At 36.7% G+C, this 144,179-nt stretch overlaps 4 protein-coding genes and 1 long non-coding RNA gene across 5 annotated transcripts; 3 read left to right on the forward strand and 2 right to left on the reverse strand.

Annotated features, from left to right (window-relative positions):
* Positions 1 to 38,287: 38,287 nt before the first annotated feature.
* LOC140157818 (craniofacial development protein 2-like) lies at positions 38,288 to 38,662 on the reverse strand. The gene has a single exon (XM_072181065.1). It carries the CDS (start codon positions 38,660 to 38,662, stop codon positions 38,288 to 38,290), a length of 375 nt encoding a protein of 124 aa, XP_072037166.1.
* Positions 38,663 to 42,965: 4,303 nt separating this feature from the next.
* Positions 42,966 to 47,992, forward strand: LOC140157058 (uncharacterized). The gene is made up of 2 exons (XM_072180125.1): positions 42,966 to 43,113; positions 46,134 to 47,992. The coding sequence occupies exon 2, from the start codon at positions 46,137 to 46,139 to the stop codon at positions 46,947 to 46,949; it is 813 nt and encodes a 270-aa protein (XP_072036226.1). The 5' UTR covers positions 42,966 to 43,113; positions 46,134 to 46,136; the 3' UTR covers positions 46,950 to 47,992.
* Positions 47,993 to 52,274: 4,282 nt separating this feature from the next.
* Positions 52,275 to 60,414, forward strand: LOC140157061 (uncharacterized). Its single transcript, XR_011859626.1, has 3 exons — positions 52,275 to 52,538; positions 56,209 to 56,295; positions 58,258 to 60,414. It is a non-coding gene; the product is annotated as an uncharacterized lncRNA (long non-coding RNA).
* A 27-nt stretch (positions 60,415 to 60,441) lies between these two features.
* LOC140157060 (uncharacterized) lies at positions 60,442 to 89,496 on the reverse strand. Its single transcript, XM_072180126.1, has 6 exons — positions 88,537 to 89,496; positions 72,518 to 72,649; positions 70,511 to 71,044; positions 68,110 to 68,610; positions 66,624 to 66,750; positions 60,442 to 65,252 (listed from the first exon to the last, which is right to left on the reverse strand). Exons 1-6 carry the CDS (start codon positions 89,173 to 89,175, stop codon positions 64,945 to 64,947), a joined length of 2,241 nt encoding a protein of 746 aa, XP_072036227.1. The 5' UTR covers positions 89,176 to 89,496; the 3' UTR covers positions 60,442 to 64,944.
* Positions 89,497 to 103,843: 14,347 nt separating this feature from the next.
* Positions 103,844 to 125,778, forward strand: LOC140157062 (uncharacterized). The gene is made up of 5 exons (XM_072180127.1): positions 103,844 to 103,921; positions 113,143 to 113,439; positions 117,174 to 117,260; positions 120,197 to 120,262; positions 123,508 to 125,778. Exons 2-5 carry the CDS (start codon positions 113,160 to 113,162, stop codon positions 124,863 to 124,865), a joined length of 1,791 nt encoding a protein of 596 aa, XP_072036228.1. The 5' UTR covers positions 103,844 to 103,921; positions 113,143 to 113,159; the 3' UTR covers positions 124,866 to 125,778.
* Positions 125,779 to 144,179: the final 18,401 nt, after the last annotated feature.

The raw sequence follows: 144,179 nt of genomic DNA on the forward strand, positions 1-144,179 counted from the left end.
CTGTGGCTGTTGAGAAGTCATGGATATGGATATGTCCAAAGGCGATGGGTCTTCACCACCCGGGAGTGAATTCTTCTGACTTCCAGCTTCCATGTTGTTGGCTTGATCTTGGGCTTCTGCAATCTGATCTGCAGGCACATTGTACATGTTGACTTTTCTGCGTTGTTGGTTACGAACGTGAAGGACCATCTTACTGTTGAGGATGATGATCAAAACGATGGTCGCAATCAGGGTGCCGTAGCCTACGGTGAGTATCACGATCCGCCAATCTTCGTTGACATCGCATGGCTGCCGAGTCCACGTGGGGTGATGGATGCTTGCACCAAAACCTGCGAGAACCCCGAATATCAGACTCAGCGACACAGCTACAACGACAAGAATGATGGTAGATCGGACGCTCATTCCATAACGGCAAACTACGCAGAACCTGTTGACGGTAACTAACCCGTGTATTAACATCGCGTAAAACTCAATTGCCAAATCCACGCTGAATCTAGATTTGCACAGCACTTCTTGTACAGAAATAGCGACAGATTCGTTTTTTTGCCGAATAAAATCCTCGTACAAAAAGTTACCTATTACTATTGGCGCAGTGGTTACGGAGAAGAGCATGTCACCGAAACCTAGTGCGATGATCAGGATGTCCACCGGAGTCTTTTCAGGTAAACCGACTATAAACGTAACTAGCACCACAACATTGGCGAATAAACTTAGTATCCCGGAAATACCGTCGATAGTGGCATAGACGACTGGATGGTGCTGTTGGAAAGCCATTTCTGTCCAATTGAGTGTCCGATTGAAGCGAACAAATCAGTTCGTTTGTTTGTTTCTTTCTTTGTTGGTTTGTTGGTTTGTTTGTTTACCTAAAAGGCACACGTCAAGTCCATTCCTGGAGAAATCACTTCGAGTACAATGCCAGACATGTCTGTTTCTGTCCAAAGATCACAAGAAATTTCAACTAAATTGAACAACGGTAAATGAGCAGGTTATTTTTTATGGTCATTTTAGCCATAATTTGAGGTCATGAAAGAACGAATCCGAACAAGGAAAGAGATAACTATAATGATCGCGGCATTGTATTACCATGATGAATATACTTTTGATTGTTTATAAGCGTAGAATTTCTCCCTGTATGCAAACACTTTTAACATTGCAGGAGGGCATATTGACGTCAATATCGGAGAATTATCTAAGGTAGTCAATTATGTTACTATAAATAGCATAAGTTGTTTGTGAGTTTGTATGTCCATGGAAAGGCTGTGTCAGTTTAGATCAAAATGTCATAATATCTGGCAGCTAGAATAAGATGTCTGAATGCAATGGACTGAATTCAGTACTGGACATATCAAAGCTTCTGTAGATCGCACATTAATTAGTTACTTCCACTTTTTAAACAGATATCTAATGCCATGAAAAAGTGTATTTGTAGGTAACGTAAAAAAATACCACTCGAAATATTATCACAAAAATTCCACAGTTATGTACATTAAGTGAAAAATTGAACAGACAATCTTTGAATACACACCTTTTAGGAAATCAATACAGAATCAATCAAACGACTGCTTTTCATAACTAATGTAGTTGTTTTTAAAATACTTTAAGAAATATTTTTTTAAATGGGTCAAAATAGCATGTTTTTGGGTCACTGTGCCCAAGTTTTCACAGAAGGGGTCTTATTATATATGGCGTGAAGCGTATGATCGAGGCGAATAAACACAATACAAAAACGAAAGCTGAGTGTTTGCTTTGCGTTATGGCCCTGAACAAGCCGTGTACACTTTTCGTTGGATTCGACCATAATCACTGGCGGTGCATGAAAACTGATACTACAATCCTGCTATATTGCTTTTTCAAAGTAAAATGCTAATACCTATTCGCCGTAGACGTGACGTAATAATCGTAATGAACTACCATAGCAATAGATGAATACAATTTTTGAGTAGATCGCCCTGCACTACAAGCAGATTGCACTAAATCACATGTGTATGTCAGCAAACATAGATTGAATACAATACCGCTCTTTTCAAAGATACTAATCTTACAGGTGCGGAGTGATCAGCCTTTCTTTGACATCTATGGTTCAATGCATAGGTTCCACGTGAACCTTATAGTGCAGGGCGATATATTCAAAATTGTATTCATCTATTGCTATAATAGTTAATCTGTTTAATTACGTCACTTCTACGGCGAATTACAATGCCTCCAAAGGTCCAGGGAAATTAATGAGGTGTCATCGGAGTTGGAAAGGATAATAACTGACTAAACAATGGTAAAAGTTACATCAGAACTATGAAATATTTAGTAAATTTAAATAATTTGGTAAACAGTTTTGAGGCAAATTTTACTTACCGTGCTTTAGTATGAGGTTATAATACTTACATAACGTGATATAAGAATTTCGCTTTGTGTTCAAAATGAGAAAAAAATACAAACGATTTTAGGATTTTTTTAATCTTACTAATTTCCTTTCATAATGAAAAATTTAAAAAGAAGTCAAGATCTGTATTATTGATAGGTTTGCACTTCCATCTGAATCAATTTCTACATTTTTCTCTCTGAACAACAAAGCAAATATGTCACGCGCCTACGCTCACATGAAATAAAAATGTGGACCGCTTAATCCTTAATTTGGCGGCAACTTGGTGCATAACAGTATAGTGAGGCGGATAGGAAATATCTAGATGTTCACTTCTGGCAGAAATCATTAGAATTTGTACATTGAGGGTTTTTTACCTTATGACCCGATGAAAACAATTTGCTACAGTTTTAAAACAAACTGGGCACTTTTTCAGTTTGAGCAATGACCGTTCCCGCAAAACTATTTCTTTTTGTTTTGTTTTTGTAGGTTTTCGTAATCGGCATACCTTAAAGAGGAACCAGCACATCTGGATTTATTCATAAAGTGTTACACAAGCTCTGCATTTTATGGCATAACATAATCCATGATAATAAAGGTGTCCAACTCGCCAAGGTAAAGAGCATTGTGATATGTAAGGACAAGGTTACCTGCCTAAATCCTAGTATAAACATTTGAGCCAATCCATGTCAACTCCAGGGATGTGCACCACAGCACCTCTTCAATATTATTCTTTTTCTGTGTGGTGGTAGATATTGATGAGAAAGTAAAATCCTGAAAATTTGAGCTTCATACTCCATTTCGTTTTCCCGTGGCATCAATTTGAAATTTAGGGGGTTCAGCGTAAAAAATGTGTCGCAACGCCAAAGCCGATGTTTGGAGGTCCATAAATGTATAAAGGGAAACATGTCACTTGATCTGTGTTAAATATCCGCTTCACTTAAAGTTAATTAATGCGCATGCGAAACGCACGTCTAAATGCCACGCGAAAACGTGTGCACATTAATCCATAAACAACTGGATTTATAAAATGGTTGAATCGTGGTGCTTCTCCAAGGATGATGACAAAGTACGCCAACGAGGTGTTGCTCTTGAAAAGTAGAGCGAACGCGGATTGTGGGATATTGTAGACGCATAAATTAAGTATCCACAGGAGAGTGAAGATTGTGGTTGTCAGCAGCAAGGTTTTAGTCATACGGCTGAGGGTTTGTCGCTGGAAATCACGAAGCTGTCTTGGCTGCTGTCTGTCGATTGGCCGCGCTGCATGCTGTGGCTGTTGAGATGTTGAAGGCATGTCCAAAGGCGGTGGGTCTTTCACACCTGGGAGTGAATTATTCTGGCGGCCAGCATCCATGTTGTCGGTTTGATCTTGGACTTCTGCAATGTGATCTGCAGGCAAATTGTCCATGTTGCCGGTATTATCTCGGACTTCCGCGATGACTACTCTGCGTTGTTGGTTACGAACGTGAAGGACCATCTTACTGTTGAGGGTGATGATCAAACCGATGGTCACGATCAGGGTGCCGTAGCCTAAGGTGAAAATCACGATCCGCCAATCTTCGGTGATATCGCATGGCAGCCGAGACCACATGGGATGATGGATGCTTGCACCAAACCCTGCGAGAACCCCGAATATTAGACTCAGAGTCACAGCTGCCGCGATAATAATGATGGTAGATCGGACGCTCATTCCGGAACGGCAAACTACGTAGAACCTGTTGACGGCAACTAACCCGTGTATTGACGTCGCGTAAAACTCAATCGCCAAATCCAAGCTGCATCTAGATTTGCACAGCACTTCTCTTAGAGAAATGTCGACAGATTCGTTTTTTTGCCAAATAAAATCCTCGTACAAAAAGTTACCTACTTGTATTGGCGCAGTGGTTACGGAGTAGAGCAGGTCACCAAAACCTAGTGCGATGATCAGGATGTCCGCCGGAGTCTTTCCAGCTATACCGACTATAAACACAACTAACACCATAACATTAGCGAATAAACTTAGCATGCCGGAAATACCATCGATACCGGCATAGACGACTGGGTGTTGCTGTTGGAAAGCCATTTCTGCAGAGTTGAGTGTCTAATTTAAGCTAACAAATCAGTTTGTTTGTTTGTTAAATTGTTTCTTTGTTGGTTGGTTTGTTGGTTTACCTATGTTGGTCCTTAAGAGGCACACGTCAAGTCATTTCCTGGAGAAATCGCGAGTACATTGCCAGACATTTATTTCTGTCCAAAGATCACAAAATTAAATGAACAAGGTGAATGAGCGCGTCATATGTTTATGGTTATTTTACTCATAATTTGAAGGAACCAATTAGAGGAATTATAGAGAAAACTATAATGATCACGGTTATCTTAAAAGATTTCAGGCATTGTATTAGCATGATTAGGACTATTATTTATTGTTGCTCTTAAATGTAGAATTTCGCACTGTAGACAATTAATAAAACCGCCAACATTGCAGGAGGGCACATTGACGTCAATATCGGAGAATTATTTCAGATAGTTAATTATTTTCACTGAATAGATTCATCAGGTTTGTAGATATACATTAAGGAAAATTTTCATTGAAACAAAACCAAATAATTTACTCACTATTGACGGTTTCGCCTATCATGGTCGACAGGCATCATCAGAATGATGATGGATGATCCTTACTTCCGGTAGGACGAATCCCGACTGTAGAGGGTGTATTTACAGCCAGGAGAGGATCATACACGTGACTCAGGTAGTAAGGATCATCCATCATCATTCTGATGATGCCTGTCGACCATGATAGGCAAAACCGTCAATAGTGAGTAAATTATTTGGTTTTGTTTCAATGAAAATTTTCCTTAATGTATATCTACAAACCTGATGAATCTATTCAGTGATTTAAGGACTAATTATGGACAAGAATCAGTGAAACAACTACGTGATTGGGAAGGATTTGGCAAGAAAATCGCCCGACATAGAAACCATTTAGTATTCACACTCTGTTGTAAGGAGCTACGCATCACACCGCGAAGTTTACAACTTAAGTGCCCCATCAACACTGTAAACGCCAGAAAATGAAAAATCATTGCTCGTACTCCCTGCAGACAAAGGCAAAGCCACTGTTATCATGGAAGTGTCTGAATATGAGGACAAATTATCAGAGTTGTTGAATGATGAAAGAACCTATGAACAACTCTCATCCGACCCTACTCAAAAGTACAAAAAAGAGTTAGTGTCTACTTTGAGTAAGCTTAAGAAAGAGGACAAAATCACCAGATCTCAATATGATCTCCTCTATCCCACGGCTGAAAACATACCCAGAATTTATGGTACCCCCAAAATTCATAAACCGGGTAACAAAGTTCGCCCGATTGTCGATTACACCGGCTCTATCGGTAATCAAACATCGCGTGCTTTAGCTGACATTTTAGCTCCTTTGGTAGGCGGTACGGAGCACCATGTACGCAATTCAAAACATTTAGCTGAAGATATGGTAGAAGTACATCCTGTCAGATCATTCTTTAGGAAGCTGAAGATATTTAATTTTTGAGTTTTGCAATCCTCTTTGTATCAAAGTCGATCATCGACTCAAATGATTTAAAGCATAGACGGTTGAAATGACAGTCTGTTTTTAATCTCAACAGGTTGCGCTAATTTAGACAGAATTCTTCAGAGGAGATCACGTGTTAACACACGTAATATGAAAATTCAAAATTTGAAGACAGGCTGACTTTCTCATAAATGAGCCTCGTTAACCTTCATAAGGCCAAGTAAAATAAAAAACATGTTTCACGTCCGGGTTTTTGAAAAAAAAGGAGGAAGAGGGGGCTTTTTATTTTCTATTTTTTATCGCAATATCGGTGAAAATACACATAATTAAAGCTGTTTTAGCGTATACAATAATGCCTGGAAAAAGGAGAGGCCTCTTTTTATTTGTTGTTTTGAGAGGTAGCACCCCTAAACTATCAAAAACTTCCAAAAGTGTTTCTTGTATATTAGCAAGGCTATATAAAGCATTTCTACTTCCTAGACATATTTTTTGAAAAGTTACAACTGAATTTCAAAAAATAAAAATATAATTGAAGAAACCTCAAAAAAGGAAGCGGGAGGGGACGTGAAAAATGTTTATTTTTTTATTTGGCCTAACAGTAATTCATCACTGTATTATAATGATACGTCTAATTAAGATATCATTCATCTTGTACGTTTTGAATATCATGAATATTGTCTAGTGTGTTGATTATGAGCTCACCAGTTTAAACAATTCAGCTAATTAACTTACATAATAAGACTGCCACATCAAAATACAACATAGGAGCTACAGTGTACGTTTTACACTCTCATTATATTTTGTTCGTTATAGAGTACTGAAGTGATGACGTCACAGAAAACTTTTCTTTGCATTTCATTGTTTTGAATACCATGTATCGGTGGCACATGATGAAAAACGTCCACAGTCCAAATTTGGTAGGAATCGGATCATGAGGGCCCGAGATATGACCGCATGAATACCTAATTAGCCCCATTGAAATCAGTGTAAATTGGCCCAGTTATGAACTAGGCCAATTTACACTGATTTCAATGGGGCTAATTAGGTATTCATGCGGCCATATCTCGGGCCCTCATGATCCGATTCCCACCAAATTTGGACATTCATTATATTGTACTTTATTAAACCAATTATACCCTGCAAATGTCAAGACTCTAGGTGCTGTAGTTTTGTCAAAATCCGAGATTTTGAATAAAGCGCCGGAACCGGCGTCTCGGGCCGGCGTCTTATTATTACGATGGAATTATTAGTCGAACACATACACGATGTTCATAACACACACTACGTACACGGCGTGCGGGACGGTGATCTACACAACAAAGGGTCGTAGCATAACATGACCGAAGGAGTGGTACGTATTGGCGACATACGCGCTGGTAGTAAATTCCAATTTTCTTTGCTTTGCCGTAGTTGTTCGGCTCAAAAATAAAAGGGATATATCTGACAGTAAAACTAACATTTTATGGCAAAGAAATGCTAATCTATTTTGTATGATAATGTTATAATACCGTAAAACCCCGTCTACACGCATATATGTGACCCTCCACCACAACTGAGCCCGGATGTTGCCAGTGCCACTATTGAGATATGCTCCATTGAACTTAACAATAAACAATAGGAAACAAAGAATTTATTGACTGTTTTATTGATTTTTCACTACTTAAATGTCAAGTACTATAGACATGATATACATCATTTTACTAGCAGAATATTTTGGTTGAATATCTCAAAAATGATGATTGGCGAATTCCGGGCTCGGTTGTGCTGGAGGGTCACATATAGTGTTTTTATAAAAGCTTAATTAATTCGAAGCAAGCGTTTATATACCAATACGATAGATCGGTCTTAAAATAATACATGTTTGTATATGCTTGGATCCGTAATTTATTTGCTCAAACTCCATAATTAGCGATAAATGGCGACTGGATTAATGTAGCTTTCATCAGAAGCACACTATATGCTTGTAGACGGGGTTTTACGGTAAGGCTTTAAATAATCATTGTAATTCAGAGATTGTAATTTGTTTGCATTTATGTTTATGTGCAAGATCATTGCTTAAGGCCAGAGTAATGGAAGACACATTCGTCCACGACCGAATTTGAGTTTTTTTATATTTATCAACATTAAGATGTATTCTTTCACTTGAAACTGATAAAATACAACTTGCTAATATTTATTCGTATTTTTGCTTGATTTATTTCACTCTTTTCAACTCTAAAAAGTCACATGGCTCAAGGGGGCGCAGCACTAATTCAGCGCCCCATAGGATAACGTGTGATTTCGGCCTACTTCAAGCGCCATTTCTGGCGTCCCTGCAATACTTGGCAAAATAAATTTGGTATCAAATTAAAGCTCTGTTTCTCTAGATTCCAAAACTTTTGTCGGCATATATCGATGACCATTGACTTTTTTCGCTAATTTGCGGTGCAAAAAAAGAGCTAAAAATATACTAAACTCACCACTCACATTTCAAAATCGGGTTTTCTCTTAATCCGCCACAGAGAATTGCTTTTGAGATCAATTGTCTAGTTTTTATCTGCATGTTATCATTAAAGACACTTGTCGAATTCATATGAGCCGATATTGAGTGATTTAAAGTGAACATGTCGGTAGATATGGTCCCTACAATCTCATATTCACTATGGACTATATTAGCCGAATTTCGTTGTTACATAAAATGCGGAGTGATTTAGTGTTGCGCCCTCTTATAAGGTGTTAAAAGATTTCAAAATCCACATTTATTACTCATTAAGTAACTAGAGAAAATTTGAAGCTCAACACCGAAGATTTCATGTCTCTGCGACATTCCGTTCAAGAGAAATGATGTTTTAAAGATCAGTGCCGAAATGCCGAAAATCGAATATTTCGACTTTTCCTCCAATATGCGAAAGTTTATACAAAACTCACAAAATTAGTGACAGACGACAATTTGAGCACGTCTTTGAACTAAGATTAATTTCTTTTCTAGATTATCAGTGTTGCCATTTTCTTTTGGAAATCATTTATTACTGAGTCTCAAGTATAAATACCCCCCCCCGTTCCAGTGGTAACAATTTCGATCTTTTTGCGTAGGCCTACTGAATATTCAGCAAAACGGCTTCATGCAGATTAACAATGTCTATTAACCTTAAAATCCATTTATGAGCCTTTTTGAGGATTTTTGGACGCATTTCTAGACTTTGAAGGCGCCTACTCGGCCAATAAAATGGTTTTTTTTCAATAATTTTCATGAGGATGACTTTTTGAAATCTTTGTTTATCATCATGATGGAAATAGAACACATTTTGTGAAGCGCGTCTCTTATTTTGCGCGAAGAATGTAAAAGGAACGCGTTCATAATGACGGCCGTTACAAGGGGGCGCAGCACTAATTCAGCGCCCCATAGGATAACGTGTGATTTCGGCCTACTTCAAGCGCCATTTCTGGCGTCCCGGCAATACTTGGCAAAATAAATTTGGTATCAAATTAAAGCTCTGTTTCTCTAGATTCCAAAACTTTTGTCGGCATATATCGATGACCATTGACTTTTTTCGCTAATTTGCGGTGCAAAAAAAAGAGCTAAAATATACTAAACTCACCACTCACATTTCAAAATCGGGTTTCTCTTAATCCGCCACAGAGAATTGCTTTTGAGATCAATTGTCTAGTTTTTATCTGCATGTTATCATTAAAGACACTTGTCGAATTCATATGAGCCGATAATGAGTGATTTAAAGTGAACATGTCGGTAGATATGGTCCCTACAATCTCATATTCACTATGGACTATATTAGCCGAATTTCGTTGTTACATAAAATGCGGAGTGATTTAGTGTTGCGCCCTCTCAAGACAGCTTAGTAAATTGGCGGGAAATAACGAGTCAGAAATGCGCGAATGCGAAACATTGTGATTACGCGAGCGATTCACGTCGCGTGGCGCGGCGCAACTCTGCGCGTATGTCCAACGCAGTCAAGGCGCGTTCGGTATGTTGTTAACGCCAGCAAATGTGGTGTAAACAAAACAAAAATTTGCAGTCAAAATGCCACTTAGATTTTTTAATTATTTTGAATTTTGGCGCACTGAAAGCAGACATTATAGATTCATTGGTGCAAAAAGATGCATATTTAGACCATGCACCAGATACAGCTTTTACAAGTGTGAAAGTCTTACCGTTTTAAAATTTAAGGACGTTTTGTGCATAATTTTGATATTTTTTTACTAAAACGTCGATTTCTCAGAGTTCACTTTTGACAATATTGCACGATTTTTGTGACAAGATAACGGGAAAATTATGCAAGCAAAGAGTAAACTTTTTGCACTATCCTTTAGAGTTCATCAAAGTCTAGGGAAGGTTTTTTCATTTTTTCAAAATATTTGTTTTAAACAAAAATATACACCACTAGATTTCGCGGTTCTCGGGTCGGGCGCTTATAGGCCTATTTCTAATTACCCAAACTCGTTACCCATATACCTGCCCTGACTTTTTAAACTACTAAGAAATGCGTCTCTCAATGATCAAGACCCAACTTGACACAACTTAATCAACTCTGTTTGTTTTAAAGGTGTGATGCTTACTTCGGTAGGCCTACCCATAATCTGGAAACCAATCATTCGCCTCTTCCAAGCCCTGCCCTGTTACCACATTTAGAGAAACCGAAATTAGTATCTGGACGTGGATATAGGCCGTTACTAAAGTAATGAAATCAATCGCGAGAAACGTGAACGCAAAAACGGTTCATAGGCCTTCCGGAAATAGTCATGTTCTCATAAAAATAGGCCTACATGCACGTGTTTGGTGTGTGCACGTGTTCGGTATCTTAATATTGAAATATGTGTTGAAAATAAGGCCTATAATTATTGGTCCGATGAGATGCACCTGTTAGTCACACTGTAATGCTTTTCCGATGCGCTGACTGTACTCCGCGCACACTCCCGTTGATACTCCGCGATAGCGCACCGCGAGCACGCGATAATGCAACGCGAGCACGCGATAGTGCACCGCGTGAACGCGAAACTCGCGGGACGCGAACGCGATAGCGCGCGGACAGAGGACGGACGGACGGACGGACACGCCGTAATTAGTATTAAGATTATGTGCAATTTTTAGCTTAATAGAGTGACAAAATGGCTTTTTTCACATGTTTTATTCAATATTTCGAAAAAACAGACGAATTTCAAAAAAATAAAAAAACCTTCCCCAAGTTCATGTCTCTTCTTCATGAAAAGCTAACTGAATTTTTTTTACTCCGAACGGATTTTTTTCTAAGTTGTCACAAAAAATTGGGGTAAAAAGTGAATTTTGTGATTTTTTCAAAACTTGAGATTTTTGAACAAATCTGACGTCACCATGGGATTCCTTGACTCATTTCCTTTCCAAAATGTATAGTTTTATATACTTTGGACATACAATTCAGAAATAATAAAGCTCGAAAAGGTCCATGTTCTCTCCCATTACTCTGCCCTTAAACATTATTCTACTTTTCATTAAAGATTCTAATTTTGTTAACTTATACAAACAGTGTGTTTTCTTGTGTGATTTGAAGTAATATAATAATAATAAGAATAGATTTATTTATTCACGGTAAAATATGTTTAATATAATAGATCATTGTTCTTCCACATGTCCATGGCTGACGTATAACAACATACAGGTTAAAATGAAAACAAAAGTCAACATATTATAACATATTATAACATAATAAAAGGAAAATTGAATGGTTAAAAGTTTAAGAAGCATATGAACATTATAATATTTAAATTTTAATACCCAGTAAAACTTTTTTTTTTCAGAATAGCATCAAAATCAAATAAAACAGACAAGAAGGTGAATAAAAATACCGAAATAAAGTAATAAAAGTTCTATACGTTAATACATACAGCATGTAGGCCTATACCTTACTTCCAGTTACATTATTCACCAAGTTCACACTCACACTAAACGTGCTAAAAACACCTGCACAACCTACAGGGTGGGTTTTAAAAAAGGTGCAATAGAGGAAATAATCCATTTTTATTTAAGAACCGAGTTGAACCTTTTAGGTTTTAAAACATTTTATAAATGATATATCCATTAGTGGCCTAATGTGAAAAAATCAAGGAATTAGCATTTACCGTTTTGTTTTTATGACACATTTCATAGCGATACACAATTTTGATGTTTGTCCACGAGATATCTAAAATTTGAATGCCAGCCCACTCTGTGTAAGGTAGATTTAGAACAACTGCCATTTTCTTACCCTCATTGGCATTGAAATAAAATGGAGCACCCAAAGTGTTATTGCCCTTGGTCTTGTTTAAGGAGAAGAAACATTATTTGTTGTTATTTTCATTTTACCTTTACTTTAAAGATGTTTATTCTCTATCAAAAACATACAAATTTGTAGGCGGGCTTTTCAAATGTCGAAATGAAATGCGCGCAAATTGAAGTGGAGTGAATTACAAAATATCCAGTAAGTTGGACATATTGGGATTTTAAAAACTGGAGTTGGTGTAGAGTGAGGTATGAAGGACTTAAAGTAATATTAGAAAGTTTGTTTGAACAGAAAAAAAGAAATTAAAATAACGCAAAAATCAACCCTATTTAAGTTAAAGTCAGTTTCAATGCTGGTACCTTTATCGTGCATTGTGTGCTCTCATTCAAAATACATGGTACCTCGTGGACAAATAATGAAATTGGGTATCGCAGCAAGAGGACTCATAAAAATTAAACGGTAGTTGAGATTCACTTCATTTTTTCACAGAAGGTGACTTTTGAGTGTGGCATTTATAGAAACTTTCAATAATGGGAAAGTTCAACTCAGTTCTTACATAAATATCGATTCTTTGCTCTATTGCACTTTTTTGACTCGCCCTGTACATTGTATGCACACCGCAACACCAGCACTTTTTCCTCAAATAATTTTTTTAAATAGCACCAGCAATTTTGGAAATAAAATCACATCTGTCAAAAGCCTACATAAAATCACAATCCAGAATTAGCACGATTAGAATTGAAATGAGAATTTACAAATTGAACAAAACTGATACACATTTAAGGAACATTCATTACACAGCCCTTATTACAGGTTACACAGAGGTAGGAAGTCAAGATTAAACTGTCTACGACACAAGAGTATAAATCTTTCATATGGTACCTTTAACATGATTAAAGCAATATTTAAAATGTTTTAACATTATGGGCAACTATTACAATGTAGATGGTCGTGTAGAGCGTTCCAAGACACAGCACCCTGGTAACTAAGGGGTCGTCCATAATTTTCGCCATTTTCACTTACGTACAAAGCGTACGTAAGAGGGAGGGAGGGGGTAAAAATCCTGGGCATGTGTACGTAAGAAAAATGGCGATTTGTTTGAGCAATAAAAAAAAATGAAAGTGAAAAAGTATGGTATTTTCCAATATTTTGTTCATAAGTTATAAAATTGTTCAATTCGTTTTAACAATTTTTATAACATGCCATGAAAACAATGATTTTCTCTTCAATTTTGAGTCTAATGTGCACAGTGGTCCTATTTTACATTAATATGCTTAATTTAATTCATACCAAAATACTTTAAAAAGGGTATGCGCTAGGATCAATGGCAGCAATGAGGCTCTATATGGATTGTCACTGTTGCAACAAAAGACATAAAAGCCATAGTTTAATTGCAAGAACATACACCAAACATGCCAAAGGGATGCCCCATTGGTCCCCCTATATATGACGTGATCCCGGGGTTCTCAGTGGAAAAGAGAGTAGTCTATAGGATGTTCAGCAGATTTTGGAGTGCATTAGTCGTTTTAGTTTAGATTCGGACTGCATTTTAAGCTATGTTAATTTATTGATGGCTTTTGTTTTCATGAAAATATGGTTTTAAAAGGAAGTTTTTTAAAGCATTTCTCAACTAAAAACATTAACCCAGAACCAACTGTCCTCCTGGAACACTAATATAACCTAACCTTTAACCTAAACTCTAACCATAACCCCAACACATCATCTCAATTTTGCTTTTAGGAGTAGGCCTACGGAAATCCTTCGCCATTTTATTTGTACGTAACTCGAGGGAGGGAGGGGGGTAAAAAGTTACGTACGCTTTGTACGTAAGTGAAAATGGCGAAAATTATGGACGGCCCCTAAGCTACTCTTCTGGAAAATGGTGTTAGGTTTTGAACCACATCCTTGTCTGTAATAATAACATTAGGCCAATTACAATTGATTCTTAGTTTCCTGTTTCCCGCCGGCGTCCAAAGTAGAGAATTGCAAAATATTGAATTATTTTATTTATATTTTGGATTTTCTCTTTAAAAATAACTTTTAATGACTACCATTTGCTACTTTCTGACTTTGATCATATCATCTATAATGATGAATAAACATAGAACCTAATTGTACCATTACTTATGTATAAAATCGAACATAGTAGTAAAAATAATTAAATGCATGCTCCTTGTCAAAATGGCTTGATGTAGGTTGCGACCACTTATTTTAAAATAAAGAAAATAAAAGATAATTAATAATTAAAAGTCGCCACATCCCTGGTTTTCAACCATGAAACAGGAAACTAAGAATTAATTGTGAAGGGCCTTACAGCTAGACCATTACATTAGTAACACTTTTAAAAATGAGAAACAGTTTTTGTAATGAGGTAATACTTTTTTCATTTTCCAAGAATTCAAGAAATAAAGCCACGATGATCTAAAAAGTGAATTCGGGGAATGGGGAGATTTTGGCCTTGAAAGTCTTTCCAACTCGTAACAAAATGTAATATTTTTTTTGAAATCTTTCAAATTTCGTTACAATAATAAAGTAATACAAATAATTGACAATCTGTAGGATAATATTATCAAATCTTTCACATTTCCTTACAAATAAATAAATACGAACGATTTCACGATCTGTAAGTACAGGGTTTTGATATCTTATAAATTACTTTTAATACAGAGATAAAGAAATACAAAGATTGACAAGTAAAATAATTATTGTCCTTTAAAATGAGAGAAATTTGCAAACGATTTCAATATCTTAAACATAAATAATAAACAATACAAAAGAATTCAAGATCTGTAAGTGTAAGGTTTTTTAATCTTACAAAGTTAACCTTCTCTCCGGGGGTCACTCCCATTGTGGCCTGTACACCATCCGCGATAATCAACTTTTGAAAAGCACCCTAAACAAGGATTTAACCCTTGGCTAAAACGACACCCTCAACAAGGTTGGCATTCCTAACATCAAATTTCATACCCTAAATTTCATTTCCGCGTATTTAGAAATTGCAATTTTGCTACCCTTTTTTCCAATTTTTCATGTTTTTGACACCCTAAACGCGATACGCGCGTATCGTGCCTACCCACGAAAAACGACCCTTTTTATGTGTTTTAATTATCGCGGATGGTGTACAGGTCACAATGGGCCCCTCAGGATATTCCTCGGTTCCAAAGGCAAAATGTTTAGATTTTTCACAATGCCCTCCAAATAACCGATGCGCAGTTATTAACCTCTAAATAATTTTATATTAATTCGCAATTTAAAGTTTACTATAATAAAAGTAGATAGCGGCAAGCACATTATAAAGGACTGATCACTCACTACAATCCTCACTTTTAACTGTCTTTTTTTAATGTGTTGCTTGTGTTAGTCCGAAACTCTTGCGAAGCTATGGACATGGCATCTTACCTACTCCATTCTATAATAGTCTGCCTTGTGTGTTTTCTCAGTCTTCAATCGTTTGGTTGAATATAATTTTATGAATCAAATAAAAAAGATAGGAAGTGGCTTCAGGCTTTAGTTATATGGCATATTATTCATAATTAATAAAGTAAGACAAAAATTATTTAATTTCTATAACGCATGTCAAATTGTTCAATACTATTATAGGCCTACATGTATAAATTATGCCCATATTATAGCTAGCCCCTAAAAACTTTATTACTTTGCATCGATTTTTTCCGTTAAATAGACAAAACTGATGTTTAAGGGGTATAATACCCGGCCTGATTTTATCAGCACCCTCTTTTTTTTTCTTTTTTTTTGCAAATTTATGAAGTACATTAATATGTTTATCACCTCATGTTCTGAACTTATAAAATATCTCTACATGCATACAAAGTGCTATTAAACCATTTTAGTAAATCATTTGAGCCCTATATATTTTTTGTTTACTGTATCTTAGTAACTCAGATGTGTTTTTCATAACAAACCATAATTTATCCTATTCAAGTAGAGAATATGAATAGAATACATAAAATCCTTTGTCATACCATCTATAAAAAAAAATTATTCAGCGATGCATGCAAAATAATACTGAATAAATTAAATAAACTCTTCCACAATAGATGCATAGTCCATTTAATACTATGTACCTTCTATAGTGTGTTGTTGGGAAAAAGATTTTAAAAGGCTATAGGACGTCATAGGTCAGGTTATAGGTCACTTGGTTCAGGTCAAATTTAGGCATCCATTTTGAATAAATAAATAGATCTTATTATTTTATAACATTATTTTTGAATTCAATCAATTACTTATGATCTTCATCTATGGCGTTATCTTTTTAAATACAGTTCTTGTTTAATTTAAGCCCTTCATGTATGTGAACGGCCATATTATTACCTTTCCCCATAAAACGACAGGTATGTTCATTCTTTCTGTAATGCATTCGGCATACCTTAAAAACAAATTCTTACGATTTCTGGCAAGAGGAAACATCTCACCTTATTTGGACAGGACTGGAAGGTTTGCGGATTTCATACTGCAGTTACTGTCCGTTTTCCTATACACAATACACAGTGCTCTTTCCCATTGACGCGTGACCTTTACAAATAGCCCTACGTTAACAGTATGGGGATATGACTAGTTAACGTCGCTGTGTGAAAAATAACTGGCCAATATTAAAAGTACTCTTCTAAAGTTCTAGAAAATATAGTTTTTAACATGTCCTAAATTTTTAGCTAATTTAGATGTTTGGAAATATTCGTACTTTGGTGTTTTAGTTAATGTTATAGGTAATAGTACATTGCCTAGTTAACGTCGCTGTGTGAAAAATAACCGGCCAATATTAAAAGTACTCTTCTAAAATTCTAGACAATATAGTTTTGTAACATGTCCTAAATTTTTAGCTAATTTAGGTGTTTGGAGAGGGTCGTACTTTTGTGTTTTAGGAAGGACATGTAAACGACAGATAACACCAAAAATATGAAGAAATTATTTCCAAACCGTGTTAAGTCAAAAATCATTATGTTGCTCATTTTCAAGAATGCTGGTTTACAAAAAGCACGCCATTGTCTGATTTCGTGAACAAAGCCACACATAACATTGTTTCCTTTCGTTTCCTTTATAATCGGTTACCCAACTGAAGCTATGAATACCAGCTTTATTGCGATATCGCACATGAAAACAGTCACTTGTGCACAACCAGAGAAGATCCGATTTAATCAGTTGAGCTGTTTCAATGAGTGTTATCTTGGTTTAATAGCTTTTAATGGGGTTAAGTCCTGCAAAGGTCGAGATGAATTCTACTGTAGACATGACTGCATCATGATCCGCTTCACGTAAAGTTAATCAATGCGAAACGCACGTCGAAATCCCACGCGAAATCGGGTGCACATAAATCCATAAACAACTGGATTTACAAAATGGTTGTATCGTGGTGCTTTTACAAGCATGATGACAAAGCACGTCAACAAGGCGTTGCTTTTGAAAGGTGGAGCCAACACAATACATATATTGATTATCCACAAGAGAGCGAAGATTGTGGTTGTCAGCAGCAAGGTTTTAGTCATACGGCTAAGGGTTTTTTGCTGGAAACCACGAAGCTGTTTTTGCGGGGGATGTTGTCGGTTGGTCCGCTGCGCTGCATGCTGTGGCCGTTTCAGAGAAGTTGAAGGCATGTCCAAAGGCGATGAGTCGTCAACACTTTGGAGTGAATTCTTCTGGCTTTGTGGCTTCAAAACGGGTGCAATCTGATCTACAGGCTCAAGTTCCAGTTTGTCGGTATTATCTTGGACTTCCGCGATTAATACTCTGCGTTGTCGGTTACGAACATGAAGGACCATCTTACTGTTGAGGGTGATAATCAAAATGAGAGTCACGATCAGGGTTCCGGAACCTACGGTGATTATCACTATCAGCCAATCCTCTTTGATATCGCATGGCAGCCGAGAATCCGTGGGGAACCTGATTTGGTGATGGATTCTTGAACCAATTCCTGCGAGAACCCCAGCTATCAGACTCAGAGACACAGCTGCTACGATAAGGATGATGGTAGATCGAACCCTCATTCCGGAACGGCAAACTACGCAATACCTGTTGACGGCAATTAACCCGTGCATTAACGTCGTGTAAAACTCGATCGCCAAATCCACGCTGCGTCCAGATTTGCACAGCACTTGTAAAGAAATAGCAACAGATTCGTTTTTGTGCTGAATATCATTGTACAAATAGTTCCTTACTTGTATTGGTGAGATGGTTACGGAATAGAGCAGGTCGCCGAAACCTAGAGCGATGATCAGGATATCCGCCGGAGTCTTTCCAGCTACACCGACTATAAATGTACCTAGCACCACAACATTAGCGAATAAACCTAGTATGCCCGTAAGACCTTCGATAGCGGCATAAAAGACTGGATACTGTTGAGGGAAACCCATTGCGCACAATTGAGTGTCCGATTGAAGTTAACATATCAGTCCTTTCCTAGCGAAATCATAGAAATGTTTCCAAACAACCCACTTCCAGTTTACAACGAGCTGTTATATAGGAAGCCACCCACTGAAGACTGAAGACTGAACTGAGAACTGAACGACGCTCAGTCATTACTCACTAACTATAAATCTTAGGTGATCACATGTGGATCCATGTGATTACACCATGATCACACGGACAACCAAGTATAAGGTCTAGCAGTAGTACCAAGTTCTTATTCATACTGGACCTGTGATCGGTGAAGTGTAATGAGATCATTATCCACTCAAGACAAATTTAAGGAGCTTCACTGATGTCCCGTCGTGAAAATCGATTTTGAAAATGCTTACATCTTGTCAGTGTTATTGTTATAATATAAGTGGTCGACACACTTACGACAACACATTTACTTCCACTATCAATCGATGTTATAAATATTGAGTTACAAAATTCTCTATTAAATTCATGCTAATCAAAACCAAATATTATTTTTTATTATTATTATTAATATAATTATCGTAATAGGCCCTAATAAATAAATAATATAAGTAATGTTCATAATGATCATTATTATTAGTGTTATTTTATTATAGTGTTATTAGTATTATTGTGTTAATATTAATATCATTATTATTATTATTATTATTATTATTATTATTATTATTATTATTATTATTATTATGAATATTATTATTATTATTATTATTATTATTATTATTGCTATTATTATTATTATTATTATTATTATTATTATTATTATTATTATTATTATTATTATTATTATTATTATATTATTAAGTAGGCCATAATAAATAATAAGATATTAATACTAAATAGTAAATTATAAAACTGGACCTTCGTCCAATCAAATGCTTGTAACTTTACTTCTGGAGGTCACATTGGATTTCATGGTGTGTCATAGTTTGCAGAATTACATAGTGCATCTATCAAAAAAATAAATGTACCCAAATATAGGTTAGTTTTAAAATTAGGAATTTTTTTTCCAAGTGTAAGGATACTTTTTGGCGCATTATACTTTGTCTAGTGACGCATGCAAAGCAATTCTATTCTATTCTTTATTTGAAATTCATAAATGAGCCTCATTGTGCTTTATAACAGTAATTCGCCAAGCTCACTACCAGCCCAATACCAGTATAATAATTCACCAAGCTCACTATCCGTATAATCATGGATGTACTAAATATTCATAAGGCCGTATAAAATTAATGTTTTGGTTCTCGTCCAGAGGATTTTCATGAATTGATGAGGAGGGAGGTTTTTTTTTTCAATGTAAAATTAGCATTGTCAGTAGTTTTCGGTCTTCTCCAACAGTGTTCGAGGAAACGATGAGGCCCTTTTTTTTTAATGTGAGATTCTAAGGGATAAACCCCTAGAGTACCACAAAAAGACTTGGAAGTGATGCTTGTTCTCTAATAAACTTATTTATATGTATGAAGATTTCATAAATCATTCCAAAGTCTAAAAAAATTGAAAAATCTATATAAAAAAATCTGTCAAATCCAAGAAATTGAGGAAGGAGGGGACGAGAACCAAAATATTAATTTTACACGGCCTAATAATTGTAACGTCCATGGTATAATAACCGCAATCAGCGTCACTGTATATTATAATGATACGTATAATTGAAAAATTATGATGAGCCATTATGATTCGGGAAAACCATCCACCTTAATGAATGATAATGCCAGCTTATATAATTAACTCTAAGACAACGCAACAAAGCATTTCTCAAGTCACTAAATCTTCATGCGAGTCACCAGGTCATTTCACTAGTTGGTGTGATATGCATATTGTGACTTAACCAAAAGAAGAAGAAGATAATTATGATACCATTGACACATGGGGTGATCCTCCCGGATAATAAATTCATCTTGTACGTCTTCTTTTGAATATTCTCTAGCATGTTGACATTGGGCTCATTAGTCCAAACAATTCAGCTAATTAACTTAAATAATAAAGGTTTTTCGTATTTTATTCCGTATTCCACATCATCACTGTCAATTATATGTATATCCAGGCTCATTCTATCAAACTTTGAACTTTGCAATAAACTTGTGATGCAATAAAAACAAAAAGAACTGAACCCATGGCTAATATGCCTATTAGGCTATTCCACTTGAAATCCATACACCCTCTATGGAAGACTTAATCTCCCACATGGGGGGTGTATGTTGCAAATTACGTCACCCATTTAGGATACCCCATTTGAAACTCACACTCTCTGTATGGAAGATTAAGGTCACGTCTTCCATGGATTTCAACTGGAGTAGCCTTTATAAACTATGTACACGGGCTGTATCAAACTGATTGGTACCCATCAGCTTCCAGTGATTATGGGTGCACACCAGTAAATAGCCCCATTGACTTTGTGTACAAACAGGGTCCGGGAAAACGTCATTTTCTTGACTCCAGAGCGACTCAGTTCTTCAAAACTTACCCTTTCTGCATATACGGAGTCCATCATTTTTCCCAGAAAAATGCCGACTAGATCACCCTATAGCCCATACAGCTTACGCCACCTCACAAATAGCTTGGTGTTTCTGAAATGTAACGCATTTTGAAAGTTTTGCCAAATCGTCATAAAAAGTCGGATCCTGCTCATTTTGTCACAGACAATCTATTTCCCAGACCTAAATGAGGATTAAATATGAATCAGGGCCTAATACTTGGGTTTTAAGCCTTTTCTAATTAAGTTGGGTTGCATGTTTCCTCGTTTGAAACACTGATTTTTTTTTCATCCCAGGGTGTAGGAGAATTGTATTTACTGGTGTGCACTCTTATGGACAAGACTGCCACATCAAAATGCAACATAGGAGCTACCTTATTTATAAATGAATGAAACTGGCCATTTCAAGAGGATGTTACTAATTGAAGAAGCAGGCGTGTCAATAAACACAAAAAACTGAAGGGTATCAATAATTGTACCAAGTTCGTTTTACCCCGACTTTGTTAGTGACGTCAGTGCCTTTAAGCGTTCCGACAAAATGTTCTTGTTCGCGTGTGTATACGCCCTGCAAAATTAGGATACCTCGCGCGTCTCGATACTGCGATGAGCGGAATGTGCAGCCATTTCACGCCACTCCATCCCGAGAGAGGGAGATAGTAAAACTATTTCCCGGGGAGATGGTACTTTGAATAGTACCCCGTTCCCACAATCAATCGGCTTTTGACTGCTTTGCAAAATAGCAAAACTATTTTTGGTCACATGATACTCGTTTAACCAATTAATGAACGAGAATATATTAATGAAGGATATAATATAATTATATCCTTCATTAATATATTCTCGTTCATTAATTGGTTAAACGAGTATCATGTGACCAAAATAGTTTTGCTATTTTGCAAAGCAGTCAAAAAGCCGACTCAAAGTACTATTTCCCCGGGATATATTTTTTGTTATATATAGATTCCTGTCATCTGATTGGTTGAAAGTGCAGTCATTGAATTAACTATGCCCGCAAAATGAACTATGGACCGGTCCATGGAAATGAACTATGGACCGGTCACGTGCGTCACGATCAAACTGCGCGTTTTTCCCAGCGTAAAATGATATTACGCACGCGTTAATATTTTCGCGCGTTATAATTAGGCCCTACGCAGAAATTGCAGATTGTAATCTGTGCCGTTCGCATTGAAACTATTAATTTCTCTTCCCAAAATCGATGCTTTTGTTTGTTTTGTTTTGTTTTATTTCTTCTTTAACCTGGGACACTCAATCAGTTAACACAATTAATCATCTGTTCTTCCTTGAGGCCCTTTTAACCAAACAGATGACAAGAATCTTAAGATTTGGTATATAAAACAAATATTGACTGCTTTTTATTCGGGGAATGGTTAAAATTATAGGCCCGCGGCCATGCCCCTCATAGCAGTCAATATTTGTATACTATAGGCCTACTCCCTCTGAGCGCGTATGACCTCATAGCCGCGTCGCAGTTCCTAGTGGTCGGTGCAACTCGCCACATACGCGGGATATCGCTACCGCTTCTGGGGTATTATCAAGGATTCTCGAGTACTAATATACTATAGGATAAGCCACTCGTTTGCGCAAATGAAGTCAGTCATTCAGCCTATGCGCCTTCATGCATGTGATGGCATAGTACCATAGTACCCCTGTACGTGTAGGAGTGTAATTACCTGTGGAAGAGATGATGCAATGTTTACGTCATCGTTTCCAAAAAAATTAAATGGCGAAAAACGGCGAACATTTGGTCGAATCTTTCCATTACTATCATATCGTGAAAAACCAAATAGCTGAGGAGTTAGCTCAATATGCTAGGAAAATATTATAACCGATTACCCCATGACGAGACTGGCTGAATAAGCTGTATTTTTGCTGGAAAGGGTCCGAATAATTGGCAGTCGATGGGCGCCATCTTGGAAAAATAGCTCGAAATAGACTTCCTCGACAGTCGTTCAAGATTGAGGAGATTTTAGCCTGACGATGTTAGACTTGATCAAGACGGAGTGTCGTTTGCACTGTATCGGTCTAAATGTGCACATTTCATACATAAAATTAGCTTGAAATTCAATAAAACAAGTAAAATATGGGTCTAATATTATCTCTACTAATATAAAATTTGATGAAAATGGTATTTCTTTCTTAAAACAAATAAACATACTTTCAAATTGCGTTACAATCGTACCTGTACTTACAGGTCTGAAACTAAGACTAATTTACCACCTCGATGCCCTAGCAACTGTCAATCAAATACAGGATAAGTCCTTTTGACCAGTAAAGCAGTAACGCGCATCATAGCCGTTCACAAGTACGTAAGTTTTAGGCTTACCACCTCGATGCATAGCAACCGGCATAGCAACCGTCACTCAAACTGCCGGCGAAGTGACTTCATTTTTTACACAGGGATTGAATACGAGTGTCACGGCCCTGGTATTATGTGTAGCCTTGCCTTGCTTGTAATGTGTTGTCTTGCGAAGCACACAAGCAGCAGCACAGAAGTGCAGTTAAAATACGGCAGTTTCATGACATAATCTGAGTTACATCAGGAACAATATCATAATATTGACGGCGAAATAACAGAGAACATGGTTACTCGTTTTACGGCGGTATTGTAGAGAGGTTACAACATTACAAAGGTAAGCTTTATAGCCACTCAATTGTGTGCGTGCTTTGTGCATGTAGGCCTACATGTATTCAATCAAAACAAAGCACGGCAAGCCTAGCCTAGCCTTGACTATGCTAGGGCTTAGCCTACATTTATGCCTAGGCCTATGTCTATGATAAAGGCCTTTCTAATAGTTTAACCAATTAATGAACAAAGAATATATTAATGAAGGATATAAAACAAATATTTACTGCTCTAAATTCGGGATCTGGTGGAATCTATTGGTCCCCTCGGTGAACTCACTGAACTGGAGACCGTGAGCCTACTATTTCCCTCGACCTGGCGGTCTCGGGAAATAGTAGGCTCACGGTCTCCAGTTCACCTCGGGGACCAATAGATTCCACCAGATCCCTCATGAACAGTAAATATTTGTATATTATTTTTGTCTTTTATATAGATTATTAGATTATAGTTATTATAGGTTCAAAAATATCTTTCCACGTTTTAAGAAGGAACACCACCTCAATCTTAACCTGAACCCTGACCCTGATGCTGAATTCATCAGTAACATGTTTAAATTTTAAACCACTATTGTTAATTATAATACTTTTACTTAATCCTTACTCTGTTAAAATAGTGAAACTATAGCAACTGTTGTTTAAAATAAACAATGAGTATAATTTTATCCAATCGAAAATTTGTCGGTGAAACATGATATATTCTATATGATTAAATTGGAATTGACATTCGTACTTCTTTTACTTTCTTTGCAAAATATTCATGTTTGGTGTGATTTTTGATTACAAAATATAGAACATGGTTTTTGTAAACGATGATGTGCTATTGTCATCAAGTGTAGTGATTAAAATCTATACTCAATAGAGATTATCCGTGTTCTATAAGCTGCATATCCTATCAGCGACTGCTATACCTTGTTTAGAATTTTCAAAAGAAGTAGGCCTACCTGCATGTGCAACAATGACTGTTTCAAAATAGCCCGCCAAAGTCATGCAAGTAACTCTGAATGAAATCGTGCATTGATTTGATTTGAATGAGGAATACTACGGGAACTAGCGCCTTTTGTTAGAAGTCACACATACATGTACATGAGTAACGTGAATAACCTCTATGGCATTTGTATTTTGTCTGTGATTAAGTAGTCTTGATTCAAGCCCGTATCCACCCATATACTTCTTGTGCCCGTTTCTATTCATCGTTATGTATTCTTCTCCCGTGCATTATTTTCGCGAGCTACCCTTCATAGCCCAAATTATATAAACCTGCACGCTAAACAGTGCATTATCTAAAACCCACACACTAAACAATAGATTTTAGATAATACGTGCACGCTCAAATACTAGAAATACTACTTTCACATAACTTGTCTGTTCGATATATATACCATCAAAAAAGTACGAATATACATTCTGTGGTGTTAAAATAGTTATGGTATTTTTCATGCGCACGATGTAAATCATAGGTTACAAACTATGGTCTATTTTGCAACTATCATTGCCTTTTATTTAATGATTAATGACCTCAAATAAATCAAACATCAAATGAGAATAATCGAGGTTCTATTAATTAACAAGGTCTAAAAACAGGTGGACCATAATTATACAAGATGACACCATTACAAAATATTCAGCATTTTACAAATGAAATACATGTAGCTAAGCCTATATCTAAAATAACATAAACACGCCAGGGAAACACACACTAGCGCATAATATCATGATCATGCTTTATAATACTGAACAAATTGTAAAATGCCACTGTCGTGTGTTTTGATATAAGTAGATTTAAAGTTCAAATTATAGAACTATAAAGTCCAGTTGATATTGATATATAAGTTTATTCTCTCATCTCCATTCACCGTAGTACTATAATAGTGGGACGTCAAAATCGATCGTTTCCAGGTCAACTGGTTCAGTGCTCTCTGTGTTCAGAACCACGATATTAAATGATCACAACATAAAGTCAATTGATTACAAACCATGCGTGAATAAGTTACTAAAGTATGACGTGTGGCGCAATCGATACCATAGATATCTAACTTATACAGTGATTGATTTTCTTGACCAGTTAAATGCTACCTGGTCAATGGCCTGACGGTGTTTTTAAAATCTAAGATATTTTCCCTAATATTCAAACTAATATAATGAATGCAGCAATTAATTTTGCCTATTGTTTTAATACACTCAAAGTATATGGCGGATAATGTACTCGTGCAAATGCATTCGTCAAGATAATCGCACTTGCCATGGAGTTATTGCATTTAGCTCTCGAGCCTATCGGCTCTCGAGCTAAATGCAATAACTCCACGGCGCGTGCGATTATCTTGACGAATGCATTGCACTCAGTTCATTATCCTTATCATACTGTATGTAACTGCGCATGGCTGTGCACAAGTTATCGGTGACAGATTCTCTAGCGGTTGGTGATCGGCTGGCTGCATAAGAGAGTCTTGAATAAGACTAGTGGTTAAGGGCCGATTCATACTCCATGTATTTAACGTCGAATATTCGATGCAACACGCCAACAAGTATTCGTTAAAGTAGGCCTATTCAATCTGTTTTAGATTCTAACGAATGTTTGCTGAAAATTAATTTGACGTGTAATATATGGTGGAAATAATATTAGTGCTATCGATCTTACGTCAAAAACATTCGTTAAAAGTTAAACATGGCTGGAAATAGAATGGAAAAATCGAACATTTGTTGCATCAAATACTCGACGTCGAATAAAAAGTATTATGAGCAATCACAGTTCCACTTCAGTCATATACAAATAACACGGAGTTCAAAACGTCTCAATTTTGCAGTTTTAGCTTTTTGTCCGTATTCGTGACGCTCGTACTACTGGTGATGTCGATTAACTGTTAGACCTATAACCAATACGCGGATTTAGGGTTTCTCTATCGGAAGTCAATTTGTGCCGAAATTCCTTCCCACAATGCAATATGCATATTGCATAACAAAGAATATTGATTAACCTCCGAACTGTATCTATTGTTATGCAAAACGCTTATTGCATTGTCATGTGGGAAGGAGTTTTGGCACAAATTGACTTCCGGTAGAGAAACCCAAAATCCGCGTATTAGCACGCTTCAATGACATCAAATTGACGTCACATGAACAAGTGTCACATACAGGAGAGAATCAAATCTTACCAAAATGTTTTGGGTTTCTTAAGATGACGGTTCTGAATAAAAACAGCGTACTACTCATGATTCCAGTAAAATACAACACTAATTTTTTGGAATTAAAAAAAACATTGATCTTGTTCTGTCAAATCCTAATCCTTGACCATTTCTTTTCATTTGCCTTCCAGATTATCTCTTTCATATTTTGTCAGCGGCACTTTTTTCTTTCATTTTTGTCAGGGTGCACTATAGCTCACCTGCACCCCCCACACACACAGATCACCCGCTGGCTACGCTACAGTTTTATTGACTACTGATAGATTGGGATTTAGCTATTTTTCATTTGGTAAAACTAGAGAGTTCTAAAAAAATTTTGGAATCAGGAGTAGTGAAAGGTTACTCTTCTCATATCCTTAATTTGGGTAAGCTTTAATATGTTTAATTACGTGTGCCCTTGCAGATTGCTTCCGTTTTACACCTGGTCAACAGATTGCATTGCTTTATCCTGGGCCTTTATCACATCAGTAAATACCCAAGTTGGTTTTCTACATTACCATTTATAGGACTATCATCCAAGAATCGTGAATTTGACTCAGAAATAATCCTTCTATACAAATAAAACATGAATTGCTGATCATGTCAACATGATACTAACGGGATTGCAACACGCTTTTTAATAATATCAGTTAGAACAACGTTGAAGATTTTAAAAGCGGGCATAACTTCTCATTTTACAGGATCTGCACTTTACAACAGGAACGGTAATGTATTTCACTTTATTGGCTTTCAATGCGGGTATCTAAATGTTTAACAATTACAGCTACATGTCAAGATCAAGTGTCTTACCTGAGGGACACAACACGTTTAACTTAACTAACGGGATTCGAACCCACAACATTGTGATCATACGTCTAACCGCTATAACCAAGTCATGGCTTGCAAATCTCATTATATTTTGCTCGTTATAGCTTTTAATCACGTTGGATATACATGGTATACGATCGAGATCCATGAGCTTACTAATTAAATACGTACTAGCAAAATACATTTATGATGCTAACAACACCAATGCATATGGACACATGTGATTTGCATAATAATAACGAGGAACTATCTTTTTTTGCCTTTCAAAGTACATACAAACTTAATATTTTCTTACTCAATGAAAGTTTAGATACTGGCTTTGAATATTTTATTTATCGGATCCTTTCGTCTTTGACATCTGGACCCTGGCCTGAAGAAAGAACAGATGATTAATTGTCTTTTCAACTGATAGAGTGTCCCAAGTTAAATTAGAAATAAAAGAAACAAACAAACATCTCACGATGTTGTATAAGTACACGGGGTTAATATGACGGAGTTATAAAATAACCTGTTTAATATCCAACTGATGAAAAACATCAAATTTCATACTTTACACTTATATTTATATAGTGGGTCCCGGGTTCCATTCCCAGCTCTGCCTATTTTTTTCCAAGGCTGAGAAAAAAATGCAATTTCTGAACTGCAAACTTATTTGGCGCGCGATCTGAGCTGGTCCTTTTCTGGTGGCTGTGTCTGTCACAGGCACACTCCCTCTGGAATCCAAACCAGGTTCACGCCCATTACAAATCCTTTAAAGTTAATCAATGCGAAACGCACGTCGAAATGCCACGCGAAAACGGGTGCACATAAATCCATAAACAACTGGATTTATAAAATGGTTGAATCGTGGCGCTTTTACAAGCATGATGACAAAGCACGTCAACAGAGTGTTGCTATTGAAAGGTGGAGCCAACACAACACATAAATTGAGTATCCACAGGAGAGTGAAGATTGTGGTTGTCAGCAGCAAGGTTTTAGTCATACGGCTAAGGGTTTTTGCTGGAAACCACGAAGCTGTTTTGCGGGGATGTTGTTGGTCGGTCCGCCGCGCTGCATGCTGTGGCTGTTTCGGAGAAGTTGAAGGCATGTCCAAAGGCGATGAGTCGTCAACACTTTGGAGTGAATTCTTCTGGCTTTGTGGCTTCAAAACGGGTGCAATCTGATCTGCAGGCACAAGGTCCATTTTGTCGGTATTATCTTGGACTTCCGCGATTAATACTCTGCGTTGTCGGTTACGAACATGAAGGACCATCTTACTGTTGAGGGTGATAATCAAAATGAGAGTCGCGATCAGGGTTCCGGAACTTACGGTGAATATCACTATCAGCCAATCCTCTTTGATATCGCATGGCAGCCGAGAATCCGTGGGGTAGCGGATTTGGTGATGGATTCTTGAACCAATTCCTGCGAGAACCCCGGCTATCAGACTCAGAAACACATCTGCTACGATAAGGATGATGGTAGATCGAACCCTCATTCCGGAACGGCAAACTACACAATACCTGTTGACGGCAATTAACCCGTGCATTAACGTCGTGTAAAACTCGATCGCCAAATCCACGCTGCGTCCAGATTTGCACAGCACTTGTAAAGAAATAGCAACAGATTCGTTTTTGTGCTGAATATCATTGTACAAATAGTTCCTTACTTGTATTGGTGAGATGGTTACGGAGTAGAGTAGGTCACCAAAACCTAGCGCGATGATAAGGATGTCCGCCGGAGTCTTATCAGCTAAACAGACTATAAATATAATTAGTACTACAACATTAGCGAATAAACCTAGTATACCCGTAAGACTTTCGATAGCGGCATAAACGAATGGATACTGTTGAGGGAAAGCCATTTGTGCACAAGAAGTGTCCAATTGCAGTTAACAAATCAGTTCAAGTCAATTCCTGGAGAAATCACTTCGAGTATATTGCCAGACGTTGATGTTTCTGGCCAACGATCATATTATTGTTTTCGCTTTTGATCAATTTGCCGGTTCAAACGTAACTATATAATTATGTGCGGTAAGTTTTGACACATTTCAAAAGTACCTCCAACAAAAAACTTCCGTGCAAGGAGAAATAACATTAAGAAGCTACGTAAGTCGTCTTAAGCCACTTGTGAGTATTGAGATGGGAATATTCTAAGGATAATCCTCGGGCTTATCAAAGAAAACAATATTGTTGTCAATTATCAGAAGAAGTGCACTGACTTTTTAGGAGTTTTGCCGAGTAGCATCCAAAGACAAACAATAATACACATTAAAGTACGGTTCGTTCCTTTCCTCTAAATGGAATGGCTATGGATTGAAAAAGCTATCATGAGTCTTTTTGAATTTTATTCTTTGTTAGTCATCTTTCTTTATTTTCCTATTCTCCGACAAAATAAATATCAGCAAATATTATTCATTTGTTGTTAATTGCATGAAAGTTGTCCCATGATTGTTGTTACCATGGTTACAAACAATTTGTTTAAATTTGGGGTGATTAATGCGCCAAGATGCAGCCATTGAATTCTGTTCTCGCCCAGACTTGAGCTGAATTTATACTCGATCGCCGAGCGATTGCGATTAAACACTTTTGAAAAGCGATGGGCAATCGCCGAATTTTGCGATGCATCGCCCGTCGCTTTTGCATTTATTCTTATCACGGCGATAGCGATTGCAGACGACAATTAAAATATTCTAAATGCCACAAAATACATTTTTAAAACATCAGTTGCTGTCAATAATTATTGCTTTGAATTAATTAATCACCAAAAATTAATAATCGAGAAAGGTAAATTAATTAGCAAAATAATAGATCCAGATGGTTGTATATGATTGGTTGACGCATTCACGTGTCAAGCGATATCGCAGGGAAGTTGAGATTTCTTTAACTTGCAAAAGCGACGTCGTTTTTGCCTCGGCGATTTGAATCGATTGATCGGCTTGACGCTCTAGAATGTAAGTAAACATTGAGCATGCGTGAAAATCGCTTTTCTGCAAAAGCGATTGAGTATAAATTCAGCTTTATACACTTTGAGCGACTCGAGATGAGACATGCTCCCTGGAGGAATATCTTTGATGAGGTTCCCGTCTAAAATACTGGAAAACAATGAATAATCGTTGTTGTGTTATTGTCTGTCCGAGCACTGCAATAAGTTAAGTTGTTAGGTTACATCACATCCATTGAAAACATGCTTGTCTCATCTGAAAGGAAGTAGTCTCGCCTGAAAGGAAACACAAAAATGTGTTTAAAACATGTTAAATGCATCTTGGTTTTAATATTAATAACATTTTGATATGTTAGCATGTTTAGCATTAAATTGTCAACAATGTTGTCTAAATGTTAAACGTTTTATACCCTATATAAAATCTGATTCTTGAAAGTTTTCTGTAAAGCGTTTTGTATTTGCTCAGGGGCCCCAAACTCACTGTGAGGAAGGCATGTGCACTCAAGTGGTCAAGATTTGGTTTATGGATAAGATCGATAGTGTCTTTGAATGCATTAAAATTTAGAGGGGACGAATATATTTTGTTGTGATTTTCATATGCCATTTGCGCGCGAAGCGAGCGAAAAAGTTTATATTTCGGACTAATTTATCCCCAAATGAAGGTGATTTGCAAAACGCGCAAAATTGTGCAATTTTACCTTATTATGTAAAAAGGGAGATGTACAGGGCAATTTGGGGGGCCCTCAAAATGGGCTCGGGCGGATCTGGCCCAATGTTAAATTCGGCCCTTGCTAGGTACTTATGGTTGAGCGGCGAGTGCCCCAACCACCACACCAAGCCATCCTCCCATTTCATCTTCAGGGCAATTTTTTCGTTCTGTATATAGCCCATTTATGCTATGAGCATTAGTTTAATGTACCATCTTCTACCATAATTGCTATCAAGATTTCAGTTGCAGATAATTTATTCCAATTAAGATTATCAGTGAAACTGAGAAACCATTTTAATCGCAAGTATAGATCCAGGTATGTAGAATAATGAGGTATGTGCATATCTGCAAAGAGCCATATCCTGGAGCCATATACTGCACAATTAGTTTTCCGACGACGGATGGAGGTATATGTGTAGTCAACCCAGGGTTGCAGGTGTGTTTGTAATTTGACCCCTGTGAGGCATGTTCCAGAGCGATGGGTCTTCAACATCTGGGAGTGAATTCTTTTGGCTTTGTGGCTTCAAAACGGGGGAAATCCGATATGCAGAAACATTGTCCGCTGTTGTTGGTATTAGCTTGGACCTCCGCGATTACCATGATTACTACTCTGCGTTTTACGGTTACGAACATGAAGGACCATCTTACTGTTGAGGGTGATGATCAAAGTGAGGGTCAAGATCAAGGTTAATATCACGAACCGCCAATCTTCGTTGACATCGCATGGCTGCCGAGTCCACGTGGGGTGATGGATGCTTGTGCCAAACCCTGCGAGAACATCCGCTATCAGACTCAGAGGCACAGCTGCTACAATAATAATGATGGTATATCGGACGCTCATTACGGAACGGCAAACTACGCAGAACGCAACTAATCCGTGTTTGAGCTGAATATAATCCTCGTACAAAAAGTTACCTATTGCTATTGGCGTAGTGGTTATGGAATAGAGCAGGTCACCGAAACCTAACGCAATGGTCAGGATGTCCGCCGTCGTCTTTCCAGCTACACCGACTATAAACGTAACTAGCACCACACCATTTGCGAATAAACTTAGTATGCCGAAAATACAATCAAGACGTAAGATGAATAGCGATATACAGACAGTTTATACGCCACTAATTCAATGACTCAATAATACACATTATATCGGTGAATTCTGATAAAACCGGAGACTCTCCGGTTTTAATATAATATATTTAATTTAATATATTTACTGCAATTAAAGCACTTCAGGCTTAGTCTTTTACATGGTGTTTAATACACCATTGGGCATTGCAATCATGCAAAAAGTAGACATTCAACCAATTTTGAGAGCATCACTGTGGCGCAAATCACACATTATGGCTTTAAATCAGCGGAAGAGTCAGTGCAAGGCCTGGCGCACGCGTACTACGTAACGGCGCAGCATTGTGAAAAAATATACTGAACCAAGGTAAATTAATGACAATCAACTAATGAACTGTCTAGAATTTCTGTAAGAATGATCTAACATCAACTACCCAGCAAACATAAAACGTTTTCGACATCATTCGCAAAAGGTTATAAAAGGTTGCCAGAAAAGGTTTTCAAACATTTAAAAATGTCGGGTTATATAAAGGATATATTAAGAGTATAAAATGTTTTCATAACCTTAAAAAACATTTTTTGATAATCTACTGCTCAGCAAACAAAAATGTTTTACAGAAAACGTTTAAATATCGGGTTATATAAATGGTATAAAAACGTTTTAATAACATTCCAAAAACATTCTTGAAAACTTGGTACAAAATTTTCTAAACAGAATGTTATTTTGGGGTTGAAAAAATATTTTGTGAAAAATGTTTGTCCAAAATATTTTCAATAACGTTTTAAAAACGTTTTCATGACCTTTATATAACCCGACATTTAAATGTTATTAAAAGGTTTTGAAAAAACATTTTAAGAACATTTCTGTGTTTGCTGGGTTCAAATATTTCAACACAATATTTGGCAAAAATGTTTGCAACAATAGTTTACAATAACATTTTTTGAAAACATTTCAAAATATTGTTGTAGTGACCCATTCCATATCAACTCAGGGATGTGCACCGCAGCACCTCTTCAATTTTTTCTTTTTCTGTGTGGTGGTAGATATTGATGAGAAAGTACAATCCCGAAAATTTGAGCTCATACTCCATTTCGTTTTCCCGTGGCATCAATTTGAAATTTAGGGGGATCAGCGTAAAAAATGTGTCGCAACGCGAAAGACGACGTTTGGAGGTCCATAAATGTATAAAGGGAACTCTTTACAACTTTAAAAAGTATGTATCCTGGGGTATTTATTTGTGTAGAATTCAAATCTGGCATCAGGAAACTTGTAACGCATTTACTTTAAAAGATATAGGGCCCTCAAAATGCAACTTTGTCCATCCAGGACCAACTTTGTGGAGTCAGAACTCCAAAAGTAAAAATAATTTTATTATCCATTTTTTTGCCAGCCAGAGCCCTTTGGTAGGACATTACTCTTATCCAATATTGAGCCTATTCGAATAATTTTAGCTGAGATATTATCCATGCAAAACCCCAATTGTACATTTTTTGTACATTTTGACCCCCCTGAAAACCAATGTCAGACATTTTGCCCCACCATCAACTTTAGGTATGTTGAAGATATGTCCTTGGACATCATTTCTGAGAGATATTGGCTTTGGGACTCGATAAGCTTCAACACATCACTTAGGTTTTACTCCATAGAGTTGTACACATTTTGATTTCGCATGTTGACCTATGTACTCATTTATGGATCTCATGTCCAAGACATATACCTGAAGTTGAATGTCGTCTCGCGTTGCAATTTTTATGCTGACCCCCAAAGTTGGTCCCCTATTCTAAAATTTCAAATTGATGCCACGGAAACGAAATGGAGTATGAAGATCTCAAATTTTCGGGATTGTACTTTCTCATCAATATCTACCACCACACAGAAAAAGAAAAAAATTGAAGAGGTGCTGCGGTGCACATCCCTGGAGTTGACATGGAATGGGTCTAGTGTGTTTTTCATACAAAACGTTTTAAAACGTTATCATGACCTTTATATAACCCGACATTTTAATGTTATTAAAACGTTTACCCAGCGGGTACCCAGCAAATATCGGGTTATAAAAAGATCACGGATACGTTTTTAGAACGTTATCGTGAAATATTTTCGGCAAACATGTTTACAAAATATTTTTTCAACAGTTCAATAACATTCTGTTAGAATGTTTTGCATCACGTTTTCAAAAATGTTTTATGGATGTTATTAAAACGTTTTTATACCCTTTATAACCCGACATATAAACCTTTTCTGCAAAACGTTTTGTGTTAGCTGGGTATCTACTATACTAATAGCTAACTACTTCATTCAATATCTATCTATTTGCACACCACTTATCTACTGCTGATAGCTCACCATTTCATCGGATATCTACTACCGATAGCTCACTACGTCATCCAATATCTACTGCTATCCCAGCAAACACAAAATGTTTTCGACATCATTCGCAAAAGGTTAGAAAAGGTTGCCAGAAAACGTTTAAATGTCGGGTTATATAAAGCGTATAAAACGTTTTCATAACATTCAAAAATATTTACTGCAAACATTCTAACATATCGTTATTTAAGTGGTTTTTGTGGTAATTTTTATTCCAGAACTAACATTTGTGTGCAAATTGAAGGCGCTATTTACATATACTTTAAATTCAAATTAGCCAAATAATATGAGTTATTCCTTACACTTCATGATAAAAAGTTTTTCGAAAATGTCCTTGCCATTTGTTAGTCTTTTCTACCCCTTGTATTAAAAGATGCAAACAAAAATTTTGATAAATAGCGCCATCATTGTTCAACTTTTCTTTAAAATGACTCAGTTTTACATGCCATCAAATAACCGTGAGGCGAGAAATGTCCAAAAAAAATTCACAAAAGCGCGCGTCAGTCAAGCAATACGCAAGTTCGCGGAGGTGGTGCGCCAAGCTGTTTGTACGTTATTCTAAAGTATGCACAAAAAGTAACGCAGCTGTTATAAATATTCCTATAGCTTCAGAACTAATAATTGTTTCCACAATATTTCTACATAGAAAGGAGGAGGATTTATTTACGCGCATTTTGATACCCCATTTGTCAAATGTCGTTCAATGGTTATTACGCAAGCATTGTGGCACGTAAAACCCTCCATTTATCTCCAAATAGCTGCAACTTTTAAATTCGGGTACTTGTCTTTTAAAAACGCTGATGTGTTGTTAATATTGATCAAAATTGGACAACTGGGGTATCAAAATAAACAAAAATAAATGATCCTTCCTTCTATGTTGAAATATTGTGAACATAATCATTAGTTCTGACTTTATAGGCGTATTTATAACAGCTGCGTTACTTTTAGTGCTGTCTTTTTATCAATCCACGATGTTACTGATGAGTCCCGCCGATTACGAACTGATCAGAGTATAATTCACTAGCTATCTAATGCTGATACTGCTAGTCTGCTACTGCTGCTGGCTCACTACATCATTATCTATATCGCGTCACTATTATTTCTCACTAGTTCATCAACTGTCTGTTGCTTTTTATGTGATTTAATGGTAATAATTCATTCATCTCTTAATATTTTTATACAGAACCAAGTTGAGATGTTGCCATGGTTACCAAAAATGTACCTCACACCTACACAAATCCATCTACACATAGTCGACAAAATCTACAGAGATAGCTGGCGCCTAGTGACGTGTATACGAAGTCCAGATCCAAAGCCCAGCTCCAAAGTCGCCACAAATTCCAAGACTTAAATTCTTTTAAAAAAAAGAACTACTGAAACAGACTTGCATGCACTTTTTATCGTGCAGGTTAATTATTGTCTTCAAAAACTAAACTTTCTGTTGAATGTGTTTTGCCCAAAGAAGAATGCAGTAAACAGGAAGGCATTTATCTGTGCTACGCACTATTCTTCATCCTTTAGCTTTTTAGGATTTTTTACAAATGAAGCTGTATAACAAAATATTAATATCGGAGATGTATACATGGTCATTTGCGGATATGATGGCAATAATCACGCTGTCATATCAATTCTCGTTAGTCTTCTCTACCAGTATTACTGACGTTGTTGCAAGCCATGTTGATCACAAGAGCGCCACCATCCAATGGACTCTGAATCACGACAATATCGCCCTCAGTAGCAATGACACGTTGAGAACCCGAATTCAAATCCAGAATCGATTTGGGATAACGATGCAGAATGTTCTGTTTGATTTTAACAAGACATTTGGCGTGATCGATCAGTTTTACAGCGGTCGCGTGTATCGAGTTTGCGTTGCTGTTGTTTCTATTGGTCTTCCTCCCCGTCATCAAAGTAACATTGATGAAACTGTAGGAAAGGAACGATGCATAACGGTGACGACAGTTTTGAAAATTTGGAACTCATACTCAAAAGCCGCTCTTGCTATGGCAATTATCATCTTTCTGGTTTTAGTGATAATTCAAGTATTTGATAAAGTATTTCCTCGAGAGGTACCAACCTATCAGCAGGAGAGTATTGAAGATGTTGAAGTTGCCGTTCAACGGCGAAAGAAAAAGGATGATGATGAGAGAAATCGTATCAATCGTCAGAGTTTTGATTTTGATGGTATTGATGTCGACGATACGAGAAGTTCAATGGCAGATCTAGAATGGATAAAAGGAGTGTAATCAAACAGTGGATGCGCCAGGTGTGTTGGGGTGGGCATTCTTACCCCCCCCCCCCATGTTATCATAACAAAAGGATCGCTGAAAATATTTTCAGAACCCACACACATCCCTTATTTTTCACCCTTTACCCACTGATTTATCAAAAATACATCAGACAAGCCAAAATTCATTCTGAATACGAGGAATGTCCTTCTGATATCAAAGAAATTCGAGATATGCCCAATACACATTTTATGACAAATTATTAAAACTTGACGTTTTTAACTTTTAACAGACCTCGATCGAGTCAGGTTGCTTGATTTGAATTACATGATTTTTTTCAAAAAAATCGTTGATTTAAATCAACCTTTTCATTTTTCATTTTCATTTGTAATAAATATAAGTCAACTTTTGGATACAATTTTTAAAATACATTTATGATATCATTTTATCTACTAGTGCTAAAAATTCGACTTCAAGGTGCAGAATTCAACAGCTTTTTTCCCGTGATTGAATTTTTCACATGTTTTGATTTAGTGTAGATTGCGCATGTATTTCTTTTAGGGTTGCCACAAACAATTTGGGTGACATGGTATCTCCCTGACGACTTCCCCTTCTGATAAAAATTGATTCACTGAAGTGTTAGTGTAGCTGTGGCATTGGTATATATTTCCTGGATGGTCTTAATGTAAATTGTGTTTATACCTTGGTTTTTGAGTGCATGGATGACTGCATTTGTTTCCACCGACTCAGAAGTTTTTTCATAATCCACAAAAGCAAGGTATAAGGGCAGCTGGTATTCCCTAGATGTTTCAACAAGTTGATTCACTGCACTGTCGATTGTGGAGAAATTGCTCCTGAATCCAGCTCAGTGTTCTGTAGGTTGATTTTCATCCAGTTGAGTGGTCAGTCTGTTTGTGATCACTTTGTTGAAGAGTTTATGTGTGCGCGAGAGAAGGCTAATTGGCCAGTAGTTTTTAAGATCTTTTGTGTCGCCTTTTTTGTGACATTAGCATTCTTCCAATTTGATGGTATAGTGTTGGTTCTTAGACATTTTGTAAAGAGTTTTGCCAATGCTTGGATGACTGTGTCTCCTCCACACTTTAGCATTTCTGCCATGATATCATCTGGCCCTGGGGATTTTCCGTTATTCATTGACTTCAAAGCTACTTCCACCTCATCTGCTCCCACATCAAGGATATCTTCCTCTTCATGTTCTGGATCTAAATTTACATCAGCTACTGGGGTTTTACTGTCACAATTATAAGTCTTCCGCTCTTTTGATTATTCTATCTCTGTCATTGATGATGGTGTCATCTTCTTCCTCCATTTGGGCTCTTCCATGTCCACTTGCGACTTTCTTTCTTTTTGAAGAAAGTATTTCCTATTTTTTTTTATTTATTTGCCTCTGCAAAATCTATTAAAAGATCCCCTCGTTCATTTCTCTTCTTGTATCCGAGGTTGCCAACTGATGTTTCTTTTGCATCTTCTTTTTTCCCAACTTGAGCGTTAAAGTCTCCCATAACGATTTTAAAGTGTGTTTTTTCCTCTTCCATGAGTTTGTATACTTCCTCATAATCCTCTATCACTTCTTCCTCATCATGATTGGTTGTTGGTGCATACACCTGAATTATCTGAAGTCTGTACATTTCTGAAAGTTGGATGATAATCTGAGCTATTCTATCCCCAGAATTGTCCTTGATGTTCTTGTTCACCAAGAAGCCCACTCCACTGTTAATGTCATTATCACTGCGTTTATAATAGAACATTGACCCACTTCGTAGTTCCACTAGTTTTTCGCCTCTCCTCTTAAATTCACATAGTCCAACTATGTCCCAATTGATATATCCGAGTCGTTCTCAAGATCAATACGTTTGATCTGATTAAATTTTTTTTAATCCGTTTTTTTTTAATCAAACAAATCAGCAACCCTGCTCGAAGTAAACTTTATAAATCTAGTGATTTGGAAAAACTTGCAACTGTAAAGTGAAACTTGACTGTCCCCTCCAAGGCAATTGCTTAGCTTCCAGTATAATTTACCAGGCGACGGTAACTCGACTTGACAATTCACATCATGAAACATATATTGGACTAACCGCTAACTCGTTCAAAACACGCTTTAATTGCCATAAGAGTGACTTTAATAACAGTGACAAAAGGCATTCAACAACATTAAGCGAGTACATTTGGAAATTAAAGGATAAGAAAATACCTTATTCAACTGAATGGAAAAAATAATCAGTCGGGCTAAGGCCTATTCAACTACCAACAAACTATGCAGACTTTGTCTAGAGGAAAAATACTTCATCATATTTAAGCCTCATCTCTCTTCACTGAACAAAAGGAATGAGCTAATAAACACTTGTAGACACAGGAAGAAGCATCTCTTGATCAACTACAACTGATCAATATATTAAGTATTGACTGTCTTCATGAACTTGAATTGCTTATATTATGTTATGTAACCATTTTTGACTGTAAATGTATGCCAATTAAACTGTCTAAAGATCTAGCACTAGCTCCGCGCGTTTTACGCTCGGTGATCGCGCTTCGCGCTCGCCGTCGCCACTTCGCGGTTTGAGCATTCCGCGCTAGAAATAGAAATCAGTTTCCAGTGATAAGCATATTCTGACGCGTGTAGGTCGGCTTCGGCTGGCTTGCATGAAACAATATTGTAAATAATGCTTTAATAAATCACCAAGTCTATTTTAAATGTATTCCAGCTCCCTTCTTGGTTGCGCACTTTACTGTGGATGATTTACCTTACTTGGATTTATTTAAATCTAGTGATATGTAGGCCTACTGGTCTTAACCCAGAAATTATGGAAACTTTATGGAAAATGTTCGTTTTTTGGCCCCAAATCCCCCAAAACCGGTTTTTTGGCCCAAATTTTTCGTTCAACGTAACAAAAAAACTCTTGGGCCAATTTTTTTTAAATAAATTTCTGAAAACTAGATAAAAATATCTCGGAGCCGTGTTTTTATTTTATTTTGTTGAATCTTGACCAACTTTGAGAAATTTGCACCAAAAATAGTCAAAAAAATGCCTAATTTTCAAAAAAATCATAAAAAAAACTGAGTGATTTTTGCCCAAATTTCAAATGTTTTGGTGAAAAAAAACTTTGCAAAGGTGGGTGACTGGCCTTTAATGCGTCCTTATTTTTGGGCTTTTTAGTGGAAGCCCACAATTGTTTAAAAACCAAATAAATGTTGAGAATTATTTTTTAAGGGAAAAGTAAATCAACCTAATATAATAGCATTTCCCCCTTACAATAATAATATCAATATTTTTATTGTTTTAAAAAGTCGTCCACACACCCAGCGTACTTCTAATTAATGATAATATTAAATATCAATATCTTGTTTCATGTTTTTCATACAATTTCAATATTAAATAAATATATATTTTCAGTCACATAGAATCCCCATTGCTGTATTTCAACAAACAATACTCATCAAACCTTTTGACCTTCATAATTTACCTTAAAATAAGTTTATTTGCCTTCTTCTACCCAGAGGTTGATTCAATGTAATCCCAGCATGCAGTATGTTATTATGTGCAATGCAATAAAGGAGCCATTTCAACACCATTTCACATTCAAATTTATGTACAAAATAAGAACCAGTAGTTTTGATGGAATATTCATCGAGACTTTTATGTTTTTAATTGATAATTGCGTACAAGTAATGTTTGTGGATACATTGCTACCAAGTCCAAGCAAATCAAAAAGTCGTGTGTTTTTAAAACAATTTTAGATATTTTAAATGCTTGGGAAAAGAAGGTGGAACCAGCAAAGTTTTCTTGCACATGCATGCATGCAGACGCATAGCTTATCTTGTTGCATAACAACCTTGACCATGCACAGCAGGAGCCCAGTGTGATATTTTCTGAAAATAACCATGTGTTTCTCAAACATGCTGTCAGTGGCTGCAATGTATTCTGGGCTTACATTTAAACAACCTCTGTCTTCTACCATTGTAATTATTCCTGTTTACGTGTTGCAGACGACGCTCGAGTGATTCTATTTTCATTTTGACCTCGTTGGCGGGAGCTTGTTCAATGCGAAAGACGGCAAAATTCAAAAGCTGCTACATGTAATTTTTACCAAAGCTGTCATGATGTGTAATTTTAATCCACCAAGGCGAACGCTTTACCTTACACTATTAAAGAATACAGTCTTTAAAAAGTATTGTTAAAAATTCTTAAATATTCTTAAACGAATACTAGTATTTATAATACAACACCCTACGTTTGTTTCAGACAGTGGCGCCACCCAGTGGCGGATCTAGAGCAGTCAGATGGGGAGGGCCAAATTTGAGAGAGTAACGCTCAGTAACGCTCAGCTCAGCTCACAGAAAATATGAAGAGCTTTGTTGCAAAACCCCTTACATCCACTTGAGCAATTTTGAGAAAACATCAAAAAATCATCAAGCAGTTTTTGGCGGGATGCTTGGATAGGATGAGCATCCTACCACAAACTGCTTTTATTGAAAACCTCCTTATATATGAACGTGGTTTTTTTTTTATGATTTTTTGACATGTGTTCCCAAAATTGCTCAAGTGGATGTAAGGGAGTGTTCATTAATACTTTGGTAGGGGGGCTGGTCTTTGTCACATTTTTGCTCGAAAACTTTTTGACCCCCCCCCCCCCCTCGATGGACCGCTAAACTTTTTGACCCCCTCTTTTGACAGACAAAACTTTTTGACCACCCCCCCATTATCGTATAACAAACATTATACTTAATAGTGTTTTTTCCAGTGGTGTGGTATCTGGGTCACATGTCATTGAGGGAGGCAAATGTTTGAAACATTCTGGGTGGGACAATTGCGCATGAAATACAAGCACAAGGAAATTTTCATTTAGATTTGTCCCAAATCAGGGTGTTTATCTGATCGACAGGGATAAATGAAATAGATGATTTATTTGGAGGTTCATAGGCACATCAGCATAATTTGGATCCGTGGCTATTATGATAGTACAAAATAATGCGCGCGAACCGCGCAAACAATTTGGCCATATTGAAGTTTGAATGGTCAAATATTGTTAAAATTGGAACTAATTTGTGCAAAAATCTAAAATGGTCAAATATGAGATTAATTTGGTCACGCAAATGTAGACGGGTATCAGTTTTGGCCCCAAAATACAAAGACCGTGGCATCTGGGCCTGTGCCCATTCTGCCTTATGGTAAATCTACCCATGGGCCTATGTGTACAAAATAATTTTTGCAATGAGAAATAGTAAACTGAAGTGTGCAGTTTACGTGCAAAGAAATCCAATTTATTTGCAATATTTTCTTGAATTAGTTGTATTTTGATCAGATTGGTACATAATCATGTTTGTAGCCTAACAAAATTCTATGATAAAAAAGTGCCAGTATTTCTTAGACCAACCCAGATGTTGCTGATCATCTTTAATGTTATATTAATTAATAGATATGTGTACACTAAGTGCCATCATTTTTTCAAACAAATGCACCGCTGAAAACCAAAATTTGCCCATGTTGAAAGTGATATAGAGGGTCTCAATGCGCGCGAAGCGCGCACAAATTTTGGGTTTTAAAGCGGAAAACTTTTTTTGGCCCCCTTTCCTACCACCTAAAACTTTTTGGTCCCCCCTTTTTCAGGTCCAAAACTTTTTGGCCCCCCCTCCCTTTTACCAGCCCCCCTCCTTTTACCAGCCCCCCCACCAATGACCAAAGTATTTCTGAACACTCCTAAGGGGTTTTGCAACAAAGCTCTTCATAATTATAATAACATTTGTTAGGAAAAAAATATAATTTTCCCAATAATTGTTGTGCATTAATAAATTTTATAATCAGCTTACATAGAGGGATTATTGCAAGAATCTCTAATAGCTGCCCTATAGACTTTTGTCAATTTATGCATCCTATAGGCCTAATTATCTACAATCATGTAAAATATGACACCTGGCAGCTATTACAGATGGAACCTTCTTGCAACAATCCCTCAAAATACTTCCCAAACTAAACTCCTTAAGGCAGCCATGCATGATTCTATACGTCTATTTTTTCACCCATAAAGTACAATGGATACTGAACTAAGAGAATTACAACCTTTGAAGCTTGAAACCGGAAAATATACAGAAACCACTTTCTGTAACCATTTCCGTGTGTCATTTTTGGTACGGTGTTGAATTAATGCGTGCTTGGTATTATCGTGATTATGGACATTGTTAGCAACTATTATTACTGATATTGGTAAGTATTGTTCTATATTCTGATTTAATAAAGTGTATGAAATATTCTATCAGACCATGCTAAGGTTATAAACATGACTATGCCTATAGGTTGTATTCATAAAATGCATGAACGACAAAATGGTTATGATCATGATGATATCGTGGTGACGGTTGATCAACTCGGTCTTATTTATTTTGTTGAAACTAATGTACAACCCTGGACAAACGTGTTGGAATGAAATAAGCACCGGGAAAAGCACGGTATTGCAAATGAGCACCCGTTCCCCCGATCAATGTTGGATCCTGGCATTTTGCTCAGTATAGTACCAAATTACATTGATTGTTGGGGCAGGGGAGGTATCGGGGATGAGGGTAATGTTTAGACTTGTGTGGTTTAGACTTGACACTAAAGAAAGCGCCATTTTATCACTCTAAAAATAACGATATTTAATATGGCCATTACAAGGCGCACATTCTATTTTTCATTCCAACCTATTTTGTCTAGCATATTCTAGTTACGTGGTTGGACAGGTTGGTGGTAGCTTGTGGCGTATCTCAAAAAATGTTACAAGAAATAATTATTTTCGTTTTGACGAAAAGTAATATCGAAATATTTTTGCTGGTGGTGCGTAGTATATGTCGGCCAAGTCAGGTTGTTTTTTTCTTGGTTTTGTTGTTGTTGTTTGGATTGAAGTATTTGTTGATACGCTGTATATGAATCAAAATGAAATGAATATACGTGTAGGATTGACACCTTAATACAGCAAGGGGCATTCGGTGAGACCAAAATATAAAACAACATTGGGTCATTAGTTCACAGCAGGATTTTTGGCATTCGGTGAGAGCAAAATGTAAAAAATATGGGGTCTTTGGGTGCGAGATGGACAATTTGACCTAAATTTAGGGCATTGGGTGCGAATATGAATTTTGTAAATGGGATCCTTTGGTGAGAGCCAAAACACGACCCCACAGAAGTCTCGAACATAGAATATTTAGTTTTAAATAGCTTTAAATTGGTTTGTTATTTCAATATAAAGATAAGTAACAAAATCAGTGATCAAATTGTTCAAATTGAAAATAATGGCCTTTGGGTGGTAGATCAAATGGAAATATAAGGGGTCCTTGGGTGACAGAACATATGTGTTCGGGAACAAATATGGCGTCTTTGGGTGACAGCGATGCTAAAAAGGTGCTCTTAACAGCCCCACATACGCGTCACATCCAAAGTGAGAATTTTGATGTATATAAGGCTGGGTTGATGAAACTTTGGATAATAATAATGTCATTTACGCATATGCACAGTTCCTGTATGTAGTTTAAGGCAAGAAATATCCCAAATTTGCTTTATTTTTCAACAACAATAATAATTACTATCACCATGCATTGATTTTAGAAAATGCTTGGAAAGTAACTCAATCTTTTTTTTTTTTTTTTTTATTGAGGACGCTACCCCCCCCCCCCCACTAAAAAATCTAGAAAAAAAAACCCCAATAATTGTTGCCCTGTGTATCTGGAGCATCCTCCTTTTTCAAAACTTGGTACCACCCAATCACCCAGCAAACACAAAAAAAAATTACAGAAAACGTTTAAGGGGGTACTACACCCCTGGCTAATTTTGTGCCTATTTTTGCATTTTTCTCAAAAATTATAGCACATTGGTGACAAGTAAGATGTGTATATTATAGGGGCAAGGACTACAACTTACCACTACTGTACTGAAAATTCAGCAACTCAAAGCAAGTAGTTATTGATTTATTGATCAAATATTGGTTTTCCCTCCTTTTTGACTGTAACTCCACAACTGTTGTCTGTGCTGAAATAAAATTTCCAGTACAGTGGTTGTAGTCCTTGCCCCTATAATTTACATATCTTACTTGTCCCCATTGCACTATAATTTTTGAGAAAAATGCGAAAATAGGCACAAAATTGAACAGGGGTGCAGTACCCCCTTAACCTCGTAATAAATTTGTGACTATTTTGGCTTTTTTTTCTCAAAAAATAATAACATGCTGGTAACAAAAGTTATGAATGTTATAGGGGCAAGGAATCCATTTACTATATTTGAATTTCAGTGACTCAAGACAAGCGGTAGGTTATGATAAGAAAGGATGTACCGCTAAAATGCAGCTCATTTCTTAACCTCACTTGTCTTGAATCACTGAAATTTCAGTGAAATAATTGGATTTGTTGCCCCTACACCTTTTGTTATCAGTGTGTAGTTATTTTTTGAGAAAATGCAAATTTAGTCACAAATTTATCAGGGGGTGCAGTACCACCTTAAATGTCGGTGTATTAAATATATGAAACGTTTTAATAACATAACATAACATTCAAAAACATTTTTGAAAACTTGTTACATCCTAACATACGGTAATGTTACTTACGTGTTGACAAAATATTTTGCAAAAATGTTCGCCCAAAATATTTTGAATAACATTTTGGCACCATTTAAAAAAGTTATTCTAGTGTTTTTTTCTAATAAAACATTCGAAAAAAAGTTTGATGTCCTTTATAATTATATTCCGACAATAAAATGTTACCAAAACGTTTTGACCAGTATCAAAATACTTTATAACACGATGTTTTAAATACATTGTTGTGTTTGCTGGACAAGTTATCTTGGTGATGTGAAAGTCATGCCTCCATAGAGGTACATTATAAATTTTTTTTTAAATATGAAAGGGTTTTTCTGAGTTTAATAATATACAAATATTGACTGCTATGAGGGACATGGTTAATATTATAGACCCAAGGTGATCTCAAAACCATGTAATGGTCATAGCATGGTTTTGAGATCACCGCGGGCCTATAATTTTAACCATGCCCCGAATATAAAGCAGTCAATATTTGTTTTATATACCGAATAGATGTATGTTGCGATTGCGCATGCGTAGACTCAAACCGGTCCATAGTTCGTTTCCATGACCGGTCCATAGTTCATTTTGAGGGCGTAGCTAATTCAATGGCCGCACTTTTAACCAATCAGATGACAGGAATCTATATATGAGGTATATAATGTATTCTATGATATTTCCACAGACAATGGCCAATTGGAGAAGCCGTCTCCGTCTTCTGGACATTCCACTCCTGCTGTACCTTCTCCTACAATCCTGTACTCAATCCACAGTACAAGCATTACGGGATGTCCAGGTTCGTGATGTATCATCAACTTCTGCCACTGTCTCCTGGACAACATCTTCAGATGATGTCACTTCCACCGTTACTCTACAGAATAGAGATAATCCTACTGACACCTGGTCCATCACAGATGGTGAACGAAGCCTCCTCCTTAATGATCTCAGAGAAAACAGTGATTATATAGCATGTGTTGTTGAAAGCAGAGATGCTGTGAACGGGTCTGAGACAGAAATAGGTGACTTGGTGTGCAGACAATTTGAAACTCCATTTTCTGACAGATCTATTGCCGCTTTTACATGCGCAACTTATCTTATATTCAGTTTCATTATTCTCACCGCGCTTGATTTTATATGTGGCTCAATACGGGAAGATGATTATGAATTGAAGCAAGAGGAGTTACTAGAGCAGGGTGTTAAGACATTTAAGAAGACAAAAAAGGCAAAGAGGAAAGCGGCCAAGGCTGCTCAAAAGAGACAACAACTAGAAGATCAAGATGATGATGTAGATGGTGATGATTTATTAGATGGTGATAAGTATTCAACGGAACCATTACATGATTCAGTCGTGAAAGACTTTTCGATAAATCAGTGGTTGGAGTCAGGGATGGGGACGTCATCATCAGATGCTACGAATCGATACTCTGCCCCGCCCGTTGGGGGAGTCACATTTGAAGATGATGCTGTGAGTAGCATCGTGACTGAACAGAGCAATTTTTAAGAGATGGTAATTATATCCTGGGATGAATTTGGAGGCGGGGGATTTTTGTCTAATAATAATAAATAGTTATTGAACAGTCACTATCCCGGACCACTTATGGTACGGCTCGTATTTCGTGATTCGTCCAATGCTATTTTGAAGAAAGGGTATCATACTTTCGGTTAAGGTTTGTGAAGGTTGTCATTTATCCAGGTGTGATTATAAATTAATTGGAAACGATGAAACGTTTCAACTGGACATTGATTATTCATATTCAGTTTCATTGTTCTCACCGCGCTTGATTTTATATCGTAACTGGGCGGGAAAGACCTCATAATTGTGTACTTTTTGCCCCTGAGCATGGATGAAGCAAACCATTCAATATAAAGTCTACACCAACAAGGCTTTATCCATGTTCAAAGGCCAAAAGTAAATATGAGGTGTTTTCTGCATGTACTTTTGGCCATTGAACATGGATGAAGCAACCTCTTCAATATAAAGTCTACACCTGCATGACCTGCAAGGCTTTATCCATGTTCAAAGGCCAAAAGTAAATATGAGGTGTTATCTGCATGTACTTTTGGCCATTGAACATGGATGAAGCAACCTCATCAATATAAAGTCTACACCTGCAAGGCTTTATCCATGTTCAAGGGCCAAAAGTACATATGAGATTTTTCCCGCCCAGTGACGATATGTGGATCAATATGGGAAGATGAAACAAGAGGAGTTACTAGAGCAGGGTGTTAAGACATTTAAGAAGACAAGAAAGGCAAAGAGGAAAGCGGCCAAGGCTGCTCAAAAGAGACAACAACTAGAAGATCAAGATGATGATGTAGATGGTGATGATTTAATAGATGGTGATAAGTATTCAACGGAACCATTACGTGATTCAGTCGTGAAAGACTTTTCGATAAATCAGTGGTTGGAGTCAGGGATGGGGACGTCTCTGCCCCGCCCGTTGGGGGAGTCACATTTGAAGATGATGCTGTGAGTAGCATCGTGACTGAACAGAGCAATTTTTAAGAGATGATAATTATATCCTGGGATGAATTTGGAGACGGGCGGTTATGAACAGAAGCAAGAGGAGTTACTAGAGCAGGGTGTTAAGACATTTAAGAAGACAAGAAAGGCAAAGAGGAAAGCAGCCAAGGCTGCACAAAAGAGACAACAACTAGAAGATCAAGATGATGATGTAGATGGTGATGATTTAGTAGATGGGGATAAGTATGCAATGGAACCATTACGTGATTCAGTCGTGAAAGACTTTTCGATAAATCAGTGGTTGGAGTCGAATCAAATGCGAATAGATACTCTGCCCCGCCCGCTGGGGGAGTCACATTTGAAGATGATGCTGTGAGTAGCATCGTGACTGAACAGGACAATTCTTAGGAGATGATAATTATATTCTGGAGATGAATTTGGAGACGGGGGAATTTTGGCTAATTGGGGGAGCCCATTTGCTGACAATAGGTTTAAGCGATTTTGGCTCACAACAGTGGCGTAGCCAGTAGGGGGCCGGGGCATGTGCGGGCTTTGGCGTAAACAAAATTAGGGTCAACGATATAAATATTTCAGATTCAGATATATCTATGATTTAACAAAAGTACGACAAAATCGCATTAATTTTAGCCGAAGGGAGGAAAGACAATTGATAGGCATGGGGGGGGGGTAATGTATGTTTAGCAGGCCATTTCAAAAATTCACTCGGGACCAGGCCCGGTGGCCCACAGTATAGAATTTATTGAACAAACATTATCCAGGACCAAATATGTGATGCGATCAAGCAAAATCAGTCCGAACTCGGAAATATTGAATTTTCAGTTTCTTATAGGGTAGTAACAAACATTTACAAACCTGTATGTTGCAGAAAACCCTATTGAATTTGTACAAACAGTTCCAAAGACATGCGGAATTAAAGAGTTTCCAAAACAGCAGGAAACAAAGGGAAATATTTCCCTTGTTTGGCTATATCTCAAAATCAATATTTCCGAGTTCCGACTGATTTTGCTTGATCGCATCACATACAGGGTGTAACAATAAAATTTGTACAGTTTTGAAAATAGAATGACACAAGTATGCCGCTTAATTTTTGGTTTGATATTTAGATGGCTATCAAGATAATTTCTTTAGCCACCAGATAAGCTTTGACCCAATAAAATCAATGGCATACAAGTGAAGATATGGCCAATTATGTAACCTAGTCTTAAAACCGCTTGGGCCACTTTTGTCTAAGTGTTACAAAAGTGACTGAATAGAGTTGAACCATAGACCAGTTGGACGGTGCTCTTAGGTAGTTTCAAACAATGGGGTATTCGAAGTGGTAAAAATGATTACATAATCCTTGAGTTTTTGAAAGTTACAACTAAGCACTGACATAACAACCTCATTTACTAGAAAACGTGACTGCAGCTCAGCAACTTCAATCCCAATTCACGTTAGAAGACCGTATTATTATGGTTGTGACATTCGGTAGCACATGGAGTCAAGCAGAAACCATAAGATTGTTTATAGCTCATTTTCCAAACTCACATCTTCCACCAAGGCTTACAATTACATATAACTGTGAGAAGTATGTAGAATTTGTTAACAGAAATGCTGGCAATAGTGGTCGCCCCAGAATAGCTAGAAGCCCAGCTGAACTAATTTCAAAATTTCATTGTTTTGTACTGATGGATGCAAAAACTTTAAACAGTTTAATCAATGATATCTCAGGAATATGAGAAATTAATGTACTATATTTTAATTTGAAAGAAATTTCATGACTTCATTTATAGATTTTAAAGAAATATCGTATTATTATTACTAGTATTAAGTTCATGTTAATTATATGAAGAAACATCACTTATAATTCGTTTGTGTCAGTTCTTTAATGCACGATAAGTATTTCTATGCGGTTCAAACTTGATATGCCCAAACATAGCAAAAGTGGCCCAACACATTTTCTGGACGATTTAATTAACCGGACATAACTTTTGAACCCAAGCTAGTAAAGAAACCAACTAAACGTCTTCTTTTAGCCAAGATATCACTGATCAAATAGCATATAACATTTGTGCCATAACTCTTTTAGTTTTTGCGTGAGAAGTCAACATGTAATTGTACAAATTTTATTGTTACACCCTGTATAATGGTATTTCGTCCAATGCTGCATGTATTATATTGGGGAAAAAAGGTACTTAGTATTATACTTTCGGCGTACGTTTATGAAGGTTGTCATTTATCCAGGTGTGATTTATAAAGGGTGCAACTCTACTAGTCTTATTACAAGACTGACCTACCTCAACCCATAAACCCTAACCCTAAACTCCGTAAAAGAGGACTGGACTTAAGTCTAGCACGTTGCACCCTATTCGGTAATTGTACCGATTGTAAATTAATCGGAAATAATGAAACGTTTCATCTGGACATTAATTGCGCAAACTTAATATTGATTCCGTGCAAATAATAACTTTTATGCACAATTAATATTTATTTCGCGCAATTAATGGGTTTTTGATTTGAGGTGAAAAAAAGAAACAAATTTGACCCACAGCTAAAAATTGGTCAATCCAATATAAACACCTGAGCTGACACCTGTCACTGTTTTAAACAGGAAGCCCTTTCCCTGTTCTCCACAGAAGAACTGACAATACACCTGTTACTTTGATGACAGACAGAACAGAATTTACATGGATAAATCTTAACCTTGACTAATTCCCCCAAGGAACTTGAACCAAAAGTGAGGCTTTCACTTTAAGATAGAGCCTTCAGCCTGCCAAGTAAGATTCCCATCACTGATTTTTAGGGTGGGTGACCCACCCTGAAAAAAGAAAGAAAGGGAATACAAAAAAGAAACATTTAAAGCTGATTTGAACTTGAAAATTTTGTTTGATGCCTGGATATTTTGGGTGAACAGTGGGAATTTGTTTTTGTTTTATTTTCTTAATAAATGTTAAAAGGATATCAATGGTACTGGTGTTCATGTTGTTTGCGTGCGTTTCTGTATTATCATTTTTTTTTAACATTCTGCATTAATTGCGCATTGCAGTTTTTTGTATTCAAAGTATTCAAAAAAAAAATTAAGAAACCGCATTTGGCATCGCACTTTTCAGACCTGCCACTTGAAACAAACATTCTTTTTTGGCCTTAAGGAAAAATTTCGCTCTGCCCCTCACGTATTTTTTGTGGGACTTGAGAGCACAGCAGACATACCACATTGCATTTTGAATACGAGGAATGTCCTGCTGATATCAAATAATTTAGATTTTTTGAAATTCGCGATATAGATCTCATACACATTTTATGACAAATAATTACAAATTAAAACTTTTAACAGTCCTTAAAGTAAATTGTATAAATCTAGTGATATGTATACTTAAAGTGTGTGAAGCTGGGATGGAAAGCCGTCCATCATATGAAAATTTTGACCTTTCGTATTGAAGATATAAATTTTTCCCCAAAACACCAAAAAAGTATAGGTCTTTTGAGGAAAAAATGTATATCTTCAATATGAAGATTCGGCTTTTCATCCCAGCTACATACACTTTAAGTACATATCAATAGATTTATAAAGTTTGCTTCGAGGACTCTTAAATATCAAATTTTAATTATTTCAAAAAATCAAAATTATTTGATATCAGAATGACATTCCTCATATTCAGGATGCAATTCGATATGTCTGATGTGCTGATGTCTCATGTCCCACAAAAATACGTGAGGGGCAGAGCCAAATTGGGCTATTCAAGAAAATAATTGCACACCCCTATAGAGGAGCAAGTTTTCAATAAAAGAAATGCCTGGATTTTCAAATTTGCTTCCTGAAAACGACTGGAATTCCAGTTGTCAATGTTACTAGTAAACGCTTAGAAATGTAATAAAATGTATAAAAAATCATGGAATTGTCCAAACTGAGTCCCTGAAATTCAAGATTTTTTATTTAAACTATTTTTTGCTGGATGTTTTCGTATTTAGACACGTTGAAAGTCTGGATTTCCAGCAAACATAACAGGTCAAATGAAATCCGAACTCCTGCATCTGGGTGTGCATCTTTAATTTTTCTGGAATATGCCATTTTGTCCCCATTTGTCATTTTTTTTCTTAATTTTTAGTCATTTTAAGAACACTTTCGTATTTGCCGTCCCCATTTTATCCCTAAAGAAATTCTGGGGAAAATCCCCCCCCGGCTCCGCTACGATATACATTACACTTTACTACAGTACACGTACATACGAGTGCCTCCTTTTCTATTCAGGCACAGTACACTACCGTTTCCAAATAAGTTGACATTTCATTCCTGACAAATCCATTTAAGTCCGGGAAATCCCCGTGAGTATTATAGTCAGTGGTAATGAAATGAACATTATTTGGGAGTTAAGTATTGCTAAACTCCAATCATCATCACGGACAAGTCAGTGGATATCTACAACTAAAAGCCAAGAAGAGAACAACATTATTAATTATTAAACTCCTGAACTTCAGGCCGGGACTTCTGACTGAGCTTGACTGCTCTAGGAATACGCTAAAATTGTGAGTAAAGCTGCTTGCTGGCCCGGGCTTGCTGGCCTTCACTTGAAGAGAATTGTAAGCCCGCCTTCAAGACAAAGACACGGATTCATCGTGCGTGAGCAGGTTGGTATTAAATGCTTATTTTGATTTGTGTAAAAACATGTTGATCTTGACTTATCAGTGTGCAAGTTTTAATCAGTGTCCTAAACATTGACGATTCTATATCATTCCTACCGCCCCCTTTATCAATAGTCCAAACTTGAATGTTGACCCATTTTTTTTTTCATGGGGGGTGGGAGGTGAGGTGAGGATCAAAATAATTTCTCAAATATTTTTTAATTTTTAAGAATTGGGGTGTCTTCCCCCAATACCCCTGCCTCTACCGGCGACCCTGCTGGCGACTTAAAGTACAATTTTGAGGTATTGTTTCATTTGTTGCACAATTTTTTTAACCTTTTCCATAATTATTTTCCGCCCTTTTTTCATTAATAATAATTATTCTTCTTGCCCCTCCTTTTGCCCCGCCCTTTTTTTACTTAATAATCCTTTTGCCACCCTCCTTCTTCCGCCTCCCTTTTTTTGCTCCCCTTGCTATTCCCGGGGACCCCCCAAAGTACGCTTGCTTGGGTCGCCATGTCCGATTAATTTGTCCCGCACCCCACATAATAAATCCTGGCTAGGGGTGTGGTCGATATTTTGACCCTATATCATCTATAATAATAAAAGGAAGGTGTGTTGTAAAAATAGCGAAAAGGACCACTATATGATATACTATGCGGCGGGGCCTGCACATGACAAAAAAGACACCAAACTAATGAAAATATTAATATGCCTAAACCTATATCATGTATATTACAAATGTATATTTTTGTTATATGTGGATTTGACATCAAATGTATCCATTCCTTGACAGTTAAAAACTACAATAGCAATTTGCCACCGTGACTATGGGAATCCCCAGTTAAATGACGCAAATGCATTGGGATTGCATGATATCAACAACCTGCTGATAACACGATTGATAATATTGCGAAATTTCACTCAGTTGAAAAGTTTAAAAATAGTACAGCTGCAAAGCTCCCAAATTCAGTACAATTGTGCACTTACTGATAAAAGCATGTACGTTTTTCCCACCTGGCTTTTTTGTTGAGGAGTTATTTAAACTTTCTTGTTGCTTGTGTATTTTTTTGTTTATTTTCTTGCTTTCTTAATATTTAATTGTGTAATTCATGGCATTATATAATATGTTTTTATTGAAAAAAGCGCCTTGGTGCAAGGAAGCAAGAGGCGCTATATAAAGCATGCACAAATAATAATAGAATAAATTCTCTTTTTCTGATTCCTTTCAGCTAAACAAACAATTAGTCACCACTTTTGCTAAGGCAAAAAAAAAAACAAGTTTGTTTCCTGTAGTGCGCGCATTTCGTTTTTGACGGCTTATTGTTCGCATTTGAAAAAAATTTTCACTTACAAAGAAAAAAAAGGAAAAAACCGGGAAAAATCACATAAAAATAATATAAAACACTACTGGAGTAAACATTTACACATTACACAACAAACGAGCATAGTGAAAAACTACTGCAGGTTGAAAGGGGGTCATAAATATTCTTGAATATGAAGAAATATGATTTTTGTGTGTGTTGGAGATACCCACTGTAAAAGTCCATTCCAATTTGCAACAAAAAAATGTTTGTTTTTTTCATTTGAAGACATGGATAATAAAATTAAAATAAAAAACCGCATTTCGCATTTGACTTTTTTGACCTGCTATAGGAAACAAACAATTTTTTTTGAGGGGGCCTAATATCGGAGCAAATTGAATTTGTTACAACCAAATATGCGCTGCATTGACCCAAAAATAGGTTTTGGGCCGACTCTGAAATGATAGGAGGTCGTAGACAGCACAAACTATGCATTTCAAAATAATAACCTCTCGTGACATCAAGTGGGCATTATGGGCCAACTCCAAAATGGCTCCGCGCTTAAAATAAACTTTCGACCATGCACTTCATACATGTGTGAAAACTCTTATGCTTCTATCACAAATTGCACAATACTTCTGTTGCAGCTATACTAGAAACAATCGCTTTTTGTTGACCATGTCGACTGTTTGATGAGTCACTTACTCTATAGGCCTATAAAATAGTTAGGAGCTGTGCAATAATTATAGGGGGAGGGTAAAACGGGGGCTCAAGCGATTTTTGGCATACCTTCATGGGGCACCTTTTAAACAAAACGCTCTAAAAGACTTAGGAAAAAGGTACGGAAACGCTTTACTGTTTTCCTAATGCTAATTTTTCTGCTCGCTGCGCGCGCAATAGGTTAAAGTTTGCAAATTGGGATCCCAAAAATTCGACATGTGTAAAGAGGGGAGGGCAAAGATTTTTTTGGCAGGCCGTTTTTCTTTCGACCACCAAAGGATATTTTGCAGGCCGTTTTTAGAGCGTTTTATTTAAAAGGTGCCCCATGAATGTGTGCCAAAATTCGCCCCCCCCCCCTCGGAAATTTTAGTCCCCGGCTCATAATTATTGCACAGCCCCTACGCTTCAGAATTCTTGTTTGCAATTAGGAAAATTGGAAACTTGTTCTCAGATCAACAAAATAGTACATGTACATCCAGCAGTAGTCAAGATAAGAGATAAAATTGCAATCTCCAGGGTGGTGAATTAAATGGGGTGGAAGAGTTTTGGGTGTAGATCAAATGGGGGGTTGTAATCTGGGTACCGTTTTGAATAAGAAAGGTTTTTGCACATTTCCGCCTCGCTTCGCTCGCATCCCTTTGAACAATTTTGAATTTAGGGTTTTAAATGTCAGTGTACTTCGGGTATATTTATAAATGCGCTTTTATAAATACGCACGTGACCCATGGATACGACATAACCAAGACAAGCAAGCGTGACCAGATCCTCATACATTGACCACTATACAGAAAAGGATAGGAACTCTGTAAATAAATATCATCAGATTTAAGTATTAATTGAATTGCCAAATTATTACACATGTTGCAATTCCGCATTTGTAATATGTCATCAAAAACAACATTTTGAAAGTATTTGACGACGGAGCGCGGAGGTGTTCACGTGCGTATTTATAAAAGCGCATTTATAAATACAACTGAAGTAGTGTACCCCAAAAAGTGGTATATGTAAAAGCTTGTAAAGAGATGGGAGAGAAAGTAGGCATTTGAAAAAGTCGTACTAGTTAATGACAAGTTAGAGGAAGAATTACGTCGTCAGTGATCATTGGTGATTCATTCACATTCAATTCTATTTCATCCAATTATATTGGTTGTGGTGTGGGAACCTGTCCTTTATCAAATTATGGAGTTTATCAAGTAACTTTATCAAGTTACGTGTTTTTGAGCTTGGTCTTCAAGCGGTATGCAGTGTATAGACCTATATTGACAAATAAAGGTTACTACTAAAAACTACCTATCACAGGTTTTTTTAAAACTTTTTTGTATTGTCATGCGAATTACCCAGTGGAGGCCTCTTGTGGACAGATTGTTTTGTTAAATTCGATAGGATCTATGCCCTAAGTTGAGAATGGACCGTCCCACTCGATTTGTGAAAAGGTCACGAACCCTTTTCATGCTTTTGGTGGACCCAAGGAACTGCCTAAAATGAGGCAATGAAATGAGGCAAAAAGTATAAATCAAGTTGGGTCTAAGACTGTGCTAATACTTTTCTTTAATGACTTTGACCACGATTTTTTATTTTTTCAAATATCTTAAAAAGCAATAATCTAAGCTAATTGAACAGACAGTAATAACAAATTAATGTTATCTTTGCAGTTTCGGAGTCAATCATGACGTCAGCAGATTATGTAATCGATATGCCTGGGTCGGCTGATAGGCAGAGTAAAAAGATCACAAATTTGAGTAAGTAGACGCTGTATACATTTTCGTCCGTATGTTATTAACCCTAGTATCAGTCCAACAAAGCCAGTGCCTCCCCTTCAGCGGCGGGGACCTGGCAACACAGAGAATACCTCCCACTAAACAACCCGTGGGGTGTTAGCCAGTTAAAATATCTTTCTTTCTGTGTTCACATTGTCGGACGTACGCCCGGCGAAACTTCGTCGACGTAAGTTGCTAGGAGTAGCGGTAGGCGTTGCCAGGATTAGTGGCAGTGTGAACGATGGTCAGCGTACGTCCGACGATTTACTCCTGACAAAAGTCAGGAGTAGCAAGCTGTAACTCAAAATGTGAACAGAGTGGAAAGTTGAGCAACAAAGGAGTGGGGGTCACTGGTATTATTTGATTGCATTTCTTTGCACCTCGAGCTAACCATGCTTACGGCTGGTCGTTTATCTATTCAAAATCACCAATGTGTAAGCAAACCTCCCAATTGTATGGTAAAGTGACGAGTGTCTTCCACATCTCCGACCTATTGGTCACGCGACTGATATTATGGGGTTTTCGGCGGTTTAAAAAAAAAAAGGTGAGTTACCCTGTGAATAGAGTGAACCAAAAAACGTGTGAGATTATCATTAGATGGCATCTTACACGTGTGAGATTGCATCTTATACACGTAAGATCGCATTGTATACGTCTTAGAATCTAGCGGGTTGACGAATCATATATAAAAAAAAACATATTTAAGTCCCAAACAACCAATCATCTTACGCGTATTCAAATTCGACCAATGAAATCTCACCATAGCATTTCTTACACGCATAAGAATTGACTATTAGGGATTGACGGTATTCCAATTTGACTAGTACATGTATACGACGAGCGTCGAATAACTTCATCCTCGATATCAGTATGTACCACGGTAGATTTCACCCCGGGGGGGGGCACTCACATGTTAAGGTGGTACGGGTATGTGCGGCGCTCAAGGGTCCCTTTTTCAGGCTCTCCGGCAGTTCCTTAAGCCCCACATTTGGATCTGCTCCAGTTCTTTGAGCCTCAAACTCTGACAATTGTAGCTCTTTAAGCTCAAATTTGGAAATAATTTAGAAATTTTTAGCTCAACAGCCTATAATTTGGCCCTAATTTCAGTTCTTCAAGCCCCTATTTTGCCCGAAAATCAGTTCTTAGTTCCCAAAGTTCGGCGCTCCGCGCCGCACACCCCTACCAAAATTTAAGTTGAGTGCCCCCCCCCCCCCGGGGATTTCACAAACGTGGTCATTTTTGTACTTTTACCTCTAGAAATTAATTGATATTGAGTACAAATTGACTCCAGATAACTGAGAAAAAGTAACCAGAAAGTGAAATAAATCGGGCTGTGACCATGACGGTCCAACAATCGGAACAATTCCTGACAGAGTTCCGGCATACAATGCAGGACATTGTAGCACTCATACAAATTTAGAAAATGCCTGGTTTACGATGTTGGTGACGAGCTCTACTTATCATCGATATGCCACCAATAATCATAATATCGCGTATCGTCCATCACTAAATTCAAAATCTTACACGTATAAGAAGTTGTGGGTATTACAAATCTAACGTTTTTACTTATTATTGTTCAAAGTTTGCTACGCGTAAGATGATTGGTTGTTTGTGATTTCTTACTCTGTGATTTAATTTGTCAACTTAAAAATCTCACTTCATTCTTACACGTGTAAGATGCAACCTTAGGCCTACACGTAAAAGATGCAATCTTACGCGTATAAGATGCAACCTTACACGTGTAAGATGCAACCTTACACGTACAAGATGCAATCTTACACGTGGAACCTTACACGTTTGTCTTACACGTTTTATGGACCACTTGTCCATTCATACCTGCAGGGCCATTTATGGATAATGTAGTGTGGAATGTAATCTTAACAGGGGTAACTTGCATTGTTTAACTCGTCGTTTTATCTGTTTTTCTAATCATTTTACATTCAGATACAGTAAGCGAATGGTACTATCCAGGATTTCGATTCAGCTCTAAGGTTCACCCCACTCCAAGTTGTGGCGACAGGATCCAGATCAGTCGCAGCAGGTGGTGGCGGCCAATCAACTACCATTTATGGGGACTTTTACTTCAAGATGACACGGTAGTTGTGTTCGGAAATGACAGATCAAGCCGATGGGGTCATGGACAGAGCCTAAAAGTCGTCAAGGAATCGTTGAAGGACTTAGCAGGTTCGGACGCCATCAGAATCAACAATGACGACGATGATCGGTTTCATTTACGGAACATAATGCGCCAGATAAGCAGGTTGTTTGGCGGAGATACCAGGAGTTTGTGGAGACTTGGAATGATCATATGGATGAGAAGACCAATCATAACGAAGCATTTGTCAATTTTTGTCGATATGGAAGTCGTTTCAGTCATGAGGCTGTTACTTATCCTGATGACTTCCCAAATGAAAACTTTACAAAATGCACCATATTGTGAACAGAATAGAACAAACTTCCCATTTTAGAATAAGGAGTTTTCATTGACTTAACCAAAAGAGGGCTACGGATGTGGTCCTACGTTATTAAGGCAGTGGGGTCGAATACGTTCGATCTTTTAATCGCCCATCGACGCTTGGTCGACCTTAACATTTAATTCGCTGTCGTAGTCCGACGTCACTTCCTGCCGAGGTCACAACTACTTCCGTAGTGATGGATCAAGTGGTTGCATAACAACGCTATCTACGCTGTACACATCGATGTTCTGCCGTTTGAAAATCAAGTTTTGGCCATTTCTTATGGGTTTCACTGCCTAGTAAGCTTTTGCAAGATGTTTTCCTTCTGAAATCATGAGGTTTCAGGTCTTAAATATGACTGGTAATTTAAAAACTTTAAAAATTCCATACATTGATATCGCCATTGCGGTTCTCATGAAAGCGTGATCCAGTCGCTATGGTAACGCCCCGGGGTCACCAATATGACGTCATGTCTACGATAGTGAATATTAGTAAGTAATGTATTGACCAATAACATTTTACCATTAATTCTGATTACTTAGTCGATAGCTTATTAATAACAAGTATCGAAGCAGCATCGACATCCAGTCGATCCCAAGATGCTGTTGTGCCTACATGGCATAAGAAAGCAACTTATTCTTAGTCAGCAGTGGGTGTGTTAAGATTGTAAGCGTTAAATGTGGTTCCTGGTTTGTCCTCTATGAGGCAATATTATATAGTGGCCGCGTCGTAACGGGACACGCTTGTCAAAACTCGCGTATGCACTGTAAAAATGGCGTATTGGCGTCATATGTAAGACAATAGAAAATAGAACCAATAAAATCATAATCTGAGACACGTCTTCCAGCCAGACATGTATCCCAATTGATGACAAAAGACACGTCTTAAAAACCCGAAGTGTGTTGCTTAAAAACATGATTTGTGAATAAGTGTTTTGCAAAGAGAGACATGACTTTGTGTCTAAATAGATACATGTCTCCCAATTGATGACACATAAAGTGTCTTTTGCCAAGACACCATTTTTACAGTGTGTATAGCACGTGACATAGGCAGACAATCGTAGACTTGCCGATTACTGCGAATATTTAAAGATCTTAAAATCATATACATCCATCTTTGCTACAAGAGCATAACTGGCCAAATAGGAAATTGAAGTTCAACTTAACCTTGGTTAGTGGTTACAAGGTCAGCCTAAAATAGTCCGCTGCGACGTTAACCGTAGCGATTTTCGATTCTCCGCTGCAACCTTAGGATCAGCTTTTTGGCGTCATTATTGACGTCTTCTCAGTGCTTGCAGCGGGAGACGTTACAGAACATTTTAACTGTTGTTGTATACGGAAGACGCTACGTAAGGTTGAGCCGCTGCGTCTGCTGCAACTGTACGCACGCAAAACGTCGGTCGGACAATCTTGGCCTTTTATAATTCAGTAGACATGAACAATGGCATTTCATTGGTGAAAGGAAAAATAATATAATTCCGTATCGTTCAGCTTTCATACATTACCGTACTATTATAGCCGTATTATTCAGCTCTTAATCAGCACCGGCAATTAGTGTGGCATGACCACAGAATGTAAAAACATGCATAGAAGAGATTGGAGTATAACTTGATTATTTTAGGATTGTGGTGTTATCTATTTATTTGTTTATTGAATGATACATTCGTGCGGCCTCGTGTGATACGACCTCAAACCAGTAATATGTTTTATATTACTTGAACAATCAGGTGATAACTAATAGTATCAACCCCTAGCGCCTATATAAACTGCTTTAGCACCCCACTAAATAATACAATAACACTCATATATATATAATGCGTAAATATAGCGAGTCTTTATTCTTAAATCCAAATATTCTACTTTTGAGATATAGAGATTTTTAAAGCATTTGTAACAAAATGTACAAGAATATTAATATTTTTATAACTTAAATTTATCTAAGCACACGCGCATCTCTTTGTATAAAACACCTTTTATAAAAGATTGTAAAAAATCACGAGTAAATGTTAATTTAAAACTGTGTACAAAATGTAATAAATGTCTTTCCGTAGAAACGTGTTATCATTATTTTAAAGTAAGCTCTATCAATTTATGCTGTCGAATTTGTAAATGCACATGATGTACTATGAAAAGATTATTCTACGATATGTAAAAGAAGAGTCGAAAAATGGTATTTTTAATCAAAGAAGGTGTAAAGATGTTTGTTATTGGCCACCACCTAATTAACGCTGAGATTAAAACGGTACGGTACAAAATAAATGTAAATAAAATATAGGCTATCAGAAGAGTAGACGAATCCAACGCGCCAAGTGATGGTCAGAATTCAGTCGGCCATTACTGGGTCCCGTCTGCACCAAGCTGGTGTTGTTACTGCATAATTGGGTGGATTAAATCCGCTTAAAATCGAAGTTGAATTGTATTGTGTTGTAAACTTTCATCGTTCTTTTGTCTACGTGTAACACGGGTGATGGAATGCAGTTCAATATCCCCACGAAGTCCACATCATTTCAAATTTTAGGTGGGTAGACCTAAGGAGGGACCCAGCTATGGCTGCCATTGAGGTGTAGGAATGTGTGAAATTGGATTCGTCTATAGCTTAAAGCGTCGTGTATAACGGTTTATAGTCCTGTCGCTAGAAAACGAGCGATTGAATATGGAGAAATGTATGATGTCGAATGTTGTTAATCATATGACCTAAGTTTCTTTTCTTTTTACGAACATTAAAAACGACCTCCTTCATTGGTAAGATCACAATCGCCCGTAATTAACGACTGGAGTATGAATATTAAGGTAGGACTATAGGTACTATAAACTTAAACGCACTATTTCTTAACATTGACTGAGTATTATGTAAATAATTATAAATTGCATATACACACTAAATGAGACATGCCAATGCTTTGTTTTTCGTCTGAATATCATATAAATTATACAACATAACTTTATAAATAACACTAAAATCGGATAACACTTGTTTTCTCGATTTGTTTACAAACGTATAGCCTACACGGTATTATAGGGACGCAATTAAAGTTACGTGACCCATGGACATTTTCGGTAATTTAAAGCACTACATGTTATACGTATAATAATAACCTTTTCTAGTTTTTTCAAGATTCAAACATTGCAAAACTACAAAAACAAAATCACAAATATTGCGCACGAGTTACATTTTTTTATGAAAATATCATAACAGATTTCGCTTATTGCAACATACTCTATTATTTTCTAAATATTATATTTGTAAAAACAATATATAATACAAATTATTATTAAAATATGTATCATAAAATATTAAAGATATATATTTATTGCATAAAAGTCAACAGCCCGTAAGGAGCGTTATTTTCCCATCACCAAGTTTTACAACCAAAACCCCGGATTTGATTTTATAAATAATTCATGCATTATGCGTTATCTAATGGCGTGCTTGATTGGATGCAACTACAAATGCTTTAGAGTGATCATTTTGGTATAGAAACAAAAACGCATTTTTAAGAATGTTATTTTTTGTTATTATTTGATGAAATACAACCACCGCATGTTGGGGAATATATGGCCCATTAAGGGTATACGAGGTATTGTTGGTCGAAGCAGCCAAAAAAAAAAATTAATTTCATTATCTGAATCAATATATTATTGAAAAGTAACACTTTGGTGTTTTGCAAAGGTTCATTCTACAAATCATATACTTTGAAAACTTGCTTAATTTATTGTTGTTAATGAATTATGTACGTTTTACAAAAGTGTTGTTGTTTCAGCCCTCTTTACAACATAACTCAAGAACCACAGGACCTACAAAAGTATATCTGTGATATTTGAATTCTTCTACACGCTCACTATAATTTGAGCAATGCAATTTTTGCTAAAGCTCACTACCATTCGCAAGATGCTGCGAACTACTTTTTTTCTGCTGCTTCGACCAACAATACATCGTATACCCTTAAGTGATTTCCTCATCCGAACGATAGTAAAAATCATCAAAATTCAAGTTTTGGTACCTTTGTCATTGTCATAGATGTGCCAACACAGCCGAAAGCTGTATATTTAAGACAAACTAAAGCATTTTACATGAATCTGTAATTTATATACTTACAGTATATAAATTAGCTACATGTATTTAAATGGGGCTTCAATTTGGTCAATACTGCGTTTTTCTATATTTTTGCATTTCAAAAATACCAAATGATAATTTGAATGAATTATCCTTCACTTATAAGCAATTTATGAACAATTTTAATTTTTGTACACTTTCGCTGGATCACTGAATGGGACTGTAATAGAATTGAGTAGCTCATAAACGTCGTGTCCCACATTTGGGTGAAAATAGAGGGCGCAACTGAAAAAATGTAAAGGTCACCAAAGGTCATTAAAACAAACATGAAACATCATGAATGTAACTTAGTTGTAAAATCAACGTTTTAAGAAGTGAAATTGTTATGTGTTGTATTTAAAATCCACACACAAAAATCCAGATTTCTCAAAATGACCTAAATGTGGGATAGGCCGTTTTCATGTTGAGTCACTCAATTGAAGGCATAATCGTTGTTTATGCCCCTGGTTCTGCCTCGGGCATAAACAATGGATCACGCCCTCAACTCTATTTGAACCCCTAATTAATAGTTTGCGAGATTCGCATATTTTCGAAGTCATCGAATTAGTAATCGTAAATATAAACAATTAAATATTAATCAGCCAACTAAACCCATAAGATAAACACATTATTAACATACTAAAAACCTGTAAATGGGGGTAAATGCTGTTTGCATAAACCTTGACCCAATGTCCCATAATGCACTTATTCCAGACCGTACTTCCGCCTGCTATTATTTTCATGTCCATGCTCAAACCTCGGGTAGGAGTGTTGAGCTCGTGGGTGGAGATAAGAGTGCATGATGAGATATTGGTAAACAGGTCTCGGCAAAACTTTCCGTTTACGTACCGAAACATGATCAAAATAATTTCACTTATTCAAAAATTAAATTTGCTAAATTACGACTATCAAGCACTTAATCTTCGGAACGGATGTTGATTAGCTATACCATTCGTGTTGTCGGCAAGACAAATACGTTTTGTCCAAAGAACTGAAATTTTCATTTTACCGATGTAACTTGCGGCATTGAAACATTTCACAAATCACGACGTGTTTTGGTACACTGAGCATGCGTGCGATTCGCTTTTGCACATTATAAATTCAGCTTGAGTTGAATCGTTGCGTGATTTTCACCCTGAAAATACATTATTTTATTTGCTTTTACTTACTTTTATTTTCTAGTTTGGAAATTAAGTCAAAACTATTCCACCGAACAGAATCCGTTTCAGCATTTGCACTCACAAAGATCGTAACGATTATTGTAAAACCAATCAACATAAAACTCTATCTGCATGCCCTCTCATGGAAGAACGCTGTAACTACAAGTTTTTTGATAAAGAAAATACAGCGTTTTTCCATGCATAAGAGGGCATAAATATCATAGTATGATGCGATCAAGCAAAATCAGTCGGAACTCGGAAATATCAAATTTTCAGTTTCTTATAGGATAGTAAAAGGCATTTACAAAGCTGCATTTTGTAGAAAACCCTATTGAAATTGAACAACCAGTTCCAAAGATATGAGCAATTAAAGAGTTTCCAAAACAAAAGGAAATATTTCATTCGTTTGGCTATATCTCAAAATCGATATTTTCGAGTTCCGACTGATTTTGCTTGATCGCATCACATATTAGTGCAAGAAAGTGGTATGTACATGACTGCATTTTGTCGTTTAACATGTTTTTAAAAGGTGTCAAATCTGAGAGTAGCGGGACTTAAGAGATTCTTCCAGGAGGAACTTCAATCACCTGAATGAACAATCTCAAAACTCAATACTTCACGAGATAAACATTATTTTAGATTCCTGTACAAATGCAATTTCAAAATCTAACATGGCGCAGCATTGTACATGCGACTATATGCCTACTGCTCGCACATGACTATTCGCTGTCGTAGTGCACGTTAGTAACCACTGGTTACTGGTTCAAGTCTGGGCTCATATACCTGTTCCGAACTTGGATATGCCATAGGCTTTGTGTTGTGATTATTTCGATCAGTGGTTCGTAAATAAGAAAGCGTGAGCCAGTTGACCTAGCACCGGTCATATTCTAACGTGCACTACGACAGCGAATTCAAGCTTCTTCTTAATCACTTCCATTTGCCTCCAAACCATTCTCTTGTTCCATTGGAGAGGTACTCTTCTCACTGTTGTTATTGTTGTTGTTGTTGTTGTTGTTGCTGGAAACTGAATTAGGACTCTTCGACCCTGATGATTTAGTACGCGATCTACTTGGTGATGAATGTGGACTTTGATCTATAGAACTATCCTCACTGTTTGTAGGTGACGGTATCGGAACAGGAGATGTAGTACTTTCTGGTCCATTTGCGCCAACGAAATTGGGCATTGGATGTCTGGCAACAGGCATGAGCGGAGGACCGGCGTAAAAATCAACTGTAGAATCAAGAATAATACAAGAAAATATGTATTGATTGATTTCCACACAAATTATATGTATCTCGGATTTAGCCTTTTTATTTATAACATTCAGCCGAAGCTAGGCAAAGCTCAATGCTCAGAGGCTGCTAAATTCAAAGGATGCCAACCGGACTTTACGGGACAGTGATATGGGAAGTCCGATTTTAGATACAGGAGGAAAACCGGAGAACCCGGAGGAAAACTTACGAGGACGAGCCATGGCCATGGTGGCTGATGGTGTGATCTTTGTTTGGGCTATTATACTGTTTGTATTCATATCTAGTCGAATTTTGCAACCGGTCTTGTAAAGCAACTTTATGGTCTGATTTTATAAGCGTGACCGAGATATAATAACCAAAAAGATTTGATTCAATTCGGAATAGTTACTTATATATAGTTGCTAACTCGCCTCGAACAAATAAAAAATGATGACATAATACAGCGTCACCATTACAAAAGTAGCTACTATGAGTCGGCTGAAGTGGTGCGGTCATTACAACACAGACAACCATATACTTAAGCTGTTAAGTAGGCGTATGCAACCAGAACGTCTTCCAACATGATGGAAGGACAAGATACCAAAAGACACATGGATGAATCCCAAACATACCGAATACACGGCAAAGGGCAGACAAGATTGGACGAGCATTACCTGTCAGAATGCAAAGGGCAGCTGACCTAAGCAGCTAAGTCAATTCGAGTGAATGTTCATAAGTGTTGGTAGTTAAACAGTTATTCAACACAAAAATAATTAAGACTAACCTCAATATTTCGACGTGAAGACACACATCCTCATCAGGAGAACTCCAAAGAGATCTTTTGAAGGAGTTATTTTCAAGATTGAAGTCGCCGCAACTCAACCGAACCGACGTGATCAGTGACTCGAGGCCCCAAGATCCCGCCACGACACTTTATACTTCAATGATTCAACCTAAGGTCATCTTAGGTCAATCGTGAAGTCAACTCCTTCACAGCATCTCTGGAGTTCTCCTGATGAGGACGTGTGTCTTCACGTCGAAATATTGAGGTTAGTCTTAATTATTTTAATGTTTGAATGACTGTTTAAACTTTAATTGCCAGCCAAGTCAAGTAGAGGCCCTGCATTCTTTTATCGATTGGCTCCAAACAAAGGATTTGAACCGGTGTCCTTCACCGTAGTTATGGCGGAGTGCAGTCCATTCAATCAAATGTTGTCATCAACCTATTTGATCGTAGTGCAGGGTTATGTGTGTGAGACGAAATGTCGCGGTAGATTGCAATCATGCTTTTGTTGAATGCATTTGAGTAGTCCGCCATATTTACGGGATGATACGTCACATGCAAGGCCTCTATACAAATGTTACCTACTATGCTTTCCATTAATTTGAGGGTAAACTCCGCCTGGCTGTGATCCACTGAAAATTGGGTGAGGTGATGGACTTCTCATAGGTATGTTGTCTGCTGGGTAGTGTGGGTACGGTTGTGGCGATGTAACCTATTCAAATAAAAAATGAGTGTGAGCGAAATATTATATTCTGATACTGCTAATACTTGCCGCCAGACTACTTTTTCAGCTCTGCAACCGCAATTTAAGAAAAATCGAAATACATCACAGTATTCGCTGTCATAGTGATGTAATAATCGGATTAACTACCATAGCAATAAGTTCATACATTTTTTGATTATATCGTGCTGCACTACAAGCAAGTTGCACTCATCACACATGTCACATGTGCATGTTTGCAATCATAGATTGAATACAATACCGCTCTTTTCAATGGTACTAATCTTACAGGTTCAAGTGATCAGCATGCTATGAATGTACTATATAATTATGATCCAGGTCTTTATCCCTGCTCTTTGACATCTATGCTTCAATGCAGAGGTGCCGCGTGAACGTACTAGTGAAGCGCGATATGATCAAAAATTGTTTGAACCTATAGCTATGATAGTTAATCCGATTATTACATCACATTGACAGCGAATTTGCACCTGCTCATTGAAAGCTTTGAATGGAATGTTCTACGGGTGTAACAAGTGCAATAGTTGATTGTTTCGGCGGTACAAGATATCCGTCATAATGACGTCAAGACCCATGGTTATCAATGCTCGCAACAAATATCATCCGCTGGTTAGATCTAAACCTCAAACAACACACGCAATGACCAAATGAAACAACTTTACAATAGATATAATTGTCATTGATTTGATGTTTGTGATGGAACCACGAATGTTGGCTTTTTTCACGACAATCCAAACTTCAGAAACGCACACTCTTTTGGGGCGCTATAGAATGGTTGAATTGTTACCGAACGCGTCATCTGAAAACAAGCTAAATAATATTATTTTAGCGAAATAATGGAACATTCAATAATGATGAAAGTCTTCGAAACGTGGATGAAAGATCAACTGTTTTGTCAACTTTTGTCCAATCATAATGTAGTCTTATGCTGTTTTCATACTTTCCTGCCGCTTGCCGCTTTGCCACTATGGCGACGATTTTGCTTCATTTCCAGAAACGCTAGCAGCGACCAGCGGCAAGCCGATATATCGATCGCTCCACCGCTTTGCCCAAAGCGGCAGATCGCTAAGAGTTAAATTCAAGTCAACTCTGGATGGGAGCGGCACCGCTCTGACGTATGAGAACAGGAAACGATTTTTGGCGGTGCTGAGCAGCAACATTGGCATTCTTAGTCATGTACAAAGTTGGAAAAGTACAAGCGGCATGATGAAACGTCGCGCCAGTCAGCGGCAAACGGCAGAACATATGAAACCAGCATTAGGTTTCTGATGGTATGAGTTAGGTGGATGAGACTGTGGATCACGAAGTGTCCCTTTATTTGAAAATACTTACTCCTGGACAAGGTTGTCGTATCCTCAGGTATGGCCTCGCCATGTTGACGGGTGAAGTAGGTCCATATATAACTGGTTCCCTGTGTGGCATATTTGATATGTACGGACCCGGACCTCTTGGTACATACGCATAAGCTGCAGCTGGTACCGAATACCTCATGCGCTGATGTGGCAACACAGGTCTCGTGTAACTACCCTGCATCGGTGGGGCCATAGGGGATGGATGGGGATGGACGTGCCGTATGTAGACATTCGGTGATGGTGGGGACATTTGGTGTGGTCCTGCTGGAAACGAAGGTCTTTGTTGAGGTCCCATGTACGGTGGGGATGTAGAGTTCATAGGTACACCTTGTGGCTGTGGTGATTGCGGACTGTATGGAGTGGCTACAATGGCACCTGGTACCACAGCTGTTGTCATCGGCATACCGTAATGGTCATGGGGGTAGTCTTGCCTCGGAGCTGGGACTCCTCCATGAGACTGATTTGCTTGAGGTTCTGATATCTGTAACGTGGAAAAGAATGCAATGAAAGTTATGATATCATCTCAAGCATTCATGCAATATTTACAAAACATTTACAAAAATACAACATGCATCAGTCCAGTTCAAATGCGAAATGAACACATGATTTCTAATCATCGAAGCGTCGTACAATATTTATAGGTTGAAACATATTTCATTGCAAAGGTATAATTCTCTCCCTCTCATTCTGTAGTCGCCGGCAGAGATAAAAACTTCGAATGTTGCGTCTGACGTCAGGGCAGAGTATCGACCTGATTGGTTGCTGACCTGCGCAGTAATATTCGGTCTGAATGAATTGACGTCAGACACAACATTCCGAGTTTACCTCTGCCGGCGACCATCATAAGGTGCAAGAGAAAATTGGCATTGGAATTGGAATACATCTTTTACAGTTTTTTATCACTCACGTTACTAATGGTAATGTAAAATAAGGTAATGTCTTCATAGAGAGGGCCATATGTTTTGAACTGGTAGACTGATAGCCTGGAGCCGTGACATTGGCGCAAGATTTTTTACGTTCTTGTACAATTTTAGTTAACATCATGATACCCTACATAGGTAAAATACATATCAAATTAAAGCTATTGATGAGCTCTTTAAAATGGTACCTTAACTTTGGACATACCATATAAACTTCTTGAGTTATGATTGTTGAAGTAAAAAAATCACAGGGTGGAGCCGTAGCTCCCACGCGGTGGCTCCCACGCGGTAATTTTGTTTTGGAATAGAATTCTGCTAATTTATAGCTTGTAACCTACCTGAAATGATTTAAACCAGCTAATTCAACTTTTATTTCATCATTGGCATTTTATTAAGATTGCTGTATATTTTAGGTCTATCTGTATCATTTTATTTAAGTTAAGGTTGGAAACTGGAGCCCTAAAGTGGAATTGCGGATGTCGGCATGCAGAAAGGCAAAATATAATGCGGTAAAATTTGTAACATCGTTTTTCTGTCGTTGATGTCTTGTGGCTGGTAAAATTATTAACTAATACTGTTTATAAGTGCAATTGAAAAATGCTTAAATAGACTGTCCCTACTTGTACAGTCAGTACAGTACAAGCAAATTGTTAAAAAATTAAAAAAATTTAACATGTAAGTTACAACAAGGAGGTGCCAGAGCCTTATGCGAAAGAAAAGCCTCAACAGTGCTATGCAAAACTTCCAATTTAAATAAATAAATCTGAACTTACAACTTTAAAAGCACTGAGGACAGGACTTATTTTGGCAAAAATCCCTACAGAGTGACTTGATCTGAAGTCCACAGATGAATGCGACATCATGTGTTCCATTACCAATTACCATGTAACTTACTAGATCTGCCCAATTGTGAAAAAGGTAATTAGTGATTGGTTACATTTTCTGTTATCAATCAGTTACATTGTACATTTGTTTTTGTGCAAATTTGTGTCCAGGGTAACATAAATTATAACTATTTGTTCAAGTATTATCAAGATCATTAAGAATTTGAACAAATTTGTACATTTTTATACGTTCCGACAAAATGTTTGCGCCGTGGAAAATCTATAGCAGGTAGCATTGTAAAAGTATACATTTTTTGAAAGATCTAGCTCTATGGAGCTTAAATATAATGTTCTTTTTGATGTGGGGTGCAAGATAAAAACAAAATGTTCACACAAAGTTCAGAAAAATTTTCATCAAAAATCTCACCTTCTACTTGCAATATCTCCCTAACCATTAACCCCCCATAAAAAATGGTAGCATACACAGTTACTGAAATAACTAATTTCAAATGTAAATCGGTGCATTTCTTGGAGCTGAAAAAGTGAACTTTTCATGTCACGCGAAAATCTACCAGTTCAAAACATGTGGCCATAGGTTAGAAAAACGCCTACTGGACACCTTTTTAACCCGACTTACCAACAATGGACCGCTTCTTCCGTTAATTTCATGATACGTCACACCATCAACCGTAATAGTACTAAGATTGCCTTCCATCTTGTCTCTGTTGCAGATATTCCTCTTATTCTTCTCCGCATCACCACTCTTATCTTGTCCTTCGTCATGAAACAAACCATCTCTTCCTAAGATGACGATGTCAAGTGGTTGCAACGTACCTAATCCGCCTTCTTGACCTAACTCTTGCTGTACAAACTGGACAAAGTTCACCCCATGAGGGACTGCTTTATAAAGCTTCGCACAACCCGGATCACTTTCCTTCATTGCCACAGTACATGATATAACATCTATGCAATCTGATTTCTCCAACACGTTGTCGATGGTATCAAGTTTTTTCATGTCGTCTTCAAGACGCACTGTAGAGTGGTCGGTGAGATTGGTAAGCTCGCTGTCAATCTCCTTTTGGATATTTCTGACATCTTTAATAAGTTCGTCTGATCGACTGTATATTGCACGTATTGTTTCGCCTGTTGCTGTTTGGATTGCCTGTAATACCTGTACAAATACAACAAGATAAATATCTAAGTGTGTTTGTCTGTTTGTTTGCTTGTTTGTTTAAATGATCTCTCCGTGCGGAGACACAATTGGATTCTGATGAGATCAGGCTCAAGTAAAATGCTGAAGCAAGCTAAAAAATCGTATAAGCATGCTGTACTAGTATATGGCAAGAAAATAAAGAAACAGAATTGAAGACAAAGAACGTCACTCCCAACAAAATAATTGTGTACAATTTTACTGACAGCCTTTGGGTGAAATTGGGTCAAGAGAAAGGAAAGGCTTAACCCTAACCCAGCCAGGTCTCACTAAAACTCACTATTAAAACCACTGTGCGTGCATGCATTCCACGTGACTTGTTGACGCAATCAGCCTAAGTCATAAATACCCAGGGAATTACTGCCAGGGGCAGCGTTACTTCGGTGGCTACAGGTCGGTAATCTTCTGCGTGGCATGCGAGGGGTCCCAGGTTCGAATCCCGTGGGTACCAAGTGACTTCTTTCTTCACCTTCTCTCCTTTTTGTTTCTTCTTTCCCTCCCTTCCGATAGCAAAAAACCACGGGTAGGGTTGGGGTTAATATACATGTTTTTCCTAGATTTAGGCCTCCTTAATCCAATCTCAATTGCCACAGAGGCTATTAGTATGAGCTATTGTGTGCAATTATGGTAAAGAAAAGAGGTAATAATATATTTGGGAGAGAGAGGCAAATCTTTTCAAAAACCAAAATCAAAATCACAGGATCGCAACTCGACAGTTTTGCAATTCTTCATGTATCCTATAATTTTGGTCATACGCGTATATTATTAATACATATCCTACATTGATTAACAGGTCTAACCCGCGCGAATAAGTAAGTGAAAGCCATCCTAGCACGTCATATGCGCTGGGCAAAACACAAGAAAAAGTGGTCTAAAACACAAAACAAATTTCCCACGTATATAGCACTTAGTTTTTCTTTAAAAAAAAAATAGCACATAGCTTTTTTTTTGCAAAATGGTCGGGTTTTTTGGCCTCACATTTGGACCGTTATGTAATAAAACGTTTCAGAAAAGTTTTGATGGCCTTTATAATTCGACATTTAAATGTTATTAAAACGTTTTGACTAAAACCAAAACCGTTTATAACATATTTATATCGTTTTAATAGCATCTGTGTGTTTTATGAGTACAAGATTGATTCTCAGTGGCTCCGGAACCGGGGGACCTGGGGGCCCGGCCCCTCAATAGTTTTGGTGAGGGGTCCCAAGTACCATAGAGCCCCCCCCTAATAATCTGAGGTAAAATTCATAATTTTAGGGTAAAAATCATAAGTTTAGGGTATAATTCAAAATGTCAGGTACAATTCATGCAAAAATGTATGCATTTCAGAAGCCTCCCGCACCCACCCATTTCACCGTTTCGCGTGTCGGAGCAGGCTAAAAATTTTGCCCCCCCCAATATTCAAAATCTTCCGGAGCCTCTGATTCTGTTTACCTGTGTAGCGTTATCATTAAGTATACTTCTATTTTCTTCGATAGCATCCAGGTACCGCTGTCCACGAGCAACACTTCCTCGGAGTTGTTCTTGAAATTTACCCAGGGATTGTTTGCTCTCTTCTATGGCTTTCTGTAAGCAAAAAAATAACACAAATATATAAAATATATTTTGATGTCAATCCATACTTATTTTGATCATTATGACCATGATAATAGTAACATGCAAGTTGTAGTGGTTCACGTCAAGTTTCTAGTATCATGGACTAGGATTACGAACTAGACTCACGATCCCCCCATGATTTCTCAGGTTGCATGCATCTGGAAGAAGCAGGCTTTTCAAACTGATGGGTACAATCATTTTGATACACCCTGTATAAGCACACTATTTTTATTACAGCACAAGTACACTTGTTATACTGAGGATTTTTTTCTGCAAATTTACAATACAAATTTCCTGAAAAAGAATAATTTGACAGTTTCTGCATTATTTTATGATGGCATTTTGATGACAAAATTTCAGAACAAGGGGAGTCATTGGGTAACCGAACCTAAAAAGACTCAGAAAAGGGGGGGGCTATTGACAGGAACATACCCGTGACTTCAAAGGTTTTGTACCCCCGGGCTGTAGGCCTATATCGGAAGAGAGGCTGTCAAGATTTAAAGAAAAAGATTTATAGCATTATAAATATTATTGTTGTATTTCCTGATCTAAGGTAGGCCTACCAACCGCTGTATACCACCAACCAGCGTCCTCCACTTAACTTTTCAATCGATGGGGCGGATGGGGGAGATACGTACCTGTTCGACTACCATAACATTTGGGGAAGCAATAGGCATGATCAAAGGGCTAGGGAACGAAATGAGCAAACAGGGCTATGGAACGAAATCCGGGACAAAATCGGGAAGTGTGATTAAGTTGTTGCACCGACTACATAATACGGTGCAAATAATTATGAGCGCGAAGATAAATATGTGGGTTCATTTGCCCAATATTTGAGGTATTGAAAAACAATTATTTATATAGAAGTCCATTAGTCACTTTCATCTGAGGCTATATATATATATATCTTTTAAGATATATATCTTAGGCTATTATATCTTTTAAGATATATATATAGCTTCAGATGATGTACTTAAAAGCACATCATTAAATCCTGTGTCCAACTATTCTAAGAATACATTTATTTACATTGTCATTTTATGATTCTATTTTCTACGTCAAATAATTGTTGTCATCCATGCGTAAACCCATATCAACCATGGCTGCTATCTTGCAACACTTAATTTTAATGCAATGGTGTGTTTTTTTGTTTTGTGATATCTTTGCTTTTATACTTGTCATTACTTCATTCAGGTAGGTGGGGTGTGGGTGTTTGTGTGATGGGGGTGTGAGGATGTGGGCGATTGTGGGTGTTAACGGATAATATAATACTATCTACGTTGTGCACCATCCTCTTTATGAAGACTTTCCTTTCCTTTAGAGACATTTTTAAAAATATTAATTTAATCATGATGACTGTCATATAGAATGGACCAAAGTAACATAAAACACTGACCATTTAAAAACTAGAGCGATAACCGCACCATAGCTGAACCATGTGGCCTCGACAGTATATTGTGGTAGGCCTATACCACTGTCACCCGGAGTCTGTAATGGCCCTTAATGATCTTAAATGAATTTTAAAATATTTTCAACATGTTTAGAATGTCATAAGGATCATATTGCGTTTAAATTTCAGCTTAATCGGTGCATTTTGGAAAACTTGACCTTTGACCCCTTTATGACCCCTAATGACCTTAAATGAATCTTAAAATGTTTTTTAAATGTTTAGAATGTCATAAGGATCATTGCATATAAATTTCAGCTCAATTGGAGCATTTTGAAAAACTTGACCTTTGACCCCTGTATGACCCCTTAATGACCTTTAATAAATTATAAAATGTTTTAAACATGTTTAGAATGTCATAAGGATCATTGCATTTAAATTTAAGCTCAATCGGAGCATTTGCGGTTAAAATGACCTTTTTTGACCCCTGTGACCCCTGGATGACCTCTGACGTTTGGAAATATTTTTATTATATTCTTTATGTTTTCCTCTTTCATATGACACTACTCATGGGGTCATACCTTCGTGGCATTTAGAGATATGTCCATTTCAGACCAAATGGTTAGTAAGCTAGTAAGATACCGTAAAGCTAGTAACATACACTCATATAGGCTGATACCATTTCATGGTTCAGCAAAAATAATATTCTACTATTATTTTAATAAATTACTTTTTAAAGTACCCACTGTTTCCATGTAAGTAATAGTATTACTATTATTGGTAGGGAGAAGTAATTCATTATTGGTATTATAATCTAGTCGGGCAAATCGGGCATTTTGTTTGTTTTGTCATGCATTAATGAATCCATTTCATCTCTATAGCAACCGTTTGCTTCCATAATTATTATTTATAACATTTCTAGTTTTAACCTTAATGTCATTGGTGTTTCTTTTTGATTGCTGGGAATTTTTAGGCCTGAATTTATATTGTGACTTCATCTGTTACATATCTGGAAGTGCCGTTGGGGTGATATGATGGGGGGTGTGTGGGGGGAGGGTAATGGTACATACGTGTGGGGTGTTATTCATGTCTGTCAGTCGTGAAATACCTGTCATATCAAGTCGATCCAAATTCATTGGAATTGGCAAAATGGCAATCGAGGAGGATCGTCTGCATTGTGTGTGTGGGTGGGGGGTGCGTGGTAGAGGGTGGTGTTGAGATGGGTGTGTGGTGATTGGTGTGGCGTGGGGGTGTGTACACTGTAAAAACAGTGTTTAGAAAGTGGTGGCAAGAATGTGTTTAGAAACGTTATGTTTAGAATATGGATGTCAGATGTTTAGAAATTAAACACCATCACTGACCAATGTTTAGAAATTTGACACATGATGTTTAGCTTTTAAACATGTTTACAAAGTGGTGGCAAAATTGTGTTAAGAAAAGTGTTTAATCGCTAAACACTGTTTTTACAGTGTAATTGTATGATTCCGATGTACAGCTACACGGGGATTTTTTAATAACATTGTGCTCCTATAGAACTGCATCATGTTAAACTTTACGTTGTTATTTCAGCTCAAAGTGGGCAGAAATCCTTCCCTACAATTAGGCCTATTACTTGTATTATTTCAGTATTTTGAGTGTGGAATAATAAATTTAAAATATGAAGGAAATCGTACATTAAGGTTTTAAACGTTCATAATGCAAAACAAAAAACAAACAAAATACACAATGTCTACAGCTCCTTGTTTTGTTCGAGCGATAAAATGTTATATAAATTTCTCATTTCAATCGCTTCATAAAATAATATTATACACTGCATGTTACAGCAATACAGACTACTCCCCATTCCAGAAAAATACAGCAATAATTTTTGGGGATAAAAAAAATATTATCAAAGTCTGCCAAATGAAACTCATCTCAATCCTAATTATTTATTTAGTACTAACTGGAGATAAAGAAAAAGTTCATTATTTTACTAATTTATTGTAAAAAGAGCCAAAAACATGCATTTTTGGCATGTTTTCTGACAATCGAGTCACAAACATCAAAGGCTTGGAACAGGCCTATAAGCTTAAGCAATCAAAATCGTGAGTATTTTACAAAATTTTGCTCAAATTTCACTTTTTTTTGTTGTTACTATGATTAAATGATTGGTTATAAAAATCAATGAAACATGTCTTTTCCCAGAATTAGAATGCACAAACTGAAATTAGTCTTAATACAAGTCTTTAGGCTTGATCGTCACAGCATACGAAAAACACCCAAAAACGCATGTTTTTGGCCCTTATTTCCAAAAATTGACCAATTACAATTTAACTTTTATTACCAGTTAGGACTAACTAAAGGATTAGGATTTAGCTATGTTTCATTTGGCAAAACGGGCAAAACAGGATAATATAGTTTTTTAATCCCAAAAAAATAATGCTGTATTTTTCTGGAATAGGGAGTAATAACTGTAATATTTTAGTAATATGAAGGTAGCAATTTCCGTTGCTAAGCAACAATCTAGGCCTATATACGATACTGATAAATGATAAATATCTCGTTTATTAAATATGTTTCATATTTGATAGGTGAATCGTTAAATGATCATATTATCGCATGTTCGTATTGTATTGTACGTGAACTTACGGAGGTCCTAATGTTTGCTATCATACACTGCCAAAATACTGTAGGCCTATCTAGCCTAGAGTGGCAAGTTTTCCGTGTCACGGAAAAACGGACAAATTCACGGAATTTCAGAATAAAACGGAAAACACGGAAATTCGCGGAAAACGTGTTTTTTCCTTGAGAAAAATAAAAAAGAAGAAAAAAATAATGAAATGTGAGGCTGAAAAATGAAAATGAAGTCCGTCTTCAAAGATATCAGGCTTAAAACAACTAAGAAGATAATGCTAGTAACATTTTTCACCCCGAATATGAATACGGAATTGAAATTACATAACGGAAAATCACGGAATTTAGTATTTAAAACCACGCACGGAAAATCGCGGAATTCGGTGTTTTAAATCAAAGAAAATTTAATTGCCACTCTAATATAGCCATTGAACGCTTGCCTTCACTTTGTAAATTATGTTCGGAAACTATTCATAACGTATCAAATTCCTAAACTTCAATGTCCATTGGCTAAACATTATCCATCCAAACTCTATACATTATGTTTAGTATTTAAACACGTTTACATAGTGAAGGAAAGAATGTGTGATATTTAAGTGTTTAAATGCTAAACATTGTTTTTGCAGTGTAGTCAGAACATAGAGTAGGCCTATAGATTACCGAGCTCTACCGTGTATTCACTAAAAACGGGTTACCCAGCAAACACTAAAATGTTTTAAAACGTTATAAACGATTTTTGATTTGGTCTAACATAAAAAAAGGTCATGAAGCCGAATCAAAATGTTATTGTAAAATATCTTTTTGGAACATCTTTGCTAATATGTTTTCAATACTTTTAACATTAGGTTAGAATGTTTTACATTAAGTTTCAAAAATACTATAGGTTTTCCCAGAGTATTTCGCACTTGTGTCATTGATTTTCGTACAAAAGACATTTCAATTTCGTCCCGAAAATTCTTCGAGCCAGAAACTCCAGTTCAAGTTCACTATTGTGCCATTAGATTTCAACATTGTAGCATTATATTTCGTGTTTGTGTCATTGATTTCGTCAAATTGCAGGTCAAATTCGTCTGAAAATACGTAGCGATCCCTTTCGCAGAAGCAAATTCGTCATTTGTCATTCAAATTCATTATCGTTTCATTTAATGTATATACATGTCGCGCGTTCATTCTTGGGGTTTCTTTTTGTTGGTCTTTTTTGTTTTTAAATATTTGTAAATTTTAATACCCAACATTCTCTTAGTATTGCCAAATGAATATATCAACTTTTGTACATATGGGACAGCTGTGAAAAAACAGTAACTCGTGCTACGAGCAGAAGACATGCTAAAAATTCACTCAATTTTATTTTGATGGTGTCCTAAAACAATATGCATAACAAAAAATGTTTTTAAATGAAAATCAATAAAAAAAAAACATGCAATAAAAAATCAATAAATATGTGCAAAAGAGATCCAAAATGTAGGTCTTATTTCACCAAAAAAACAAAACAAATGTGACCAAAACAGGTTTTCTAAGAATGTTTATGATAAACATGTAAGACGACATAATTTAAAGAGCATGTTAACCTCTTTCATTCGATACTAAATTTTTGGCACTTGCAGTTTTAAAGTTCTGAGCATTTTTGATGTTTTGGGTCATGTTCCTGTTTGCTTAGAAATGCCCACTATTTAACGTAACTCTATTCTTTATGTTCTTCTTATGATCTTTATGTGTTTTCTTTCATTTTCTTATTTAATTTTATGATTATTTAAGGTTTTCCTTTTCAACTAAGAATAAGAACTTCAACATAAACTAAAACGAACGAACACTGTCCTTTTAAATAGGCATATTATACATCCATTTAGCACCTGACGAATATAAATGGCATATGTATTAAAATGAATGACAAAAGACAAAATTGCTTTTACGATTACTAAACCATCGCCACGCGAAACGAAATTGACCACAGATTTGACGAATATGAATGATACAAATGTGAAATATACTGATACAAATATGAAATTCAATTGCTTTTGAGTTTGTGCGACTTCGATTTTTTAGGACGAATTTAAACTGTCCTTTTTATGAATATGAATGATATAAGTGCGAAATACTCTGGGAAAACCTATAATAGTAGTTTTTAACAACATAATGTTTTGCCCTCATAATGACTGATCAGTTATAAACTAACTTATTTTCCTATTAATTCATTAATTAATTAATATTTATTTATTAATTAATTAATTAATTAATTAATTAATTAATATTTATTTATTTATTTATTTATTTGTTTGTTTGTTTGTTTGTTTGTTTGTTTGTTTGTTTGTTTGTTTGTTTGTTTGTTTGTTTGTTTTGTTTAGTTAGTTAGTTAGTTAGTTAGTTAGTTAGTTAGTTAGTTAGTTAGTTAATTAGTTAGTTAGTTAGTTAGTTAGTTAGTTAGTTATGCATCTTAATTGCCCTCATTTTGCTAGATTGGTTACATAATGTTGGCTTGTATGATAGCACAGTGTTTTCGCAAAAGTTTGTTAGCCAAATGATGTCGATTGTTTTTAAACAAATCAATAATACCAGGAAAAAACCTGTTGAATGTATAATTACAACATGGCTCAGTTTATGATAGGCCTACTGATGATCAGCTATCTATTTTACGAACAACAGGTGAACAACGTCAGATGTCAAACATGTGGCAAGCATAATATGGAAAAATGATGATGCAACAGACTGTAGAAATTATAAAAATGCAAGTTTATTTGCGGAGCAAAAAATATTTTCCAAATTATTTACCTAACCGTTAGGAATGGTGGTTGTGTATGTAGGATTGTTGATCTGGTTTCTCTGATTTAAAAATTAAAACCTTGAAAAGGCCCAATGTAGGCCTACTGGATGGATAGAATGACCAACCGATCCTACTTGGAAGGTCCGTCCGCCCGTAGAATATGATTTATGCATTTTTGGAACAAGCGTCCATGCGCTATACTGAACTTTCTGATAAAGACAAAATCTGACATCAAAATGAAGAATAAAAATACTATTACTTCCGTTTTTTCTTGTTTTTTCTTATCACACTACAAGGCTGTCGAATTCGTGGTACGGCCTTACTGGGCTATACAATTAACATGTACTGTAATCAAACCTATATAACCGTTTCATGGTACAGTTACACAACAACGTTTTTCGTTTGTTTGATAAAAATGAAGATTGAAGAATAAAAATACTATTACTTCCGTTTTTCTGTTTTTTCTTACCGCACTACAAGGCTGTCGAATTTGTGGTGAGCTATGCAATATTAAACATTTGACACTGTGATCAAATCGACCTATAATCGTTTCATGATAGAGTTTTAATACACAGCAACGTATTTTTTTTTATTCGGATGTTGCACTTCTTTGATTAAGTTTATTTCCTGCCAAATGTACTATAATGTTGAAGCTTATATATATGGGGTTGGTTTCATTAATTTTTATTCTCAATGTATTTTCTATGTATTTCTTTACTTTCGGATACAGTGGGTTTAATCCATTTAAACACTTTTGACCAATTTTCAGAAAACCACAATCTTTATTTCAAAATAAGGTGAATCTGGAAGATAATGTCAAAGCACACTAAAGACAGAAAACGTTTTTGGTTTTTTTGGTTTGTTTTTGTGAGAAAATTTTCGACAAATTTTTGACAAAATGTGCACATTTTTTAAACAACACATATTTTGTTAGTGTGCAAGTTTTTCAAAATCATAATCCCATGAATTTTACGTTTTCTTTGAACGTTCCTATCAATGTTTACCACGAAAAAAGAACCACATTTCAACCATTTAGGCTTACAAATAGTGGATTAGATTTAAATTTACGAACATTTCCGGAAATTTCGGGAAAATACAGAGGGCCATAGCTTCGGACCCGAACATGTTACAGATATGGAACAAAGGTTAAAATGTGAATTTTGTAACTCTCTTTCATCTTCTGCCTATAACTTAATTTCGACAAAAAGTGGATTTTAACTCCCTTTTGGCACTGGTTTAAATTATAATTTTTTTCACAATAATATGCGAGGGAAAAATTATTCTAGATTTTGATATACTGTTTATTGCTATATACCAAAATTATCTCATATCCAGTGACAGAGTTCAATCTCGGGCAGTCACATTGGGCAGTCATAAGTTGACCTTGTGTTGTTGAGTATGAGTTTTTTTATATATACAAAGGTCATTCTTTGAGTATACAAGCATATTGGGATAAAGGAACTGCGTCCTGACAGATGAGCTTGTTATGTTTGAGATCCGGTGTCAGCTAAACTATTAAGTGATAACCTTATAAGCGCATTGGGCTATTCCAGTTGAAATCTGCACCCCTATGGAAGACATGACCTTTTAAAATCTCCCACACAGGGGGTGTAGATTTCAAAAGTCACACATTCAGGTAACCTCGTTTGAAAGTCGCACTCGCTGTGTAGAAGAATAAGGTCTTCTATAGGAGTGTATGGATTTCAACTGGAATAGCCCATTAGGCAAAAAAAAAACTGTTGTGTTGCCCTCAAGTGGACAAATGGGAAAGTTTCTGTATCTACTGCTGATCTTAAACACCTCAAAGGACTTACCTATATCCATATTAATGCACAGTCAGCTTATCCCAAGCTTGATGAAATCAAACTCATTATTCTTGAAAGTGACCCGGACATGTTTGCAATCTCAGAAACATGGTTCAAAGATGTTGACAACTCGGAAATTGAAATAACCAACTACAAACTCTACAGGTGCGACAGAGGTGGGGGAGGGGAGGCGTGGCCCTCTATGTTCATAATAGACTTGATGCAAATATCTTGAATATTCCAACACCTATTAACACCAAGGTTGAGTCATTGTGGGTCAAAATCTCCCTCCCTAAGACCCGTCCCATTCTTGTAGGTGTTGTTTATGCACCGAGTATCTGTAACTAGCTATTTGAAGACCTCCAATCTGAATTGGATGAGGTTAATACCATCAGTCTCTCATCCCGTACACCAGGAGAAATAACTTGCCTCGGTGACTTCAACTGCGATGGTCTGCAGCCAACAAGTTGGGAATGGAGGAAACTATCATCTTTAATGAACACTTACCGCATGACTCAGTTAATCTCAGAACCCACACGTATCACACAATTCAGTAAAACTTGTATTGATCATATATGGACCCCTTCTTTTTACGTTGTACATTAATAATCTTGCCAATGTTGTCACTGACACTAACTCTAAAGTCACCTTATATGCTGATGACACAGCTATTTTTGTTACGGGTAAGTCTGTCAGTGACATCAATGACAGAATGAATACAGAAATCAGTAAGGTTGCTAAGTGGCTTAACAAAAATTATCTCACCCTCAATGTAAAAAAGACCAAGGCTATGCTTCTATGCACTCAACAAAAAATGTCTCGTAAAAATGATGATTTGAAGGTGTATATAAATAATGCTTTAATTGAAAATGTGTATAAATTCAAATATCTGGGTGTTTGGCTGGATCCAGCCCTAAACTGGAATGAGCAAATTAACAAAATCTGTAAAACTGTTTCTAAACGTAATGGTCTGCTGCGCAGACTCAGAAAGGTTTTACCTCAAAAAACCCTCAATCTCCTGTATAAAGCTCTTACTTTACCTCACATGGACTACTGCGACTCAGTGTGGGGAAATGCTGGTAAGACCTTACTGAAAACGCTTGACAGGTTGCAAAATACTGCTGGCAAAATAATCCTTGGTCTCCCACGCAGATACCCCACTGATGTTCTTCTTAATACCTTGAAGTGGGACAAACTTGATGATCGTCGCAATATCCACCTTAACATCATGGTCTATAAGAGCCTTAGCAACATCCTCCCACTGCCTTTATGTAACATCTTTTCCACAGTTAGTAACAGTCATGGCCACTCCACTAGGTCCGCATCCCAAGGTAATCTTGTCCCTCCAACAAACTGCAGTGCCTCTGCCAAAAGGAAATTCTCCTCCAGAGGTGTACTGTCCTTTAACCTTCTCCCCACCAGAGCAAAAAATCCATTGCCAGCTACAGTTGGTTATTTTAAATATGCTTGTAAGCCCTAAGTAAATTACACCTTTTGATGTCCTATAGTGCAATATCACTGTTTTTATATATCATTGTTGTTTGTATGTAAATTTTATGCCTAGCTGGTCTAGTTTTTGATTGTATTCCTAATTTTGTTAAATTGTGCAATCTGATATATGCTTATGTAATGTATTTTAAAATGTATTGTTTATTTTTTGATGTTTTACGTTTGACCCCTGGGCCAAACTGAAAAACAGTGTTTACACTGAGTTTTGTTACCCAGGCAAAAGAAGTTTTAATAAAATAAATAAAATAAAAGTTGGGTCGGGCGGTCGGATTTCTTTTTTTTTTTTAAACCTAAAAAATTTAAAAAAAATCCCCTCAAATATTTTAATATTGAAGAAGCATTATTTAAAAATAATGCTTCTTCAATTAGGGGACATTTGTCAATTTTGACTTGTGGATACCTGTTAGACATCAATTAAAGACTAGTCTTTCAATATAATATTAATTTTAAGTGAAAAACATTGATTTTTTGAACAAATCTGTAAAAATCATCATTCAAAAAAAAAAAAATTGCGACCATGATTTTTCAGAATTTAGGACCGGACGGTTGAGGGCAACACAACAATTTATTTTTTTTGGCCTTATGAGTTTCTGTGTCAGTATCAAGTTGATATTTATCTTGTAATCAACAGGAAATACTGGAAACATTGAAGGAAGTAAAAGCTTGAAAGTGCAAAAATTCTCTCAATCTTTACACTGTTATACAAATAACACCGGATCTTTATCAGAGCAATATTTGACTGGTTTATCTGTATCAAGTTTCTCTCAGTTTTGAATTTATAATATATTTGCCGCACTGGAAACATTAAAGGAACTATAGAATATTATAAGAGAGCCACGGTCCCAATTTTATTTATTTTTTATTAATATTTACAACTCATGCTCATACATAGTTATCATCCTTTGAAACCTTAGAATATTATTTTAATTCATTTTCATCTTCTTATTTTTATCTTCTTTATTTTGGATTGCATTACATGCATTAAGGTAATAGTCAAGGTTTTAATATTATTTTATTATTTACAAATTTGATTTTATTAACATATTGTGACACAATGTAAGTCATTTAGCCATCGTACGTGTACGCCCGTAGCTCATCGAGGCCATGAAATCAGAACAATCAACATGGTCTATGTCCACAATTACATGTTTTTCATTTCAGCAGCAAAAAATGGTTAAGTCTGCCCTCCATAATAAATGCAAGTGACTTTGGAGTAAAGGTCACATACGTAAGACAAGCATGACAAGCGACCATGCATATACCCCAAAATCACTTACATTTATTATGGAGGGCAGAATTAACCGTCCATTTGTTGCCGAAATGAGTAACATGTAATTGTGGACATAGATGGTTCTGGTTCTAAGCCCTCGATATCAAGGTCAATATGAATCTTGTCTTTGGCATGAGAGGGGATAGGGTGCTAGTTACTCCACATTACCTACATTTGTCCCAAAACAGTGGAATTACTCACATGACAATTTGTATTGTCTTCACCGGTGCCTTCTACAATGAATTGTTTAGGACGAATAACAAAAACAAGTGGCCTTTGAAGTAGGCTAAAGTTCAGGTGATCTGTGTATTGTACATAAAAAATTGAAAAAAGTGGAATCGTGCTTTTATTGTAACAAAAAGTGGAATCGTGCTTTTATTGTAACATAGGGCCTACAAGTTTTTTGTGTACTGATAGGTCAACTAACATGACTAAAATAATACACAATGTATTAATTCTATTCTATACTGCACCAAAAAAGTATCCTTACAGTTGGAAAAATAATCACAATTTCAAAACTGAACCATATTGGAATAAATTTATTTTTTTAATAGATGCACTATCTAATCCGGCACATTATGACACCTCATTGAATCCAATGTGACTTTAAGAAGCAAAGTTAGAAGCATTTGATTAGACGAAGGTTCAGTTTAAAAAGTGACAAACTGGCCTATTCAAGACTCCACGGACTATAGACATCTGGTTTGAGAGTGGTAAATGACTAATTTATGTATGTCTTTAATAATTTAAAACAAAAGGAACAAAAGAAAACTTAAACAAAATAACTGACAAATAATACAATACAATACAATACAATACAATACAATAGCCTACAATAAACGGAATTTATATAGCGCCTTAGCATAAGTATGAACAAAGCGCTTTACAATGATCTTAAAAGTACAACTTGCACTACATCTTAGGCTACACTTAATGTACAACTTAATTAAAAATAAAATAAAAACTTAGTTTGGAAACAAATAGGTTTTCAGATTGGATTTAAAAGTGGCCAGACTATGTGAAGTACGAAGTTTTACAGGTAATTTGTTCCAGAGAGCTGGTACAGAATTGCAGAAGGTATTATTCCCATATGTTGTGTGAGTTCTTTTACATTCAAGCAGACTGCCGTCAGCATGTGATCGTAGGAACATACCATCAGAAAATGTGTGAGATTTTAGGAGATTTTGTATGTACAGTGGTGTTGTTTCATGTCTACTTTTATAAGCGAATGTGAGTAGTTTGTAGGTAATACGCTCATTTACTGGAAGCCAGTGAAGCTCTTTCAGCAGAGGAGTGGTGTGTTCCATACGGTTTGCCTTGAAAACAAGTCTGGCAACTCTGTTTTGTATCTTTTTGTAGTTTTTGTGTGTTTTTTACAGTTGTTCCATATAATAAAGAGTTACAATAAACAATTCGAGAAATAACAAGTGAGCGGACAGCATGGTTGCAAGTATCTTTATCAATATAACAGCGAATGCGTCCTATATTACGAAGATGGTAATTTAAAGAGCTAGAGACAGCAGATATTTGAGATGACATAGACATGGTTGAATCAAAAAGAACTCCAAGGTTGCGTACAGAATCAGATGGTTTGATAATTGTTCCACATACGTTAAGAGTTGGTTCATATATATATTTCAAATTATATGCAGAGCTAGCAACAAAGAATTCGGTTTTATCTTCATTCAGTTTAAGCTTATTTAAATTCATCCAATTCTTGATTTCAGCAATACATGATTCCAATTTGAAAAGAGCAGTTACAGTATCTCCAGGTATGCGGGGATTAAATTCTGTATATATTTGCGTATCATCTGCGTATATGTGATAGTTCAATCTGTGTTTCTGGATAAGTTTTCCAAGTGGGTATGTGTAGTAGCTAAACATCCCAGGACCTACCACTGATCCCTGGGGTAGGCCAAATTCCATTGTTTGAGTTTTAGAAAAATCACCACCTATACCAACTTGGCTATTGCGTCCTTTGAGGTAGGAGAGTATCCAGGATCGCACGGCTCCCTTAATGCCAAGAGATTTTTCAAGTCTATCTATAATATCAAAATATCAAAATCAATAGTGTTCAAAGCTGCACTTAGCTTTCAAATAAAATGAAAGTTATGAAAAGTACAGAGAAGTAAAAAGTAAAAACTGAAATAAAAACTGCTTTAAATACAGCTTCATTGTTGCGCTTGTTGGAATCTTTTTGCGCCTTGTATAGGCCAATTTGTCACTTTTAACTGGACCTTCGTCTATTCAAATGATTGTAACTTTACTTCTTGAGGTCACATTGGATTCAATGTGGTGTCATAATATGCAGAATTAGATAGTGCATCTATTTCAAAAACAAATTTATTCCAATATGGTTCAGTTGTGATTATTTGTGATTATTTTTCCAAGTGTAAGGATACTTTTTTGGCGCAGTATATATTCTATCAAGTTTCTGATGGTCGTTTGAAAATACTTGAAACATTGAAGGACACCTTTTGATTAAAAAAATTGAAACGTGATTTTAATTCCATTTTGCATACAATTGGTAAATGTGATCATGCATAACGAGGCGTCCTCAAGTGTTATGTTCCATTCATGAAAACAATGCTATGACAATGACCCATCATTAATTGGATTGTTATTTTCAATATTAAAATATTAAACTTTTACATAATGCTTCAGCTACATTACTTTATGTGAATATTTAATATGCATTTGCTTTTATATGGTTTTGAAAATTGTGACATATTTGAATGAAGGGCAATCAGAAGGACAACCCTTAATAATAAGAGATTTAACTTGTTTCAAGGTCAGTGCGTTTATATTAAATATATAAATATCAAGTGTCCATATCCGCTCTTGAAACAGTCAACATGGTCAATGAGCTAGAAATTCGTGGTTTTGAGTTTGACGGTATTTTGATTTTATATCCCATTGTCAAAAAAGTTTGGAAGAAGTCCAACATAGACAATAATAAGTATTCACTGTACATATTTCATCGAAAAAGAAAACCTTTTTTATGGGGTGTGTGTGGGGGTGTTGGGGTGTGTGTGTAAATGTGATAAACCATATCGAACATCATGAGGAAGTCATTACATGTGTTTGTACTATTGTTTATCGAGGCCAAATCAAGTTGCTGCAAATCTGTCATGGCGAAAATAGGAAAATGCGTATCCTCTGTAGTCTTACAAAGGAAGATTGGCCGAGTTCATCGATCACTGAATGGTACCGGTACGTACTGACCCACATTTTCCACTTGCAAATTTTTTTTGCTTTTGTTTTGACTTTTGTGGAAAAAAATAAATAGATGACCTATTTAATTATTGTGTGTTAAAGGGACATTCAGGATTTTTTAAATCCCATACTACGCTATCATGGCTATATGTCATTTTTGGCACATAAGTTAGAATACTTGGTAACCCTACAATCTGGGTCTACAATGATCAAGCTATATATAATGCGTTTGCTTGTGAAGAAAGCCAAAAAAATACTTTAACGCCTGGACATACAGGGTGAGTCAAAAAAAGTGCAATAGAGCAAAGAATCGATATTTATGTAAGAACCACAGTGAACTTTCCAATTATTGAAAATTTCTATAAATGCCAAACTCAATAGTTACCTGTTGTGAAAAAATTAAGTCAATCACATCTACCGTTTACTTTCTATGAGTCCTTTTGCTGCGATACCCGCTTTCATTGTTTGTCCACGAGGTACAGCTATGGCATGATTTAGGGAGTAAAATCAATGTGAGGATTTTGCACCGCACTCACATTACCGCCCTCTACAGTCTATGCACATTTTCCTATGCATGATAATCTTGAAGCTTTCATCCCTTCGATATATGTCACAAGGATGTACAATCTCTCCACATTTTTCGCATGCATGGTATTCTACGAGCTTTCATCCCCTCGATATATGTAATAGCAGTTGTTCCAAATCTACCTTACACAGAGTGAGCTGACATTCAAATTTTAGATGTTTCTTGGACAAACATTAAAATTGGGTATCACTTTAAAATGTGTCATAAAAACAAAACGGTAAATGCTAATTCCTTGGTTTTTTCACAAAAGGTCACTAATGGATATATCATTTATAAAATATTTAAAAACCTAAAAGGCTCAAATCGGTTCTTAAATAAAAATGGATTCTTATCTCTATTGCACTTTTTTTTACTCACCCTGTAGAAAATATACCAGTTAGCGATAATCTCCAGTTTGGTATAGAAGATGAAATCTTCTGTTTGGTAGGAGATAACTAAACTTGTTGGGAGAGACCTATAGCCAGTTTGGTACAGCGATAACTAAATCTCCAGTTTGGTAAAAGGAGATACAGTCTTCTGTTTTGTAGGGGATACTTAAATCTCCAGTTTGGTCATGTTGGTGGGAAATCTCCAGTTTGGTAGAAGATACCTAAATCTTATGTTGGTGATAATCTTTAGATTGATAGAATATAAGCACAGGCAGTTTAGTAGGAGATAACATGCCCAAGGAAAATGGTAGATTAGGTTGAAATAATATTATTAAATCGGTTTACCTGGTATAATTTGCATTTATGCTCTGGTTGAGGATGCGTTTCCATCATACACACATAGCATATTTCCTCGGTACACGTCATGCATACCATTCCTAATTCTTTCCCCGTGTGTTTGACACATGTCTTCATTGGAGGTGAAGATGGTGGCGATGGCGGCGGAGATGGTGACGCCGACGACGGTGACGACGGCGATGATGATGATGATGATGATGAAGATGTTTCTGACGCCGAAGTTGCTAGCTTTTTTAAAACTGACTCCTTAGGACTTTCGCCACCATATTTAGTACTCGTCGTAGTCGTCGTCGATGGTGATATCGTTAATCGCTGCTTCACAACATCAGCAAGACTACTGACATAAAAGTTCGAAGGTAATTCAGATATTCCGCCTTCGTCAGGAATTAAAGTCACTTTCCGACATGTCGGACATTTGATCGAAGTACTCTTATCTTTCGCTACCAGTTGCACCAGGCATTCTTCACAAAAGAAATGCCGACAATCAAGATCTTTAGGGTTCTTACACCTGTCCATGCAAATTTGACACTCTAAAAATTCTCGAGCAATTTTTTGCTCTAGATCCATATCCATATGTAGTATATCTTCCACAGGAAGATTCACGATATGTTCCACTATGGCCTCCATGGTACTAGCGATAAAACAGTAGAACAACCATAGACATAAATGCCAATGGTTATAGTTCCACGACTCAGCAACACAAAACACACTTCATTGTTTCTTGTGAATGTACACCAATGTTTCTATTCGAGGCCTATCTGTTTAATTCGAGGCCATTTTATGAAGAAAATAAATACTACACAGCGTATGCAACAGTTAGTTAGTCATGTGATTTCCGTAATAACTATCATAACAGCAACGAAAGTGAATTAAAATACGTGTAATGCGTCGTTAATGCAATGCCATTGCTTTTCAATAATACAAGACTGTGTACACAAAACCTATGACAATTTGTTGCACACTGACCCGGAACAGACGTATTTTTTTCCTTCTTCGTTGAGTTTCCTAGCAAGGCCATGGATTACTGGTTTTATTTTGAATAATTTTACAGTTAGTCATAACAAGATCTAGACGAATACAATAGATAGCGATTCAAGGTGAACAACCTTATCTACCGTAAGCATAACAACTAAAATTTCAGGCTATTGTATTTTTGGCGCGCCAAAAGTCACGCAGTAAAAATGTATGAATAATTGTTTCATGATGCGTAGGCACAACCTTGAAGTCCACGTGGTATTAAATTATTTGCTCTTGAACTCCATTGCACGGTAATTGTACTGGTAGGCCTAGCCTATATCGTTAATAATTAAACATATATATACACGATAGTAAAATGATATTAATAATAATATTGTATATGGTACGTTTATTAATTTCGTCACATTGCAGCTGGGGTTTTAGTGTGATGATGTTTAATCAAATGTTTATTAATAAATGTATTTTGATGCTTTAAACACATCAAAATACATTATTAAAACATTTCCGAGTTCCATCTCAATTTAAAATTACACAAATAAAAAAATGTCATTATCAACATTAAAGTTGTCTTTTAACAATAGGAAGAAGGGAACTTGTGGGCTACCATAATAGCAGGACCATCTTGTGCGGAGCAAATCAATTATTTGCCATTGAAGGCGAGCTGTTTAAAGTCTCAAAAATGACCCCGGAACGTGTTTTAATTATTCACACGACATATAGTTTTCAAAAGGAAAAAAATATTTTTTATTTTTTTTATTTATTTTTTTTAAATATATTTATTTATTTATTATTTATTTGGGTTTTTTATGGTTTTTTTTTATTTTTAGGAATAACAACAGCTCTTTTTCTTTGCTTTGGAACTATATGCTTTGTTCCCTTGTTATATTTGCTGATATAAGATAATTTGATAATTTTGATGACTTGTAGAAAAAGTACATACATATAAAGTAAAAAAAGCCCAATTCCTCGAAAAAAACAGCGTCTACAAACATACACAGTCGCGTTTAATTTCAAATACGCCCTCGTAGTAAATTAGACAATTTTAAAATATTATTTGCACATAGAGGGCAAAATGCGAAACCGTGGAATGGCTTTTGTTTTGACATTTTACGAAAGAAAGTACAATTTTAACATGCAGAGTGTTAAAAAAAAGTACACCCACTTTTGACAGCATTTTTTTTACTTACTTCCCATAGTTATTAGAAACTCTCATATATTATTAGTAAAGTATTATAGTCCTCAGTTTGGGCATGAGTGGTGAAAAAATCTAATAAAAAGTCTTAAGAATATTAGGGACAGTCGTAACTCTTAACCTGTCTTAGAAGCTTCTAGAGGACACAGGTAACATCATTTCAACCAGATGCTATTATTATCATGATCATCTATAGCTACCGTGGCCCACAACTCAATGTGTAGTACATGGAAAGACGTCAACATCCAAACTATTCCATGTCGTTTCAGATACGTATTTGGGTAACGTTTTATGAACATTATTCAAACGTTGTCACCAGGTCTGGTCTAACACATTGCATCAACGTCGAAACAACGTCATTACAACATCATAATGACGTTATATTAACATCCAAAAATAAAAACAGGAGAATGCGATAACTCTCGTTTTGCCCCCTCATATTACGTGAACATCGGGCAAACCCATACAGCCTCTTGAGAATCCATTCATGACATGATTGTCAAAATCGGACGAAAGAACTTGGGGAAAAAACACATTCAGCTAAATTGGAGCCATTCGACCACAGGGTTCTTGTGAGATCAGTGTTTCCATAAGTAACGACGCGTTGCGTTGTTACGCGTACCCCGCTGATCTGGATTTTCTTTGCTTGTATTTATTTAAAAAAAAACTTACAAGTAGTACATACATACCAAAAAAGCCTCGAAAGAAACAGCGTCTACAAACATAAACAGCCACGTTTAATTTCAAATACGCCCTCGTAGTAAATTAGAAAACTTTAAAATATTATTTACATAGAGGGCAAAATGCAAAACCGTGGATTGGCTTTTGTTTTGACATTTTACGAAAGAAAGTTACAATTTTAACATGCAGAGTGTTAAAAAAAGTACACCCACTTTTGCATTTTTTTACTTACAAACCCAGCTGAAGGTCAGTGGTACTGGCCGCAACGTTGGTTGCTCCAAGGTACGTTAATCTGGTTGAATAGATTGAATTTATTCCCTCATTGTATGATTCCCAGATGATTGAGAGTATTCACAATAAGATTCCAATAATTTGGAAGATTAATTGTATAACAAATCATAAACTATGCATTCAGGATATTTCAAAAGTAACCAATGTTACATTTGGAAAAAGCATGCTTTTCAAAATTGATGGCCACCAATCATTTTGATACATCCTGTTTACATACTTAACGGTGTAATCTAAAATGATAACATTTGATAACATTTTTAAAATGTTGGTGTAGTGTTTTTCATATATATTAAGAGTTTTAAAAATGCTTTCATGACCTTTATATAACCCGACATTTAAATGTCATTAAAACATTTGACCAAAACTAAGACGCGCTATAACGTTTTTGTGTTTGCTGGTATTGAAGCATTAATCCAAAATGTTCAACATAGTTTGGTCATGAGTGGTGAAGAAATCTAATAAATAGTCTTACGAAAATTATGCTAATTTGAATAAAATAATAAAAATACAACAATACATTTTCTCCACGGGTAGTTCTATTTTTAATAATACGTTTCTCATATTCCCAATCAAAAACAAACCACAGTTAACTCACATTTAAGAGACCTTGTGTATAAAAATCAAAGATGTGGTGGCAGACTTCACAAAATCGATTTTCTTTATACATTGCACATGGTTAGACATTGAGTCAACATGTATAAATTTGGTTAAAATTTTACCTCTTCATCTATGGTTACCATGGTAACGGCCAAAATATGAATTGACCCAATTTTCACTATTTTTACCCTTTTCACAACTGGAAAAATGCTTAAGTATTAGGTCATATTTCTGTATGAAGAACGTGAATTAAAATAATCTTCTCCCATACAATGAAGTATCCATCCTTGTCCTTTCCAAAAATGAAGTAAACATAACAATTAATGATTTCAATATGGTAGATACCATTTTGTAAAATAGGGTTGTTTTTCATTAATTTAATTATGAAAAAAATGATCTTTTTAAAAATGACGTAACCTCCAAAGTGGTTCTTTTTTTAAATTATTTTTTGCAGGGTAGGTAGATAAGGTATTGGTCTACCTATCTATAGAAAAAAAAAGTTTTACTGGAGAGCAGTGTTGCCAGAAACTTTGAACTTTTTAGGATTGTTGACATTATAAGGTAGTGTGGAAAAATAGGGATTTTGAGCATTTACTTTCACTGAAAATCCTGATTAGGGTTGATAATGTACCAAAAGAAATTGGCATCAATACACCGTAAAGTGAGACATGATTTGATAATATTTTAATGACAGTGTTGCCAGAAAAACGTCTCTCAGTGAAGCTGTTGCTCATCTTGTTATTACCTATCATACAGCTATGCTGAAAAACGGCCAAATAGACCAGGTTAAAAATGAGCTAGGTCCCACACATGAAAGGAGAAACTGAGGAACAAGAATGTATAGGGTAAAAATCCTGTATCCTGAAAACTTTCCTGTGAGGGCGCTTTTTTTTCAAAATGGCTGCCAAAATCAATGAAAAGCAATTATGCTCTTCTTAAAATAGGCGGATAAAAGATAGAATTTGTTAGATTATGGATTTGTATTTATGAAAGTATGTATAAATAAGTCGGTATATTAATAAGAATGTACCAGGAGGTCACAGTTGGGACGCTTTTCAAAATGGCCGCCAAAATTAAAAGAAAAGCATTATACGGTTACCATAGTCAATTATGAGGTATAATTGACCAGATTTTGGTTTAAGTATTGATGACAGTAATGTAACGCTAAATTAAGATTTCAATAGGTAGTTACCAGGAGGTCGCAGTTGAGGGCGCTTTTCAAAATGACTGCCAAATCCAATGAAAAGCTTATATATATATGGTACACCGTCACTTAAGAGGCATAATTGATCTGAATTTGGATTAATATTTATCAAAGTACAGTATAATCAGCCACAAAGCCTCAGATAATGTTATTGAAAAAACATTTGAAACATTGAAATAGTTGTCTTTGATGTAATCGTAGTCTTCAATCATTGTCACCTCTAAGTTATCGTTTTGAGGGTGCAAAAGAACGAGTCACCAAGTCAAGATGACCACTAAAATGTCCACAGGAATAATTTATGTTCACGAAGGGCAACATATTAACTAAATATACTGCGCCAAGAAAGTATCCTTACCCCAGGGGGCCACTCAACTTTGGAAGCGACGGTATGTGCCTGTCAACCCTCTTTTGAAATCGACTAATACCCGATGACCCCCCTTTTTTTAAAGTCATACCCGATGACCCCCCTTTTTTAGTTGCGGCTTTTTTTAGCTGCGGCTACCCAATGCCCCCCTTTTTCAAGAAGAAAATCATCAAAATGCAACAAAATAATGTCAAAACTTTCAAATTTTGCTCCATTTTTTCAAAAATTTCTACCCGATGACCCATGTTTTGAAATCTTATACTCAATGACCCCCCTTTTAAAAAAAAATATTATACCCAATGACCCCCTTTTTTATTTTGTTTGTACCCAATGACCCTCTTTTTTAAAATAACGCGTTGTTACCGATAGGCCCCTACTTCGCGACACCGGTAGGCACATGCCCGTCACTTCTAAAGTTGAGTGCCCCCGGATCCAAGTTACACTTGGAAAAATAAGCACAATTATTTCAAACTTAACCTTAACTTATTACTTAACCATATTGGGGTAAATCTAATCCTGCACATTATGACACCACATTGACTCCAATGTGACCTCAAGAAGAAAAGTTACAAGCAATTGAATAGACGAAGGTCCAGTTTTAAAAGTGACAAATTGGCCTGTACGATGTGCAAAAAGATTCCAACAAGCGCAACAAAGAGACAACACAGTTTCTTCAATGAAGCTTTATTTTAACTTTTCATAACTTGTATTTTTTTCAGCTCTTTTGTTGCAGTTTCCTTTTGTTCCTTTTCTTTTAAATCAAAGGCACACACAAATTAACCATTTACCACTCTCAAACCACATGTCTAGTCCGTGTTGTTTTGAATAGGCCAGTGTGTCACTTTTTAACTTTGCTTCTTGAAGTTACAGCAGAGGCAACTGGCATTGCATGTGCCGTTGACCCGATGGCTTTAGTCAGGACATTTACACCTACCAGTCATGTATGAGGATTTCGCTTTTGCCAGTAGGCCTATATGCAAGACAATTGATCATTGTTGCATTTTTCCTTGACATAAAGCATCAATTATGTTGAGAGAAAAACAAGAGGTATGACAATAATAACATCCAAAGTTATCGCCAGGTAATCACAGTTGTCTTGTGATTTCAACATATTCTTTACCAACATCGAGAACAAAGCAGTCTATTGGTGTCAAAGAAGGTAAAGGTTTTAGCAGACTCAAAGTGCAGCTATCTTCTTTTCAGAGAATGCAACGTTTTCACAAAAGAAGATATATATGACCTATATGCCGCTTTGATTTCAGATAGGCTAGACGATGAAGAATAATTTTCTTAATGTAGTGATATCGATGTGAGTGATCTCGAAGATAAACACACAATAAAAGAATTCAGTGAAACCAAGAGAGTATGAAGTAAATATCCTGCCCTTTGTCAATACATAGGGACAATTCTCTGGTGGTCATTTTGGAGATTTGGTGATCATATTAGCCATCTTGACTCGCTATATAGCACTTTGTAGCTCGCCATATAGCACTCTGAAACACTTGCTTAGAGGTGACAATGATCAAAAACAACTATTGAATGATTCATCAAAGACACTTATTACATTCTCTTATCAAAGACAACTTTCTTTCTCAACACTTTTATCTGTGGCTTTGTGGCTGATATCATGCCGCTCTTTTTGGTGGCCATTTTGAAAGGCAACCTCAACTGTGACTCCCGGTATCTTCCTATTATTACATTGACTTAATTTTACTGTACTGGGATCAATATTAATTCAAGATCTGGTCAATTATACCTCTTTTTAAGTGACTATTTTAAGTTTAACGGTGTACTATGTTGGTCCGACATTTTGAAAAGTGCCCTCAGCTGTGACCTCATGGCACCTTCCTATTAATATCTTGACGTATATTTACATTACTGCTATCAATGCTTAACCAAAATCTGGTCAATCATACAGTGGCGTAGCACCAGTTATCATATGGGAGGGGGCACCAGCCAATATGGGTGGCAGTCCGTTTTTTAGGATTCTTAAAATTCAGATCGATTGGGGGCCATGTAACCCCGTGCCCCTATGATGTTACGCCACTGCAATCATACCTCATAAGTGACTATTTTAACCATATATATGCTTTTCATTGGATTTTGGCGGCCATTTTGAAAAGCGTTCCCAACTTTGACATGTTGGTACCATTCTATTAATACCTTGACATAGTTATACATTACTTTCATCAATACAAATCCGAAATCTAGTCACTTTTTTCTTTTATGCGACCTTTTTAAACGTATAGTAGCTTTTCATTGGATTTTGGCAGCCATTTTGAATAAAGCGCCCTCACAGGAAGTTCTCAGGATACATGGTTTTTATTTTTGCCTCATAAATTCTTGTTGCTCATAGTGGTCCAGAAAAACTATGTGAGAATGTTTCCATTCATGTGTGGTAACATTTTTAACCTGGTCTAACTCTTATTTTATGGAAAAATACCTATCTTTATGGCAACACTGTTTGTCTATATTAAAATTACCAAAACTTTTTTTTATTTATTTAGGTACAGTACTATCTAGTCCAGCCACACTGAAAAATATAACATATAAAAAGCACCACTTTGGGGGTTACAGCTCATTGAATATTGCTATATTTCAGAAAGTCAAAAATTACGAAAAACACCCCTATTTGAAACAATAGAATATCCCAAGTAGGACAGACTGTTTGTTAAAACAACTGTATTTTCAGAAAGCTTAGATGTTGCCAATTATGTCGTGGAACTCTCAATGTTTACCTCTATTTTTCCTTTATATGGTGAATCCTGAAACTTGTTATTTTTTTAGCCTTGTAAAAGTGCCGAAATAGTCTAAAACCGGTCATTTTGATGTTTTGACCGTTGCTATGCTAAGGTGCAGTGATGAAATAATTTTGATTTTTGTAGATTTTGACCAAAGTTGCATCCTGATATAAAGTAAGAAGAAATTCCATTTTTTGAAGTCTGCCAACTATTTTTGATTTTCTTTGATTGGTACACAATACTACTCTTAATACATTAACTTATCTCGATGGCAGTAAACTTGCCTAATTGTGCATGTTATGCTAAGCAGACCACTTGTGGAATCTTTTGCGTAAAATTTATTGTTGAATAATAACATAACATAACATAACATTAACATTAATCTTAACTTACCTTAACTCACAATAATGCATTAACTTATCTTAATGCAAGTAAACTGGCCTAATTGTGCATGTTATGCTCAAAATGGGAGCTTTGTGAAAAATGTATTGTTGCATAATAACATAACATAATGCATAAATGACGTATCTGTTAGACCTGCTATTTCACATGCATTGTGCAGTGCGGGCCTTTCAAATCACAATGTTCAAGCATGCATTAGTATATCACTTAACTCAGTAAAGTTACAGTAAAATCGTATTGCCTTGTATTCAGTATCCATTGAAGGAAATCTGTTCAGCTCTCTCAATTCTCATTGGCTTATCCTTTTTGTTTCATGCATTTCGAGGGGATCAAAACATGTGATATTAAATGTACGCTGCGACATCAATATTGGGACCATTGCAACAAAGTAGGTGTCATAATGCGCAGAAATAAAAATTTTGGCAATTCAAAAGGGAGAGCGTGGCGCAATGGTTAGGGTACTTGCCTTTAGTGCATGAGGTCCCGGGTTCGATTCCCGGCGGTGGCGATTTGCTGGGATATTGACTTGGAAAAAAAAGTCTGAAATTAATTGGCAACTTTTGTAGATTAAATTCAGACTTCCGCTCTCCTCATGGTTCATTTAGAATTGGGTAAATGAATCATGAAAGTACTCCGTCCTTCGGAAGGGACGTTAAGCCGTCGGTCCCGTGTACAGAGAGCCATACCTGTACATGTCTCTCGCAGTCAGTTTCGAAAAGAGTAGGGTGTTAACCCTGACTGTTCCCTAACCCGTCCCGGTGTTCAAATGGACCCCAATGGAAATAAGCTTCAATAGAGGCTTTCTTGGGTTATCCAGGGTTGTCAAAACCCGAACAAATCAAATCAAATCAAAAAATCCCAAATTTGACATACGGTTAAAGGATGTCTCCGGCAATCACAACATTATGCCTTACATGTAAGAACGAATGGTTTTATTTAAAATAAACTCATAGTTACCATAAAAAAACGAATAAAAACATCCGTCTTCCTACACGCGATATTCAAAATCCCCGGGCGAAATTGTCGAGTGCAATGACGTCCCAGTAATACAATGAAGGCTGACGACAATTGAACACAAATAACCATTACGTCATTGCACTTTCGGGAATTTGAATATCGCGTGTTGAGAGCCGACTGTTTTTAATCATTTCTATGGTCAATTTGAGTTTGTTTTAAATAAAACCATGTGATTCGTGCTTGATAGTTATTTTTCTAAACTATAAGGCATAATGTTATGATTGCCGGAGATATAATGATCATTCATTAAGGGGGAGCCTAATTACTTGTTGGTAGGTCTTTTTAATGATGCACGATGGGTAAGTGGACTACGAAGAAGTCTATAATCTCCACGATTATTAAACAAATATGCCAGACAATGGGTCGGCTTTTAGTCAGTGGTGTAACTTTCTTTTTGACATTGGGAGTATGAGATTAGAGATAGGTTCCTGAAGTAGATTGAATCCAGCACCTATGTACAAATATGCGCGAAAAGGGTTGACATTTTGAAGTCAAAAATATTGTCAAATATGTCCCAAATATATTGCGTAACGCATTGTCCCATTGATGTTGATATGATTTGCCGACAAGCTGTTTAATAAAGTGGTATCTTTTGCTTCGGACATAAGGGTTCCGCATTGGTAAATGACCTGACAACGTATCAAGGCTGGACAGGCAGGTTACTGTCAATAAATTGATCGAAAGAAAGTCATGTGAAAGCGCCCACTTGAGAAGTGGTACCCTTTGTTCTCCAACAGCCCAAAGGTGTGTGGAGTTGCAACCACAACAGTAGAGCGGTGACCGTATTTGCCGGAACGGGTTAGGTTTAGGGCTTCCGGCAAATACGGTCATCGTCACTCTCACTAAAAAGCTCATTTTAGCAGTCAATGTACAATACAGACTCGCTTATCGATTACCCTCAACACTCCCTCATTTCAAATATTGAGTTTTAGTATTGGTTTTGGTCACGCGGTTTCCTATTACCCTGCCTAAGCTCTTAATTTGTTCCTACCCTATGTTAGAAACTTAAAATTTGTAGCAAGGAGATTCTGTTTTGATTTCAGTTTGATATAAACGTATGAAGAAGATAATCACTTGGTTTGAAGTTACCTGATCTCAATACTCAATAGTTACCTGTACTCAATAGAAGTTCATGTGTACAAGTATGTACGAAGGGGATATGCTCATTTTGTAGGATCAAATTGTTATGAGTTATGGCTTTCTGCTCTCAACCCCAGATATTAATCTTTGGCTCTACATTTATCTGAATTGTTTGTGTAATGCATGTGGGAATGCATGATAAGACTATTGTAAAAGTTTAAGAATTTTCATTTTTAACTTTTAGTAACATGTTTATGTGTGAGAAAAATAAATAAATAAATAAATAAATAAATAAATAGATAAATGAATAAATAAATAAATAAATAAAATAAATAAATAAATATATATATATTTTTTTCATTTTGTAGTTTTAGTAACCTGTTTATGTGTGAGAAAAATAATTGAAAGTTACAATAATAGGTTGCAGTGTTCCCAGATTGTTTCGTGTTAATTTGCAAATCATTATACTTTCCGTGACCCAAATTTCAGATAATTTTGTTAATAAATAAATAAGTAAATAAATAAACAAAATAAATAAATAAATAAATAAATAAATAAATAAAAAATAAATAAATAAATAAATAAATAAATAAATAAATAAATAAATAAATAAATAAATAAATAAATACTATTATTCCTTAATACGGAATTATTTGGTTCACATAGAAACATGGATACCACATGGCAGAGTGAGCACAGGCCCCGGTGCCAAACTGATGCCTGTGTACGTGTGTGTGATATTGACCAAATTAATCTCATATTTGACCATTTTAGCTTTTTGCACAAATTTATTCCAATTTTAACAATATTTGACAATTTAAGCTTCAATATGGCCAATTTTTTGACGCTGTTTGCGCGCATTTGTACTATCATAATAGCCATTGATCCAAATTATGCTGCTTTGTGGCTATATGAACCTCCAAATCCCGTATTTCATTTATCCCTGTAAAATCAGATAAACACCCTGATTTGGGACAAATCTAAAGTTAGTATAAAATGAAAATAAAATGTGCTTATATGTGCAATTGTGCAGGAATGTTTCAAAAAATTTTCCTCCTTCAATGACATGTGACCCAGATACCGCACCACTGGAAACGACACTAATAAGTATGTTTGTTATACGATAATGGGGGGGGGGGGCAAAAAAGTTTAGCGGTCCATCGAGGGGGTCAAAATAGTTTTCGATCAGAAAATTTGAGGCAAACCAGCCCCCCTACCAAAGCATTAATGAACACTCCCTTATACCAATTAACATGCGCGTATTTTTGGGTGGCTTTGGGGCGGGAGCCCCCTTCCCTCAGGGGGTAAAAGTAGGGGCGACGGAAGAAGAAGGAGCGGCATGAAGATTTATTAAAGAAAACTGTCAGGGCAGAATGGGCGGCAAGAAGAATAATATTAATGAAAAAGGGACGAAAATAATATGGAAAAGGTTTGAAAAAACTATACCTCAAAATTTTGCGGTTGTTGACAACTTGGGCTGTTTTTGTTATAAAAAACTGTGAATGTAAAAATAGTTACTATTAAAAACAATTGTTGAGAATATTTTGTTGAGAATTTTGAGACACCCTGTATAAACTTTTTTACTGAGCAGTTCTGAGACGGGTAAGGGACAATTTAGAAGTCAAGGCCTTGAGAGCTTTTGAGAACATTCGGAATTTTAGACCTGCTTATTTTTTAACATGATGTAAATGTGGCAGTTTTAGACTTTACAAAAAAAATTAAGGCTTTTGATAAAGACCCACATAGACGTTTGATCTACAAACTTTAGCACTATGGAATACAAAATTCTCTCTGTGATTGGGTTGCAAACTTCCTGAGTTCAAAGCGCGGCCATTATAGTGATGTTCAACTTGGGACTATTCATTAATTTTTTTCTGCACATCTCCATGCGAGTTCATTGGTCAAGTTGACTTAAATATATGCTTCAAACACAATGTCAGCTTGTCGGAACCAGAACTAATAATATTAATTGCTTGATTATTTTTATTAAGCCCGTACTGATAGCATTAGTTAAAATTATATTTTAATCACTGTTAAATTTTTCATTTTCCTATCAGACGTTATCACTAAACTCGATTGAAGTTGAAATTGAATTTTGTGAACAATTTTCGACTTCATGACACATTCTTTTCAAACTCATTGAACCCTGTACTTCTGAATGAATACAATGTTTATCACCTGCAAAATCTATTTTTATCTCGATGCTGCATTGTACTTGTCGATAGTCTTCCGCCAACTAATACCATGTAGCAATTCCTGGAGAGGGCAATGGCTCATTAGCATGTGCCGCATTCTTATTTAAATAGCTATTGTGTTATTAATTCATATTCATGGCACTTTGCACCGCCACTTTGGGCAAGTCATAAATAATTTAGCGTTGTGAAGCCAATTAAAGTTATTATTTCCTAGTCTTGAAAAAACAAAATAGTAGGCAGAGGTGGGAATCGATCTCGGTACCTCCCGGTTGTAAGCACTGTGTAAGACCACTAAGCTAACTATCTGTCTGTTGTGAGACGTTTAACATTAATCGTTGATATTGCTCAATGGAATAAATCGTGGAATTAAATCAGTAATATTTAGGACTCAAATTCAGTGGCATAGATTTAATTTTGACATTGGGTGGAGATGGGGTTGGAAAAAATTCTTGAAGTATAGTGAATCCAACACCGTTATATTATGAGAACTATTATATTATGAGAACTTTCAGCAGACTCTCGACAAGCTGTTAGAGCATGGACTGTAGAAAATAAAATATTTCTACAGTCCATGGTTAGAGCAATTGTTTATGTCAAGAAGTGAACATCATTATTTTAACAAGGTGACCCTACTTATCAATTTATTTGAAGTACATCTATTTATCAGTATATTTGAAGTCCCAGTGTAATTACAAACTATACACTTTCTGTATTTTGCAGACCTATGGGCACGTGAGAGTGGTGGTGACCCAATGACCCCATATGATAAAGTAGACATATATTCTGAAATGTTGTGGTCTTAGGGTAGTGGTAGTAGCGAGGTCTGACGACCCCCAAAACTGTTTAAAATACAAATCTGTTCATGTGAGGTCAAGTATATAGTATACATAATTACCTTAGTCGATTTCTTTAACGTGTTATCCTATTGACTCCTATACTAATCTATACAGTTTTTTGGTGTTTGGGGGGCAAATTTTGATTTTCCGGGGGGCAAGGTTTTTTTTCAGGCCACAACATTGCTGATGGTCTCAAAATGCTTGTATTGATGGTCTTAATCAATCATTTCCCAAGTGGGTGTCTCAAAATCCTGACCTTGCCATTTATCCCCAGGCAACTCCTAGCTGGCGTGCTTTCAAGCTTGCTACTCGCATTGAACAGGCAGAGTTCGCAAAACTAACGACATCGTTACTTGCCAACCCTAATTAAGGGAGTGTTCATAAATACTTTGGTAGGGGGGGCTGGAAAATATGTAGGGGGGTCATAAAATTTTAGGAGTTCTGAAGAGGGGGGGTTAAAAAAGTTTTGGGTGTATGAACAGGGGGGGTTAAAAAGTTTTTGGGCACGTAGAGGGGGGGGGGGGGTGTAAAAACTTTAGCAACATTAGTCCTGAAGCAAAAAATATAAAATAGCCTGAAATTTTTTTTTTCGCACTACGCGCGCAAATCTTCCCTAAAACCAGAACAAAAGTTCATTCCAGATAAGGGCATTTGATCAGGTCCTTTATGTATTTTGAAAAGTCATTCAATATAAGTATGAAGTGTTAAAAATTGTCTTATTGTCTATAACTTCATTTTGAGGTTTGTGTCAGTTCCTTCTGATCTGCTCTTTTAATCACCAAAAGACTGCAATAACTTTGTTCTTCTTTAGTGTTGACAATTTTTACAATAATGTTTCATGCAGTACAGATTATTAATTTATTATCAACTAAATCATGTTGCTTTACAATTATAGGCGGAGGAATCTTGGAGAACCAGGTACACGTTTGCACCCCCTAATTTTTCCATGGGGGACATCCCCTAAAGATCCTAGTAGGAGAAAAAAAACAATAATTGCCCTATGCAACTTTTTTAGCACATCAAAAAGCACTGTGTTTTGGGCCCAAATAGGGTAAAATTGCACAATTTTGCGCTTCGCGATCACACGAACTGGCCCAGCAAATAGCAAAACACCCCATTTCGGCAGTAGCGTAGCCAGGGGGGCAAGGGGGGAAAGTGCCCCCCATGACAAAGATGAATGAAAAATGAAAGATAAAATCTGGAGGGCAAAGGAAAAAAATAGTGGCAAGGAACCCCTTTTCCACCCAAATTCACCCTGATCATGGGCCAAAATAGTGCAAAAAATACAAAACGTTTGCGCGCTGTATGCGCACATTGTCACAATAAAGGCATTTTCATCCCCATCATGGGCAAAAAAATAGTGTACAAATGAGGGGGGTCAAAATAGTTTTGAACCTAATATAAGGGGGTCAAAAAGTTTTAGGTCCATTAAGAGGGGGGGTCAAAAAAGTTTTGGGTTTGCGAAGAGGGGGGGTTAAAAAATTTTCGACATGAAAAAAAAAAATTTCCAGCCCCCCCCCCCCCCACCAAAGTATTTATGAACACTCCCTAACATGATCAAAGGATCGAATATGAATTATTCATAACCGATCGATAACTTGTCTCATTTCCTAGCTAGCAAACCAGCGGGATTTTTCATTCGGTTTGCGTGCTTCATAGAACAACCGTGAATTTAGCGTCACCCACATGCTAATACGTATTGGGCTTTCTACTGCATGTGTACGATTATGTACGTATAATGTCGGGATTGTCTTATCCTATACGACACCTTGGATTTTGATTCAATTTGAGTTCAGTAAGTACAGACACTTTCATTTAAATTTTTGTTGTTTGTATTTAAAGGAATATTTCGTGATCCTAGTATCCTCTTTTTATGACACAAAAAAGCTTATTCCCAAAATATCAGTTGATTCCGATTTTGCGTTTGCCAGTTATGCTTGATTTAATATTTGTATTGCACTGCTTCATATGCTACTGTGTCGAATTTGGTTCTGGTACGCAAGAACGTAATTAGAATTTGGATATTTTTGCTAAACGAATTAATCCGAAAGATATTTTTTGTACATAAAGATTATATAGCCAGAGGTTTGTATAAAAAATCGTAACTTTTTTTGTGAAAAGTGGGGGGGTGATCAGGCTGTGGATCACGAAAATGCCCCTAAGTTTTAAGCGCGGTAAAAATGATATAGAAACCGGAAACGATAACAAAATCGTAAAATATTCAAATAAAAATATGTGTGTATCCCTCCTAAGAGATTTGCTCGATATGTAGGGGCTATGATTATGCTAACAGATTGTAACTGAAACAACACCAGATGTGTAACTAAGCAGCAAGATGTGCATTAACAAAATGTGACCATGAATGAGCCGTAAATGTCCTAAATTGTATTCTGAGTTACAGTGCAGTGTAAAATGTGCATGAAGGTCGTATTTATAGGTACCTCAATTTGGTACGACATGTATCTTATTTTGATAGCGCCAGTCAAACACCTTTTATACCAATCAATAATCCTATTGTTGAAGAGGATAATAAGCTTATTTTTAAATAACTCTATCTTTCTTTGCTTTGTCCAAGTCGTGGGTTACAAAGCATTGTATTCTGTCTAGGTTTTGTCATCGTTGACTTGGGGATGATTTGAAATGTGCGCCAATTATGACTGTTTGATATTTATTACCAGCAATGTGGAAAAAGACGCATGTAGAACCGAAAAAGGTTACCATTTTGTTAAGCAAAGTTCAACAAATCATAACCCCCATAACCCCGCTTCTGGATATCGTTTGAAGTCAAATGATATAAATACGATATACATGTATTTTCTAAACACGAAATAAAACAAAATTGACCGGGCTGAATTTACGGCTCATTCGTGGTGTACGGTCTCAATTATATACCAGCATCCAAGTTTTGCTGTTATGTCTGATAGTCTTTCAGATTATGAGTATCTGCTTGGCAATAATCTGTATGAGATGACTTTTAAGCTTTGTCTCAGAGCTGAAAGTTAAAAATAAAGACACCCAACCACTTTCTGTTACTAACTATTTTGAACATCAAGTTTCCCCGATGTTCAATAACCAAGTGCCATTTCAATGGCAGGTTTAAAATGCTTCCAGATATATCAGCCATTTTACTCTTATATAGACAATTACTGTATAAATGGGTTTTGGAAATGTTAAAGAAAAATATTAAATTTGATTACATTTCGTATCTGCTCTTACCTTTTGTTTGCTAAAAGAAACGGATTTTGTCGGAGTAAAGCAGCTTTTTTATGACATTTTACATAGTTTTTGATATTTTCGGTATGTCAGCTTCAATTCAGTTAGTCAAAGTGAGTAAATGGTATTTTTTATGGTCATTTCAAGTTGGTCTAGTTATCTTCCTTGTAGATTTTTATATACAGATCTCTCCATTTCCGCGGCAATGAATCCTAATTTCGTTTTTACTTTGCCTATACAACAGAGGAAAAAAGATATTGAAACGAAATTTGCTCACAATCTAGATATAACACTAGGTTATAATCATGAAAAATATGAAAAGGCTACTGAAGTAGCTGAGATATGAGGGCTGAGGTAGAACTTTTTTCATGACCCTCGTATATGTTTAATTAATTGACCTTTAGGTCGGTATCACATGTTTATTTGCACAATTAATAGTTCAGACAAATTTTGGGAAAGTGTTTTGTAATTTATGAACACAAATGTCGATCGCGTATGCATTCGAGCGGCCAAAGTCGAGTAGATGCTTTTTGCAATCTTACACGTGTAAGATGCCATCTTACACGTTTACACGGTTACACGTATAATCTTACGCGTTTTTTGGTCCACTTGGCCATTCATATTCATGCATGGTACGTGTATTCCTTTTCAATCTTTGATGTAGTAAAACCTCCTCCGTGGACAGAGTGAAAAACTATATCTTCAAATGTTGTAAGCTGATTGAAATATTTTTCGGTTTATTAACCGACTGCCATCCTGTCCGTCACCGGATCATATATTATATCACAATGTTACACCCAAATTGTTATTAGTGTCCGTAAATTGTGTTGATTAGAGTACATAATTGAATAATTAACATGCATGCAAAAAAAATTTCATGTGCATGCCTTGTCATACATTTTACCCTGAACTTTTACCCTCAAATTTTTTGTTCCTCCTGCCCTCTATATTTCCAACAGCCCCCTCCCCCCACACACACACACACACCCAGAGTATTTATGAACACTGCCTTAACAAGACTAGTATGATTCACTCAGAACTCTATTCAATAGCTTCTATTGTTATGTATAGTCGCGTTAAAGGTCGATCGATTCATGTTGAAATCAGCACAATTAGAGATACACCTTTTTGCTATGAAATTAATTATCTCGGTCAAATATAAAGAAATCATTTTTTTTCTTCAGTAATGTCAGTTAAAAACATAGTCCTTGGATATACATTTTTTAAAATCCTGGTGTTAAAATTAGGCATGAAATTGTGTCTTTTAGTGTACGATTTTTGATTTTTATATGCCTTGAGAGTAAATTTTTTCTACGTTGACAAACTCTTAGACACGTCATCTCTTGGATTTTGGGAGATAGCAGCTATTGGGCCCAATGCAAATATATATATATATATATATTTAAAAATCAGCATATGTATGTTGCCATGGTAACAAGCATACATAAATTCTCTGATAAACGCATATAAAGGTGGTAGATTTTTTGCCCAAGCGGACTTTGCAGTTGAGTAGCCCTAGCAATTGCTTTACAATTACCCAATTTTAATGAGTCAGTGTTGCCAGATTGATACCATGTTGCCACGTTGACATTTCACATTTTCAGAAGTTGAAAAAACCAAAAAACAAGAATTTTCATGGTCAATTTTAAGTTTTTATACCCGCCCTCGAGGTAGATTATTTTTCTTCATTCTTAGTCAATATAACGATGACATTATGCCCTTTTAGATAAAAGAAAAACTGTTGGCATATAGAATTTGGACATCACGTGACTTGCAAATAATGCGATCCGATTCAGTAGAAAAAACATACTAAATACGTCTCCCTGATCCAGGGAATTAATTGGAAGGTCACAGTTGAGGGCGCTTTTTTAAATGGCCGCCAAAATGCAATGAAAAGCATATACATGCGTTTAAAATGATCACTTATGAGGTATAATTGAACAGATTTTGAATTAGTATTGTTGGCAGTAAGTATAAACGAGTCACAGTATTATTAGGAAGGTACCGGATGATCACAGCTGAGGGCTTTTCAAAATGGCCACCAAAAGTTTATGAAAAGCACATATGCAGTTACAGAGTCATTCCATGCCAACTCAACATGAAAGTTAACCCATACTCGTATGCATACATACTGCAGTTACTGTCCGTTTTCCTATACACAATACACAGTGCTCTCACCATTGACGCGTGACCTTTACAAATGATGTATGTTGGAAGAATGGACACTTGCCTAGTTAACATCACTGTGTGAAAAATAACCAGCCAATATTTTATTTATTCTCCAAAACTTCTACCAAATATATTTCTCTAACATGACCTAAAATTACAGCTAGGTTAGATGTTCAGAAATGGTCGCACTTTTGTAAAATATGAGTGAGGGCAAGGCATAGCTAGCCAACTCCCCGTGTTAATTGAATGGAGATTTGACCGAAAATATTGGTATCGGACCGCTCACTTCTGAAGGATGCCACAAAAACCGGTAAAAGCTACATTTAAACTATTCTAAATAGGTTCTAGAAAATATAGTATGTCCTAAATTTTAGCTAATTTAGATGTTTGGAGAGGGTCGCACTTTTGTGTTTTAGGAAGGATATGTAAACGACAGATAACACCAAAAATATGAAGAAATTATTTCCAAACCGTGTTAAGTCAACAATCATTATGTTGCTCATTTTGAAGAATGCTGGTTAACAAAAAGCAGGTCTTTGTCTCATTTTGTGAACAAAGATACACATACCATTGTTTCCTTTCGTTTCCTTTATAATCGGTTACCCAACTGAAGCTATAATACCAGCTTTATTGCGATGTCGCACATTGAAAACAGACACTTGTGCACAACCAGAGAAGATCTGATTTAATCAGTTGAGCTGCTTCAATGAGTGTTATCTTGGTTTAATAGCTTTCAATGGGGTTTAAGTCCTGCAAAGGTCGAGATGAATTCTACGGTAGACATGACTGCATCATGATTGGTAGATACTATTGAAAAATGAAAAACCTGAAAATTTGAGGTCGTAACTCCCTTTCCTTTCCGCGCTACAGCCCCGGCTATAGCTATGTGTCATTTAGGGGGGCACGCGAGAATAACACGTCGTGAGGTATACTTTGATTTTCAAGGTGGCGTAATTTCAAAAGTAAAAATCCCACACCCATAGCCTAAAATCAAAGCTGGGCCTACTTCGGTGGGGGGTCGTATCATCAAAACCCAAAATATTTTTAAATCCCAAATGTTGTCATCTTTAGCCTGCACCCTGTACTACTCACACACAAAAGAATGAGCCAATCCCAAATTGTTCAACTAAGTTACAGGTCTTGATGAACCAAATTAATTTTAGCCCTAAATATATCCCCCCTGAAAGTCCACATCAGACACCTTGAACCAATTCCGTTTGATATATGTTTGAGATATATGCCATACAATGTAGCCAGAGAAGTTTCAATCTGGTTTCTTGATTCCTTCTCGTTGAATCAACAGCATCCTTATTCTTATTGCTCTCTATTGTGAAAAGGCCATTGACCTCGTTTATTTAACTGAACGATTAGAATGATCTGGAATGATACTAGTGATTCATAGTGAAGGAATTGAGAAACAAAAAATGTTTATTTCAAGGCTTAGTTATATAGATGAGGTGACCTCAATGTTTATCAACAAAGGCAAGGGACTGGTATATTTTTATGCTTGAATGAACCCCATGCAACCACTACACTGTTTAATAGTCTTAAAACTCCGCCACATCACAATTTATTATATTTTAAATAAATTGTGATGTGGCGGGAGTTTTAAAACACGACCCTGAACAAAATATGATGCGCGCGCATACTGTCAGAAAAAAAACAATGGAAATTGTGATGATGCGTGCGCATACTGTCAGGCATTGACGTCAGAAGTCACATCATCTATAGCGTATAGCTCAAACATATCTCCAAGAGAAGTTGTTTCGAGGTGTCTGTTGTGGACTAGGGGGGGGGGGTCAATTTAGGACCAATGTTTTTTGTTCAATTTTATGACCACTCAAACAAAAGAGGACTTTCTTCTGGTGAGGCATTTATTATTTACTACACAATCCTACTGTTTTGTGAACTGAGCAGTTTGTTTGCAATCCATGCAGAGGTACATCGTGCGAGACTGCATACATGGTTTTGTGTACAAATTTAGAGCTGAAAAGAAAGAGGTAACATACTTTTAATTCAGTTGACTAAGCGGGCGTCAAACATAATCATGTATACATTTTCGCGTGATATTGACAATAAATTAAAGGTAACCTACTTTTAATTCAGTTGACTGTGTGAGGTCAAACATTTATTCCTTCTTTGCGTAATAATAGTAATATAAAGATATCCAAATGGGAAAAACATAATTTTTTGATAAACAGAATGTTTGACTGTTGCCATTTTAAAGTTACACTATGTGAATTAAATTGCTTATTAGTATATATTTCGATTGACTTTCACTGGAATTGGCCATAAATTAGACCCAATGAAGGGCGTTTGTTATCGGAGTGTTGCCCACAGTACATGTGAAATAATCAGTGTTATTCTGTTAATCATAATGGGTTTTTTGAAAGCGCCCTCAACTATGGCCTCTTGGTACCCTCATATTAATACTTTGACGTATTCATACTTTACTGCCAGCAATACTCATCTAGAATTTGGTAAATTATACATCATAATAGACCATTTTAACTGCATATTATGTGCTTTTCATACATTTTTGGCGTCCATTTTGAAAAGCGTCCTTCTGGTACCACAGCGGCATTCGTCATCGAGCCAAAGTGTTTTTAAAATGCGTAAAAACAACTTAACTGCACAACATGTAGAACAATTCGTGATACCCAATTGGGTACAGTTGGTGTTGTTTAGGAGGTGGAGAATTTTATATACGTCAAAATATCTTTTGAATTTAGTCAAATGAACGCTCAAAAAATGATGAAAAATCTATGTAAATTTTACACAGAATCCCGATAAAGATTACTGTATCGTTTTTATGGTAATCTAATCTTCCATTTTCTAAAATCATCTTGGGGGTTCTATACGAAAATCTTGAATAAACTGTGGGAAACCCAACGTCTATACCCCGGGGACTATAGGCCTGCAAGAAAATGTCAGGCTCCCTATACATTGCACGGACCGATATACCATGCCCGATGCAGTCAAGATCGATATAATGCATTGTCCGCAGAGTACACGTATTGTTGTATTTCACCCGAGAAGTGTTGGAGTTGCCTATAGACGAATCCAACGAGCCAAGTCATGGTCAGGATTTGGTCGGCCATCTTTGGTTTCCCGATAGCACCAACCTGGGGTTTTGAGCGCCCGATTGTGTAAATAAAAGCCCTGGAGAAGATGCAAAGACGAGGAGGGTTAATAGAATAATATATACAATAGAGGTAATCCTGTCGCATCTATTCATACATAGTCCTTTTGTTCATCCATTTGTACATCTATGAATAGATGCGACGGGATTACCTGCGGAATTATCTCTATTGTATTATTCTATTAACCCTCCTCGACCTTATCTAGGTGTAAGGCGGCTTTTATTTGCACAACTGTTGGAACTGTATTGTGTTGTAAACTTAAATCATTCCTTTGTCTACCTGTGTTTTCGCGGAAGGTGTAAAACGGGTGATGGAATGCAGTTTAAAATTTCCGCCAAGGCCGAATCATTTCACATTTTGGATGCATTGCAGCCGACGGGGACCCAACTAAAGGCTGCTAGTCAGGTGTAGGAATGCGTGTATTTGGATTCGTCTATAGCCTATAGACGAATCCAACGAGCCAAGTCATGGTCAGGATTTGGTCGGCTAGCACCAACCTGGTGTTTTGAGCGCCCGATTGTGCAAATAAAAGCCGCCTAACACCTAGAGAAGATGCAAAGGCGAGGAGGGTTAATAATAGAATAATATATACAATAGAGGTAATTCTGTCGCATCTATTCATACATAGTCCTTTTGTTCATCCATTTGTACATCTATGAATAGATGCGACGGGATTACCTGCGGAATTATCTCTATTGTATTATTCTTTTAACCCTCCTCGATCTTCTCTAGGTGTAAGGCGGCTTTTATTTGTACAACTGTTGGAATTGTAAATAATTGTAGCCGCCGGGGACCCAACTAAAGGCTGCTAGTCAGGTGTAGGAATGCGTGTATTTGGATTCGTCTATATGTTTAAAATTCAATTTGGCTACCAACAACTCATGTGGTCCAATGGATTAGCGCGCTGGACTTGGAATGGTTTTTAACACAGCAAAATAGGTCAAGTACCATTGAGGCCTATTGACCTTGACCTATTTTGCGGTGTTACCTAGGTAACGAAACATCAAAGATGGTGCAATCTTAGCCTTATAAGATTTGACTAATCAAAACGAACATTTTGACACCTCTTTTGGCAAAATCGGAACACTTTGATGTTTTTGACCCACATAGAGCCAAAAACGTGACCTTTGACCTTTTTGGTAATAACTCAAGCTATGTCAAAGCTATATTTTCTGAATCCTTGTGACTAGAGGAATACATTGGAATGGTTTTTAACACAATTTGAGCAACTTTGAAATTTGAACCTGTGTAAAGTTCGATGACCTTTTCCCGCCAAAAGCTACTCCCGTTCAATTGTTATCAGGCATTTTCGTGTAGCCCATGATGTCAACTACCTATGTTAAAAATGCAGCTTTGCCCCCCCCCCCCAATTGGTACCGCCCAACCCCCCGAGCTCACACACACGTGATCTTTGTTTAAGGATGATAACCATTGGTCAATGACCATGCTATGGACTTCAATACATTTGTGATAGAACCAGTGAATGGGATAGAAGTTAAGTGAACGTAAAGTAAAAAGATATTAGAACATAACCATCTCCTTATTGTACAGCAAGTAGACTACTCCGTAGTCCACTTGTCCATTGTGCATACTCTGGTTGTTGCATTTAAGCTTAAAACTCTGATTTAATTAATTTGTGCACAATTGATAGATTTTCACAACTGATCTTTTCAGTCACCGTACCCCCTCTGTTTGTTAACCCGGACTTTCGCGATTAATAAACTGGTAGATTCTAAAATCAGAATCGTTCAGTATTGAAGTGCCAATATAATTATGACATTATGATATGTTGCATTCAATAATATAAGCCTACGTATACTTTACTTTTACTGTCACTAATATAATTATATAAACTTTTTCATAACAATTTTATACTAGTATTTTGATGTAATAAATATCAGTATAATTTCGAGTTCAACTGAATCCTTTCATCATGATTAATGACATGTTTTATTTATCAAAAATCGACTATGGCATAGTCTATACAGCAAGGAACACTCTCTGGTTTGGCCATACAACCGGGCACTCAAAAAGTCAACAGGCCTTTCACACATTATACTCAAGGACGGTTCGACTGTCCCTGATATACTAGCAGTTGAAGCCAACATGAAAAGAGATCATTCTAGAATACCATTCTGGAAAAGCACACACTCCTAGAAAATACTAAAAGAGCGAAAGAAGATTATTTGTGGTGAAGTCCTTTATCATCAAGCTTCATGGTCCTTGGCCCTAAACTGATTGATGTTACAATAATGCTCCATAAAATTGGAAACAGAACTGATAAAAGCTAAAATTTATTTGTTTATTCTACCTCAAGAATAAGGAGTTTTAGAATAGCTTATTGATAATTATTGACAATGTTACTTTTTTAATACATGAAATAGAATGTTCTACGTGAACAAAGAAACATTAAACATTTGAATATAAATTTAGAAGATAAGATCATTATATCCTTTCTACTTTCTAATCTTGTTATTCTTCTGTGGTGCAGGGTCGCTTCCGAAGAGAATGGCTGATAAATTAAATTATCAAGCTGTCCTCAATGGGGCGCTACTAATATTACCGGAGAACCTGTCAATTGGTGATGTCATGATCACGCTTCTCGCTAAGTGCGCAATAGACCAGAATGACAAAGAAAGGATTGAGAAACAATACTCGAATCGTGACCAGGTTGCAACATTATTACAGCTGCTAAAGAAAAAACAATTCTACTCGTATGATGTGTTCATGAAAGTTTTGGAAAAACAACGACCAGATTTGCACAAGGAAGTTAAGGCACTAGAGACTGGTAAGTTACGTAATCTGTTGGCAAAACAAAATGTAAATTCGCCCACATTGTTATAGCTCCGGGTTGCACTCGCATATATTGGCACGCGTCAAGTGCCTGTCAATAGAGCCCCCTTTTTCTGCAAATGACCCCCTATTTCATCAGCTCACACCCAATGACCCTCTTTTTTTGGAATTTACACCAAATCTGCACATTTTTGCTTGCTTGTATGTAGTGCTATTGTATGTAGCGCTACGCTCTTAATGTAGCAGCGCTTTATAAATACTCAATATGTATGTATGTATGTTGCTTCGCGGTTATCTTGAACGAATTTAACATATTTGTATCCATTTTAGCTTCAAAATTGCAAATTTCCGCCAAGTTCTGCATAATTATGTTTGCCCAGACACCCCATGACACCCACTTTTTAGTAGCGTTTCCACACTGAATGACCCATTTTTTTTAGCCCACATTGAACGTACTCCGGTAGGCACAGGTACGTTACTTTCAAGTGCCCCACCCCTCGAATGTAGCTTTATAATGTAAAGATTGTTCCTAAATAATAAAATAATAATACATTTTGGGTTTATATAGCAGAACAATACATCCACCAATAATATGTGCAGCTCCTCGAATTCCATTGGGTGAAGGAAGTTTTGATAAACAAACAACTATATCACCGATTTCATACTGTAAACCCCGTCGAACAGTCGTTCTCGTCCTCATTTAAATAAAATTATGTCCTCCGTACGTGTCAGTACATGTCATTAGATTTATAAAGTTTACTTCGAGGTCTATAAATGTCCGTCAAAAAGGTCGATTTTGAATAAATTGCCATAAGATTTGTATTATAGCGCAAATTTCATAACATCTAAATTATTTGATATCAAAGGGACATTCCTCGTATTCAGATTGCAATTTAGTGTGTGTGATGTTCTCTCTTGCTTTTGTTTTGTTTTTTCATTGTTATTTCCTTAAATGTAACATAGGATATGTCATTGATGGACATGGCAGCTGGTTGGTTGGACTCGGCATTTTTGTTGTCTACCAACCTGCTGCTATGTCAAATAAATGCCATATACCTGTATCAAGGGGGTTACAGAGCTACAGGCCTCTGGGCATCAACTGTAATTCTTCACTCATCGTTGTATTATGCATTTCCATAGTTTATTATATATGTATTATTTTTTTATATCTTTATAATGTATTATTCCTATGTATTATTCTTGTATCATGTAATGAGTGAAAAGATAATAATAAATCTATCTATATCTATCTATCTATCTATCTTGTCCCACAAAAATGCTGTGCGAAGGGGGGGTGAGCTTGTAGAATAGGCATATTAACAATGATTAATCAGATGTGAGAAGAGCAGGTAGGGAAACTAATTGATTATATTTCTACATGTTCATACTACATACTCTGAAAATTTTAGAAAATTCGCATGGATCAGTTTTTTTTAAATCACATTTTTGTTCCTAAAATGGGGGTTATAGCGCCCTCAACGGGCACTCTCTCCATAGGGCTATATGTAAAAACCAGTTATAGACAAATGGCCCTAAAATAACACTGAGTCGTTCAGTTTTCCTCAAATTTTGCATATGATGTAGATTTAACATCTGGAATATAATGCAAGTGGTGTCGTTGCTGCTCTTCTAAATTCATTTATAAAATGTCCGCCCCAGACCAGATTATGTATTGAATTAATTTTAGTCCAGATTGACACATTCAAATTGGTCATATTTTGGAGAAAATAATATAGGGTACGTTTTTCTTTCCTTTTTTTTTTTTTTGGGGGGGGTAATTAATACTTGGCTAATTTTTCTTCCCCTCAAAAACATAGCAATGCAATCACCCCAATGCCCCATCAATGGTCGAATTCCATAGTACCTAGTAGTAGTAGCTATACATCCATCATCCATCATCCATCCATCTTTGCTAGGTGTTCAAAAGATCACAGCATGGGGTGTCTGTTAAACTAAGACATACCTTGCACAGTGTCATCGCCCCGATATCTCCATGGTAGAAATCACCATGGTAGGTTGAATCCACAGCCTCGAAAGGTCATTTTATTCCGACCTTATGAGACGCATATAATTAGCCAAGTGACCTGACTAAGGCTACTGACAATAGCCGGGGTAATTGATTTCTCGCTGTGTGAGTAAGCTTGTATACGACATTGCGGTCAATGGTCATACATACTGCCTCCACTCTGAGACGAATATACCTATGCGCGCTGTAGTCCATACAGGACCAACGCAATGTAAAATTAGCGATTTTGGTCAGATTTTGAGTTCAAGATTCACGGCCGTTTCTCAAAGCGCAAACTAGCGACTATCATATCTGTTCAACACGTATTTTCAAGTGTATGAGACCAGATCTGGTTTCTTGAGACGAAATCATTTACGGGAGATATTCATCATTTTCTAACCCGGTATCCAAAGATTTTCGTCTGATATCAAAATCGTGCATAGCAATTCACGTGTATCGATCCCGTGTATTCATTTTAGTGTCTCTGCTGCACCAAATAATTATTAGCCAGGCGATGTCGGTGTGCCTTGTTACAGTTTAATGCTGCTACAAAGCACTTCATCAGACTGACAACCTTGCTTCTTCTCTTTCCTAAAGTTGCTGCCAAGGTTGCTGCCGTTTCTGACTTCTGGCGCCGCCAACGGCAGCAACTTCAGGAAAGAAGATGAAGCAAGGTTGTCAGTCTGATGAAGACCTAAGACCAGGGAAAACTGAGACCTGGAAAACCAAGAATGGAAAACTAAGACCTGGACAGCTAAAACCTAGAAAACAAATCTACAATTATATGCGAGGGCGGACAATAAATTCCCGCAACCATTATCTTCACTCAGGCATGTCTTTGATGACATTCACTTGCGATAAATACAAGTTTGTACATTTGTCAAATGGGTATTAGCGATGTTAAATACTTGATTACGTAATAACATTAACATAAATAGCATAACACAATTAACACAATTGCATATGGACACGCTCTGATTTATGGTGAAAAGTATAATAACGAACCATATTGAGGTAGGCTATTGTCATATAATTCCACATATCGAAAATTAAAGTATGTAATCTGGCGCGGTTTTGCAATTTTGATGAATAAAAGCAAGACTCGAAGGTACATGTAATCAATACCAATACGCACCTTTGGGGTTTCTCAACCGGATGTCGATTTGTACCTAAATTCCTTCCCACAAAGTAATGGGTATATTGCATATTACAATAGATACACTTCAGAGGTTAATCCATCTCCATTGTTATGCAATACGCATATGGTATTGTGGGAAGGAACTTCGGTACAAATCGACATCCGGTAGAGAAACCCTAAACAGTGCTAAAGGGGAATTGGAATAAATTTCCTTATACTTTTTTGAACAAAATGGGCTCTATTAAAATGACTCTAGTAACGAAGCGAGTCAATTTTTCAAAGCGATGTTTTCCTGAAAGACAAACAAACAAGCAAGAAAACAAACAAAAAGAAATATATTGGTGACCATTGCTACCGAGCTACTGGACCGCGAAGACTATAAGCTTTGTTCATCCCATTTTCAGAATTGCACCACTTGTGATTTTACCTAGAAGCTGGTGGCTTTAGAAAGACATTAAAAATCTGAATAAAAACCATAATCTTTCTCAATCTTGGTAGATGCTTATATTCAAGCCTACATTCAAGCCTGGCACAAGTTTGTCACAAAATCCGCCCATTTTTTTTGGTTTTTAATATTGATTTATAGGTGTGTCACAGTATTCGCAATATAAAAGCATTGCAGGTCGGGACGAGAGCCCTCAAGAGATATTATTTGGTGATGTGAAATCTAAAGGTGCGTATTCACCCCGATATGGGATTCGCAGTTACTGAATATCATAGTGCAGTTTTGTCCACGGCAAATTCACCGTGACCTTTTCAGCCATAAACCCGCTTAGTGAAGATTAAACCGAAATATGCAGTACTTAACCATTATAGCAATCGATTGTCCAATGCATATTTCTTACCACGTGATAATATTAATCCAATGAGCGATCGAATTGTCCGCTACGGTCGACTAATCCAATCGATAATGACGCTATTGACATGACTGAGTTTTGGGGATTGTTCACTGGTTTGCTATCATTTCCCAGCAAAACACAAAACGTTTTCGACATCATTCGCAAAAGGTTATAAAAAGTTGTCAGAAAACATCATTTAAAAATGTTTGGTTATATAAAGGGTATAAAACGTTTTCATAACATTAAAAAACATTTTTTGATAATCTACTGCTCAGCAATCACAAAATGTTTTACAGAAAACGTTTAAATGTCTGGTTATATAAAGGGTATAAAACGTTTTCATAACATTAAAAAACATTTTTTGATAATCTACTGCTCAGCTATCACAAAATGTTTTACAGAAAACGTTTAAATGCCGGGTTGTATAAAGGGTATAAAACGTTTTAATAACATTCTATAAACATTTTTGAAAACTTGATACAAAACATTCTAAACAGAATGTTATTTTGGGGTTCAATTTCCGAAAAATGTTTGCCCAAAATATTTGCAATAACGTTTTATACACGTTTCCATGACCTTTATATAACCCGACATTTAAATGTTATTAAAACGTTTTGAAAAAGACATTTTAAGAACATTTCTGTGTTTGCTGGGTGCAAATATTTTAACATAATGTTATTTGAATGTTGACAAAATATTTGGCAAAAATAGTTTACAATAAAATTTTGAAAATATTTTAAAAATATTGTTGTAGTGTGTTTTCCTACAAAACGTTTTAAAACGTTTTCATGGCCATTATATAACCCGACATTTTAATGTTATTAAAACGTTTTTCCCTAAACCAAAAGCCAAAATTTAACTTATTCAAAACGTTTTTAAAACGTTTTTGTGTTTGCTGTGTTTACTCATCAAGGCGCTCCACCGTTATTATAAGGACTATGCTAATAATTTAATAATTTAAATTTAAATTTGACATGTAGAAAAGAAACCATACTTGATTGACAGAAAGTACTAAATTTGTACCTATTACGGTTTGGTGGCACTTCTCTTCCAAACGCGACCAAGTCAGGGCGGCCCGGTGAAGCAAAATGTGCATTGGATTAACACGAGAGTTTGGATAAGATGGTAGATTTCCTTTCTCATACAAATGCATGCTCCCCCGTTATTAAAGCTTGTACCGGATTAAAGATTCAGAAATTTTAAAAAGAATAAGTAATTGAAACATAGAGCAAGTACTAAAATCAGAGCTTTTATACTTTTTGATATATGACGCTAACTAGTTCATCTCATATACCCACAGCACAGCGCTACTAGTACGTGTCAATTACTACGGTGAGTGCCCCTGTGTTGTGTGCATACATGTAGTTAACAATAACTGCCTGATGGCTAGCTCTTAGTATCAGACATTGTTATCCGTCTCTTTCAGTAATCCAGTAGAGGCACGTACGCGGGAATGGGTGCGTGCGAACTCTCCGAAAAGTCCACTTTTCATGGTAACAATGTCTAACTTGGATGCAAAATTAACAAAAGTCACCTTTTCATGTTAAATTGTTCATTTTTAGGGGGACGCGACGAAGTCCACTTTTTCCATGGATATAAATTACATTTTGATCAATAATTCACCCCAGCTTTGCCCTTCCACAACACATTCTTAGTGACCGCACTGCCCAGAAAGAAAAAAAGGAGAAATTCAGGGCACAACGGTTTTCACATGGAAGCGGTTCTCGGTTCTAGGTGCTATGAAGTAGACTAAAGCAGTATGCAGAATTTTTATTAGACGTACAATATTGTATGTAACTAGTCCTTCAAGAATGACCCGCGGCTATGGGGGGGGGGGGGCTCGGCGAAGCCGAGCATGTTCGAACAACGAGGCCGAAGGCCGAGTAGCGAGGCCGAGTAGTAGTAGTATACACATGTAGTTCTAAACTTCTCAAGCCGAGAGTCATTCTTGAAGGACTATATGTAACATATGTACGTTATTTAATCTATTGCCATTCTATTTCCAGTAATGTTTAAGTTCTAACGAATGTTTGATGACGTAAAATCGATAATATATTTCTACCAGATATTATGCGTAACATATTATCGATTTTACGTCATCAAACATTCGTTAGAACTTTTAAACATTACTGGAAATAGAATGGCAATAGATTAAATAATGTAGATATGTTACATACAATATTGTACGTCTAATACTCGGAGTCTGCATACTGCTTAAGAATAAGACGTAAATTTTAATTGACGTATGGACACGGCGCTCAACTATACGACTATACGATGATATATGGATAACCGGTCCAAGTTTTTGGATCGACGTCCATAAAACCTGTTAAACACTAAAGAATAAAGATGCCGCATAGATGCGCGCGAAACAGCTGCCTCGGCGCTTTGACGTCACTGGGACACTGCCAGCCACATAAGTGAGCTTCTAAATCAATACTCAAAGTATATATTTACCAAAAAGTTGGCATAAAAGTTACAAATGAAATCACAAAACTGTCGCTAAACCTCTCCATTACTCAGTATGAAGCTTTCTGGAAGCTTTCTGTGGAATGCAATTTTTAAATATGGGTATAAAGGGTATTTGAAATGAATAGCAGAATCTATTTCATTCAATGCCACACATGTAAACGTAACATGTTACTTTTGTTTGTTTGTTTATTTACTTATTTATTTGAGATTTCCTGACAAATAATGTTAAATGGAATAATCGTTTTAATTACAAATATATTCTAATCACTTTGATATGTTTTATTTTCCTGATTTCCAGACGTGGCGAAAGAAATTAAGAAGACTGAAGATATTGGAAAGTTCCAGAATATGAAACTGACCGAAGGTACTGCCATGTTCCATGTTTTTATATGTATTTTCCGTAATTCCAACGCAATGCCGCCTCCACCACTTATTTCATTAACAATAATTTTAGAGAATTTTGTCAGATTGGTCAGATTGGTTTAAATAATTTATTCAAAGACAACTGTCAAAGAGCATGGGGTGCCCAAAAAAAAGAGGGAGAGCAGGGAGAGAGGCGGAGAAGGGGAAAGAGAGGGGAGAGGAGAAACGGAGAGGGTGAGAGGTTGAGATATGTCTCTCGTATCATTTGAGAGAGTGACTAAAAACTACAATAAACCATATTTAATTCGTCATGAATAGACCCGATTGGGCCTAGACCTACCAGGATGTTGGTCAGGAGCGTTGAGGTGATGTGGTCCACGATGCACAGTGTCATCGCCCCGATATCTTCATGGCAGAAATCGCCATGGTAGGTTGAATCCACAGCCTGTTTAATAGTTTTGAGGCGCATAATGGGCCGAGGGACATCCGACTAAGGCTATTGACAATAGCCTGGTAACTGATCTCTGTAGATGTCAGTTAGCATGGTATACGCCATGAGGTCATCTGCTTTTAGACTGCCTCCACGTGTGCCCTACGCTGCGCTATAGTTCGGCACATATAAAATCAGAATTTTTGTCAGTTTTTGAGCTCAATACGTGCGGTTCTTTCTCAATACGCAACTTAACGACTATCATATCCTTTCAACACATATATTCAAGTGCAAGAATCGAAATATGGATTCTTTAGAATAAAAAAAATTACGGGAGCTTTTCATCATTTTCTACCCCGGTATCCAAAGATTTATTGTATGAATATCAAATCGTGCATAGCACATTTACGTGTATCGATCCCGGGTATTCATTTTAGTGTCTCTGCTGTACAATGTAATTATTAACCAGGCGATGTCGGTGTGCGATGTGTGCATCCGTTTTCTTTATTGTATAAAAAATAACTAATGGTTTTGTAAGATTGTGTGCGCCCCTTGCCCCTCCGCACCGCACCCTGCATCATCTACATACATGTACATCAGTGAACATCAAAAGAGAAGCTAGGTTGATCTCGGTGTCAAAAATTACTGGTTCCCATCTGATAAACCGATTTTGTTTTCCTAATTTCATTATCCAATTGAAATTGTACAATCTTAACTTGTAGATTGACCCCAGCCAAAGGGGTGTTGACCTTTGACTTGTTTCTGCCAATAACGTCGCAACTAAACTTCACAGATGGAGCAAATTATTCTATGGTTCACCTCAAGTTCGGTTGTGACATCGGTGCATTATCTCGGTTGTGCTACAAGTGTGCCGATAAACCGCCATTGTAGGTGTGCCTTAGTATGAGACAGTCTTGGAATTATCCGACCGATGTCCGTATTAAACAGCTTTAAACAGATGAGAACGGTTATGGGTTCACATGCATGTACTCTCTACGCGATTAACATTATGTGCGCGAGATGCGCACCTATAATGCTCACCTATACGTCACTACTAAACTTAAGCCGAACCAATGTATATACATTTTGGATTTCTTTATAGCCAGACGTATAATACTTTTCAACAGGATTGGGACATGTTTCAATTTTGACCCACTGTTTAACCTTAGGCACCAGAAACAAATTGGTTCGATCTTTAGATCGACCGTCGATTCTGCTTCGATGCTTGTTATTAATGAATTATCAACTAATTAACCTGAATTAACGCTAAATTTATATTGGTCAATATCACTACAGGCACAAATTACTATTTAATCACAATTAAAAATAGTAAATTAATTGATTTCATGAATAATAAGGATCGATCAAGCATCGATGGTCCATCGAAAGATCGAACTAATTTGTTCCTATCGCCTTAATTGACTCCTACCTAAAATTGTCAGAACTTTGAACATGTTGAAGAGGGCAGCCAAGCCAAATTGTTCAGCATCCTTCAGGCAAGTGAATACATAACGATGAATAGAAACGGGCACTAGAAGTATATTATATAGAACAACTTATGATTATTTATTAATTAGTGCAGAATGGCTATCAATCAAATCACTATACAATATTAGACAAGAATTAAACTTAATGCAAATATTTCGTTTTGCTATGGTTACTTATCTAGGCCTGGAGATCTTGATTGGCTGTCTTTCTGATGAGATTACTTTTATAGGTCTCAGTTCTTGATTCAAGATCCGGTAATGTCCAAGATCCTGTCTACCGAAGGGAAACCCTTGGTCTACCACGGTCCTGAGGACTATGTTTTCACTATCCTAGCTGCTATGCTAGTGGTTTCTAAATGGTCTTCTATGTTAACCGTGAGCTCCTCTCTCGGAGATCTCTTGAGTAAGCTATATGCTCCACTTAAATTCAGATAACACATCATGTTAGTCCAGTCGGCAAAACCATCAATTTTCTTAGGTCTCAGCTCTTGATCCAAGATCCGGCAATGTCCAAGATCCTGTCTACCCAAGGGAAACCCCTGGTCTACCACAGTCTCAGTCCAATTCCTGAAGACTATGTTTTCACTATCCTAGCTGTTATGCTAGTGTTTTCCAAATGGTATTCTATGTTGATCGTAAACTCCTCTCGGAGATCTCTTGAGCAAGCATATCTGCTCCACTTGAAAGTTAGATAACACACTATGTTAGTGCATCAACATATCACAGTTCGTTGATGGAGATATTTCTGTCTGTCGGTCCTTTGAGTCGAACCGCGAACGGAAGTTTGATGACTTCGCACATTATGTAACTTATGTACCACCACTGGCTAACATGAGTTGCACAGAGTTTCCTCTTAAACCGCTGCCCAATCATTTACTCTCCAGACCTTATATCTAATTTTTTACCATTGTAGAATAATGTTAACTATTAATGGCACATTTCAGCATTTCTAAAAATAGCTCATTACCTCAACACAAACCAATCCCTGTCATTAGTGTGTATAGATGGATTCTGTAATAGCGCCACCACTGATCATTCTAGTAGTTTCCATTATGTATGATTGTTTACCAGTATTTTTCCATTGACTTTCCAGAACATTCCATGTACAAACCAATAGAGATAAATATTAAAACAAGTGAAAGTGACAAAATCTAATGACAAAATACATAACTTTTAATAAATATTGTGGATTATTTTGGGGCACAAAAAACCTAGTGGGGACTTTTTGTTTCTTAGGCGCATATGCCCGGTGGATATGTCGCGGCTGAGAGAAGACCTTTCGTTATAACGCGCCATATTTGTTTTGTTTATCTTTATTTACGATTTCAGAACAAGAGGACGAAGTACGAATTGTGGTTCTTGGGCATACTGGAGACGGGAAAAGTTCTTCTTGCAGCAGCATCGCTATGGAAAGAGGAGCGTTCATTAGTAGTGTTAGTGCATCCTCAGAAACTGAATTCTGCACACACCTAAATCGTAATATTTTGGGTGTCAACCTTGTAATAGTGGACACCCCTGGGTTATTTGATACAGAACATGATATTGAGGTAACAACAAAAGAAATTGCTAAGTGTATGTTGGTTGCTGCGCCCGGGCCCCATGCATTTATTTATGTTGTCCAGATAGGCTCTAAATTTACAAAAGAATTGCAGGACACCTTGCGTAGGTTGAGAGAGCTATTCGGTTCAGGTTGTACTGATTACATGTTGGTAGTATTTTGTGGCATGGATAACTTAAAGTATGATCAGACTAATATAAATACCCTTCAGGAATTTATATATAGGGCCCCAGCAGTTGTGAGTCGCCTTGTCAGTGACTGTGGGGGTAGAGTTGTAGGGTTTAACAACAGGTGCGAAACGGATTCCGACGAAAATAAAAAACAAGTGAAGGAGCTTTTGGACGAAGTGAATAAGATCAGAAAAATGCGTGCAGATCAAGGTCCGTGTTACACCAGTGGTATGCTCAGAGAAGCAGAACGTATCATGAAGGAAAGGGACGAGGCAATTAGGAAGGAACATGAAAGAAAGAGAGCAGCGGAAATGAAAATGATTGAAACTCGTCATAAAAATGAGTTCGACAAGAAACTTCGACAGATCCAAGCAGAAATGCAAAAAAATCTTCAGAAGAGAGAAGCCAAGTTTCAGATTGAACTAGAAAAGACCAAGCAGGAGACTTTACGGCAAGTTGAGATGAAGAGAAAACAAGAAGTAGATCGTATGCATGCAGATATGAAAGAAAATCAACGCCAGAGAGACGAAGCATTTCAAAAGCAACTGGACAATGCTAAAGGTGAGACCGGACGATTAAAGACCTTGGAAGAAGAAAGACGCGCAGAAAACAAAAGGGTAGAGATGGAGATGATACAGCGTCTCGAACTACAAAAGAAAGCATTTGAAATTGAAAAGCAAAGAGCTCAGCAAGATTATCAGTACAGATTAGAAGAAAAGCGGAAGGTAGAGTTAAATCAACTAAAAGCTGAAGAAGATCGAAAGCGCATTGAATTAGCTAACCAGATGAGAAGAGATCAACAGGAATCAGAACGACGCCTACAACAACAACATGAAGCTAACATGAATGGAATTCGCGACCAAAATAGAGCACAGAAAGAGCTACTAGATGATGTTGCCCAATATTCAGGATTTACTGGCGCCATCAAAAGGTTTTGGCATTGGATGTGGGGTAAATGAAATAATTCTAGGCAGGAATTACATGATCTTTTTGTTTGTAAGAAACGATTTCCAGCTTTACCCCCTTATATACTCCAGGTTAAGGCCGACACCCAATAGTCTTGGTATTGATAGTCAAGTTTAGTTGGCAGGTCATTTCTGATGTACTGATATATTTATGGTAGATTATTTGGTAAATGTCGCTTGTTAGTTTACGTTTTTAGTGAAAATATTTGGCTTATATTTTTGGGTAGATGTAGGATTTTTGCTGCTCTCATCAATTCTGCGATAAAGAAAGAAATTTAGTGTATTTGTGACCGGGGATTTTTGATATTTTATATTTTTACCCTCCTTTGACCAAAGGGTATACTCAACCAATTTATCCCATGAATTGCATTGGCGGAATGTATAATTTTTCCTCCAATCGATCGAAATATCATAACGAAATTATCGGCATCAGAAAAACAACAACCACCAAAAATTAACAACAAAATTAAATTAAATTTAAGCGGTAAATTGAAGTATGGAGATGTACAGTAAAACCTATTTTTGTTTGTAATTTATTTATCACCGTACTTAGGTAGACAGGCACTAAACGGTATACATACACTCTTAGAACCACATAGCCAATCAGAAAAGCCGTTAGAAAAATACGCTTAGTGCATTAATATTGTATAATTGCACGGGCTCGCACTCCGCGTACTACGCGCAGTGCTTTCGCGCGCGTTCGCATCGCGTAAGATTGATTCATTTTTCTTGCGGGTTGATGCATTTATATTTGCTCGTATTTTCAACATTTTTAGTGACGATTTTGTTATAAAAATAGCAAAAATCACGGCATTTTTTTCTCGTGTATGAAATAGGTTAATAAATGCGTATCACTTATTGCTCGAGAAATTGTACAAAATAATGCACTTGTACTGAGATGTTGATGCGTCTAGACGCATCAACATCTCAGTACGCGTGCATTATTGTGTACAATTTCACTCACAACAAGTGGTACTCGTGTATTAACCTATAATATTAAAAGTCATATTTTAAAATAGAAGAACAGAGATCCAAAAGAGATTTCTGACCTCTTGAAGGGGGAGGGGCAAAAATGTGTTAAACTTCTCGATGAGAACATAAATTTTTCTGAAAAACAAACATGCAGTGCCCCGGGGAAGTACCGCTGCTGCTATACATTTGACACAAGTGATTCAACTGAAACAAATGGCCAAATAAGTGTAAGAGTAATTGCAAATTATTGACTGCGAGTGGTAAACTTTGTAATTTGTAGGAGATGCAGGTGTATTTGGATAATCGGCAACAGAGTAATGGCGTATTATACTGATGTAAGTGTAGGTCTATTACATGTACATGGATAATCGTCAATAGAGTGTAGACTGGTGTATTAAATTGGATAATCGTAAATAGAGTATAGACTGATGTGAGTGTATTACCAGAGAGTAGTTATTCTTGAGAGGGCACTCACCTCATTTGCATGGCAAAATTACCCGTCTCCTCTGCAGCCAATTTGGTTTCGCTCCATCGAAATCAAGCTGGTCACGGAGGAGACTACTTTCCTTTGTGTTTGTTCATTTGTGTATGGAGAGCCCTTCTTGGAGTCCGTTTGGACTCAGGCTACGCTCTCAGCTAGAGTCCGACGCTGCATTGTACTAGAAACACCTTCTCTGTGAACTCGCTAGAGCAAGGAAAATAAAAACTGGTTTCATTACTATCTGTTTTTGAGCTTTTTTGCAGGTCTGCGACCATGGTGTTACCACAACTGTCTTTGCGTCATTAACATGTGCTGGAGTCTAGCACAGGTCAACCAAAGTCCCGGATTTTAATAAGACAATAATGATTGACACACACACCAGGAAGTTTCTCATCCAAAAGAATGAGAAAATTTAAATTCTCACCATTTTGGCCGTTTCTCATCAAAATGTCCGTTTCTCATCAAAACTTCCTTTAGTGTATTAAGTTAGCTTAGGCCTATTGATCCTAAATTTGCTGGTAGGGTAAAACTCGTTTTAGGGGTGTTTAAAAAGTTGGCCACACATGCGTATAGGCCTACATTATCATACTTGAGTGCCCCTCCCGGTGAAATTTGAGACTCATTTGGTCACCGTCCTAAGCGTCCTTGCCCACACGAGTCGCCCAGGAGTAGGCCCTACCCGGCATTATTAATTATTAGTGGTTAGCCTCCTAAATACAGTCGCGTATCGTGTTGTCAATTATCGTTACTTGTGTCCATGGATATGACCCCATGTATAAGTAGGCCCCTAGTCTTCATAGAATTCACACAGTCTATGCCATGTCATTTACGGATACAAAGAGGATAATAATGTTGAGGGCGCCCACAAAATCTTACACCGTCTTACACAATGTTCCAAGGCAAAGTTCAGTTTAATATTTACTCATCGTAAAAATACAGACGTTTTATTATGTGATGATGTTGTCTGGATGGGTGGACAGTTGTCACACTGTGGAAAAACAACAACCGGGAATCCGCATTCATTTACAAATAGCATTAAATTAGTATCACATAGTGGCCTCCGTGCAGTGGAAAACCTTAATTCTTTCATCAAAAAGAAATGAAAATGACAAAAAAAAAACGGATCCACCTGTACGCCTATAAAATGGTCACAGAAAGTTGTCTCAAATATGAATTAATTTTAAGAAACATACGGGATATGATGAACCAATGACCTGACGCCATTATAGTAGGATCTATTAGTCGTTTTATATACAATGTATATACCGTGTTGTCATAATACCAATATTTGACATAATATATAACGAGTAATATTTAGTATTGTAAATATGCAGTTCATATGCACAAACGAACACTGATCTTTATGATATTCAGGTTGTTGTACATCTCATATAACATGTCATATAGGAGGTCATATGTGTTGACCTTCTCCTATTGTATTTGTTCATCTGTGTATGGAGAGGATTAGCGCCATTAAAACTCCATCAGTATTTGGGCGTAGTTCAGTGAACTCACCAGATTGCTATTCCAAGTACTTTGATAAATACAGATAATACGTATTAATGGGTCGAGGCGATTGCATTGAAAAACTAATAAATTATTCATAACAGTTACGTAATCAATCGATAGTGCGGACACTTTTCATTTACAAACCACCAAAATTCGTAATCTTTTAGCGTTGGAAAAGAAACCACGTGAATAGAGTGTCATCCCCTGGTATTACATTGGATAATCGTCAATAGAGTATAGACTGATGTGAGTGTATTAAATTGGATAATCGTCAATAGAGTATAGACTGATGTAAGTGTATTACATTGGATAATCGTCAATAGAGTATAGACTGATGCGAGTGTATTGCATTGGATAATCGTCAATAGAGTATAAACTGATGTGAGTGTATTACATTGGATAATCGTCGATAGAGTATAGACTGATGTAAACGTATTGCGTTGGATAATCGTTAATTGAGTACTGTGGACTCATGGAAGTGTTTGCAAATTTAATTGATTGTGTTATTCCCTCAATTAAAATTAAAATGAACATAACGTTCCAATTGAAATTTAAATCTCTATAACTAATTTTTTAATGTATTCATCTTTCGCTCTACAGTTATCTTAATTGTTTATGTAATACATGATAAAATACATTTGTAAACGTTTATAGAGGTTATCCGTGTTCTATAAGCTGCATATCCTATCAGCGACTGCTATACCTTGTTTAGGACTTTCAAAAGAAGTACCTGCATGTGCAACCATGAATGTTTCAAAATAGCCGCCAAAGTCATGCAGGAAACTCCGAGGTCATGCATTGAATTGGTTTGAATGCGGAATACTACGGGAAGCAGCTCCTTTTGTTAGAAGTCACACATGAGTAAAGTGGATAATTAAGACTTCTCATTTTGCATTTTTTTAATAACCTGTTTGTGTGAGAAAAATAAATTGAAAGTTAAAATGGGTTCCAATGTTCACAGCTTGTTTCGTTTTAATTTATAAAGTTATGGCTCATGCTTTCCATGCCATTTTGATAATACCTCGTTTAATGATATCTCTGATGATCTTTGACTTGAAATGACCCTTGACTCGCTGGGTTTTAGTACACCATTTGGCAGTAGAATTATGCAAAAAGTAGAAATTGAGGGCGTTGCTGTGGAGCAAATCGCACATTATGGCTTTAACATAAATTAAATTATTATGCCTAGTAATTTTTTATTTCTTCCGTGGTCTGGGTACGCGCTGGTGATCGGCGATCGCGTAGACGGGTACTGTATAATGTCAAGACAGTTGATTAGCGTGATTGTTTTATCGCCTGTGTGTTTATGCTCGAATACGCGATACGCACAGCCCAGGCCACGGAAGAAATAGAAAATTAACATTAGGGTTTCTCAACATTTCCCACTGTTCAATTTAATCCTATAACAAATAGGCAATAAATGGGACATCCCCTTGCTTCCGAAATTAATACCAGGAATATGAGACAACTGAATATATGTATGTACATTCAGCGATTGCGTGAGTGAGCAGGCCTATACTCAATCGCTGAATATGTACACTCTAGCCAAAACGACAACGTATGCAAAGTATATGTAGGCATTACCCCCGCATAACCCGTAGGCCAGTTGCATATACACCCAAAATGGCGAGCGACTCGGAATTGTGCACATTGTACAAAATGCAATTTGTTAACAAACCTTTCTAAGACATTTCACAACGAACGCGGGTCTGCTACTAAATTTATCAGCAATAAACAGTGCATTGCTTCGGGAACTTATCTTGAAATATTTCAATGTCACATGTGATTTACGTGAAACGAGAATTTATGACGATTGACGAAACCGTAAGTTTTAAGACTGTAAAACATGGCCTTATAATGGCACCATATCTGATAATAGTCATAATATAATTTATAGGCATATCACCTTTAATATCATAGGGTGCAATTGCGAAATTTTGTCATTACTTAAGGGATCTAAAATGAGCGTTTATTGCGTTCGACAGTATTTTTTTGGGGACATGAGAGCACCTCAGACCTATCGAATTGCATTCTGAATACGAAGCATGTCTTTCTGATATCAAATAATTTTCATTTTTGAAAATCACAATATAATACAAATTTTATGACAAATTATAAAAATTGATATTTTTCACATTTTTAATATATAACGGTCCTCGAAGTAAATTATGTAAATCTAATGATATATTCTTAAAGTGTATGTAGCAGGGAGGAAAAGCCGACGGTCAATTGAAAATTTTGACCTTTCATATTGAAGATATAGATTTTTTTTCCCAAAAGACCTAATTTTTTTTTATTTTTAGGAAAAAAATCCATATCTTCAATACGAAATGTCAAAATTTTCAATTGATCGTCGGCATTTCATCCCACCTACATACACGTTAAGTATAAATCATCAGATTTATAAAGTTTACTTCGAGTACTGTTAAATATCAAAAATATCAATTTTAATGATTTGCCATAAAATAATAATATTAAATTGCAATTTCAAAAACCAAAATTATTTGATATCAGAATGACATTCTTCGTATTCAGAATGCAATCAATATGTCTGATGTGCTCTAATGTCCCAAAATAAATACTGTCCAAACGTTCATACCCCAGCCCTTAATACACAAATTAGTACAAATAGGCTAGCAGACTAGCAGTGCTATTTTCAAAAAGTGTTATTTCCGCAATTAGGCCTACCAGCATCATTTGTGAGGCTTAAAAAAAAAATTTTGCGGGTTCAAGGATTTTAGCATAGTAATAGAGCCAAAATAAATTAGCAATATTTTTCCCAGTCTTGAAAAAAAATTAAGCAGGGCTGGGAATCGAACCCAGGAGCTCCGGTTGTGAATCACGGTATAACCAATTAATCCACTCAGCTGTGAGAAGTGCTATATTAATCCTTGATATTGCTTAAAGGTTCGTAAGGCTAATGAAGTCGATTCCTTGTTTCCCGTTACCGCTCAAAACCAATTGCTGGTCAAATATTTCATTATTTTGAATAAAATGTTGATTTCTAACCAATTTTAACATACCAATAAATAATTGTGGTTTTAAATATATCATAAATCTCTTTCTGTTGATTTTCAGGGATTTTCTTTGCAGTAGGAGCATGGTATATGGTTAATAATGAATTAATAATGAATACCTACTCACTTCTCTGTCCCGCACTTTTTGATCTGATCTGATCTCATCCCGTAAAAATATTGTGAAACTTTTGATAATAGTTGTACAATCACCTTCATGTGGTTGTTAACTACATCTGCAAACTATTTGTTTACACCTGTAACAGATGCAATAATGAAATGGTATGAAATAATGAAAAACGAAATGGTCACCTACACAGTCATGAAAAATTGTGTAACGGGAAACAAGGAATTGACTTTCATTGGCCTAACCCGATTGACAGCATCATCCACCCCCGATTTTTCTCATTTTTGATGAGCTTTTGATATCATAATAATGGGTCATATTTTTTCATTACCATCCTGCAATATGACGCTTCAAGTCGATCTTGAAAAAAAAACAGCTTTTTAGTGGTTACCACTTTATCGAAATTTCTCACTGCACGGGTAATTCTGGGCAGTCAAAGAATGAAATCGGGATAAATTTGCCCCCCATTACCACGTTTCACCCCAATACCACTTTTCCCGCAAAAAATATATCAAGCTATACAGGGTGTCCCATAAAAAATTACCCAGTGAATAAAATTGATCGTAGGTCGAGAAATAGACATCGGAATCAAAAAATTCAAAATGTAGCGCATAGCCTATTTTATTGTGCATCACATACGACAATTTTATTTGATTCGGTTGACTGGTTGCGAAGAATCTCGTTATTCTAGCATCCTCTTTTTATGACATTTTTCAGTAGATATCCACGAAAAAAAGCTTATTCCCAAAATTTCAGTTGATTCCGATTTCGCGTTTGCGAGTTATGCATGATTATGTGTATAAACTGCTCCATAGGCATGATAGGCCACTGTTGTAATTTCGTTCTGGTATACCAGAACGAAATTCAAATGTGTCGATATTTTTGCTAAACTAATTAATCTGCAAGACATTTTGGTACATAAACATTATGTAGCCAGAGGTTTCCAGTGGTATAAAAATCTCAACTTTTTTTGAGAAAAGTGGTTGGGGTGAGGCTGTGGATCACGAAATGCCCTTTTAACGATTTTATAATGCGCGCATCAATGCAGTTCATTCCAAGTTTGATCAACAGGCGCTTTTTCTTACTCGCTCACCGCTTCCTAAAGTTTGTGTATCTCATTAAATTTAGTCCACATTATCTATTTTATAATCCGACGGTGTTATGTTATTCATGCTTTCACTGAAGATGAATAACAGTTTGTCCGTGAAAACTTCGATTTCTGCAATTGGAAGCTTTCCAACTTTAATTCTTTAGGTTGTGCATATATGTTATATTTTAACTTTCCAAAGAACATTTGAGCCAAGAATGACAATGATCAAGTGCTTACATCTTTACGTGTGATTTTTGATACCATGCAACGTTGGTGTGGAAGTTTTAAAAGATTTAAACTTTTCATTACAATTTCGTGGAAATATTCCGAAACATTAATGTGTGTGAGAATTTTTATAAGTCAGCTGGAATTCTTTATGCAATAATTCTTTATTAAGTACCGAGCATCATCTTACATGCAAGCTTTCATTTTCAATATCGTGCAGGTTTTCAAATTTGAACAAAACCTAATTAAATGTTTTGCAAGAAACAGATTGTTTAAAAAGAACGAAAAGGATTTCACAGAACAAAATATGAAGCCCGTTGACAGTTAACCACTAGTGCGCATCGTGTTTTTTGACGATCTAGGGTTGAATGATATTTCCTTCAAACTTGGAATGAAGTGAATTGACGCATGCGTTATGTAATCGCTTATTTCTTCGCAATCAGTCAACTGATTCCAGTAAAATTGGCATATAAGATGCAGAATAAGATGGGCTATACGCTGATGTTAACGGGTTAGGCCATTTTAAATCGACTTTCGAAAAGTTGTTTGATACATTCATTGATTTCTCAAAAAGTAAAAATCGCAGTTTAACAAATAACGGTTCAAATGAAAGCCATTATTGGGGGCTAATTGTTGTATCACTATGAAAGGCCTGACACCAATATAAACACTTGTTTCGGTGACCCAAGTTCATGGTCATTTCTGCTCACGCACTTTTTTACAGATGGCCTGGAATTTCATATTTCGGTTTCAGCGATTGCCCGAAAAAGGTGGTATGTTTTTGAAAAGCGTTTCCGCTTGGAATGTAGATTGTTATTGTTGCTATTACTCTTCGCGATTTTAATTTATGCCCTCTTTAGCCGACAATTTTCAATGCATTTTACACAATAGATACGTCGCTTGCATAAATACCGCTATTTTTAACAGTATCGTTTTTGTTAACCAACTTACCATCCTAATTAGTTCTCAAGACTTTGATGAAACCATAGATACCAAATCGGACTGCATGTGATGAACAGATTTTAAACTAGAATCAAAAGAACCAGCATAGGCCCTCTCAAAATGTACTTTTTTTTTAATATCGCGTTGTGATAAAAATGACTGCCTTTTCCTTGTTTTTTATAACAAGGAAAAGCTTTACTTACCTCAAACTTCACAAGTAGTGTTGTTTCAATGTCCGTTACTGGTTGGTATTATTCAGATTAAGCGATTTTCATGATTTAGGCCTACTTAGCCTACATTTGACCAACTATTTGCCCACACCGTGTACGAATATATTCCAAATATGGCGCTGCATTCAGTATCACCAGAGAAGATGAGAAAAGAGGAGATCGCTCGAACATATAATCCGATTACCCACAGTTAACCTCTATTCACTTTTCTTTGTTTGGGGTACTTAAAACACCACTTGAAACTTCCTTTGTGGTAATCTGTTCATCCGCCACACGCTCGTCTGATTTGGTAGTTCTCTGCAGTGGAGAAAATATTCCACACACGGAAGTACATCGTTAAAGTCCCAATTTTGCAGTCAAATCATGCTTTTTTTGTTTTAAAAAAATAATACTAACCAGGGTGACCATGATTTTTAAACGAGTGAAGAAGCATTATATATATTGCAACTCCCATTAAAAAAATCAAAAAAATTGTTAAGTTATGGAAAGTCAAGCATAATTAATTTTCCAGTCAAATTAATATAAGGTCAAAGGAAAAGAAATTTAAATGATAACTATTTGAATATTTGCGGCAGTTTACGGAAACATAAAACCAGTGTAATCAGTAATTCAAACTCGTGTCAGTTTCTCCATATACTCCCGTTTTGTGTCCAAACGTGTCCAAAAATGCTATTTGGATCCAAAATGCGGGTCTTTTTAACAGGGATCTCGGGTCAAACTTAGCAGCCAGTCATGCCAAACAATACAGAAATTATATTTCGCGGTCAACTGACGTAACAAATTGATATCCGGGCATGCGTCGTTTAGAGCTAGACAGTCGTGACTCGCAAAGCCACTTATCGTATTAGTTGATCAATCGGATTAGATCATTGTTTCCATCAATAGGCGGATGCACACATTATTTATTTGATGTGGGCAGCGAGCGACCTCCTCTTTTATCATCTTCTCTGGCAGGAAAGTATGCTGGGGGCATTATACGAATTCTATTAGGCGCAGCATCACTCGCTGGAGTTCGATGGCGCTGGTGTACATACGCACGCGCTTAAAGACACCGCAGATGCGAGAGCGAAACAGCTGTTCACAACGCGTTGACATCACTGCCACATCGGGGGGGGGGGGGGGGGTAATGGTATAGGTAATATATGACTATGAAACCTCAAACTCGCCCCTCGATTAAGGTTGGCAATTGAAGCAGGCCTCAGTTTAGCGAACTTTGTCTAGTTTAATGCGATGCGAGTGCAAGCGCCGCTCGGACTGTGAAGGTTTCTGGATACCGAATATGGGTTTAGATTAGGCCTATATTATGTCCTCATATAATTATATAATATAAATATAAATATAATATAAATATATCATATAATTTATTTTTGGAAAGGAAAGTCTAATCTCGGAGCCTATTCAATTGAGAAGGGACTGGATTTTGTCATAATAATATAAAAATTAATACTTGTCGCCCATAACAAGAAAGAATGCCTCGCGATTTTTTGATATCCTGCCATAGTATTTTAATTGATTAAACTGGACATGAAGCTATATCTTTACTAGCTTCATGCACTAATTTGCAGACCCGCCCGGCCTTCTACATGTAGTGAGTACCACATTAGACTGTGTTTACAAGAAATAATAAGCGCTGCCTCCTCAAAATTTCTTATGCCAGCAGCTTTGATGATTAAATATTATCTACAACTCTGCACCTGTGTTCAAGGCCTTTCTTTTATCTATTGACCTCAAAAGAAAGGATTAGAATGATCAGAATAACGTCCCTGACCCCTTTTCACACATTAATAATGAGTCTGTAAGGGAACGTGCTACCGTTATTACTTCAACGAGTACGTATGGCCACTACACAGTTCAATGGCCTTATTGTGATCTGGCGGGCGTTTTAAAAGCACGGTCCTTGACTGCGTGGGCATATTTCCGGGCAAGGAACAATAGAGACCAATTGCCTGGCAATGACGTCACATGTAATCCCAGTCTATAGTGTGATTAGAACATTGTAGGCTGGTGGTCACTTATAGTACGATCAGTACAAAAAGTCCAATGCGATTATTAATGTATTTTCTAAAATTAAAAGAACCACTTTTTAGCGGAAATTTTTGTAAGTTACACAGCTGAAGTTGTGATTCTGATGTCTATTTCTCGACTTACACCCGAATTCACCTGTAGATGGCGCTATAATGATATAAACATAAAACAAAAAATAAAGAAATACATAAGCGAAATAAATTTTTTTAAACATAAACTATATTGTCAAGCAGGAAACGAAGAATATGAAAAAAAAAAATAAGAGTACCCCTCCTCCCTTGAAAAATTCGTTAAAAATAAAACAAAGAAAAATCATAAAAATTTGAAAATGTTCATGATTATACCCAAAAAACTGAGATATAATAAAGCGAAATAAATAAAAAAGCATGAGCTATCTTGTCAAGAATGATAATGGGCGTAGTATATGTAATGTTAATTAAGATTAATTAGTATGAATGCCACCCGGTATGCTTGTACAGCGGCAAATTGATTGTCATGCAGTGCCACGGTGAGTAACTTCCTGTTTCCATCGGGACATGCACTCACCCACAATCCATACCAATTCAAGGAGAGCTCCAACCTGACCCCCCCCCCACCCCTAAGATTTGCTTGATATTTTACTCAAATGTTGTACCTCTCTTGAAATCAATTTCATCTTTGGGAGCCTGTACCTTCCTTATAAAGGGAGAGAGAAAGGTCTGAAACCTTGTATACACACTACTTGCATACCCAATACAAAAAGTAAAAAAAGCAAATGTTTGTAATTGCGCGCACAGTGTTATCGACCCTATATCACACCGACATCGCCTGGCTAATAATTATTTGGTGCAGCAGCGACATTAAAATGAATACACGGGATCGATACACGTGAATTGCTATGCACGATTTTGATATCAGACGAAAATCTTCGGATACTGAGTTAGAAAATGATGAATATCTCCCGTAAATGAATTTTCTCAAGAAACCAGATGTGGTCTCATACACTTGAAAATACGTGTTGAACAGATATTATAGTCGTTAGCGTGCGCTTTGAAAATTGGCCGTGCGCTTTGAACTCAAAATTTGACCAAGACTCTCAATTTTATATTGCGTTGGTCTTGTATGGACTACAGCGCGCAGCAGGCTATAGCGGCACTCACTCAAGTGGAGAGAGTATAACCATTGACCGCAATGTCGTATACAAGCTTGCTCACAGAGCGAGAAATCAATTACCCGTCTATGTCAGTAGCCTTAGTCAGGTCACTTCGCTAATAATATGCATCTCATAAGGTCCGAATAAAATGGTCATGGGTGGCTGTGGATTCAACCTACCATGGCGATTTCTACTATGAAGATATCGGGGCGATGTCACTGTGTATATCTTCATGGCAGGAATCGCCATGGTAGGTTGAATCCACAGCCTGATTAGCCATTTGGTTCAAACCTTTAAAGCTCTTTAAAACTAATAATTAGTCGAGGGACATAACTAAGGCTACTCACAATAGCCGGGTAATTGATCTTGGTTGTGCGTGAATAAGCTTGTATACCCCATTGAGGTCAATGGTCATCGATTTTATACTGCCTACAGTGAGTGCAGCTGTACTACACACTGTAGTCCATACAGGACCAACGCAATATAAAATGGTCAGATTTTGAGTTCAAAAGCGCACGGCCAATTTTCAAAGCGCATTCTAGCGACTATCATATCGGGGAAGGTGGGGCATAACGGAACACTTAACTTTGAGGATGCTCTGTGACGTCACCATAAGTAATATGACTGTAAAAATTATATGTTCAGTTGAAGTTTGTATTTACCTTTAATATACCATTAACCAATATAACTTGAATCTTACAATTTTGTATAAAAATGAAGAAATATTTTCAACAAAAAAAAACCGTTTTGCCCCACTATCGGGGCAAAACGGAACCCCCCCTATGGGGCAAAACGGCACCCTGGGTGTAAACTTATATCAGTTGTTCCATCGGTAGGCCCTAGGCCTAGTTATATGTAGGCCTATATTCAGTTACAATATTAAGTGTGCCTACCATCTCTGTGGAGTGAGTGGTTAACTTCTTATAGGCCTAGTAGGCCTATAATATGTATGACCAATATTTGATCAGAAAGAAATATTCAGTAGGCCTACCATTTCTGTGGAGTAAGTGGTTAACTTTTAATCATTAATTCTATCTGTAGGTCTAGTTATATGTCTATGTTTCAGCGAAGTGTTTACCATGTTCGAGTAGGCCCCTAGATAACGCCTACATTTCCTTGAGTGAAGACAAGTTATGTCCAATTGGGGCAAAACGGAACCCATCTGTGGGACAAAACGCCCGGGGCAAAACGGAACCCTGTTCCGTTATGCCCCACACCTAGGGTTCCGTTTTGCCCCATACCCGATTTTTTAGAAATATGTTGCATGCATAATACATCGTAGCATATAGGCCATGCACTTAATAAAGCCCATGGCTAGTACCTTCGTGTTTACAATATACACAATTATTTGGGAATCCGATATTAATGAAGTAAAATTTCAGCGCATTAAACATCTACATATCTTACACCAGACGGGTAGTAATTTTTGACTCGATCTTGCTCGAATGTCAGTGGATTGTTTCAGATAAAATTTTTGTTGCAAATCCTCGTAGCCATACTTGTGTTCCTCAATATAATTTGCATAGACGGCAGTATTGCGAAGGCCTATTTTTCCAGGTGGTTCCGTTTTGCCCCGGGGGTCCGTTATGCCCCACCTTCCCTCTGTTCAACACGTATTTTCAGGTGTATGAGACCACATCTGGTTTCTTGAGAAAAATTCATTTGCGGGAGATATTCATCAATTTCTAATCCAGTATCCGAAGATTTTCGTCTGATATCAAAATCGTGCATAGCAATTCACGTGTATCGATCCCGTGTATTCATTTTAGTGTCTCTGCTCCACCAAATAATTATTAGCCCGGCGGTGTCGGTGTGGCGCGTCGTGTCACACGGTCATTAAAGGATCCAAAATGAGCGTTTATTGCGTTTCGACAGTATTTTTTGTGTGACATGAGAGCACCTCAGACCTATCGAATTGCATTCTGAATACGAAGCATGTCTTTCTGATATCAAATAATTTTCATTTTTTGAAAATCACAATATAATAAAAATTTTATGACAAATTATACAAATTTGATATTTTTCAAATTTTTGATATATAACAGTCCTCGAAGTAAATTATATAAATCTAATGATATATTCTTAAAGTGCGTGTAGCACGGAGGAAAAGCCGACGGTCAATTGAAAATTTTGACCTTTCATATTGAAGATATGGATTTTTTCCAAAAAGACCTAATTTTTTTTTGGTGTTTTGGGAAAAAAATCCATATCTTCAATACGAAAGGTCAAAATTTTCAATTGATCGTCGGCTTTTTTCATCCCACCTACATACACTTTAAGTATAAATCGTCAGATTTATAAAGTTTACTTAAAGTACTGTTAAATATCAAAAATATCAATTTTTAATGATTTGCCATAAAATGTGTATTAAATTGCGAATTTCAAAAAATCTAAATTATTTGATATCAGAATGACATTCTTCGTATTCAGAATGCAATTCGATATGTCTGATGTGCTCTAATGTCCCAAAATAAATACTGTCCAAACGTTCATACCCCAGCCCTTAAATATGCGAAAAAGTTTTGAATGTTTTGTAAACTGACATGTTTAGCCCCTCTAAATTTAAAATTCACATTTCTGGTCAGATTAATTATTTTTTGCAGTATTTGGTAAATATAGGACAAATACAATGCGCCTCCAAAGCATCAAACCATAAAATCAAAAGTTACAATTTCAACGATTTTCAATGGGAACGCATCGTTGTATTGCACACAAGCACCACGGGCCAATAAATAAAGCACGCAATGTAACAGGCAGAATTGAATGGTTAAAAATGCAACTTTTCATTTTGGGGTTTGATGGTCGGCGGCGCATATCTTGGCCAATTCTTCGATTTTCACGAACAGGGTGTCAAATGAGAAAGCAAAGTCCAATGAACAAAATGGGTATTTCAGAATAATAAAAAATTATCAGGTTGTTGAACAGGAAGGATGACTATAACTGACAAGTTTCTGTTTGTGCCTGGTGTATATTTACGGCAATTCTGTCACCTGTAAACTGTATTTAAGTACTGTAATTTTAATTGCTGAGAGAAATTAACAAATCGTAGCGTAGCATTAAAATCACAAAAACGAACTCCTGACAGGAGGACTCGAACCAACGAGCTTAGCATTACTAGTCGCCACGCTCTACCACTGAGCCATGAAATAACTCCTGGAAGTGGCAACTTTAATATGTAAATAGCGTATTGTTTGCGCCCTGATTAATAGAGGGCGGTAGTCATGTTATGCAGACGGAGAATGGCTCGATGCGCCAGGCATGTCTGAGTGAATGTGTATAATCTCCTTTCTGTATAGCTAGTATACTTTTGTGTACCATTTAGTTATAACAAAAAAAATTAGTATCATATTCAATATATTAAGTGTAAAAACTTTGAAATTTACGTGAATTTGAAGTGCAGAGCTCGAAATCTAGCTCAGTCGGCTGTGTGACAAATGACAATTTAACTAGTAAACAGACCTGAAATCTTAAAATGTTGCCACGTGATTTCCCGAACACAACCATGATATGTCAACATGTGACCATGAGTCAGATTCACCGTCAATATTTGGAGTATTGGTACATGGCTGTCACACATTCGTTGTCAACTTTGCATTTCTTTACCTCCTTATAAAATCAATAATTCATGCTGGGAGCCAAGTAAGTCTAGTCTAGTCTGATTAGTGCAGATTGGTGGGTTTTTTTACTTGAGAACATGAATACAAACACATAGACGAATACGGCGCCATGATGGAAGGTCAGATAGGGTGTCAAAGATCTTCGTAACTTCAAATACTACTTGTATTTCATACCTTGCCTCTGTCACATTATTTCCTTCATTTTATTGACAGCAAGTCCTAATTTTGACTTTGCTATTGCAAAATGTCATTTTCATATCAAAGTTTCTTTGAAAAACATATCACTGGTGCCTGATGGGAAATACCCGTCCGCCATTTCATAAACCGGATCGTTTTTGCCCTGATGTATTGGGGGCGCGCTATGCTCTCATTGAACAGGCATCAATAACATGATCAAGGGGTCGAACATGTATTATTCATAACGGCTCGATAACTGGCCTCATTTTCTAGCTAGCAAACGGATTTTTCATAGGTTTTGCGTTGCTAATAGAACAACCGTGGTGAATTTAGTGTCACCCCCTTGACTGAGCTATGGCAGCATCTACATGTAGTTGCAGTGGCGTAGCTATTGGGTTTAAAAAAATGGGGCTCAACAATTGTGTGTGTGCAAGGTAAAGAAACAAGTACATACATGACATACCGCTAAAAAAACTTTAAAATCTTTGATGTGACTCTTCCTTTTGGGTGAATACGTTGCTTCATTGAAGGATATTGATATTTAAATGTAAATGCCTTATTTTGTCTGGCCCAGTTCATGCTGGAATACAAAACCTGTCCCTATAATTTGGATTAGGCAACACATTGCCACTACTTAATCATATGCAGTGGCGGCGACAGGATGTGGGGACACTTTTCACCCACCAATCCCCCCGTCAAAATAAGAAAACAAAAAAATTTCAACTGAAACCCACTACACCACCTCCCCCACCCACTATATGTCTGGTGTTGCCACTACTAACATGGCTAATATGCACTTTTTTTGCTTTTACTTCCAGTTGTTCATGCAACATGTTATAATTATGTTAGTGACTACATAATAAAGTAGTTGCGTGAAGAGGCAGAAGTACTTTAGTCTTCAATACACTCCTAACAAAGCTTAAAGAGACTCTTGACGACTCTCAAAGATGTGCAGTTGTGCGATGTGCAGAAATATACAGGTGCTAGTAAAAACTGACTAAATGAGCTTCTGAACTGCAGTGGACTGCATAGCCCGGACTGTAGGGACAGCTAACTGACCAGACCAGAAGATGTTTGGTGATGTTGCTGTGACAGCTTCAAGAGCTAATCTGTTCCATGTAGGAATCGTCCGAATGAAAAATCAGTATCTTTCTTGCACTTGCTTATAGCGGATGTTGTGTTATGTTCGTCCAATGGTGGGATTCATCTTGATGCTAGGTGGAAAGCTGATGTTGATTAAGCTGTGATGAATGTTGCAGAACAAAGTGCATTGGGACATTGTTACACGTACATACATTTCTCTTCTGTCAAACACTCCGGTGATAAATCGTTCATCCTGGCGTTGTACAGCCTCTAGAGAGTTGATGTCACGAGCAGTACACGGGCTCCAGACAGCGGTACTAATCTGAAACTGTTCCTTGCGGACAAAGACGAAAGAGCCACTTACGACTCAAATAGCTAGATGACGAGAAAACTTTGGGTGCGATTGTGCGAAGCCACATTACAACAAGTTGCAATAGACCGAGTGACAAACTCTAATGAGCTGTGACATCATCACCCAATTTACATCTCGCCGTGATTTAATGTATGTAATGTATTTAGGCCTACTATGCAAATAACCACTTTCCTTGCTCCACAGTGTATCGGGAGCTAATTAACCCTTTATTATGCTAAATAACCTTCCCAATTTTACGTGTTGAAGGCCACACTTTCCATACCTCAGTAAACATCAATTTCTAGCGCACTTGTGTATAATATTTGTGTAATGGTTTGCCAAATATGGGCATTATAGTGGTATATTAATTTATGAATATTGCATGGTACCTGAAGGCAAAATACATGTCCAAATTTGGCTCGAATATACATTATGGTCGATAGTATCGAGTGAATTTGATATTTTTATGAATTAACTGCAGTATAAATGGTAGCACACCGCCACACGGGTGAAAGGGAGATGTCCTCCAAATTCTTCTAATGATTTCACAAAAAATATTGAAGAACAAAAACCGGTAGACTGAAAAATAAAAAATGAGCGAAGAAGAAAAAAAGAGAGATGAAGAAGAAATAAGTAGGGAGGAAGGCGACGATTACTACGAAGAAGAAAGAAGCAGGGAGGAAGAAGAAGAAAGACGGAGGGAAGAAGAAGAAAGAAGGGTGGAGGAAGAAGAAGAAAGGAGGAAGGAAGACGACGACTACTACGAGGAACAAATAAGAAGGGAGGAAGAAGAAGAAAGAAGTAGGGAGGAAGGCGACGACTACTACGACTTCTACGACTACTACGAAGAAGAGAGAAGGAGAGAGAATGAAGAAGGGGAAGAAGAAGAAAGATGGAGGGAAGAAGAAAGAAGGATGGAGGAAAAAGAAAGAAGGAGGAAGGAAGACGACGACTACTACGAGGAACAAATAAGAAGGGAGGAAGAAGAAGAAAGAAGGAGGGAGGAAGAAGACTACTATTTCGAAGAACAAAGAAGGAGGTCGGAAGAAGAAAGAAGGAGGAGGAAGGAAGAAGAAAGAAAGAGGGAGGAAGAAGAAAGAGGAGGAGAAGAAGAAGAAGAAAGATGGAGGGAAGAGGAAAGAAGGATGGAGGAAAAAGAAGACAGAAGGGGGAAGGAAGACGACGACTACTACGAAGAACAAAGAAGGAGGAAAGAAGAAGAAGAAAGAAGGAGGGAGGAAGAACGCGACTACTACGAAGAACAAAGAAAGAGGGAGGAAGAAATAAGGAGGAAGAAGAAGAAAGAAGGAGAGAGGAAGAATACGACTACTACTACGGAGAACAGATGAGGAGGGCGGAAAAAATAGAGCGGGAAGAAGAAAGGAGGCGGGAGGAAGAAGGAGACGAAGAAGGAGAATACGAAGGAGACGAAGAGGAATACTACTTAGGAGACGAAGAAGAATACTATTTAGGAGACGAGTGGCCCTATTAATTTCTTGAAACCCAAACTTTCATTTTACTCACTAGTTTGACGATTTCGCTTTTTCTGGTCGAAAGGTATGTTTTGGCTAATGTTGTATGCACGTGGTTATGTAGGTGGGTGGGTATGTAGTTATGTATTTGTAAACTAATATAAGTGAGAACATTATTCTATACTACATCAAAATGTGAGGACAGTAAAAAAATGTGAGGACAATTTTGATGTCCTCACATTTTATTGTGTAAAGGTCACTGGGCTTTCTTGCCCTGCGGGGCCCTTTTATATTGGAACTCACTTGGAGTGTTTAGTCGTCGTACGGGAGTCTTCGGCCTCGGGACTGCCGGCCCTGCGGCCTTGATGTTTTTAGTTGATACTGGGGCCCCAGTACCCCAGTATCCATAAAAAACACCAAGGCCGCAGGGCCGGCAGGCCTGAGGCCGGAAACACTCCAAGTGAGTTCCAATATAAAAGCACCCCGCAGGGCATAAAAGCCTAGTGACCTTGACACCATAGAATATATATTCTACTTTTTTATACTTTTACCCCATAGTTTCCCTCATTCTTCAAGCCCTGCCCTCTATCAGGGGCTAATTTATAGTTTAAGCTTGTTGGATATATCCATATTTCGTGGTTAGTGTTTCTTTGTAGCCCTGCGGGGTAATCTAGTTGGTTATCTTTATTTAGCGGTTAGTGGAGCATTTTTTTATGTTTTCTTTTTGTATTTTATTAAACAATAAGTTTTATACGTTTCATGACGTTTTATACGTTTCATGACATAACATACACGACATTTTACGTTATTAAAACGTTTTGACCAAACCCAAATTCATCTTGTCCCTCTCTTACTCGCCG

This window comes from Amphiura filiformis, chromosome 7 (assembly GCF_039555335.1).
Source record: "Amphiura filiformis chromosome 7, Afil_fr2py, whole genome shotgun sequence".
Lineage (NCBI taxonomy): Eukaryota > Metazoa > Echinodermata > Ophiuroidea > Amphilepidida > Amphiuridae > Amphiura > Amphiura filiformis.

What these genes read in the sequence shown, in the direction of transcription:
- LOC140157060 (XM_072180126.1), bottom strand. Translation starts at nt 89,175, where the DNA reads ATGGAGGCCATAGTGGAACATATCGTGAATCTTCCTGTGGAAGATATA. An exon ending in TTAATGATAACGCTACACAG is followed by an intron (nt 71,045 to 72,517) that starts GTAAACAGAATC and finishes GTATTTGTACAG; the next exon opens with GTATTACAGGCAATCCAAAC. An exon ending in GAAGAAGCGGTCCATTGTTG is followed by an intron (nt 68,611 to 70,510) that starts GTAAGTCGGGTT and finishes TCCACGTTACAG; the next exon opens with ATATCAGAACCTCAAGCAAA.
- LOC140157058 (XM_072180125.1), top strand. Translation starts at nt 46,137, where the DNA reads ATGGCCAATTGGAGAAGCCGTCTCCGTCTTCTGGACATTCCACTCCTG.
- LOC140157062 (XM_072180127.1), top strand. Translation starts at nt 113,160, where the DNA reads ATGGCTGATAAATTAAATTATCAAGCTGTCCTCAATGGGGCGCTACTA. An exon ending in AGTTAAGGCACTAGAGACTG is followed by an intron (nt 113,440 to 117,173) that starts GTAAGTTACGTA and finishes ATTGATTTATAG; the next exon opens with GTGTGTCACAGTATTCGCAA. An exon ending in GAATATGAAACTGACCGAAG is followed by an intron (nt 120,263 to 123,507) that starts GTACTGCCATGT and finishes TTACGATTTCAG; the next exon opens with AACAAGAGGACGAAGTACGA.
- LOC140157818 (XM_072181065.1), bottom strand. Translation starts at nt 38,662, where the DNA reads ATGTTCTATTATAAACGCAGTGATAATGACATTAACAGTGGAGTGGGC.